The 112425-nt window shown below is 48.8% G+C and overlaps 5 protein-coding genes across 15 annotated transcripts; 1 reads left to right on the top strand and 4 right to left on the bottom strand.

Annotated features, from left to right (window-relative positions):
* The first annotated feature begins 13269 nt into the window (after nucleotides 1-13269).
* PCSK1N (proprotein convertase subtilisin/kexin type 1 inhibitor) lies at nucleotides 13270-18094 on the top strand. The gene is made up of 3 exons (XM_030934417.1): nucleotides 13270-13483; nucleotides 16845-17317; nucleotides 17733-18094. Exons 1-3 carry the CDS (start codon nucleotides 13370-13372, stop codon nucleotides 17926-17928), a joined length of 783 nt encoding a protein of 260 aa, XP_030790277.1. The 5' UTR covers nucleotides 13270-13369; the 3' UTR covers nucleotides 17929-18094.
* A 1062-nt stretch (nucleotides 18095-19156) lies between these two features.
* ERAS (ES cell expressed Ras) lies at nucleotides 19157-22609 on the bottom strand. Its single transcript, XM_010361085.2, has 2 exons — nucleotides 22579-22609; nucleotides 19157-20095 (listed from the first exon to the last, which is right to left on the bottom strand). Exon 2 carries the CDS (start codon nucleotides 20050-20052, stop codon nucleotides 19351-19353), a length of 702 nt encoding a protein of 233 aa, XP_010359387.1. The 5' UTR covers nucleotides 20053-20095; nucleotides 22579-22609; the 3' UTR covers nucleotides 19157-19350.
* A 1656-nt stretch (nucleotides 22610-24265) lies between these two features.
* On the bottom strand, nucleotides 24266-48057 carry HDAC6 (histone deacetylase 6). 8 transcript variants are annotated; one of them, XM_030934054.1, is made up of 29 exons: nucleotides 47962-48057; nucleotides 47096-47218; nucleotides 46882-47010; nucleotides 46668-46756; nucleotides 44348-44432; nucleotides 44198-44238; nucleotides 43407-43503; nucleotides 43165-43262; nucleotides 41426-41530; nucleotides 41237-41305; nucleotides 34410-34536; nucleotides 34235-34300; nucleotides 34081-34140; nucleotides 33923-34012; nucleotides 33480-33586; nucleotides 33323-33390; nucleotides 32915-33083; nucleotides 32698-32826; nucleotides 32336-32504; nucleotides 31494-31627; nucleotides 30847-30915; nucleotides 30543-30735; nucleotides 29008-29157; nucleotides 26446-26620; nucleotides 25652-26328; nucleotides 25455-25568; nucleotides 25176-25322; nucleotides 24950-25078; nucleotides 24266-24698 (listed from the first exon to the last, which is right to left on the bottom strand). In XM_030934054.1, exons 1-29 carry the CDS (start codon nucleotides 48055-48057, stop codon nucleotides 24630-24632), a joined length of 3774 nt encoding a protein of 1257 aa, XP_030789914.1. In that variant the 3' UTR covers nucleotides 24266-24629. The 8 variants fall into 8 exon arrangements, with proteins under 8 accessions (XP_030789914.1, XP_010359389.1, XP_010359388.1 ...); XM_010361087.2 differs by lacking the exon at nucleotides 47962-48057 and adding an exon at nucleotides 47872-47954; XM_010361086.1 differs by lacking the exon at nucleotides 47962-48057 and adding an exon at nucleotides 47752-47899.
* A 7518-nt stretch (nucleotides 48058-55575) lies between these two features.
* Nucleotides 55576-63364, bottom strand: GATA1 (GATA binding protein 1). Its single transcript, XM_010361088.2, has 6 exons — nucleotides 63266-63364; nucleotides 58531-58769; nucleotides 57638-58015; nucleotides 57391-57536; nucleotides 56568-56693; nucleotides 55576-56094 (listed from the first exon to the last, which is right to left on the bottom strand). Exons 2-6 carry the CDS (start codon nucleotides 58748-58750, stop codon nucleotides 55723-55725), a joined length of 1242 nt encoding a protein of 413 aa, XP_010359390.1. The 5' UTR covers nucleotides 58751-58769; nucleotides 63266-63364; the 3' UTR covers nucleotides 55576-55722.
* Nucleotides 63365-75633: 12269 nt separating this feature from the next.
* GLOD5 (glyoxalase domain containing 5) lies at nucleotides 75634-87790 on the bottom strand. 4 transcript variants are annotated; one of them, XM_010361090.1, is made up of 5 exons: nucleotides 87703-87790; nucleotides 87512-87580; nucleotides 83572-83701; nucleotides 78198-78353; nucleotides 75634-75966 (listed from the first exon to the last, which is right to left on the bottom strand). In XM_010361090.1, exons 2-5 carry the CDS (start codon nucleotides 87529-87531, stop codon nucleotides 75841-75843), a joined length of 432 nt encoding a protein of 143 aa, XP_010359392.1. In that variant the 5' UTR covers nucleotides 87532-87580; nucleotides 87703-87790; the 3' UTR covers nucleotides 75634-75840. The 4 variants fall into 4 exon arrangements, with proteins under 4 accessions (XP_010359392.1, XP_010359393.1, XP_010359394.1 ...); XM_010361091.1 differs by having other exon boundaries at nucleotides 83572-83695; XM_010361092.1 differs by lacking the exon at nucleotides 87512-87580 and having other exon boundaries at nucleotides 83572-83710; nucleotides 87704-87765.
* Between the last annotated feature and the right edge of the window lie 24635 nt (nucleotides 87791-112425).

Genomic DNA, 112425 nt, shown 5'->3' with positions numbered 1-112425 from the left:
CAAAGTGCTGGGATTACAGGCTTGAGCCACCGCGCCCGGCCGATAGATTATTTTTGATGACAAAAGAAACCTCTACTAAACTAGGAAAACAATAATTTAGTTATTTCATAGGAAAAGGACACAAATTCTAATTTTACACCTTTTGTACGTTATTCACGTAATAATTTCCAGTAGAGAATTTATTAATATAAGTATATGTATGTAGTTAGCTATACATGGAAAGACAAATCTACAGATACAGGCCTGACATGGTGACTCACACCTCTAATCCTAGAACTTTGGGAGGCGGAGGCAGGCAGATCACTTGAGGTCAGGAGTTTCAGACCAGCCTGGGCAACATGGCAAAAACCTCATCTCTACAAAAAATACAAAAATTAGCCAGATGTGGTGGCATGCACCTATAGTCCCAGCTACTCGGGAGCCTGAGGCATGAAAATCACTTGAACACAAGAGGAGTAGGTTGTAGTGAGCTGAGATCACACCACTGTACTCCAGCCTTGGTGACAAAGCGAGACTCTGTCTCAAAATCAACCAATCTACACATAGTCAATAAATTTAAAATTTTTCCATAGTTTCAAAATACAATTAACTTAGTATGATAAAATTATGTATGTATTAATTATAGTATTACCATTAATAAGCTGTAATAACTTTTTATTTTTATTTCTCAATTTTTGTAGTCTGTCTTGTCCTCACCCCTATAACTTTTCAATAAACAAATAAAACTCGTGTCTATTTTCATGTATACATATTTGTATTTATCTGTAATTCTTTTTGACTAGGATAATCAGCCATTCATATCAAATGTTTTTAATCTTTATTTTTATTATTATTATTTTTTTGAGACAGAGTCTTGCTCTGTCTCCAGGCTGGAGTGCAGTGGTGCGATCTCGGCTCACTGCAACCTCCTCCTTCCGGGTTCAAGCGGTTCTCCTGCCTCAGCCTCCCAAGTAGCTGGGATTACAGGCGCCTGCCGCCATGCCCGGCTTTTTGTATTTTCAGTAGAGACGGGGTTTCACCATATTGGCCAGGATAGTCTAGATCTCTTGACCTCGTGATCCACCTGCCTTGGCCTCCCAAAGTGGTGGGATTACAGGCATGAGCCACCGTGCCCGGCCCCTTAATCTTTAATTTTTATTTTATTTTACTTTTTTTTCTTTTCAAGACGGAGTCTCGCTCTGTCGCCCAGGCTGGAGTGCAGTGGCACAATCTCGGCTCACTGCAAGCTCCACCTCCCGGGTTCACGCCATTCTCCTGCCTCAGCCTCACGAGTAGCTGGGACTATAGGTCCACGCCGCCACGCCCGGCTAATTTTTTGTATTTTTAGTAGAGACGGGGTTTCACTGTGTTAGCCAGGATGGTCTCGAACTCCTGACCTCGTGATCCGCCCACCTCAGTCTCCCAAAGTGCTGGGATTACAGACGTGAGCCACTGTCCTCGGCCTTAATCTTTAGTTTTTATAAGTACATAGCGTATATATTTAATGGGGTACATGAGATTTTTTTTTTTTTTTTTTTTTTTTTTTTTTTTTTTTTTTTTTTTTGACAGAGTCTCGCTCTGTCACCCGGGCTGGAGTGCAGTGGCCGGATCTCAGCTCACTGCAAGCTCCGCCTCCCTAGGTTCACGCCATTCTCCTGCCTCAGCCTCCCGAGTAGCTGGGACTACAGGCGCCCGCCACCTCGCCCGGCTAGTTTTTTTGTATTTTTTTAGTAGAGACGGGGTTTCACCGTGTTAGCCAGGATGGTCTCTATCTCCTGACCTCGTGATCCGCCCGTCTCGGCCTCCCAAAGTGCTGGGATTACAGGCTTGAGCCACCGCGCCCGGCCGAGATTTTTTTTTCTTTTTTGTGAGATGGAGTCTCGCTCTGTCACCCAGCCTGGAGTGCAGTGGCGTGATCTCGGCTCACTGCAACCTCCGCCTCCTGGGTGCAAGCGATTCTCCTGCCTCAGCCTCCTGAGTAGCTGGGGTTACAGGCACCTGCCACTATGCCCAGCTAATTTTTGTATTTTTAGTAGACAGGGTTTCACCATGTTGGTCAGGCTGGTCTCGAACACCTGACCTCGTGATCCACCCAGCTTGGTCTCCCAAAGTGCTGGGATTACAGGCACGAGCCACCTCACCCGGCCACATGAGATGTTTTGATACAGGCATGCGATGTGAAGTAAGTACACCAGGGTGATTGGGGTATCCATCACCTCAGCATTTATCATTTCTCTGTGTCAGAAACACTCCAATTCCACTATTTTAGTTATTTTTAAATATACAACAGGCCAGACACCATGGCTCACGCCTGTAATCCCAACACTTTGGGAGGCCGAGGCGGGTGGATCACTTGAGGTCAAGAATTTGAGACCAGGCTGGCCAAGATGGTGAAACCCTGACTCTACTAAAAGTACAAAAATTACAAAAATTAGCCAGGTGTGGTGGTGGGTGCCTGTAATCCCAGCTACCTGGGAGGCTGAGGTAGGAGAATTGCTGGAACCCAGGAGGCAGAGGTTGCAGTGAGCTGAGATTTCACTACTGCACTCCAGCCTGGGCGACAGAGCAAGACTCTGTTTAAAAAAAGTTAAATTAAATTAAAATATACAACAAATTATTATATCTTTTTTTAAAAAAAAATTTAAATAGAGACAGGATCTTGCCATATTGCCCATGCTGGTCTCCAACTCCTGAGGCTCAAGTGATCTGCCCCACCTCAGCCTCCTAAAGTGCTGGGATTACAAGCGTGAGCCACCTCGCCCAGCTGATTATTGTATATTAAACCAAAGTAAGCAATTTTTCTTTTCTCCAGGCAGAAAGAAAAGCTAAAGCATGGGAAACCGAGAATTATTTAGCTGTTTTTTTTCTTCACAAGTACTCATTCCATATGTTTTCACAATTTTGAATGGCAAAAGTTAACATATATATATCATGCAAATACATCTGCATATTTTGTTAATTTACAACATTCTAAGAAATTAAAATTATGTTTAGTGGCTGGTGTTTTGTATTTGTTTCTTAGAAATTGCCTAGGCACACAAGGATTATTATCTTTTTTTTTTTTTCCCGAGACGGAGTCTCGCTCTGTCGCCCAGACTGGAGTGCAGTGGTGCAATCTCGGCTCACTGCAGACTCCGCCTCCCAGGTTCACGCCATTCTGCCTCAGCCTCCTGAGTAGCTGGGACTACAGGTGCCTGCCACCACGTCCAGCTAATTATTTTGCATTTTGAGTAGAGATGGGGTTTCACCATGTTAGCCAGGATGGTCTCGATCTCCTGACCTCGTGATCCACCTGCCTTGGCCTCCCAAGGTGCTGGGATTACAGTCGTAAGCCACTGTGCCTGGCCTTTTTTTTTTTTGAGACGGAGTCTCACTCTTGTTGCCCAGGCTGGAGTGCAGTGGCATGATCTCGGCTCACTGCAACCTCCACTTCCCAGGTTCAAGTGATTCTCCTGCCTCAGCCTCCCAAGTTGCTGGGATTACAGGCGCCCGCCACCACGCCCGGCTAATTTTTGTATTTTTTTTGGTAGAGATGGGGGGTTTCACCATGTTGGCCAGGCTGGTCTCGAACTCCTGACTTCAGGTGATCCCTCTGCCTCGGCCTCCCACAGTGCTGGGATTACAGGTATGAGCCATCGCACCTGGCTGGATTATTTCTTAATCAGTTATCTAAGGTCTTTAATTAGTTAAGGATCTGCATCTGAACAGTTCCAATTTTTTTTTATTTTTTATTTTTTATTTTTAGGTAATTCAGAATTTTTAATGACAGAACAGTTACAATTTTAACTAGCACATTATACTCTTACAAGTTGTAGCATTTTAAGAATTTAATACTGTTAAACTATTGATTGATTGATTGATTGATTGATTGAGATGGAGTCTCACTATGCCACCCAGGCTGGAGTGCAGTAGTGCAATCATGGCTCACTGCAACCTCCACCTCTCAGGTTCAAGCGATTCTCCTGCTTCAGTGTCCAGAGTAGCTGGGATTACAGGCACATGCCACCACGCCCAGGTAATTTTAGTTTTTTGGTTTTTTTATTTTTTTATTTTTTTTAACAGAGTTTCACTCTTACGCTCAGGCTAGAGTGCAATGGTGCAATCTCGGCTCACTGCAACCTCCGCCTCCCGGGTTCAAGCAATTCTCCTGCCTCAGCCTCAGTAGCTGGGATTATAGGCACCCGCTACCACACCTGGCTAATTTTTGTATTTTTAGTAGAGACGGGGTTTCGCCATGTTGGCCAGGCTGGTCTTGAACTCCCGACCTCAGGTGATCCACCCGCCTCCACCTCCCAAAGTGCTTGGATTACAGCTGTGAGCCACTGCATCTGGCCTAATTTTCATATTTTCAGTAGAGATGGGGTTTTGCCATTTTGGTCAGGCTGGTCTCGAACTCTTGACCTCCAATGATCTGCCTGCTTTAGACTCCCAAAGTGCTGGGATTACAGGCATGAGCCACTTCGCCTGGCCAACTCGTTTTAAATATACATTTTTCTGACCGGACACGGCCAGAAATCCCAGCACTTTGGGAGGCTGAGGCGAGTGGATCACTTGAGCTCAGGAGTTCAAAACCAGCCTGGCCAATGTGGCGGAAACTCTATCTCTATGAAAAATACAAAAAGCCAGGTGTGGTGGTGCGCACCTGTAATCCCAGCTACTCAGGAGTCTGAGGTGGGAGGATCACTAGAGCCCAGGAGGTGGAGGTTGCAGTGAGCCGAGATCATGCCACTGCACTCCAACTGGTAGTGGCAGAGTGAGACCCTGTCCTCTCCCCAAGATTAAATTTTTTTATTTAAAAAAATTAATTCAGGCCGGGCGCGGTGGCTCAAGCCTGTAATCCCAGCACTTTGGGAGGCCGAGACGGGCGGATCACGAGGTCAGGAGATCGAGACCATCCTGGCTAACACGGTGAAACCCTGTCTCTTCTTAAAAATACAAAAAACTAGCCGGGCGACGAGGCGGGCGCCTGTAGTCCCAGCTACTCGGGAGGCTGAGGCAGGAGAATGGCGTAAACCCGGGAGGCGGAGCTTGCAGTGAGCTGAGATCTGGCCACTGCACTCCAGCCTGGGTGGCAGAGCAAGACTCCGTCTCAAAAAAAAAAAAAAAAAAAAAAAAAAATACAAAAAACTAGCTGGGCGAGGTGGCGGGCGCCTGTAGTCCCAGCTACACGGGAGGCTGAGGCAGGAGAATGGCGTAAACCTGGGAGGCGGAGCTTGCAGTGAGCTGAGATCCGGCCACTGCACTCCAGCCTGGGCGACAGAGCAAGACTACGACTCAAAAAAAAAAAAAAATTAATTCAGGTCGAAGGTCTTCTTTTGTCTTCGTATTAAGGACTTTCCTTTTTTATCTCATAATGCTTGTAATGAGGAATTTCATGTAAATACAATTACGAGTGTTCACAATTTTTTTTTTTTTGAGACGGTGTCATTCTGTCACCCAGACTGGAGTGCAGTGGCACCATCTCGGCTCACTGCAACCTCTGCCTCCCAGGGTTCCAGTGATCCTTCCACCTCAGCATCCTGAGTAGCTGGGACCACAGGCACACACCAGCACACCCAGCTAATTTTTAAATTTTTTTGTACAGACAGGGTTTTGCCATGTTGCCTAGGCTAGTCTCGAACTCCTGGGCTCAAGCAATCCTCAACCTCCCAAAGTGCTGGGATTACAAGCATGAGTCAGTGCACCAGGCCTCTTTCTTTCTCTTAGATGTCAGTGTTTCTCTGGACTAGATATGACTGAAATGTTTTTCGTTTGTTTGTTTTTGAGACAAAGTCTTGCTCTGTCACCCAGACTGAAGTGTAGTAGTGCAGTCATAGCTCACTGCAGCCTTGATCTCCCAGGCTCAAGTCATCCTCTTGCCTCTACTTCCTAAAGTGCTAGGATTATCACAGGCATGAGACAGTGCACCCAGCCCGAAGTGTTTTTTTTTTTTTTTTTAATTTAAACCAGATAATATTTAAAGTTTCCCAAGAGAGTGCAAAAGAGATGGAGACAATTAGAAATACAAGAGGGAGAAGGAGCTGGCTTCAGATGGACACAAAATTATCATTATTAGGCCTGGCACAGTGACTCATGCCTGTAATTCCAGCACTTTGGGAGACCGAGGTGGGTGGATCACTTGAGGTCAGGAGTTCAAGACCAGCCTGGCCAACATGGTGAAACCCCATCTCTAGTAAAAATACAAAAATTAGCTGGGCATGGTAGGGGGCGCCTGTAATCCCAGCTACTCGGGAGGCTGAAGCTGGAGAATCTCTTGAACCTGGGAGGCGGAGGTTGCAATGAGTTGAGATCGTGCCACTGCACTTCAGCCTGGGCAACAGAGGGAGACTCTGTCTCAACAACAAAAAAAAAAAAAAAAAAAAAAAAAGAAGAAGAAGAAATAAATAAATAAATTATCAATTATCATTATTAAAGACTTGTTAGATTCCCTCTGAAAGGACAGAGGAGAAATTTTGGTTGCAGGAAAACCCACTTTGACATAAACATACACAAAGGAGTTATTATATCTGTTTTATTTTATTTTATTTATTACTATGATATTTTTGAGACAAGGTCTCACTCTGTCAAACAGGCTGGACTGCAGTGGGGCTATTACAGCTCAGTGCAGCCTCAACCTCCAGAGCTCAAGTGATCTGCCAACCTCGGCCTCCCAATGTGCTGGGATGACAGCGTGTGCCACCTCGCTGGCCAACACAGCTGGTTTAAACAATAATTCAAGCCTTTGACAACGTTATCAAAACATACTATTAAAAAGTCAGCACTTCTGCATCCCCAAACACATAAATGACAAGGAGGGTCTCTCCTATGTTAAACAAAAGGATTTCTCTCTTCGAAAAAGATAAGACAAACACTCTCTCCATGTGAATTTCTTCCCATTTTGTATAAGGCACGTTTCAAATGAACAATCTCGTTTGTCAAAAGTTTCCCAAAGTGGTTGTTTCAATTTGCAAATTCTCCTGGTGAAATTGTGTCATTTAGAGAGACGAATATATGTGTTGCCATTATAGTGACAGAACATGAAGGATGCAAGTGTTGTTCTGGAAGAGGCACCGCCTCAGACTGAGAAGATTACATGTGAATTGGAAGGTTCCAGAAGGGGGGTGCTTGTGTAACTTCATGTCTTCATATTTTGGCCAAAGGCCAATCACCACTGATTATGGGCTAGGAGAAAAAAAACACACAAAAAACAAAACAAGACCAAAAAACCTTCCTGATTCTGGTCAGAAGAAACTTAAAAGCAATTCTTAGGGACACAAAGACAAGACTGAGGAAAAAGTTCACTTAGGTGGTTTTTTATTTTTTATTTTTTTGAGACAGGGTCTCCCCCTGTCACTCAGGCTGAAGTGCAGTGGCGTGATCTCGGTACACTGCAGTCTCGACCGATCCTCCCACCTCAACCTCCCAAGTAGCTGGGACTACAAGTTGTGCCACCACGCCCGGCATTTATGTACGTATGTATGTATGTATGTATGTATGTATGTAGAGAAGGGTATTACTATGTTCCCAACCTGGTCTTGAACTCCTGGGCTCCTCTTGCCTTGGCCTCCCAAAGTGCTGGGATTACAGGCATGAGCCACCATGGCTGGCCGTTTTGTTGTTTGTTTGTTTTTTGGTTGTTTTTCAGAGTCAGGGTCTCACTCTGTCACCCAGGCTGGAGTGCAATGGTGAAATCATAACTCACTTCAGCCTTGAAGTTCTGGCCTCCAGTGATTCCTCCACCTCAACCTCCCAAGAAGTTGGGAATACTGGTGCACTCCACCACGCTGGGCTTCTGTGTGATTTTTGACAGGAGAAGCTAAGTGAGTGACGGACCGCTGACTAAGATGGGCAGACAGAGGGAGGGGTTTTTGGTGGGGGGAGGGATCGAGAACGGAGGTGCTTGGAGGCGGTAAATCAATAACTCAGTTTTGGAGAGGTTAACATTACTTTGCTTATTAAACATCCAAGTGGAATGTTGAAGAGGCAGTTGGATTTTGAATCCATAGAGGCCCAGGCTATTTTTTTTTTTTTTTTATTTGAGACAGAGTCTAGCTTTGTCGCTCAGGCCGGAGTGCAATGGCATGATCTCAACTCACTGCAACCTCTGCCTCCCGGGTTCAAGTGATTCTCCTGCCTTGGCCTCCCGAGTAGTTGGGATTACAAGTGAGCACCACCACGCCCGGCTAATTTCTGTATTTTTAGTAGACATTGGGTTTCACCATGTTGGCCAGGCTGGTCTTGAACTCCTGACCTCAAGAGATCTGCCTGCCTCGGCCTCCCAAAGTGCTGGGATTACAGGCGTGAGCCACCATGTCCCACCTGTTTTATCTTTCATCCATTTGTCCTTGGGGCGCCTGTCTTTTTCTTTTTGATTTCTCAAAGTCTTTTCTATTCTGTTTGTTTAACCTCTTGTCATTTCAGACAGAGAAAACATCATTTCCCAACCTGGCATATCTGTTACTTTTCATATGGGGTCTTCATTAAGCAGAATCTGTAAACTGTGATGTGCACATTCTCATCAATATTCTTCCTTGTGCATGATTAATCCATGTTGTAATGTGTATCGGCACTTCATTCTGGTTTTTTGTTTTTTGCTTTTTGTTTTTTGTTTTTGAGACAGAGTTTCTCTCTGTTGCCCAGGCTGGAGTGCAGTGGTGTGATCTCTGCTTACTGCAACCCATGCCTCCCAGGTTCAAGCGATTCTCCTGCCTCAGCCTCCTAAGTAGCTGAGATTACAAGTGTGCACCACCACGCCCAGCTAATTTTTATATTTTTAGTAGAGATGAGGTTTCACCATGTTGGCTAGGCTGGTCTCGAACTTCTGGCCTCAAGTAATCTGCCTGCCTTGGCCTCCCAAAGTGCTGGGATTACGGCACCACACCTGGCCTCACTTCATTCCTTTTTTTTTTTTTTTTTTTGAGATGGAGTCTCGCTCTGTCGCCCAGGCTAGAGTGCAGTGGCCGGATCTCAGCTCACTGTAAGCTCCGCCTCCCGGGTTCACGCCATTCTCCTGCCTCAGCCTCCCGAGTAGCTGGGACTACAGGCGCCCGCCACCTCGCCCGGCTAGTTTTTTGTATTTTTTAGTAGAGACGGGGTTTCACCATGTTAGCCAGGATGGTCTCGATCTCCTGACCTCGTGATCCGCCCGTCTCGGCCTCCCAAAGTGCTGGGATTACAGGCTTGAGCCACCGCGCCCGGCCCCTTCATTCCTTTTTATGGCTGAATAATATTCAACTATACGGAGAAACCTCATTTTACTTATCTGTTCATCTACTGATGAACATTTGGGTTGTTTCCACTTTTTGCTATTATAAATAATGCTGCTTTGAACATTTGTGTACAAATTTTTGCATGGATTCTTATATACATTTAAAAATATGGCCAGGTGTGGTGGCTCATACCTGTAATCCCAGCACTTTGGTAGGCCAAGATGGGAGGATCACTTGAGCCCAGGAGTTCAAGACCAGCCTGGGCGACATGGTGAAACCCGTCTCTACAAAAAAATGCAAAAATTGGCTGGGCATGGTGGCAAACACCTGCAGTCCCAGCAAGTCGGAAGGCTGAGGTGGGAGGATTGCTTAAGCTTGGGAAGTGGAGGTTGCAGTGAGCCGTGATTTTGCCACTGCATTCCAGCCTGGGTGACAGAGTGAGACCCTGTCTCAAAAAAACAAACAAACAAATAAACAAACAAAAAAGCCAAAACAAAACCAGAAACCAAAAACCAAACAAAAACAACAACAACAACAAAAAAACCCACACAAACAAAACAATACATTTTATTACAGAAAGAGAGGATTAAAAATAAAACAAAATAAAAAGTACATTTAATTGATTCTCTTTAAAATATTCAGCTGTGATTTAAATTGAAATTACATAGAAATTATATATTAGTTTGGATAGACTTGACATCTCTATAAAACGAAATTGCCTCATCCAAGAACATGAATTGCGTCTTCATTTATTCAGATGATCTTTTTTCATTTTTGAGACAGAGTGTTGCTCTGTCACTCAGGCTGGAATGCAGTGGCACGATCTCGGCTCACTGCAACCTCTGCCTGCCAGGTTCAAGCAATTTTCCTGCCTCAGCCTCCTGAGTGGCTGGAATTACAGGCACGTGTCACCATGTCCGGCTAATTTTTGTATTTTCAGTAGAGATGGGGTTTCACCATGTTGGCCAGGCTGGTCTTGAACTCCTGATCTCAGGTGATTCGCCCGCCTCGGCCTCCTAAAGTGCTGGTATTACAGGCATGAGCCACTGCGGCCAGCCTCTTTTATACCTTTTAATGGAGTTTTAACTTTTTCTCCATAGAGGTCTTATCCTAGTCAGACTAATTTTTTATTGCTGTGTAAAGAATATTACCACAGGCCGGGCGCGGTGGCTCAAGCCTGTAATCCCAGCACTTTGGGAAGCCGAGACGGGCGGATCACGAGGTCAGGAGATCGAGACCATCCTGGCGAACACGGTGAAACCCCGTCTCTACTAAAAAAATACAAAAAAACTAGAAACTAGCTGGGCGAGGTGGCGGGCACCTGTAGTCCCAGCTACTCGGGAGGCTGAGACAGGAGAATGGCGTGAACCCGGGAGGCGGAGCTTGCAGTGAGCTGAGATCTGGCCACTGCACTCCAGCCTGGGCGACAGAGCGAGACTCCGTCTCAAAAAAAAAAAAAAAAAAAAAAAAAAGAATATTACCACAAAGTTCACAGCTTTTAAACTATATACATGCTATATTATCTCATGGTTTCTGTGGATCAGGAGTCAGGGTGTGGCTTAGCTGGATTTTCTGCTTATAGTCTCAGAAGCTGAAAATCAAGGTGTCCACTAGGGCTGCTGTCTCATTTGAGGCTTCCCTGGGAAAGGATCCAATTTCAAGCTCACTGGAGTTCTTGGCAGTATTCTGTTTCTTACAGTCATAAGACTGAGGGCTTCAGTTTCTTGTTGGATGTCAACTGGAAGCCACCCTCATTTCCTAGAGTTTAAGGCTCCCCAAAGTGGCCACTTGCTTAAACCAACAAGGCAGTGAGAGTCTTCCACAACGTGGTCGTTTCAACCTTATTTATTTATTTAGTTTTTGAGACAGGGTCTCACTCTGAGGCTCAGGCTGGAGTGCAGTGGCGAAATCTTGGCTTACTACAACCTCTGCCTCCTGGGTTCAAGCAATTCTCATGCTTCAACCTCCTGAGTAGCTGGGATTAGAGATGCCCCCCACCACGCCCGGCTAATTTTTGTATTTTTAGTAGAGATGGGGTTTCACTATGTTAGCCAGGCTGGTCTCAAACTTTTGGCCTCATGTGATCCTCCCGCCTCGGCCTCCCAAAGTGATGGGATTACAGGCGTAAGCCACCATGCCCAGCCTCAACCTTATTTTTAATATGATCACATACATGTAATGGCATACAGTCAGTCACCCTTGGTCATGCACAAACTCAAGGACAGGGGATTATGCAAGCACGTGAACGCCAGATGGCAGGAATCATGGGGGCCATCTTAAGTGTGTTTTGATGACACCATTCCTGTGGATATGATCTTCAGGTTCACAAAAAGATTTATACAAAGATTTTCATTGTAAAGTTGTTTGTAACACTATCAAGATGAAGGCAGTTAGAGTCAATGGGTTCGATAGATACATCCACAGCACCATGAATGGATCTTTCTTTTCATCCCTTTAAGTTTATGCCATGTTTTCATATTTTGTTTTAATTCCAAAATGAAAATATCTGTACTCTTTTTTATTTGATTGTAACAGTGATACATAATTATTATAATTTTTTTTTTTTTTTTTGAGAAGGCGTTTCACTCTTGTCACCCAGGCTGTAATGTAATAGTGTAATCTCAGTTCACTGCAACCTCCGCCTCCCAGGTTCAAGTGATTCTCCTGCCTCAGCCTGCTGAGTAGCTTGGATTACAGGCATGCGCTACCACGCCCGGCTAATTTTTGTATTTTTAGTAGAGACGGGGTTTCACCATGTTGGCCAGGCTGGTCTCAAACTCCTGACCTCAGGTGATCCACCCGCTTCGGCCTCCCAAAGTGCTGGGATTACAAGCGTGAGCCACCGCGCCTGGCCTATTGTAACTTTTTCTTTTTTCAGACAATAGAAAAGTATAAAGGAGAAAGTAACAAACCATTAGTTACCTCCCCAGAGATAACCATTGTTAACATTCCCTCCCCAACATTTTTCGCCCTATGGATACACATTTTTTCAAGATCTTGTTTCCTTTGATATGTCATTTTAGTGACTTGAACTTATTTCTGGAACAATATATGGGTAAAGTTTATGTATATATGTATCTATGTATATATCTACGGAAAACAAGTAGATATAGACAGTAAAATAAAGACAGAGACAAGACAGGGGTTGCAGAGATGAAAGGAGAGAAAGTCATAGACAAGGAGAGACATGGGGAGAGAGGAAGACACAGAGAGAGCTGTGGGCACATAAGTACAGAAAGAGAAACACAGATAGCCATAGAGAAATAAAAGTATTGGGCCGGGGCCAGGCATGCTGGCTCAACACCTGTAATCCCAGCACTTTGGGAGGCCGAGGAGGACCGATTGCTTGAGCTCAGAAGTTGGAGACCAACCTGGGCAACATGGCGAAACCCCATCTCTACCAAAATACAAAAAGTAGCCAGGCATGGTGGTGGGCACCTGTAGTCCCAGCTACTTGGCAGACTGAGGCATGAGAATTGCTTGAACCCTGGAGGTGGAAATTGCAGTGAGCTGAGATCCGGCCACTGCCCTCCAGCCTGGAGGACAGGGTGAGACCCTGTCAGAAAAAAAAAAAGACGAAGAGACAAGGAGAGAATGGAAAGGAGCATTTATTGAGCTCCTACTGAATGTCATTCTAAACCTCCAAGGTCACTCTGAGGGAGGCTGTCAGTAGTAACCCCTTTACGCCTCTGAGAGCCTGAGCCTTAGAATGGCGAACTGAGCTGTCCATGGTCACATCACCTAGATTGAAACCATCTATCTCCCTTGGCGCGGGCCGGGCCCACTGCGGGTGATCCATTAACTATTTATCTAATGAACAAACTAAAGTCCATCTCCTCCCCAAGGAAGAGAGATGAGGACCAGACCCCCATTCCACTCCACTGAGTCCATTTTTCTTGCCTGTTTTCCTGTCTGCCAAGGTAACTGTAAGGTCGGTTGCCCCAGCAACTGCCCTCCGACTGCCATGGCAACCGCCAGCTCTCCACCTTGCCCTTTGGGCATCTCCATGGCGACGGGAGATCTGGAGGGGCTGCCAGTTCCCCGAGGCTGCGCCTGCGTCTGGTGGGGGGTGGGGGGGTTGGGGGGTGGGCCCTGGTTCCGGGCGTGCGCAGCCGCAGAGCGCCGCAGCCTCGCCAGCTCGCCCCGGCACTGCGCACTTGCCAGCCAGTCCGCCCGTCCGGAGCCCGGCTCGCTGGGGCAGCATGGCGGGGTCGCCGCTGCTCTGGGGGCCGCGGGCCGGGGGCGTCGGCCTTTTGGTGCTGCTGCTGCTGGGCCTCTTTCAGCCGCCCCCCGCGCTCTGCGCGCGGCCGGTAAAGGTGCGACTCCAGTCCGGGGCGGGGTGGGGTTGGGGGAGGATGCCACCGGCGAGGGTTGGAGTTGGGGCTGCGCCACCTCACCCTCGCCCGAGCCGGCTCCCGGTACGTGCGGAGAGATCGACGAGGGTGGCCTGGGCTCCGGGCGCCGGTCCGCGCCCAAGCCACGCCGGCACACCTGAGACCTGATTCTGTCTCTGCCTGTGCAGGTGGCGTTGTCCCGGGCGCCGCCGGTAACCTCGCCCTGCCCACCTTTCCGCGCCCGGTGCCTGTGACACTCTCCATGGCACTAAGGCGCTTTAAGAAAGGGCGCGCGCGCATCGGTGTGTGTGCGTGTGATGTGAGGACAGCGGTGTGGAGGTGTCGTGTCCTTGAAAGTGTGTATTCTTTGGTTTGAGCGCTTTCAAGTGTCCTACAAAGGTGCCGTGGTGCGTCTGGGTGTGTAGTGTGCGTGATACCGGGATACTTCTGTGCGCGATTCTTTTGTGGGCCCGATTGTTTTCTCAGTGACACCGTGTGTATATTTGTGAATCCTTATATGTGTGTTGGCATGGCCTATGGGCGTCTCTCTCTCTCTCACTCTCTCTCTCTGTGATTTCGTTTTTGTTTGAGAGGGAGTGGTCTTCGCATCTCCGTGTGCACATTCCGTAGTGGTTCTGTTGGACCAAGTGCCTGGGATTTCATTTGCGTGTTCCTGAGACTGTTTCTCTCTGTTTCTTTGTGGAGCTGTGTCATCCTGAGGAGAGGAGCCATGATGTCTCTCTGCTGCATTGTGTCTTTAAGGATGGTGCATGTCCTTGCACCTGGGTGGCTTGGCGAGTGTAACTGCAGGGGCAGCTGCAGATGTGAACGTGTGCAGGTCCTTACATGTGGCTGTGGCAGTGTTGGGCTGTATATGTGACATCTCCAGGCCTGTCAGTCCTCATAATGTGTGTGAGGCTGTGATTGCTGGTGAGTGTGACACCCCGGGGTGACTGAGGAGTGGTAGGCGCCAAGCAAGGGCACTTGCAGAGGCATCCTCCTCTAGCTCTTCAATACTGTCTGCATCAAAGATGGGAATTAAAAAAAAAAACTGTTACCTTATATCCGTGTAACAATGTGCTTAATATATATGTACAATGTAAAGAATGATGACAAAATAACTCCCCCGTGTAGCAGTCACTCCAGCTGAATAAATAGAGCCTGACCAAGAGTTAGAAGCCCCTGTGTGCCCCTCCCCATGGCAGCCCCTGTTCCCGCACAGTCCATATTCTATATTTTCTGTCCATTGACCCTTTTACTTCCTTACTTTTGTTTCTAGCTTATCACATATGTGTAGCTCTCAAAACAATCCGTTGTTTAGTTTTTCTTGCTTTTTGAACATCATTGAAATGGAATCATACTGGGTGACTGGTTCCTCGTAGTCACTAGGGGTCACTAGGAAGTCCTCAGGGTGTCTAGTAGTCTCAGGCAGTCTGCAGTGAAATTCTGGAACTTGGCTTTTTTTTTTTTTTTTTTTCCTTGGCTCTGCTTTGGTTGTGAGATTCATCCAAGTTTATGCTTGGTGGCTGTAATTCATTTATTTGTATTACTGCATAACATTATATCCTATGAGGACATCATGATTTATATATGTGTTCTCAATTTGTCGGTGGACATTGGATTGTTTCCAGGCTTTTCTTTCTCCCCTGCCCTTTTATGCTATTACAAACAGTGCTGCCGTCATCTGTCATGAACTTGTGATAAGTAGTGTATGTGCCAAAGCTACTCTGGGGCATAACATCCCAGGAGTGGGTCACAGGATATGTGCATCTTTTTAGATATTGTCAAACTGCTCTTCAAAATTACTTTGCCAGTTTAATTTTCACCAGCATAGTGTGAAAATTCCCATTTTTCTGCATTCATATCAACACTTTATATTATCAGACTTTTTGATTTGGGTCAATCTTTTGGTTATATTATGCATAGTGTCTCACTGGCATTTTCATGTGCTTTCCCCTGATTACTAATGAGGTTTTTAATTTTATTTTATGTTTGTTAGAGACAGCGCCTTCCTCTGTCATGCGCGCTGGAGTGCAGTGGTGCAATCTGGGCTCACTGCAACCTTGAGCTTCTGGACTCAGGTGATCCTCCCACTTCATCTTCCCAAGTAGCTGGGACTATGGGCGTGTGCCTCGCTCATTTTTTTTGGTTTTATTTTTTGTAGAGACAGGGTCTCGCTATGTTGACCAGGCTGGTCTCAAACTCCTGGCCTCAAGCGATCTTCCTGCATTGGCCTCCCAAAGTGCTGAGATTACAGGCATGAACCACTACACCTGGCCCAATTTTTCATGTTTAGTAATCATTTTTGTGAAATAGGTGATCATGTATTTTTTCTATTTCTGTATGAGTTTTTCTCTTACTACTGTTTAGGAATTCTCTGTATCTTCTGTGTACTACTCTTTTTTTTTTTTTTTTTTTTTTGAGATGGAGTCTCGCTCTGTTGCCCAGGCTGGAGTGCAGTGGCGCGATCTTGGCTCACTGCAAGCTCCACTTCCCGGGTTCACGCCATTCTCCTGCCTCAGCCTCCCGAGTAGCTGGGACTACAGGCGCCCGCCACTACGCCCAGCTATTTTTTTTGTATTTTTAGTAGAGACGGGCTGTCACCGTGTTAGCCAGGATGGTCTCGATCGCCTGACCTTGTGATCCGCCCGTCTCGGCCTCCCAAAGTGCTGGGATTACAGGCGTGAACCACAGCCCCCGGCCCCTGTGTACCACTCTTTTATTGGCTATTTGTGTTGCAGGCATCACTCCTTTTAAACATATTTATTTGTGGCCTGTATGTTTCTTTTTCAAACCTTCACAGTCATTTTTATGATCTTTTATTCCTTGCTCAGATTATTGGTACCCTCTTTTATTTCTTTAAACTTGTGGAAATTGTTTCAAAACTGCTTGAACTGAAAATTTGTTATTGGGTAATTTATTCTACAGATGAACTTGTACACATGCCAAATGGTATATGAACAAGTTTATTCATATAGTTCCTATTGTTCACAATATTAAATATGGAAAAATTTGTAACTGTCATATCTACCATCACTACTCTTATAAAGAAACTCGGTCCCCAGGAGTGGGGGTGGGGAGGGAGGAATTATGAGAGTCACCAAGGGATCACTGGCGCGCTGTGGGGCGGGGTAGGGGGTGTCTGGGGATCTTTGGTGGCCTTAAGTGTGTTTGGAGATATTTGGTGGTTTCCAGTGGCCTTAGGGGAGTCCGGGTATATTTGGATGGTCACGGTGCTTTTGGTGGCATCTGGGATGCTTGAGGCCCACGGAGCTTCCCAGGCTTGGGTCCCTGGCTCGACAGACGCTGACAAACTCTTTTTTCACACCTCATTTTCTCTCAGGAGCCCCGCGGCCTAAGCGCAGCGTCGCCACCCTTGGCTGAGACTGGCGCTCCCCGCCGCTTCCGGCGGTCAGTGCCCCGAGGTGAGGCGGCGGGGGCGGTGCAGGAGCTGGCGCGGGCTCTGGCGCATCTGCTGGAGGCCGAACGTCAGGAGCGGGCGCGGGCCGAGGCTCAGGAGGCTGAGGATCAGCAGGCGCGCGTCCTGGCGCAGCTGCTGCGTGTTTGGGGCGCCCCCCGCAACTCTGGCCCGGCTCTGGGCCTGGACGACGACCCCGACGCGCCTGCAGCGCAGCTAGCTCGCGCTCTGCTCCGCGCCCGCCTTGACCCTGCCGCCCTTGCAGCCCAGCTTGTCCCCGCGCCTGTCCCCGCCGCAGCGCTCCGACCCCGGCCCCCAGTCTACGACGACGAACCCGCGGGCCCGGATGCCGAGGAGGCAGGCGACGAGACACCCGACGTGGACCCCGAGCTGCTGAGGTGCCCGGCAGGGGGTGGGGAGGGGTCGGGTGCCTCCGTCCGGGGAGGTCGAGGGAGAGGAACTGGGCCGCCTGCTTCTCCCGTGGAGTGCGAACCTCTAAGTCCTGGGGCCCTAAGAGGGAGTGAGGTCCTGGATCCAGGGAGTCGGGGCAAGGATGCCTGGCTGAGTACTCAGTGGGGGAAGTGGACCCCAGGTCCTGGAAAGGGGAGAGGGAGGCAGGGAAGCCACCGTTTCTGGGATGAAAGGCGGGGACGGCTGTCTCCTGAAAGCAGTGGGCTGAGGACGCCTCCTTGGGGAGGGAACCTGTCCCCAGGCAGTATGTGGTTGTGGATCCTGCGTTCTGGGCCTCGGGGGTGGGGCCAGGGAATGCCCCACCGCGGACGCAGCCTCACTGCATTGCCTTCGGCCCTGCAGGTACTTGCTGGGACGGATTCTTGCCGGAAGCGCGGACTCCGAGGGGGTGGCAGCCCCGCGCCGCCTCCGCCGTGCCGCCGACCAGGATGTGGGCTCCGACGTGCCCCCTGAGGGCGTGCTGGGGGCACTGCTGCGCGTGAAACGCCTAGAGACCCCGGCGCCCCAGCTGCCTGCACGCCGCCTCTTGCCAACCTGAGCACAGCTCGGATCCCTTGCACCCTGGGACCCAGGAGTGCCCCTGCCATCCCGCCACCAGGACTGCTCCCCGCCAGCACATCCAGAGCAACTTACCCCGGCCAACCAGCCCTCCCACCCGAGGATCCCTACCCTCTGGCCCCACAATAAACATGATCTGAAGCAGCTCTGTGCTTGTCTGTGTGAGTGGCAGTTTCTAGGGGCTGGTGGTGCCCACGGTGGTGGTTGCCCTTAGACTAGGGGAGAGGATCCCCTACCCTGGGTTCTGCACTTTAGAGCAATCACCTGTTCAGTCTATGTCTCTCCTAGAGGTGGAGGGGAAGGCATCAACATGGACAATGGCAGTGCCCACGCGGATCTTGTGTCCCCCTTTTAGGCCTCACTTGGGTATGGGGATCCCAGGCTTTCAGGCCACTTTCAGGGCCTGCACCATCATCTTCCAAGGGACCATCCTCCTCAGGGCCAAGGGGTGGCTTTGTGGGGCACGTGAGTAGAGCTTGAGGTGCTGGCTGGGATGTCACAGGCACACATGAACACCTGATGCGGGGGAGAGAACGGGAGAGGGCTTCGCGCTGGGGAATGGGAGGTCCCAATACAGGCACACTCTTTGGCAGACAGGCACATTCTGGCAGGGAACTCTGAGAAGGCTGAGAAATTGGAGCCTGGATAGCCAGGTCACTAAGAAAGTGTATTTGCCAAAGTAGGATAGGTGTATTTCGTTTGCTTTGTAAAGCTTGATTTGCAATGTCTGTTTACCTATTTAGTTATGTAGTGTAGAGGCCTACCTGTACTCTTGCTCCAGGCCCTGGAGATACTGAGGGTTGCTGTGGCGGCAGCTGATTTGTGGCCATGGCCTTTGCACTGGCTATCCCCTCTGCCTTTGGATATCTTCAAGTTTTTGTCCAGATGTCACCTACTCTCTAGAAGGCTTTCCTGGACCTGTCACTCTATTCCTTCACCTGCCTTTAACATGTAGCCTTTATCACTATCTAGCCTGATGCCATATCTATAAGGGCAGGGATTTTTAAGTGTCTTGTTTGCCTCTACCTCCCTTGTATCTAAAGCGGAGCCTGGCACACAGTGGGCTCCCCCTGAATTTCTTGAATGAAAGAATTCTTACAACTCAAGTAACATTCTACCCAGTCTCACTCTCACCCACACAACACTCAGCCTGGAGGCAGCTTTGAAACCAAAAACACCATTTATTTAATTTTGCACAAAATCTCTCAACTTGACATAACAAAAGCAACATTAGGCACTCCCATGTTACCAAAAAGCCCCTCACCAAGTGAAAACAAGAGAGGTGTCCATCTTTCCCTAGTATACTGAATGTGTCCCTCAAAGCTAATTGCTTCAGGGGTCTCATGTCAAATAAACAATCACCCTGGCCTGGGGGGAGGTCTACATTTCTTGGCCAAGACCATCAGGCCACAGAGCAGCCACAGTGGCAGGTGGCCTTCTGGTGCCGGGCCTTCTCCCTACAGGACCTTGCCATGGGCTCCTTGGCCATGGCCTCCTGGACCCTCTGGATCTCATGGACCAGCAGGGAAAAGGCCTCCTCCACGCCTTGCCGTGTTTTGGCTGAGGTCTCCACGAAGTGGGCCCCCCAGCTGTGTGCAAGGGCTGCAGCAGCGGCATGAGCATCTCCAGCGGTGGTCACAAGGTCACACTTGTTGCCTACGAGGACAAGGGGCTGGGCGGGGTGAGGGCCCCAGGTGGCCCATATCTGCTGCAGCTGGATCAGAGACGAAGGGTCATCGAGAGCGAAGACGCCCAGCACACCATCACAGACAGCCAGGCACTGGTCACGCAGGGCCCTATGGATGGCCTGCCCTGCTGTGTCCAGCACATTCAGAATGCAGTCCCCACTGTCCAGAGTCAACTCCTTCCAGTAGGAATCCTGGATGGTGGGGTCGTGGTCCTCCACGAAGCACTGGTGGTTCAGCTGGATGGTCAGCGCACTCTTGCCCACGCCACTCGCACCCACCACCACAGCCTTGTACTCAGGAAGCTGCCTGCCAACATCCCTGCAGCGTGCCTGTGCCCGGTGGGTTTCCCCCTGGAAGGAAGGGCTCCATGTGGCCAGGCCCAGGTCGAAGGTGCCAGGCTTTGTTGGCAGCTCCATGACCCCAGCAGGCAGCTCAGGGAAGAGACTTGGGCAGCGGGCTCTGCAAGTGGGAAGAGAAGAAGCAAGACAACAGGCAATACATTAGGGGAGACCGTGTGAGGGCAAGGAGACAGTGGGGTGTCATTATTTTAACATTTACTGAGTGCTTATTGTGTGCTGATCACCTTCCAATTTGCGTGCTATATATATATGATTTGTGTTGTTTTCTCCCTGCCCCACGTCCCCCCCATCTCTCCTTCCCTCCTCACACGAACCAACAACTATGAAGTCTGGATTTCCCAAACAGCTTTATTGAGATGTAATTTACATCCCATCAAGTTCAGCCAGCTAGTGTCCAATTTAACGGGTTTTAGCATATTCATGAAGTTGTGCGACTATCACCATAACTAAATTTTAGAACATTTTCCTCACCAGAGAATGCCTATGCCCATGAGAGTGCAGGATTTTGCCGGTTTGGGTCACCATTGAACCCCAGCCCAGCACAGTGCCTGCCAGACAGTAGGGACTCAACATTCCCACCCCCAGAAGGTTTATGTTCTAAAAGGCAGAGGCAGATAAGACAATAAACCAAATAAATATGTCAGTTACGTGGTCTGTTAGCCATTATCATTAGAATGTTGTCTTTATTAATTATTCAACATACATTTATTGGGAACCTACTGTGTGGCAAGGACATAGAGGTGGGCAATAAATAGACAACAAACTGTAGCCCTCATGAAGGTTATATTCTGGTTGGGGTGAGAGACAACAAACTAGGTAAAAAAGTGGGCCGGGTGCAATGGCTCACGCCTGTAATCCCAGCACTTTGTGAGGCCGAGGCAGGTGGATCACCTGAGGTCAGGAGTTTGAGACCAGCCTGCCCAACATGATGAAACCCCGTCTCTACTAAAAATACAAAAAATTAGCCGGGCGTGGTGGCGGATGCCTGTAATCCCAGCTACTCGGGAGGCTGAGGCAGGAGAATGGCGTGAACCTGGGAGGCGGAGCTTGCAGTGAGGTGAGATCCGGCCACTGCACTCCAGCCTGGGCGACAAGAGCAAAACTCCATCTCAAAAAAAAAAAGTGAACTATATGTCAGTAGCAGGTGATAAGCATGCAGAAGGTGCTTAGTTCATGCCAGGCTTTTAAATTACAATTTAATCTCCATTCATTAATTCAAGAATCTTTCTTTGTGCCAGGCATTGTGGTATGGCAGTTAACAAAACAGACCCCAGTCCCTGCCCTTGTGAGGATTAGATTCTGGCAGAGAGAAAGAGACAATAACAGATAAGGAACAAGGAAGTTGCGTGTTCGAAGAGGATGGGCACACGGCAGGTGGTCAATTAGTGTTAGTTATTAGCAGCACATTCCCATTCACTCAGTGAATGCCCCTCGGTGTCCTTGGGCTCAGGAAGTGCCCCGCTTAGTGCATCCTAATGGCTGTTGCCACGACTCCCCTCCGAAAGCCTGGAGCAGCGGCGGTTTGGGGGCAGATGGTGGCTTCGAGGTTTGGTGGAGTTGGAGATCCGGAGGTCGGGGTCGGGGCAAGGTCCCAAATGGGGATGCAGCCTCGGCGTCCTCAGCTCTGAGGGATCCCTGGGAATAGTCACTGGAGACGCTGGCCCAGAAGGAGCGGGGGCGGGATGAAGAGAGCAGGAAGTGGAGGATGGAGCTTGGGGGTCCCCGACGGTTGGGGACAGGAAGAAGACCTGGAGGACTGCGGGGAGGGGCGAGGCAGCGGCGCACGTGGAGGGAGAGGTCTGCTTCTGGGGGTCCTGTAGGGGTGCCCGGCCATCTTTAGGGATGGGTCAGAAGGCAGAGGCGGGGTCGAGGCTGCCTCTTAAGTCGGGGTCCAAGCGGCTGGAGTCTGGGGGCGCCGACGGTGATGAAGGGGAGCCCGGGGACTGGCCGAGTGGCCGAGCGCAGCTCCCACCCCAGCTGCCTGGCGGGACCCCCAAACTCGCCCAGTTCCCTCGACGCGCAGGGAGGCCGCGGCCCTGGTCCTCACAGCCCCTCTCCCGGGAGGAGCCGCGAGGCGCAGAGGCACGTGCCAAGGGCACTGGCCCAGGGTCTCAGCCCGCGGGAAGCGCCGGGGATGGGGGGCTCGGTCCTCTCAAGTGGCACGGAGCCCCCGGTGGGTCCCCTGGGCTCCTGGCGGTGGCCGCGCGCTCAGAGCCGCCGGGACCAGGTTGGGGGGCTTCGTCCAGCTCACCGAGGCCGGCGCGCTAAGGAGCCGGGATCTGGGGTCAGGGCGGCCTCGCCAGGTCGCGCTTTCCTGGACGAGGCCGGGTGAGGTACAAAGCTCGGAGTGCGGAGGGGTCCCCGAAACCAGGGCTGCACTTCGGGCTCGGTGTGAGCAGTGTCGCCCAGGCATCCTGTCAAGACCCATTCCGACTCCAGCCCAGCGCCAACACCCGTCCCGGCAGGCCGAGTGAGGGGCCGCTCGCCCGGGAGAAGGCTTGGCGCTTGGGGGAGGGTCCCCTAAAGCCGGCGCGGGGATACCCCCAGGCCTGGCGGGGCCGGGGGCACCGGTGCCTCGCTCACCTGTGTCCGTGGGGAGGCGGGCGCGCTGGGACGCTCTGACAGGCCTGGCAGGGGTCTACGCTTGATCCCCGGGGCCCCCCCCCGGCGGCGAGTGGGGGAGTGGACATGCGCAGCTGCCCTCCCTCGGCTCCTCAGGCCGCCCACCCCCCTGCGCCGCGCCCCTGCCCCTGCCACTGCCCCGCCCCTGCCCCTACCATTGCCCCGGGGGAGCAGGGGGTCGTGCCCCCAGGTGGCTTGTGCACAGGTATGTGGGTGCCACAGCGGCCTCTAGGGGTGCGCGGACGGCGGCCAAACCTCCCTGTGTGTCCCCTACAGCACCTCTCCCTTGCTTTCCTGTTGGTGGTGTGTGTGTGGGAGAGTTGGGGGTCAGATTTTGACCAGGATGGCCTGACTTTGGGAACCGTTTTGTGGGAAGCTCTTTGAGGCCACAGAGCCTGTGCTGCCTCAGCTCCGTTTTTTGGTAGCTCTGGAGAAAAGTGGAGAGTGACAGAGGAGAGGTCATTCTGTCAGAGAAGAAAGCCCCTGATCAGAGGCGGCTGCCTGTCAAAGCTACACATTTCCCAGGTTCCCTTGCAGCTATGGCAACCACATGCACAGTCCTGATCAATGAGAGGGCAGCAGAGGTGGGGCATCCAGAGGGCTCTTAAAACAGGGCAGCCCCTGGCCCGGGAGTGGTGGCTCACACTCAGTGAGAGGGCAGTAGAGGTGGGGCATCCAGAGGGCTCTTAAAACAGGGCAGCCCCTGACCCGGGAGCGGTGGCTCACACCTGTAATCCCAGCACTTTGGGAGGCCGAGGCGGGTGGATCATGAGGTCAGGAGTTCGAGACCAGCCTGCCCAACATGGCGAAACCCCATCTCTACTAAAAATACAAAAATTAGCCAGGTGTGGTGGCGGGCGCCTGTAATCCCAGCTACTCAGGAGGCTGAGGAAGGAGAATTACTTGAACCCGGGAGGCAGAGGCTGCAGTGAGCCGAGATCGTGCCACTGCACTCCAGCCTGGGCGACAAGAGCAAGACTCCATCTCAAAAAACAAAACAAAACAAAACAAAAACGGGGCAGCCCTGGCCCTTCCCCATCCTTCCTCTTCTTGACTTAGTAAGGCTGTGGTGGTCAGCTTGGGATCATAAGATGGCCATGAAGACAAGTCCTGGAAACCTCAGCTCCTACTCCCTTGAGCTGCCAAAGCAATTCTCACCACGTGGGAGAAATTCAACTCTCAGACTGTCCTCCAATTTCCCACCTCCGGTCAACGGCAGGCACCCCTTCTGCCAAGAAGCTACCATGACCACCACATTCAAGTTAAACCTGGACCTCCCGCCATCCTGTCAGGCCAATGAGACAAATGGGGAAACAGGCCTGGTGAGGATACTTCCTGCTAGTTTTCTTGCCTTCTCAGCCTAGGGTGTGGGTGTGGCTGGGACTGGCTGTGAGGCCCCTATTTCTAAGGCAAGCACCCTCATTTCCTCATGGATTCTACCATTTCATATCATGGATTCTACCATTTCATCTCCCGTGGAGCCAGTCAAAATGGCTGCTCTATTTTCAGTTAGTTTTTTGGGGGCAATGGATGGGCAGGGGATTGACCTGACAGAGACCCACTCCCTCTTTCCTTCATTACTCATTGGCTCTGCTGGCCAGGGATGTGGGGTTCTCCACCTGCTCAAAGTCAAAAGGCTTTCTCCAGGTTTTTTAACAGCTTGTACTTTATTATATATGCAACCTTGCCATACCTGCCAGTTAACTCCCCTCCCGCCAATGTTATCCTCGTGATATCAGCTCCCTCTTGGGGCCTCTGAGCTGCCCCCCTTTCCTTCTGGGTTGGAGTAGTGGTACCCCTCAAGCAGGCAATGGACAGGGGGAGATCCACAATTAATCGTCGCAGTTCTCTTAAAAGTGTTAACACTTAAATAAGCACTCTTGGGGAGTTGCAAAGGATATTCAGGATGGGATGCAGTGGGAGGCTACCCCTCATCCAAGGTACAGGCTGGAATGAGCTACAGCTGGTCTATCGTGGGCCTCAGAAGGTGAAGAGGGACCGTATTCTGGGGCTTAGTGTGGGTGGGGCATATCCTCCCCAAACTTGTTCTGGTGGGCGATGTTCTTCACATCTAGGAGAGCCTGAGGAGGAGGCAAGAATAGGGCAGGTGAGAGAGAGTGAGGACCCCTCTACCTCGGCTGCAGGGCTGCCCCCACTCCAGCCCTCAACCACTCTGTCTTCTGGACTATCCCACAGCCCCCGCCCCATGCAAAATAATCACATGAGGCAGCCATGCAGAGGGGCCTGTGGTCTCCCTTTACCCAATCACAGAAGGGCTGTGTGTGTGTGCGGGGTGAGTGTGCACGTGTTGAAGGGTCTACCCAGGGCCCACCTGGTGGTGGACATAGGCCTGACAGTAGTAACACCAGGCTGACAGGTCGATGTAGCTGAGGACCAACGGGTGTCCAGAATTTCCATGGTGTTGGAGCATGTGGCCATTGATGTAACGACCACAGTAGACCTGAGGTTGGGGGTGTGAGTGTCAGGTGGGGGTCAGCACCCCCCTGTAGTTTGCTCCCGGGCCAACCTCCGCCCCATCCCCTTCCTCTGCTCCATACCTGATAGCAAGAGAGACACACCCAATTCTCTTGCATTGTTCCACAGTCCCCACAAGGTTGGGTCACGTCTAGGCCTGCTGCAGGTATGGGGCATACTGCCACCAAATGGGGACACCAGGGCAGTGGTGTCACAGCATAAAATATGGCCTGGAGTGGGTGGGTGAAACTGAGTAAGCTGAAGACCCCATCTCCCCATTATATGTTTATCACATGCTCCTACCTGGAGACACAAATTGGCAAGAGAAGGAAGCCACAGTCCCAGCCTCTCCCTGAGCTCACCTGATCAGTGAGGCCCCTAGATCCCTGCATCAGCATCGAATCAGCCATGTCCTGACCTCCAGCTGCCTCTCCTAGTAGGTTCTCCTCTCCTGGGGCCTGAGATTCTGAGGCCCCCTGGACACGCAGAAGTAAGAGATGTATCAGAGAAGCCCGGTTCTTGCCCCTTCTTGCCCCTACCTGGGTGTGGAGGGCCTTACCTGAGATTCGCTGCCTAGCTCCAAGGTCCTGAGACTCCCAATCAGTGTACTGGGAGATATCTGGGGTGTAGTTCCCTGCACAGGTGAGGTTGGGGGGGTCTGGTGGTCTGTGCTCGAGGCTAGAGGAGTTTGGATCAGCTCGGTGCCCCCTGGAGCCTCCTCTGACGTAGTCTGGTCCAGTGTGGCTCCCTCCATGGCTGCCTCCGAGGTGGTCTGGGCCAGTGTAGCTCCTCCTACAGCCTCCTCTGAGGTAGTCTGGCCCAGCGTGGCTCCCCCAACAGCATCCTCTGAGGTGGTCTGGTCCAGAGTGGCTCCTCCCACAGTCTTCTCTGAGGTGGTCTGGTCCGGAGTGGCTCCCCCGACAGCCTCCTCTGAGGTGGTCTGGCCCAGCATGGCTCCCCCAACGGCTGCCTCAGAGATGGTCTGGGCCAGTGTGGCTCCCCCTGTGGCTGCCTCTGAGGACTGGTCCTGAGTGAGGGCCACCACAGCTGTCTCTGACTTAGTCTGGCCTGGAGTGGACTCTTCCCCAAATGATGCCGAGGTGATCGTTCCCATGCCTGCTTCCAGAACCTTCTTTTCTCGTGTGGTCATCCGCTCAGCTAACCTAGGTTTGGCTGGTTGGGGTGCCTTCTTGGTGACCAACTTAGAACTGGAGGGTCCCTCTCTGTCTTCTACCTCTGGAACCAGGGAGAGAGATCCTTGAGTGTGGGTACTGTCCTCCTTCCTGCCTCTAATCCCTGCCTCCCAGCCCCCTCCTTCCCTGAGTTCCCTCCATCGCCACCAAATCCACTCACTCATGACCCGTAAGCTGCGCCAGTATCTGCGATGGACTTGGATAGTCTCAGTGATTGAGGCCAGGGCCCCTGATAGAGGGGGCCGTGGCAGGGTCAGCAGGGGTGGCGGGTCTCCAAGGAGGGAGCGAGTGCAGGCAGCCATGGACTCTGAGATGGATGTCAGGTTATAGCCACCCTTTGTTAAGGAAAAGGGGAGGGAAAGGTATGGTGGGGGTTCATTGGGGAATTTGGAGGGCAACATGTCCTGCCTCCCCAATCCTCCCTACTGAGCCCTGCAAGTCTGGAGAGGGAGGGAGAGTACTGGGAACAAGTGAACAGAACCCACACCTGTAAGATGGGCAGCACCCATTGTGTAAGGTAGTTGTTGTGGGGAGTAAATTGTAATGTAAAGTGCAAGATAACGATACTGATAAAAGCATTAGTAACAGCTGACATTTATTGTTTGCTGTGTGCCAGACCTGATTTTAAGTACTTCATGCATATTAACTCAATCCTCACAACCACAGGTGCTCAATCTATACAGGAACTTGCCTTCACGCCATACAGAAATCCATCTTCACACTGTCCAGGAACCCCTGGCCTCACATCATACAGTAACCACTGACCTGACCTGCACAAGACGACTGCTGTGAATCCATACAAAAGACCCTGCCCTGACCTAGTACAGGAACAACTGGACTCTCTCTCCACATGGACTGCTGTATTGACTTTTTTTTACATTCCACAGGAATCCCAGTCGCTATTCTTTTTACAGATAAAGAAACTGAGGCTCAGAGTGGTTAGATGACTTGTCCGAGGTCATAACAGCTGAAGAGGCAGCACTGGGGTTTGAACTTGGGCTCTCTGATGGAGTCATCTGTGTTCTTAACTCCCACCGTGTCCTGTCACAAGCAGTACTGGGCACACAGTAAGTGGGACTTTTTGCAAGCCAATTAATTTCTCTGTGACTTATTTTCCTCATCTGTAAAGTGGTGAAAATAACAGCACAGGCCAGGCATGGTGGCTCACCCCTATAATCCCAGCACTTTGGGAGGCCGAGGCGGGCAGATTACCTGAGGTTAGGAGTTTGAGACCAGCCTGGCCAACATGGTGAAACCCCATCTCTACTGAAAATACAAAAATTAGCCAGGCGTGGTAGCATGTGCCTGTAGTCCCAGCTAGTCAGGAGGCTGAGGCATGAGAATTGCTTGAGCCCAGGAGATGGAGGCTGCAGTGAGCCGAGACTCACTGGCGCACATTGCACTCCAGCCTGGGTGACAGAGCAAGACTTTGTCTCAAAAGGAAAAAAAAAGAGGCAGGTACGGTCATTCATGCCTGTAATCCCAACACTTTGGGAGGCTGACGCGGGTGGATCACAAGGTCAGGAGTTCAAGACCAGCCTGACCAACATGGTGAAACCCCATCTCTACTAAGAATACAAAAAAATTAGCTGGGTGTGGTTGCAGGCGCCTGTAATCCCAGCTACTCGGGAGGCTGAGGCAGAGAACTGCTTGAACCCAGTGAGCCGAGATTGTGCTACTGCACTGTAGCCTGGGCAACAGAGCAAGACAACGTCTCAAAAAAAAAAAAAAACAAAAACAAAAAAACAAAAGAAAAGAAAAGAGAATAAGAGCACAGAAGGTTGCTGAGTCGATTAATATCTGAACAATGCGTAACAGTAACCAGGGCCCAGGCGCGGTGGCTCACGCCTGTAATTCCAGCACTCTGGGAGGCTGAGGTGGCTGGATTTCTTGAGGCCAGGAGCTCAAGACCAGCCTGGCCGACATGGTGAAACCCCATCTCTACTAAAACTACAAAAATTAGCCGAGCGTGGTGGTTGGTGCCTGTAACCCTAGTGACTCAGGAGGCTGAGGTGGGAGGATCACTTGAACCCAGGAGGTGGAAGCTGCAGTGAGCTGAGATCGTGCCATTGCAGTCCAGCCTGGGTGACAGAGTGAGACTCTGCCTCAAAAAAAAAAAAAAAAGAAAAAGAAAAACACACAAAAAAACAAAAAACCAGATCCAACAGATTCAGCATTTACCATATGCCAGACATTCCTCCATGATTAGCCTGCCTCATAAAAATGAGGAAACTGAGGCACAGGGCATGGGAATACTGAGTCATTTACAAAGGTCAGTGAATTTTCTTTGTCCCAGGAACTTGTTAGAGGCAGTTTAGGTAGAGTAAAAAGCACAAACCCTGGAGCCAGGCTGCATGGGTTCAAGTCCTGGTTCTGCCATCAGTAAATGTGCCATCTCAGGCTAGTCATCACACCTCTTTGTGCCTCAGTTTCCCTGATCTTGAGAGAGGAAAATAATGAGGTAAGCTGACCCTACCTCATAAGGCTGCTTTGCCAAGTAACTGAATGAATAAGACACATGAAGTGCTCAGAAGAGTGCTCTGCACAGTGAGCACTCAATTAAGGCTGTTAATGTTGCTGTTATTCTTATTACTACCCAGTATGTGCCAACAATCCCAGGCAGGGACACTCAAAGGAGATTTCAGGAAACTGTCCTGAGTGATGGTGCCAACATTTCCAAACTACCCTCCCACTGTGGGAAGAGGGACCAAGAGAGAATTACCTCTAGGATAAGGATAATGCGGCCACTGGCAAGGCCCATCAGCAGGTGGGTGAGGTGGGCATAACCCTCAGGTGACACCTGGCAGCCCCCCAGCGGGTCCCCCCGTGCAGCATCAAAGCCAGCTGAGACCAGCACCAGTTCTGGGTTAAACTGAGGCAGGGAGAGAAGAGATGTATAAGCATGAGGGTGGGGGCTTTTGGTAAGTGATGGCAACCCAGAGACATGGAGAAAAGGACAAATGAAGACATGGAGATGCAAGTCAGAGAGATGGAGACACAGGATCTGCAGACTGGGAGATGCAAAAGCAGAGACTGAAAATGAAGAGGGGAAGAAAAGAAATACAGACTCAGAAGAAACAGATGCAGACTTAGAGACATGGAGACAGTAGAAAGGGACAGATGGGGACATGAGACATAGTCATGAGACATGAGACAGACTCAGACATCAAGAGAGTGACATGAAAAACAGAGAGACAGAGACATGTCCTTACACACACACACCCCAGGGTCAAATGCGGGACACATATACACAACATATAGGGTTTTATATACATAGTGCCAAAGAGAGGTGCTTGCACACTTCCATAACAGAAGATGGCAATGCAAGTGCCACACACAGAGAAGATAGTCACACAGAGCCACAAGTACTGCCACACAGACAGTCCCATATAGACCAGTACTACATATCTGCACTAGTCATGTACACACACACACACACACACACACACACACAGTTTCTCAAAGAGGACAATAACCCGCAGCCACCCTGCAGAGTCACATACACATGCCATTACCACACAGCCACAATGGCGACATGCACTCTGGTGTGTCCACAAGAGCTGGTTACTTGCACATACAGTTGTACACATACAGAAGGCTGTCCTGGCCACCCGCGCACGTGCAGATTCAAAGATGCACACCAGCGCCCAGGGTGACAAAGCGGTGCTCACACCCCCTCCCTCCCTCCCAGTCAGCCATACGCAAGCCACTAGCCCCCCAGCTCACACAGAGGGAAGGCAGCTACCTCCCAGTCAGAGACACACACGCAGACAGCCAGACAGTGACTGCTGTAACACACAGGCTTTCACATCCAGAGGGTCCCACACAGGCTGTCACAGAGATGGTTGCATTTAGTGACATACAGTATCACACCCATCACACAGAGAAAAGGTGAGAAATACCCGCCTGCACAGAGTCGCACACACACATACTCAAGCACTTGTGATGGCACACACATAACACAGATTCAGCCAGGACACGGGCCACTGCTGCATAGTCAGAAGGCCCTCACACACACAGCCAAGACAGTCACTCACATAGTGTCACACAGAGAAGGCAGTCATGTACAGTCACCTGTACACAATACACAAAGTGATCACAGTCACCAACTGCCCCGGTAGCCTCATTAATCACCCATGGGCTGTCTCATATCATCAGCCACCTGGCAGTCAGACGCACACATGCTGAGGAGGCAGGTCCAGGCTGCCACCTGCACAGGCGTGTCACATACATCCTGCGATCTATCCTGAGCTGTACCTCGTAGGCAATGGGAAGCACCAGGCGATGCCAGGCAGCTAGGTAGTCAGCGTCACCCATGCGGGGCCCGTTCCATGCCACGTTGACGGTGAAGCCTGTGCCGGCAGCCCGGCCGATCTGACTGCTGGCACCCTCATCCCCCATGGGGAAGAAGGTGCCATGATCATAGCGGTGCAGGGACACATATAGCACACTGCCGGGGATGGGGTAGGAAGGGGGCCATGGCTGGTTAGGGGCTCCAGTACCCCTGAGGTGCTCACCCACCTCCCTGATCACACTGTGGCCCCTGACTGCAGCCCCTTACCTGGGGTCATCCTCAAACATGTGCTGAGTTCCATTACCATGGTGGACATCCCAATCCACAATCAGGATCCTGGGGAGGAGACAGCACCTCAGTAACCTAGGATACTCACCCCCGGAAGAGGGCTGGGCCAGACCCCTGGGGTCTGTAGGGGCATTTAGTGCTGAGTGGCAGGACCCTAGTCCTATCAGTTAAGGAGAAAAGTCTGATCCTGGTTCCCGAGGGCTGCCCTGTAGGCCTGAGCAAGTGCTCGGGGCTGGGCCCTGGGCTCTTCTGGGTCATTGCTAGGGAACTGGACCCTGGGCCTTGGGCAGCTAATGCTGGGGACTGGTTCCTGGGTCTTCTGGAGTATGCATCAGGAGCCTGGACCTGGGTTCTGTCGAGGCAGCTGCTATAGGCCAGAAATGCTGGGGTGGGACCCTGAATCCTGTTTTATAAGCGCCAAGGTAACATGATCTGGGGGTCCTATCTAAATAGGCACTGAGAGGCTCCATCCTCAGTCCTTCTCTGGGTAAGGGCTGTACCCTTATTTCTTTCTGGGGAAGTCCTGGGAGCTGGACCATGGGGCATGATGAGTAAGCAATGGGCTGGGGAGAGCATCCAGGTCCCCACAAGAATCAGGACTTGGGGGGTCCCCAGGGAGTCCTTACCGCAGGGCACGCCCACTGATAGCCTGGGCATGGCGAGCAGCCACAGCCACGGAGTTGAAAAAGCAAAAACCGCAAGCTGCATCCTGCTCCGCGTGGTGTCCTGGGGGACGCACCACAGCAGCACCATTCAGAACCTAGGAAGCAGCAGGGTGCTAAGATCGGACAGCCTGCCCTCCAGCTTACCCTCACCTTCCTTTCTTCCTTCTTCTTTTTTTTTTTTTGAGATGGAGTCTCACTCTGTTGCCCAGGCTGGAGTGCAGTGGTGCTATCTAGGCTCACTGCAAGCTCTGCCTCCCATGTTTACGTCATTCTCCTGCCTCAGCCTCCTGAGTAGCTGGGACTACAGGTGCCCGCCGCCACGCCTAGCTAGTTTTTTGTGTGTTTTTTAGTAGAGACAGGGTTTCACCGTGTTACCCAGGATGGTCTCGATCTCCTGACTGCGTGATCCGCCCACCTCGGCCTCCCAAAGTGCTGGGATTACAGGCATGAGCCACCGTGCCCAACTCTTTTTTTTTTTTTTTTTGGACACAGAGTCTCACTCTGTTGCCCAGGCTAGAGTGCAATGGCACAATCATGGCTCACTGCAGCCTTGACCTCCTGAGCTCACCTCAGCTTCTCAAAGCACTAGGATTACAGATGTGAGCCACTGCACTTGGCCACCCTTCCCTTTCTCCAGTTCCTTCCATTATTACCCCAGCCTCTAGGCCCGCCCCCTCCTGTGCCCCTCTCCATGGCTCCTTTCCTCAGGCCCTGCTTGACTCTCTCAGAGCATCCAGAAACAGCAGGTGGCCCTCTTTTTCAATTCTCCCCAGGTCCTCCTCTCCCCACCCCAGAGGACACACCTCTCCCGAGAGCACAGCCTCCACCAGGCAGCAGGCAGCGCCAGTGGCAAGCTGTGCACAGGCGAAGGTACTGGGGCAGATGTAGATGGAGTCAAAGTTGGAACTCTCACGGTGCAGCTCCCGGGTTTTCATTTTCTCTGTGGCCCGGAGATGACCCACGTACTCAGCACTGGAGGCACAGAGAGGTGCACCGGCAGGACAGTGAGGAGGGACCATCCCCTCCCTGGGCCCCACCCGCAAGACAGGAACTTCAGCCCCTCCCAAGTCCTGCAGCAGCTCCCTGGGAGGGGAAACCCAAGCTCCAGCCCCTGAGACCTCATCCAGTCCTGGGAAGCCACCCACCCCAGGCACCGGGGTCTGACCTGTGGCAGGTGAGCAGCTCAGCCTCTGTGGCGGGGCGCGGTGTCAGGGTGTGGCAGCGCCCAGCAAGGCCCAGCTCCTCCAGACGGCACATGATCCGCAAGATGCGCTGTGGTACCTCAGGGTGGTGGCTAGCAGTGGGGAAACGAGAGGTAGGGACTTAGTGCCTGATGGGGAGGGACCCCCAACACCTACTCATCCAGCCCTCCAAATGCCTACCTGTCCCACAAGTTGCAGTGATTCATCATACTTTGGTCATAGACCAGCCCTGTGCGAGACTGTAGCACTGGCCACGTCAGGATTGGGAGCACAGGGGGCTCCCAGGGTCCTTCCTCCTCATTCTCCTCTACATTGTCCTCCTCCATGTTGTCCCCCTCCACGGTCTCAGCTACAAGGGGGACGCCACGTTTGTCCTACCCTCTCACTCTGAATCCCCGTCATACTCTGGAACTCAGGTGACCCAAATAGAAAATGGGGTGGGAGGCCTGAAACCAGGGCCCAGGGAGAGAGAGGGCCTGACCCTCTACCTCCAAGGCAGCCCAGTAAAGTCAGAGAAAGTCTGAAGACAGTCTGCCCCAGGGCTCATCCCACGTCCACCCCACACCAGGCCCACACCCCACTTCCTACTTGATCTCACAAGAACCTCCCAGAAGGGCTCAAGGGCTTCCAGAGCACAGGAGACTGAAGCCTGGGCACTGCAGGGCAGGGCAGGGAGGAAATATGAGGTCAAGGAATGTGGGCAGGCAGTGAGGCTCCCGCTTTCCCCTCCTCCACCGGGGCTCACCTCCGGCAGGGGGCACCAGGTGACTCCAGCATGGGGCAAGGGTCTCCCAGAAGGGTGTGGAGCGAAGCACTGACACCTTCAGCCAGGGCGCGGAGGTTGTAGCCACCCTGGGGCAAGGAGTTGTGAAGGGGGATCAGGAAAGGACCAGACATGACCAGGGAATAACAATAATGATGATAATAAGAAAGTGCATACCAAATGTCAAGCAACAAGGAACTTAGAAGGGGGCCTCATTGAATTCACTGGACAATGATATGAGGTGATTACCATTATTATGCTCGTTTTACAGAAGGAAAGCGGAGGCACAAAGAAGTGAAGTGACTTATGCAAGGTTATCCAGCTAGTAAGTGAAATGCTGGGCCAGGAACTCCTGTTGGACTTGAAAGCTTCGTTCTTAAGCCCTCCAGGATCCACAGGCTGAGGGACGAAGGTGAGTCACTCACCTCCAGAGACAGGATCAGCTTGCCTCCTGCCAGACCCATGAGCAGGTGGGTTAGCTGGGCGAACCCTGCCGGAGTGGCGGCCATCTCACCCTGGGGGGACATGGAGGATCAGTCTGGCTCCGTGCAGCCCATCTGCCGCCCCAGGGAGCCTGCCTTACCTTGGGGTCCCCTTGCAGGGCATCAAATCCAGCAGCCACCAGGACCAGCTGAGGCTGGAACTGAAGGGGGAACAGACTCTATGAGGCTACCTGCCATCACGGCCTAACCTTCAAGGCCACTCCTCTCCCCCAACACACCCCAGACCCCCAGGACCTCGAGGGCGACTGGCAGCAGGACGTGCAAGAAAGCAGCAATGTAGTCAGCATCCCGCATCCCCACCTGCAGACACAGGAGTGTAGTGGGGGATGTTCAGCCACCTGTCCCGAGCTGCTGACAGAAGGGCAGGGCTGGGCCTCACTTTGGGGACAGAGGGTGGGTGAATGCTGACCTGGTTCCAAGGCACATTGATGGTATATCCTTGGCCTTGGCCGAAACCTGTGGTGGACCAGTTAGAGGCCTTCAGGTGGGGCCAGAACCTACCCTGCTCATAGCGGTGGATGGAGAAATAGAGGACACTGGGGGCAGAAGAAAAAGAGGTAAGAGAGTTGGAGAAGAGTCAATCCCCATAGACACTCCCAACCCAACAGTTGCCAGTTTCCTCTACCACTCATTTCCCCATTCAACTACTCGTTCATTCTCTCATTCATTAATCTCCCCATTAATTATTTAATCCATGAATCCATTCTTCCATTAATTTATCCTTACATTCAGTCACCAATTTAATTATCTTACCATTTATCCATTCTTATCTTTATTTATCCATTACCTCACTCACTCATTCATTTAGTCTCTCACTAGAACCTCTTCCTCAGCAAACATCACTGCCCCCTCAGTGCCCACCCAATTTCAGGCTCAGCTCTAGGGTCTATCCCAGATCATGGGGGCTCCTGACTCTGTGGGGTATTCTAGATCATGTCTGCCCACTACCTGCCCCTATGACAAAGGTAGTAGTAACAGCAGGTCAAACCCTGTGACACTGGTGGCCCAAATGGAGCATGGGGCTCTTAGCTGCGGGGAGCTAGCTAAGGCTGAAAAAAGCCTCAAGCTAGGCTGGGGAGTTGGGTGATTCTCTAGCAGGAAGTAGAGAGACCTGGGGGGAAGGGGTGAGACTTGCTTCTGTGGGTGGAATTGGAGACGGGGTGCTGGCTGGGGCTGCCACAAGGCCAGTGAGAGGGCAATTCCTTCTCCCTAATGCCTTACAGGTCACCTCTACTACTTCTTCTATTTTATAGGCAAGAGAGTGAGCACTCAGAGAGATGAGATGGACCGACATGCAAAACAGATACTGAAAAGATGCGATGCATGTGTTTTAACAGAAAGCCCAGCAAGGGGCCATGGGAGGGCTTAATTCTGACTGGGGAAAGCAAAATGAATAATCTATCATCCATCCATCCTTCTATCTGGTCATTTACCCCCTGTCTTGTTGAAGAGAGGATCTAAGGCAGATTTTTTAGGGAAATGCAAGAAATAGTGGTATGCATTGAATCTAGACAAACTTAAGAGTCACATTTTAATGTGTTGATAATGTAGTTGTGAAATTTAATGCAAGTGATATAAAAAGATTCTTTTTTTTTTTTTTTTTTTTTTTGAGACGGATTCTCGCTCTGTCGCCCGGGCTGGAGTGCAGTGGCCGGATCTCGGCTCACTGCAAGCTGCGCCTCCCGGGTTCCCGCCATTCTCCTGCCTCAGCCTCCCGAGTAGCTGGGACTACAGGCGCCCGCCACCTCGCCCAGCTAGTTTTTTGTATTTTTAGTAGAGACGGGGTTTCACCGTGTTAACCAGGATGGTCTCGATCTCCTGACCTCGTGATCCGCCCGTCTCGGCCTCCCAAAGTGCTGGGATTACAGGCTTGAGCCACCGCGCCCGGCCAAAAGATTCTTAAAATTGAGGGAAAAGAGCTTGGAATTTGGGAATAAAAACATGCAAAAGCTCTGGTCTTGAGTGGGTGGAGGATGATTGTTTTATTTTTGACATTGATAGATAAATCTTGGTTCTAAACTTTTGGTAAGTTAATCATTAGAGGAAGAGAAACACAGTAGGACATAAAAATTATCATCAGGGGCCGGGTGCGGTAGCTCACACCTGTAATCCCAGCACTTTGGGAGGCCAAGGTAGGCGGATCACTACAGGCCAGGAGTTGGAGACCAGCATGGCCAACATGGTGAAACCCTATCTCTATTAAAACACAAAAAATTTGCTGGGCGTGGTGGCATGTGCCTGTAATCCTAGCTACTTGTGAGATGGAGGCAGGAGAATTGCTTGAACCCAGGAGGTGGAGGTTGCAGTGAGCTGAGATTGGGCCACTGCACTTCAGCCTGGGAGACGGGCGACAGAGTGTGACTGTCTCAAAAAAAAGAAAAAGAAAAAAAAATCATCGGGGAAGACAGCAATAAAGAAAAGATCTGAAGAAAGCTGACTCTAAAAGAGAGCCATCAAAGTCAACAAACAGCAGAACTAGCACTCAAGGAAGCTAAGTTTAAAAAGAAAACAGAAGGGAAATTCAAAATAAGTTCAACCACCTTCAAGTTAAATGGTGGATTGATAGCACGGGTTTACCTCACCCTCCTACCACCCCGGTCAAAATACAGTAAAGAAATTGTAAACAAACAGCAACCCAGAAAGAGAGAGTGGAAGAAAGGATGTCAGAGAATAAGAGACTTCAATGAATTTCTAGAAAGTAGACTTTGAGATTCCAGGAGCTCCAGCGTGCTCTGTCTCATGCTGAGCAGGATAAGGGGGCACCCAAGATAACCTGAGGTTTCTTTTCTGGAGAAATCCAGTACAGATCCAGGTCAATGCACACAAAATCCCTTCTGAAGAGCCCCACTGAATCACCAATGCACCAAAGTTACTTGTTTCTTTCTTTCTTTTTTTTTTTTTTAGACGGAGTCTTGCTCTGTCGCCCAGGCTGGAGTGCAGTGGCCGGATCTCAGTTCACTGCAAGCTCCGCCTCCCGGGTTCACGCCATTCTCCTGCCTCAGCCTCCCGAGTAGCTGGGACTACAGGCGCCCGCCACCTCGCCCGGCTAGTTTTTTGTATTTTTTTTAGTAGAGACGGGGTTTCACCGGGCTAGCCAGGATGGTCTCGATCTCCTGACCTCGTGTCCGCCCGTCTCGGCCTCCCAAAGACTAGTTTCTTTTAACTACTTAGTTTTAGATCATCTGCTTTCCTTGTCTTCACAACAGCATTTTAAGGACCGTCCAGTTTGTCTCCCTGCTGCTGGAGTTCAGAGACTGAGAGATGGGGAGCTGGGAGATTCAAGGGTATGGACATGTTCTTTTTGTTTGTTTGTTTACACATGTTTGTTTATAAGGAAGAATGCACTGAATATATTCACAGTGTTTCACATCTGTGTGTGTAGTCAATAGAAAGAACACACAGCTATAGCCTCCTATGCATTTATTCAAACAAAAAGAATGATTAATGATATTAAAGAATTCTTTGAATGACAGACCCTTGGCAGATTGAGAAAATAATTCTTGTTAATTTTCAGGTATTGATACTAAGGTAATGCTTTTCTAAAAAAGTGTACTTATGTTTTAGAGATGCATTCTGAAATATTTACAGGAGAAATTATATGGTATCTGGGATTAGCTTTGAAGGAAAACAGGAAGAGGGCAGTGGGTACAGGTATAGATGAAATGAGATCGGCCAATGAGTTGATAAATGTCGAAGCATTCAATTCCAGAAGCCAGAAATGAACAAAATAAAGAACGTAGTAGGAAAAAAATAATAAAGATAAAACCAGAAAAATTAATGAAGTATTAAAAACCCACCATAATAAAACAGTAGAGATGACCAACAAAGCCCAAAGCTAGACTGGGAAAGGTATGTAGAACAGACACACCTTTGGCAAGGCTGAGGGAAAAGAGATGTTACCCCAAAGAAGAGGCCTCCTTTGTTGTGACATCTGGCAGGATCCCATCTAATGCCCGGGTACTTGCCCACACTCGCTAACGTTGCAACCTGTCAGTGGACATTCCCTGTCCCCATTCTGGGGAAATGCCTTTCAGGAAAACAGATCTACAAACACCGCAGCAGAGTAGTCCTCTACTCCCTACAATGGGCCTTCATTCTTGGGTATAAATAGCCAAATAAGGATTGCTAGACATTTGGGGGAAACCATCAGCATAAAAGAGAAGGACCAAGAAAAAATAATTCAACTAGCCTCAGAATAAAGAGACATAATTCAGACAACAGAAGAAACTTAAGGCACTTCTTTTTTTTTTTTTTTTTTTTTTTTAAAGACAGGGTCTCCCTCTATCGTCCAGGCTTGAATGCAGTGGCACGATCTTGGCTCACTGCAACCTCCGCCTCCTCGGTTCAAGTGATTCTCCTGCCTCAGCCTCCCGAGTAGCTGGGATTACATGTGCGCACCATCAGGTCTGGATAATTTTTGTATTTTTAGTAGAGATGGGGTTTCACCATGTTGGCCAGGCGGGTCTTGAACTCCTGGCCTCAAGTGATCCACCCACCTTGGCCTCCCAAAGTGCTGAGATTACAGGCATGAGCCACCACGCCCGGCTGGCAATTCTAATTCATACTCTATAAAAACAAGATCAGGAATGAGAGGTCATAGAAACAGAGAGGAAGAGCGAGCTTTTGGAGTTTAACAGAATATCTAAATACATAATTCAACAGAAGGGCTTGAGGATAAAGTTGACAAAATCTCCCAGGTCACAGCAAAAGAAAAAAGAGACAGAAAACATGAGATAAAAAATAAGAAGCCTGGGCAACATGGTGAGACCCCGTCTCTACAGAAGATTAAAAAATTAGCTGGGTATGCTAGTGTGCACCTGTAGTCCCAGCTACTCAGGAGGCTGAGGCATGAGGATTGCTTGAGCCCGGGAGGTCGAGACTGCAGTCAGTCACATTTGTGCCACTGTACTCCAGCCTGGGCAACAGAGCAAGACCTTGTCTCAAATAAATAAAAAAAAACTCAAAAAGAGAGAGACATAGAGGATCAACCCAGGAAGTCTAACATCTGACTAACAGAAGTCCTAAAATGAGAACAGAGAAAACAAGGAAGAAATTATCAAAGATCTAATAGAGAATAATTTCCAAGAATTTAAGAAAAGCATGAATCTTCAGATGTAAAATGTCTACCTACTACTAAGCAGAGTGAAAAGGCCAGGGTAAAAGTTTAGAACATCAAGGCTAGGTACAGTGGCTCATGCCTGTAATTCCAGTGCTTTGGGAGGTTGCAGTGGGAGGACACTTGAGGTCAGGAGTTTGAGACCAGTCTGGGCAACATAGTGAGACCCTGTCTCTACAAATAATTTAAAAAATTAGCTGGGTGTGGTGGCACATGCCTGCAGTCCTAGCTACTTGGGAGGCTGAGGCAGGAGGATTGCTTGAGCCCAGGAGTTTGAGGTTATAGTGGGCTATGATCTCGCTATTATACTCCAGCCTGGGTAACAGAGTGATACCCTAATAAAAAAAAAAAAAAAAGAAAGAAAGAAAAAAGAACACCAAGATAACCTTGCAGAGCAGAAAGTAGATTACTTGTAAAGGAATGAAAAGCAGACACCTGTCAGGAACACTGAATGCTGGAAAATAGTAAAGCAATGTCTAGAGAACAACCAGCCTAAATTGGATTCTTCAGATGTAAAATGTCTTGGATAAGTGGATTCCCTGTAGTCAGCTGGGTAGAAGGCTAGATAAAACAACTACTACAGGTTGAGCATCCCTAATCTAGAAATCTGAAATGCTGTAAAATCCTAAACATTTTTTTTTTTTTTTAGATAGGGTCTCGGTCTATCACCCAGGCTGGAGTGCAGTGGTGCGATCTCAGCTCACTGCAACCTCTGCCTCCTGGGTTCAAGTGATTCTCCTGCCTCAGCCTCTTGAGTAGCTGGAAATACAGGTGTGTACCACTACACCTGGTTAATTTTTCTGTGTTTTTGTAGAGACAGGGTTTCACCATGTTGGCCAAGCTGATCTTGAATTCCTGACCTCTGGTGATCCACCTGCCTCAGCCTCCCAAAGTACTGGGATTACAGGCATGAGCTACCGCGCCTGGCCCTAAAATCCTAAAGTTTTTGAAGGCCAACATGATGCTCAAAGAAAATGCTCACTGGGGTATTTCGGATTTTGGGTTTTCAGATTAGGGATGCTCAACCACTAAGTATAATATAAATATTTCAAAATCTGAAAAAATCTGAAATTTGAAATACTTCTGGTTCCAAGCACTTCATATAAGGGATACTCAACCTGTACTTAGTAATGTCCCCTACTCACAAGGACTTGCTCAATCACTTTCTGCAGGAAGGGTAAACTGGTCCCCTCCTGGAGGGAAGTCAGACAGTATATACCAGACTTTAAAGTATGCTGACTCTTTGGCCCAAGCAATCCACTGTTAGAAATTCATCCTACAGATAGACTCAGAGAAGTGCAGAATTACGTATTTACTAGGCTATTCACAGTAGAAGTGCCTGTAATAGCAAAAACTGGGAAGCATCTTAAAAGCCCTGGTGTTAAATAACCAGAGGTACAGTCATAAAATTGAATACTACAAAGAACAAGATACTTTAAGGGGTACTAACATGGAGAAATGTCCCAGATATGCTGTTAAATGAATAAAGCAAGGTGTCGAAGAACATGGGGAGAATTATTCCATTAGGCAGTGTGTTATTAATAATTATAACAATAATAATAAAAATTCAGACATCTGTAGAAAAAAATCTGTAAGGATATAACCTAAACTGTCAACACTTATTTTTGAGGTAATGGAAATTAGAGGAGACTCACTACTTCAGACACTTCTGTATTATTTAATCTCTTTAAACAAATAGTTTGTTATTTATTTATATTTATTTTTTACTATCTACTGAAAGGATAAACAAATTTGAAGCATTATCCTAATCAGAAAGAATAAAGCAGTAATTTGAGGTTCACTCCAACTCAAGGGTTAATCAGTGAATAAGATCTTCAAATATTTGTGGGTCAAATCCCATCTCTCCCAGTTCTTCTCTGTGTGACCTCTTAATCTATAAGCCTCAGTCCCCCTATCTGTAAAATGGGGAACCCAACAGTCCCTGCCTCAGAGTGAAATTAGGAGAGACAGCAGACACACAGAAAGTAGCACAGATCCTGATCCCAGGATAGGCCCCATGAATGTGAATGCTTTTTCCTTCCTCTGGACCCCTTCTGGCTGGGCCTGTAAGGGTGGGAGGTGGCTGGGAGTCTAGCACCTAGGTGGGAGTTGGGGTATACCTGGGGTCCTGGTCGAAGGTGAACTGTGTTCCTTGACCGTGGTGCACATCCCAATCTACGATAAGGACCCTAGGAGCAGGAGAGAGAGGGGACTCTGTGCAAGGGGATCAAGGTGAATCTGGGGGAAGAGCCCAGACCAGGACACCCCACCCCATGCCACCCCCATCACATCTGCCCTCTGCTGCTGACCTCCGGATGCGGTGTTTCTGTTGAGCATAGCGGGCTGCCACAGCCACGTGGTTGAACATGCAATAGCCATCCATAAGACTGTGCTGGGCGTGATGTCCAGGAGGCCTGGGCAAGACAAGAAAGTAACAGCCTGGAGTGTGTGAGGGGTCCTCCTCTTCAGAGACAGACTATCCCCTGATCTCTAATCCTGAACCACCAATTCCTTTAATGCTGATGCCTAAAAATCTGCCGGGAACTGAGTAATGGAGCCCCTCAAACTCTCACCCACTGCCAATCTACCCCTCTGTTTCCAAAGGAGATTTGAAAATGTTCATTAAAATGATAAAGGCCGGGCATGGTGGCTCACGCCTGTAATCCCAGCACTTTGGGAGGCCGAGGCGGGTGGATCACGAGGTCAAGAGATCGAGACCATCCTGGCCAACATAGTGAAACCCTGTCTCTACTAAAAATACAAACAACTAGCCAGATGTGGTGGCGGGCGCCTGTAGTCCCAGCTACTCGGGAGGCTGAGGCAGGAGAATCACTTGAACCCAGGAGGCAGAGGTTGCAGTGAGCCAAGATTGCGCCACTGCACTCCAGCCTGGTGACAGAGCAAGACTCCGTCTCAAAAAAATAAATAATACATAAAAATAAAAATAAAATGATCAATGCATACATTCTCAAACCCAGTCACTCTGTTGCAGGAACTTAGGCCACAACCTATATTTTAAAAAGGGTGAAGTAACATTTTTATTTTATGTTAGTATAAAATAGCATTTTATTTTTATAAAGGTACTAGTATATTTGCTGTAGCATTTTTTTTTTTTTTTGAGACGGAGTCTTGCTCTGTTGCCCAGGCTGGAGTGCAGTGGCCGGATCTCAGCTCACTGCAAGCTCCGCCTCCCAGGTTTACGCCATTCTCTTGCCTCAGCCTCCCCAGTAGCTGAGACTACAGGCGCCCGCCACCTCGCCTGGCTAGTTTTTTGTGTTTTTTTAGTAGAGACGGGGTTTCACCGTGTTAGCCAGGATGGTCTCGATCTCCTGACCTCGTGATCCACCCATCTCGGCCTCCCAAAGTGCTGGGATTACAGGCTTGAGCCACCGCGCCCGGCCTGCTGTAGCATTTTTTTTAAAACAGCAAATGACTGAGGAGAACCAAAATGCCCACTAGTCGGGGGCTGATTAACAAAGAGTACATTTACATAATGGTGTTCTACCGGGCTCCAAGATACATGCTGTCAGAGAAAGGTTTCTAAGATGTGTAAGTGAGAAGATAGTACGAAGGGAGTATGTCGTGTTACTACCATTTGTGGTTAAAAACAGGGGAGGGAGGAGAAAGCTTTTGCATTTCATCAATTCTGGGATGCCAACGATAAGACGTACCATGATTTTACATGCCAAAAACAAAGCAGAAAATACTACCAATGGAATTCTGAGATGTCACTGTTTTTAAGATGCATCCGGATTTCAAGATGTTACAGATATGAAAAAATGTACACCTTAGAATCAATGAAATATGGTATTTATTTCTTGAATAAGACTTTGTGGGAGGACACATGAGTCAGTGGTTCCAATGACTACCTCCCATGAGAGGAGGCAGGTGTCTGGGTGACAAGGATGGGAGACAGATTTTTAATTATATTCTCTTTTGTACCTTTGGATTCTTGAATCACATGAATATATTGCCCATATCAATACATTTTACACTTGAAAGAAGGACTTTAAAACAATGTAAAATGTCAAATGCTGGAGAGTCCTACCTAATGATGGCCATGCCATTCCGGATCTCAGCCCCCAGGACCGCATCCACCAGCCTGAGGACAGAGCCTGAGGCCAGGCAGGCACAGGAGTATGAGTTCTGGAGAGACAGTGGGGAGCCAGAGAGGGAGTGAGGGAGAGAACAGCCCTATCCACTCAGCTGCTTGCCCCAGGGTGGGGTGGGCATAGGGATGGGGACCCCAAGATTGCCACCATTCCCTGCCCCCACAGTTCTCATCCATACCGGATGCAGATAAACTGAGTCGTAAGTGTCTGCTAGGACGTGGAGTTCTCCCTCATTCATGTACTGAGTTGTTTCCATCAGATCAATATATTCTAGGCTAGACACAGATGGGAGATGAGATTCAGGGCCCTGTCTCTTCCCCATCTGAGCCGTCCACACACCAAACCCCTGGTCAAATTAGGGCTCGGCTCCCCCAACTGTCAACCTGAAGGAATAGCCGGGATTTAAGACACATTCTGTTCCTTCCCTAGCCCGCCTCAGTTCCAGTAATATTCTCTGCTCCCCTGCTCTAGCCATACCAAATCCTACTTTCAGGCCTTTGGCCACACTGGTCTAGCTGTCTGTTCTTCCCTTCCCTCAGTCACCCTCTTCATCTGACTCACTCTTTTTCTCCTCTTAAAGCTCAGCTGAGATACCCACTCTGCCAAGCTAGCTTTCCTCGAGCCACACAGCACCAAGCCTCTAAATCTGGGTTCCTGCAGCCCCTGGGGAAACCCCGATCACTCTGTCCACACATCCACCATCTGTTCAATCAGATCATGATAACAGTAATAGCTCATGATGGACTGATGATACATCAGGCCCTGTTCTAAGCACCTGACACACATCGAACTCTCCTGAGGAACTTAAGTTTACTGGTTCCCTTGTTACAGGCGATGACATAGATTCAGAGAGGCTCAGCGACTTGCCCAAGGCTGGCCACAGAGACCATGACATTCCTTCCCAAAGCATTGCCCTGGTTTGTCCAGGGCAGGCTCCTCCCCATCCCTACAAGGCTCCCAAGCCTTCACCTGTGAACCAACATCAGCTCTTCCTTTTCAGCAAACCGGGCCTGGGGAGAAATGAGGAATAAAGGCGGGATAAAGGGTTAAGGCATGGGCTGAGCCCAGGTCAGGTCACCTCCCTGCACTTTACCCAGAGTGTTGGCTTGGGGGCCTTACCTGAAAGGACACACAGCGATCTAGGAGGCCCTCCTGGATCAGTTGCTCTTTGATGGCATGGAGCCGCTCAGGGCCTTCTGGGAAGCTGGGGAGATGGAGACACAGTCACAGATGCATGGGGACACTGGGGAGCTCCACATCTGCTCTCTCCACATCTCCCCATCCACCCTTCCACAGCAGCTTACCCCAAAACTGTGGTGTCAGTCCTGCCTTCCATCAGCTCTGGAGTGTGACCCTCTCCTCACCACTACCACTGCTACTACCATACCCTCCCGCCTGGGCTGTGGTGGCATCTCCTCGGCCTCCCTGCTTCAACCCTCACCACCTCAACAGTCCTTTCTGTGCATGACAGCCAGACACTGGTTAAAACCCTAATCAGTTCATGTCCCTTTGAGGCTCCCATCCCATTCTGAGTAAAAGCCAAAGTATTTCCCATGCCCAGAAGGCCGAAAACAATCTGTTCTCTATCACCTCTCTGACCCCATCTCCTACCCCTCTTTCTTTCCTTTGCTTTGCTTCACCTACACTGGTCTCTTCCCTGGTTCTCAGTTGAACCAAATACTCTTCAGCCAGCCCTAGAACTCTACTCTAGCTGCCCCCCCCCAAGCCCTGCCTAGAATACTCTTCCTCCAACTGTCTCCATGACTTACTCCCTCACCTCTTCAGATCCCTGCTCGAATGTCAGTGAGGCCTTCCCTGACCAGCGTATTGAACACTGAAGTCTCCTCCACTGTACTTTCTCCTACTATCCTCCCTTTACTGCTTTTCCATAACACTGCCCTTTCTACCACAGTGTATCATTTACTTTTCGTTTATTTATTGTCTGTCTTCCCCCTTTTCCCTGAAGGCACGGGCTTTTGTTTGTTTTGTTTACTGCTGTATTCCTAGCTCCTCAATAGATAGTAAATAGGTATTCCATAAAAGAAGTCTTTTCCCATAGTAAGGTACTCTTAGGTTGGGATAAGGGATATAGATATTAATTGGTAAACACACAAGTATGACAATTAGCAAACAATGTCATGGGCTAGGAAAATAAGATCAGGTACTGGGGTAGGGTTTGGTCAGGCAAAACCTTCTCTGAGAAAGTCTCATTGGGATGTGAAAGGTAGCTGGAAGAGAAGGCCGAAAAGAATCTCTGGGAAAGGGGTTGGTCAGGGTACAGACCAGAGGTAAGAGGGTGCCTGGCATGTTGGAAGAACAAGGGGACTAGTGTGGGTGAGGAGGATTGGCTGATGAGGTCACAAAGTGATGTGGAGCCAGATCATGTGGAACCTTCGAGGCCAGGATGAAGAATTTGGACTTTACCTTGAGGACAACAGTCTGCCCTTAAAGCATTTTTTTTTTTTTTTTTTTTTTTTTTTTTTTTTTTTTTTTTGAGACAGAGTTTTGCTCTTGTTGCCCAGGCTGGGGTGCAATGGCACAATCTCAGCTCACTGCAACCTCCGCCTCCCAGGTTCAAGTGATTCTCCTGCCTCAGCCTCCCAAGTAGCTAGGATTACAGGTGCGTGCTACCACGCCCGGCTAATTTTTGTATTTTTAGTAGAGACAGTGCTTCACTGCATTGGTCAGACCGGTCTCGAACTCATGACCTCAAGTGATCCACCTGCCTTGGTCCCCCAAAGTGCTGGGATTATAGGCGTGAGCCACTGTGCCCGGCCTCCTTAAAGTATTTTAACAAAGACATCATCTCATACGTATTTTTTTAGGTTGCTGCATGAACAGACAATAGAGGTGAAGCTATTGCAAGTCTAGGTGAGTGATGGAGGGGGGACCACGGAGGAGGCTTCTGCAAGTCTAGGTGAGTGATGATGATGGTGGCAGTGGAGGTGGTGCGGAGAGGTCAGAATATATAGTCAAAAGGATTTGCTGATTCTTTTTGAAAAGTAAAGCAAATGGGAGGTTTCATCCTTCTGTTTCAGTACAAACGTCTCTTCCTCTATAAAGCCTTCTGGGAAGCCTGGATACTAGTTTAGGATCCTCTTTTACACACCCTTGAATCCCCTGGTCTTTAGCCTGTCTTCATTAAACACATCATACTGCTGTTGGCTGTTTAATGATCTGCCCTCCTACTCACCAATCCGCTCCTAGAGAAGGGACCCTGTCTATTGTTTGGTACATTTGTATCACCAACTCTTGGCACACAATAGGCAATAAATGTTTGTTAGCTACACAGAAGAACCCTTTCAAGTGTGAGCCCTACCTCTCCAAATCATCTGCTTCCAGTATCCAGGCTGGGGTAAGAAAGGATTTATTCTTGCTAATGGGCTCTAAATGTGTGTATTTTTGTGTTTTGGAGACAGCCTGGAGGACCCAGCCTCACCTGTCATCCCAGAGGCAATGGAATTCATTTAGCTGCTCATCCAACACCAAGCCAGTCCCAGCCAGTGCTTCAGCCTCAAGGTTCAGATCCTGCAGAGGAAAAAAAGGACATACAGATCCATTTCAGGCCCTGAGTCAGAGGGAACTGTCCAGGGTTGGGAACCTTTGGGTTTTGATTGTCATACGAGTCTAAACTGCAGCCAGGTCCTGCTCACCATCCCTTGCAGTCCCGCGATTAGGTCTTCTTCCATTGCTTGGCCGAGCTTCTTCATTTTGCCTTTCTTCTTTACCTCCGCTAGATTGGGGATGGAGCGGGGAACGGCTCCCTTTTTAATGTTTCGCTTCTGTGAATCAGAGAGAAGGGTCAGAGTCCAGGGCATGACCAACTTGCTCCCTCTCCCCCTCATAAGGGCGGGTCTAGGGCCTCACCGAAGTGACACTGGAGTCCTGAGTGGGAGATTGGGGGTTCTGCCTACTTCTTCGCTGCCTGGTTGTGGTAGAATCCTGGCCGGTTGAGGTCATAGTTGAGGAGGCTTGACCCCTGCCGCGGTTCTGGAGAGGTGGGAGCGTGGGTATGTGACGGGGCTAGTGTGCCCTGAGGACCCCACCTCTCTGCCCTTTTCCAGGCTCCGCCCCCTCTACTAGATTCCATTCCTTACACGATCTGATTCTCCACAGCCTTCCAAACTCCGCCTCTCTCAGGCCTTCTCCCTCCACTCAGGTGGCCATTCTACCTGGCCCCGCCCGGTCCGCTAGACTCCACCCCTTTTACACGATTCTCTTTCCCTAGTCTTGCCCTTTCACTGAGCAATGAGCCCCCTGGCTCACTCAGTCCGTTTTGGGGCCTGCCCTTTCCAACCAATCACCGCCCCTTCCACTCTCCCAAACCCCATTCCCAGACCCTCTAAACCCGGGCCAGACCCCACTCCTTCACGAATCTGCCCTTTCGGCCTACCTCCCGGGATAATCACCCACCCTCTCACTCAGCCGGCCCCGGCCCCGGCCCCGGCCCCGGCCCCGGCCCCGGCCCCGGCTCCACCCTTAACGATTCACTTAACTCCACCCCCATCGGGCCGGACCGGTACCTTCCACTCCGCCAGATCCCGCCCCTAGCGTTTCAACCAGCCCCGCTCCTCAGGGGACTGCCCCGTTCCTTCAACCAGCTCCACCCCCTGCCCAGATCCGACCGCTAACGTTTCGCTAACCCCCTTCAGCCAGTCCCTAGCCGCCTTCGGTCGGCCTCCGCCCCCTTCCCGCCTCCGCCGTCGACGCGCTGTACTCGCCGCTCCACTCACTGGACGCAGCCCCTTTCTCAAACTCCGCCCTTGGCTCGCTCTGCCAAGTTTCTGGCGACCCGTGGGGACGCGAGCGCCCTGGCCTTTCTTTTCCATTGGGCCTGGTCTCTCGACTGCCCGCCCAGATCCCGCCTCCAGAGGGGTGAGTGCCTCAAGGCCGCGCCCCTCGCGCGAGCCACACCTCTCGCGAGCTCACAGGCGGCGGGGGAGCGCGCCGGCGTGCTACGCCAACTGTGCTGAGCCACACCTCTCGTGAGCTCACAGGCGTCGGGGCGGTGCGTCGGCGTGCTATGCCAGCTGTGCTGCGTCTGCGTAAAAGGCAGGCGCCGGCAGTTCCCAAGAGGGCTGAGGCGCAAGCTTTCCCCTGCCTCGGCTACCGTCGCTGTCGTCCTGGATGCCATAGCCGCCGCCGCTCCGTCCCTGTCCAGTCACTTAAGAGCCCTTCGGGCCGGCGGTGTCGCGAAAGGAAGCAAGGAAGCGAGGGAATTAGGAAGGGGCGTCTTCCCTTTTTCCCGCGACTTCCCGCGCGACGCGCCGTGATGACGTATAGCGGGCGGGCTGGTTGTGGCTGGGCCGAGAGCGAGGTTGCCACTGGATTTTGGCTGGCGGCGGCCAAAACAGGCGTGGTGACGATGCTAAATGTTGTGAGGATTTTCCGAGTTAATATTCACTACGGTGGTACACAGGAAGCACTCGCCGAATGTTAGCTATTAATATTCTGCCGCAATATTCTGGGTGGAAGGAGTTTTAGTGGGGGCAGGGAATGGCAATGATAGCAAGTATTATGTGACAGGCATCGTTGTAAACCACAATTCTATGAGGTAGTTCCCATTATTAAGACTGCTTTGCAGATAAGGAAACTGAGGTTACGGGACTTAACCATGTGACCTTGGGCAAGTTACTGAACAGCTCTGTGCTCCGTTTCCTCATCTGGAAAGTTGTGATAATAATAGTGCCCAGGGCTAGAATGGACTTGAGGAGGGGAGTTCTCATGGGCAGCAGCTCTCCCTATCTGTCCCCTCCAACGGGTAACCACTGCTCCCAAGCAGTAATAGAAAGTGTGTGTGAGTCTGGGGAGCTGTCCCTTGGCACCCTGTCTCCCCCGCAACTCCCACTCCGTGTCTGAATGTCAGCTCTGCAGGAGGCCGGTTTGTCCTCTAATCTCCCTCTCTCATTCTCCACCATTTCCTACCGGGCTATAAGCTGGGACCGGAGAGATAAGCAGTGGGGGGTTCAGCATCAGACTGACAGATTGACGGTCTCACCGCCCAGTAGCTGTGCCCTCTAATCCTCTTGATGCCAGTTCCTGACGCCGATTCCCTTTCACCCCTCCTTCCTGAACCTATCTTTTGTCTCAGCGCAAAAGAGTTGCAGACCTAAGACCTTTAAACCCCTACACTCACCAAAGAAAACACATACAATGATAACACAGTACAAAAAATTTTACAGTTGTGATACCTGCAGCCTAAAAGTGTAGGGAGTCTTGCAAAGGGTCAAGGCCCATTTTTCTGTTGGATCAGAAGAGAGGTTTCTGTAGAGTAGGGGTCAGCAAACTTTATAAAGGGTCAGAGAGTAAACATCTTAGGCTTTGCAGGCCACATACGGTCTCAGTGGCATTTTTCTTTTTCTTCTCTCTCTTTTTAAAACACAACTTAAAAATGTAAAACAGCCCAAGTCTGGCTTTGGCTTGAATGCCGTAGTTTGCCGGTCTGTGCTGTAGTGTCAGGCCTTGGTCGTCTCTATCTGGCTGGGATTCTTTTACAGGATTGAGGGTAGGGGCCTTTTTTCCTTTTGTGTGAGGTGCGTGAGGACAGGGATTCATGGGCAGGGTCACGTCACTTCTAGTGTACCTCTGGTGGGTTATTTCAAATGTGCCCTCTGATCCTCTTGATCAGACAGTGAGGACAGGGATTCCAGGGATTCCTATGGTTTCTATATTATTGTTCCTTTACTGAATCAGGCAGGGGTTTCTAGAGAGCTCCAGACTATGGGTTCCTGTTCCTGTACAAGTTCAGGATTAAGCTTTTTTTTTTTTTTTCTGAGACGGGACAGGGTCTCACGCTATTGTCTAGGCTGGAGTGCAGTGGTGTGAACACGGCTCACTGCAGCTTCAGCCTCTTGGGCTCAAGCTATCTTCCCACCTCAGCGTCCCAAGTAGCTGGGACTACAAGTGCATGCCACCATGCCTGCCTAATTTTTTTTTTTTCTTTATAGAGATGGGGTCTTGCCATGTTGCCCAAGCTGGTCTCAAACTCCTGGGCTCAAGCAGTCTGCTCGCTTCAGCTTCCCAAAGTGCTGGGATTACAGGTGTGAGCCACTGTTCGGGGCCAGGATGGGGCTTCTTAGACCTATGTTATGACAGCTTCCTACAAAGAGATCCAGGTGGGCCAGTACTGAGTCACAGGTGTTTCTGTATAGGTTCAGAGCTTGTGTTCATATAGATAGTAAGATCAAGTGTGTAGATTTCAGTCAAGAGGTTATTACTGGCCAGGCAGAATGGCTCATACCTGTAATTCCAGCACTTCAGGAGGCCGAGGAGGGCAGATTGCTTGAGCTCAGGAGTTCGAGACCAGCTGGGCAACATTACGAAACCCTGTCTCAATAAAAAACACAAAAATTAGCTGGGTGTGGTGGTGTGCATCTGTAGTCCCAGCTACTTGGGAGGTTGAGGTGGGAGGATCGCTTGAGCCTGGGAGGGGAGGCAGAAGTTGTAGTGAGCAGAGATTGTGCCACTGCACTCCATCCTGGGTAATAGAGTGAGATCCTGTCTCAAAAAAAAAAAAAAAAAAAAAAAGATTACTGGCCAGGCATGGTGGCTCATGCCTGTAATCTCAGCACTTTGAGAGGCCTAGGTGGGCAGATAATTTGAGGTCAGGAATTTGAGACCAGCTTGGCCAACATGGTGAAACCCCGTCTTTACCAAAAATACAAAGATTAGCCGGGCGTGGTGGCATACACCTGTAATCCCAGCTACTCAGGAGGCTGAGGCAGGAGGATCTGGGAGGCGGAGGTTGCAGTGAACCAAGATTGTGCCACTGCACTCCAGCCTGGGCGACTCTGTCTCAAAAAAAAAAAAAAAAAAAAAAGAGAGATTATTATTAATTAGGCTAAATTATCCTAGCTGCTGTAACCCAGAATTTCAGGGGCTTAACAAATAAATGTTTATTTATTGCTCATTCAAAAGCCAATCTGAATATTTACTACTGTTCATTCATGGACCCAGGCAAACTCTATTTTGTGACTCTGTCCTCCTTTAGGTCCTTGGAGTTAGTCGGTTTTCAGTTGGTAGTCAGAGAAAGAGAGAAAATGGAGGATTGCATGAGAGATTTTTATGGGCCGGGCCTGGAATTGGTATATGTCACTTCTGCTCATACTCCATTGGTCAGAACTCGTCTTGTGCCCATATCTATCAGCAGGGGAGGTTGGAAAAGGTAGAGTGAGCTCAGGAAGAACAGGAACAGGTTTCAATGAGCTTATAGCAGTGTCTGCTATAGGGTTCCATAGACCCCACAGACCTATGCTGTCCTATATGGTAGCTACTAGCCACATGCGGCTACTGCTCTTGAAATGTGGCCAGTCCAACTTGAGATGATATGCTATAAATGTGAAATGTACACCAGATCACAAAACTCAGTATAAAAAGTTTATAATAGCTCAGTAATTTTTATGTTGATTACATGTTGAAATAATAATATTTGAATAGATTGGGTAAAGTTAAATATATTGATATTATTAACAATAATTTTATCCGTTTTTTTTCTCTTTTTAGTGTGGCTACATTGAAAATATAAAATTACCCATGTGATTCACATATTTCTATTGCACAGCACTGCTATAGAAAGTTCTCTTTAAAGCATTGAGACAGGGACTCTTACTGTGTAGGGGTAGGAGCATCTCTGGGTCAGGTTAGTGTTTCCTGTCTGGGGTCAGGAGAATGATTCTGTTACCTGGTAAGGCAAGTTTGCAGGGAAATACAAAGGTTGGAGACATTGTAAAGTGAGAGGGAAAGCTGTGAAGGCATTTTCTTCCCATACAGATTAAGGTTAGGTGTTCCTTTTGAGGCCAAGAGAGTGGTTTTCTGTAGACGGCCAGGCCAGAGGATCACAGCATACTCAGGCCAGGTATTTCTGTCCAGGATCAGAGCTGTGTTACTAGAGAGAGACAGATCAGGTGATTCCATTGGGGGTTAGGCCAGGGGTTCCTGTGCAGTCTCCAGGCAGGTATTCATGGTGATTCTGATTATGGGTTTTTCAAGTTCAGAACAGAGGTTCCTCTACAGTGTAGAGGTTTTTTTATACTGGTTCATTCTTTGGATTACTCTAAAGAGGCAAATCAAAGGTTCCTGTTGAGTGTAAGGGCAGGATTTTCTGTGCCAGCTTAGGACACAGGTTCCTGCTGGGGGTCATAGAGGTTCCTGTGCGGGGTCAGGACAAAGATCCTGTGTGTAGTTAGGACACTGCCCCTTCAGAGATTCAGGTTGGTGTTTCTTCTGTTGGGTCAGGGCAGTGGTTCCTGTACAGGGTGCAGGTGGGGCTTCTAGGACAAGGCCAGGGAAAAGGCTATTATAGAGAATCACATTAGACTTCCTGTTCAGGATCAGCAGTGTATTTCCAGGGAGTGAAGCTAGGAGTTCCTATAAAGATCAGAGATTCCTGTAAATTCCTATGAAGATCAGAGATTCCTGTAAATTACAGAGATTCCTGTAAATAAATTACTGTAAAAGTAAAGGATTTCTGTTGAGGTTCAGGACAAAGGCTTTCTGCAGAGACCGGTCAGAGGTTCCGGTACAGTTTTAGGGTCAGGCTTCCTGTAGAGCAGTGGTCTCCAACCTTTTTGGCACCAGGGACCAGTTTTGTGGAAGACAGTCTTTCCACGGATGGTGGGGGATGATTTGGGATGAAACTGTTCCACCTCAGATCATCAGGCATTAGTTAGAGTATCATAAGGAGTGTGCAACCTAGATTCCTCGCATGCACAGTTCACAATAAGGTTCGTGCTCCTATGAGAATGTAATGCCACTGCTGATCTGACAGGAGGCGGAGCCTAGGTGGTAATGCTTGCTTGCCTGCTGCCCATCTCCTGCTGTGTGGACCAGTTCCTAATGGGCCATGGACCGGTACCAGTCCATGGCCTGGGGATTGGGAACCCCTGCTGTAGAGGATTAGGGTAGTGGAGCTAATGCAAGGTAAGGACCAGGAGCCTCATGCAGCATCAGTAAATGCCACCCATATAGTGAGAAGGGGGGGTCCTGTATCAGGTGAGGCCATAGGTGCCTGTATAGGCTGAGGTCAGGGCTTAAAGTAAATGGTCAAGACAGGCATTCCTGCCGTAAGGTCAGGAAGTGGTTTTCTATACAAGTTTAAGACTGAGGTTCATGTAGAGAGTTGGATCATGGGTTCTTGTGGACTCTACGGGATAGGGTGTGAAATCACGGATTGTTGTGCAGGGCAATGTCAGGGATCATTGTCACCAATGAAGGCAAGAGGTTCCACACACAGTTGGGGTTCTTGAAGAGGTTGAGGACAGGGATTTCTGTAAAGACAGAGCTGGGTTCATGGTTTACTACTCAGTTTATTGTGAGTGAGGTGTTTTTAAAATGCTACCTGGAGGACAGGACTGCAGCAGTGTGAGGACAAAGGTAGTCCTGTCTGAGGTCAATACAGGATTTGTATAGGGAGACTGGGGCTTGTGTGGATGGTCAGGACAAGCGTTCCTGTCCAAGATGTGCAGGGCCTTCCTTACAGCTTAGTTCAGACGTCTCCAGCTGGGGTTAGGCAGAGGTTCTTACTATCCAAGGGCTGGCATTCCTGTACAGGATCAGGATGGGTTTCCTGTCGATAATTAGATGAAGGGTTCCCCTAGAGCTTCAGAGCTAGTCTTCTGTACCAGGCTTGGAGAGCTATACTTATGGGGGTGAGGCCCAGGGTTCCTGAACAAGGTGGGGCCAGGCATGTGTCCAGCACAGGTTCTGAGAGGGGTTTTTAGAGGATGGGGCCTCCTGCAGGGTGTGAGGGCTGGGCTTCTGAGAGGAGGCCAGACACATGTCTTTTATGGGATCAGGGCTGTTGTGGACAATGCCCACAATGAGCATAGACTCCTGTGATTCTGCAGCAGGCTACTTAGTGGAGCTGGCATGTCCACTAGCTGATGGATGGGCTGGTGTTCTGTGGAGGACAACTGTTTACCTATAATATGGTCAGGACCTGCAACCCCCATATCCAGGGCTCTAGGGGAGAAGCCATAAAGAACAGTTAAGTGTGGGCAGTACTTATTTGCTGGGCTGGGGGTGTCACCCCATCCAAAATCCGCTCTTTAAACTTGGTGGTCAGGGTAAGTTACTCATCAGTTCTGGGCCTCACTCTTCCATTAGTGAAATGAGTATGGGTATATTATCCTCAGAATATTTGTTTCAGGCACTAATGAACTCAAGCAACTGGAGCCTCCCAGCCTGCTGCCCGACCCACAGTGAGCCCTCAGGAAAGGGTGCTGCTGCTGGCTGTGGGGAGTGACTGAACACATGGACCCCAGGCCAGACTGCCCCGCTGGGCCCCTTGCCACCGGCTGTGTGGCCTCCATTGAACCACTTAAGCAGTCTGCCTTAGGATGTCCCCTGACCCAGAGTATGCTCTTGTGTGTTTGTGAAATTGAGGAACAGACTCACTGTGGGGAGAGCAGCTCACCCAGCTGAGTGGGAGTGTTGGGGAGGGGGTTGGCACTGTGTGGAGCGCCCCACCTACTGAGGTTGAAACCACCTCCAGGGGCTGCTTTGTCCCCCTAATCTCCCCCTCTCATTCTCTACCATTTCCCACAGGGCTGCAGGCCGAGCTGGGCTGAGCAAGGTAAGACCCATCCAACAGGAAGACCCACAGACAACCCCGCGCCCCAGCACTGGCCTCTGACCTTGCCAGCTACCATTCCAGCTCTACCCTTCTCCTCATTCCTTTCCTAAACGTGTCTTTTGTCCCTTGGAAGAGAGTCCCTAACTTACACCCTCTGAAACTCTGCCTGTTGAGACCTCCACAAACAAATGTACGCAGAGTTGCTCACATTGTTGGTCACTCAGAGACACTGTGACATGGCACATGCCACACGTAATGCACGCACATGCACACTCACGCCCATGCACAGGGACTTGCAGCGATATATTGCCATTGCCAGACCCACAAACACATCCTGACACACACTTCTTGTTCAACATTCCAAGACTCTTTATCAGATTCTGTGCCCACCATGTATGCTGTCATGCTGTCTCAAAGGTCCCCAAGCGTTGTGCCCAGCCGCACGACCACAGCCCTGCACACCTCCTTATCGCCTGCTCCATCACACACACTTCCAGTGTGCTCATACAGTCACACGGCACCACCCCCACCGTCAGCAGGCCCTGCATGGCCTCTTACCATGACATATGGAACCACCTGGACATTTCACAAAAAGTTTCACATAGACTGTTCCAATCACACAACATAAACCTTGGTCACAAAGTGTCACATGTGCCACCTCAGCCAGCCTCACATGGTCACACGTTGTAGGCAGGCACTGTCATCAGAAAGCCACAGGCATTGTTACACACTCCACCTGGCTCTGCTGTCCAGCCACACACAGACACACCCCCAATTTCAGGACTTTGATGGTTTTATTTTACAAAAGCTTTGAAGGTTCAGGCCATGGGGTGCCTAGGGCCCAGAGACTTGGGTTGTCCAGACTGCTGACTACAAGAGGAAGAGGACACCACCCCTCCTTTGGAGGCCGTGCTCTGTGCCCTCACGAGCTGAGCGGAGCCACCACAGTAGCGCTGGTGGTGGGGGGCATGGGGCCTGTGGGGAAGGAGCCTGTGGGTGAGCCCAGCAGGGATCCAGGGAAAGGCATGAGGTGGCTAACAGGCCCTGACAGCACCACAGGGCCCAGGCCTTGGTAGAGATGGGCAGTACCTGGGGGGCCCAGTGTCAGGCCTGAAGCCACCTCCCCACAATTCCCGCTACCACTGCCCCCAGCCACTACCATAAAGCCACCAGCTGGTCCTTCGGCTGCTCCTGTGCCTCCCAGACTGGAGCCCCGTTTCTTTTTCCCTTTTCCAGATGCCTTGCGGTTTCGAGTCTGAATACCATCCTTCCGCATGGTCAGTGGCCGGTTCACCTGCCAAAAGGGAGGCTGTGGGTGTCCCCAACTCCAGACCTTTGCATCTCTGTGTCTCAACCAGGGATACCCTCTCTACCCCACTTCCTTCAGGGTAAGATAATTTTGGGGTGCAGAGATTGTCTTAAGGAATCCTGAGGTTGTGAGACCCTGAGCTTGGGAAAGCCTCCAAGGCTGATAGGAGCTGCCCAAGGTCTAGGACAGGGGTGTGGACATTAACTGATGCCTGGAAGTAGGGGAGAGGAGAGGAGGGTGGAGGAGGAGGGAATGGAGAAGGAAGGAGGGAGGGTAATAACAGAGAAGGGGGAAAGTAGAAGAGATGAGGGAAGGGGGAGGAAGGAGGGAAAGGAGGAAGGGGAAAGAGGAAAGAGGGTTGTGGGGAAAGAGAGAAGGTGGAACAGGAACAGAGTCTGGGGCAGTGTGGCATGAAGACAAGGAAAGCAGAGGGGTGGCTCCAAGGGGCAGGGTGTCACCTGGTGTAGCTTGTAGTAGAGGCCGCAGGCATTGCACACGGGGTCCCCGCTGGCATTTCTCCGCCACAGTGTCGTGGTGGTCGTCTGGCAGTTGGTGCACTGAGTACCTGCCCGTTTGCTGACAATCTAGGGGACGACAGGATGTGAGATCAGTGCCCTGGGGATGTGGAAGTGGGGGTAAGAGGCTCATAGGGGATGTCAGGAGGACCCAAGAAGTGAGGGTCAGGTTGAAGGCAGGGCTTTGTGTACAAGGTGATGCCTGAGGATTCTGTATGGGGCCAATACAGGGATTCCTGTCTGGTATAAGGTTCTTTTGTTCTGTATTCTATGGGGGACTACATTGGTGGTTCTCAGCTTTGGCTGTGTATCAGAATCACTTGGGGAGCTAAAATATCCTGATGCCCAGGCAGCACCCCAGTCCAATTCCATCAGCACATCTGGGAGAAGGGACCTGGGGTGATTGCAGTGTGAAGCCAAGGACGAAAACACTGGTGTACAGGTTGAGGACAAAGGTTTCTGTTTGAAGCCTATAAGGGTAGGTTGAGGATAGGAGCTTCTATAGATCTGGGTTCCTATACAGGGAAAGGGCGGGAGTTCTTATGCAGGGTGAGGGCAAGGATTTCCATATGGAATGAGATTTTCCTGTGTAGGATGAAGGCAAGGGTTTCCATGTGATATTGGGACAGGGGTTCCCGTACAGGGTGGCCTGCAGTAGCTTCCTGTAAACATGAGAACAGCGTTCCTATACAATGAGAATAGGTGGCTTGTACAGGATGAGGACAGGGGTTCCTGTGTATATGGTGAAGCAGGTCTGTGGTCTTACCAGGCGCTTCTTGGGCCGGATGAGGGGCCTATTCTGCCCATTCATCTTGTGATAGAGGCCGCAGGCATTGCATAGATAGTGGCCTGTCCTGTCCCTCCGCCACAGTGGAGTGGCTGTTGCTCCGCAGTTGACACACTCCCTGGCCTCTGGTGGGGTGAAGAGGAGAAGAGGGGGCCAGGCTTAGCTCAGCTTTACTTTGGGCCACCCTTCCCACCTCAACTTCCCTGTCCTTTTTTGAGTTTCTCACCACAGGGAGGCAGGGGCAGAGTTCCACGAAGCTTGGGAGAGGAATAAGCTGCTGAACTGAGGGGGCTTCCGGTGGGAGAAAAGAAGGTACTGGAAAAGTCAGGGCCCCCATAAGCACTACTGGGGACAGGGAGTGATGAAGGCAGTGCAGGCCCCAGGGTCAAGAGGTCTGGGCTCAGCCGCTCTGTCTTCAAAGTCTCCAGGAAGCTGGTGCTGCCTTTTCCATCTGGATCTTCCGCGGCCTGGGGAGGGGAGTCCTCGCGGGTGGGACACACAGTTGAGGCAGGGTAGAGCCCCGTCTTGCCGTAGGCCCAGCTGGCATATGGTGAGCCCCCTGGGATCCCCTCCATACAGTTGAGCAATGGGTACACCTGAAAGACTGTTGGGGGACAGGTAGGGACAGAGGAAAGAAGAGGCAAAATCAGTCTAGGGTCAGCCCACGTCAGGGTGCAGTGGTTCCCGGCACCCCCAACATGGTGGCCAAGTTCCCAGCTTTTCCACAGGCTGCCAGAACAGCTGCTGGCCATCGGATGCTTCCTGGATCCTGACCCCCACTGGTCAGTGTGGCCTCTGCAATAACCTATGACCATTTCCAAGTGGACTTTTGAGGATGACTGTTGGGATTTGGAGCTCCACAGATCACTCAACAACTAGGGCAACCACCACATACTTCCAATATTGCCTTTCAGTGTGGTCGCCCCAATGTGGCAGGTTGAGGAGCATTGGAATTCCCAGGTCTGCCCTTAACTAGGAAAAGTGGTCGGCACATCCATTTGAGAAGCTTCCAGCCACTTCTGAGATATCCTCACAGTGGTACTCTGACCTAGCCAAGGATCTCCATGGCAACCCCAACAGCACTCAGCCAATGCCAAGACAGCCACCCAATGGAGTTACCTGGGGAGTGTCTGTAGGCCTCAGCGTCCCTGTAGTAGGCCAGCGCTGCAGCTGCAGCGGTGGCTGTGCTTGGGGCAGTGGAGGAAGATGCTGCATCCAAGCCCTCAGGCCCAGAGGGGAAGAAAACCCCTGATTCTGGCGTGGAGGATACCAGAGCAGGATCCACAAACTGGGGGAGGGGCTCTGAGGTCCCCAGGGCCCCCAGGCCAGGGAACTCCATGGAGCCTCTGGGGGTTAACCTGCAAAGACAGAAGGGGTCCTCAGACACAGAAATCCTCTGTCCTTCACCTCCTTTCACCTGCTCCTCTTCCCTCCTTCCCCCTTCTCCCACTCCATCACCTCAGTTTCCATATTCCTCCTTCCCACCTCCCATTCCCCTCCTCCTCCTCACCTTAGTCTCCCCTCTCCTTCCCCTCCTTCTCTTCCTCCCTCTCCTCTCTTTTCCCTCCTGCATCTCCCACTTCCACTCCTGTGTGCCCCTCCTTTCATCTTCCTCCTCATTCTCCCCATCTTGCCCTGTTTGTCTTTCCTCTCCTCCCTCCTCTCGCTCTTCCTCCACTTTCATCTGCTCCTACCTCTCCCTTCTTCCTTCCATTCTCTTCCTCCCCCTCTTCCCTTTTCCTCCTCTTTCTCCCGTCTCTCTTCTTCCCATCTCTTCTTTCTCCCCCTTTTCCCCACTTCCTTCTCTTTCCACTCTTTTCTCATTCTCCTCTCCTACTTCCTTTTTCTTCTCCACCTTCTTCTTTTCCTCATTGACCTCCTCCTTTTCCTTTCCTGTTTCCCCTCTTCCTTGTCCTCCTCTTTTTGTCTTCATTCTCCTTTTATATCTTCCTCACACACCTTATCTCCCTCTCCCCCATCTGCACACACCACTTTTGTTTTTTGAGGCAGGGTCTCCTCTGTTGCCAGGCTGGAGTGCAGTGGCATGATCTCGGCTCACTACACCCACTGCCTCCCAGACGCAAGTGATCCTCTTGCCTCAGCCTCCTAAGTAACTGGAACTACAGGTGTGTGTCACCACGCCTGGCTAGTTTTTGTTTTTTTTGTAGAGATGCGGTATAACTATGTTGCCCAGGCTGGTCTTGAACTCCTGGCCTCAAGTGATCTTCCCACCTCAACCTCCCAAAGTACTGGGATTACAGGTGTGAGCCACCATGTTCGGCCTCTCTTCCCCTGTCTACATCTACTCTCCACTCCTTTCTCCTACTACTCATTTTCTCCTCCCCTCCATTTTCTTCATCCTTCTCCTCTCTCCCTTTTCTGTTCATCTTTTTCTCCCTTTCCCCATCTCCTCTCCTCCCCTCCTCCACTTCCTCTTATTCTCCCCATCCCCCCATCCTTTCTTCCCTCCCCCTCTAGAAGAGTCTGGGTGAGGGTGGGATGGGGTGCAGGACCAGAGTCCCTTGAGCCTCTTGGTCACTTCCCCCAGGACTTTGGGGTTCACCATCCTCTGCTCCCCAACTTCATCCCTATCTGTTGTATCTTTCCCTCTAACTTTCTCAGAAACCCCATGGTTTCCGGGCTTGACTCCCTCCTCCCTCCACCTCCGTTGCATCTACAGACAGAAGGCCCCCTTAGTTCCTCCGTACTTCTCGGTGTGGGGGGGTCAGTACCCCCCACTGCTTATCTCTGCCTTCCCCGCCCAACTTTTGAAATCACCCCAAGGCCACTGACTTCCTCTGAAGAGGGTGACAGGTGGGAGGTACCTCTACTGGTACCCTCTCCCCTTGGGAGGCCCACCATAGTTCTGCTTTCAGGCTCTTTCAGTTCCCAGGCCTCAGTTTCCCCATCTGCTGTATTGGGGATGGTTATGGGCTGCGGCTGAGCTGAGACTTGTGGGATGGCCCTTTGCCTCTGTTTTGCCTTGTGTGTGTCTCTGTCGTCTAGCTCTCCACCTCTCTGTCCCCCAGGGCTCTTTCCCCTGACTCTTTCCTTTCAAGTCTGACTCTGTAGCTCCCCCAGCTTTCTGTGTTTCTATGATATAACTTGTCTTGTCTTCTCCTTTTGTGCTTTTTTATTTTTTATTTTTTTGAGACAGAGTCTCATTCTGTCACCCAGGCTGGCGTGCAGTGGTGCGATCTCGGCTCACTGCAACCTCAGCCTCCTAGGTTCAAGTGATTCTCATGCCTCAGCCTCCCTAGTAGCTGGGATTACAGGCATGTGCCACCACACCCAGCTAATTTTTGTATTTTTAGTAGAGACGGGGTTTTGCCATGTTGGCCAGGCTGGTCTTGAACTCCTGACCTCAAGTGATCTGCCCACCTTGGCCTCCCAAAGTGCTGAGATTATAGGCGTGAGCTACCGCGCCCGGCCTCTTTCTGTGCTTTTGTAAATGTTTGATGATTTTCTGTCTTGTTTTCTGTCTTTCCATGTTTCTCTCTCTGGCTCTCTCTTTCTGTTACTCTTGCTTTCTCCCTTTCCTCTATCTCTCTGAACATCTCTGCATGTCTCCCATTCTTCCCGCTTGTTTGTCTCTTCCCTCTGTTTCCCTCTCTTTGGGCCCTCTGACCTTATGTCCATGTGCCTCGTAGTAGTCTCATACCCCTGACCGTACCCAGCCACATGCAGCTCGGGATAAGGAGCTTGGAATGCTGGCTCTGGCCCTACTGTGCTGGCCTGCTCTGTTTCTGTGTCTGTAGGGTGGAGTGACAGGGCTAGACTAGAAGGCTGTCTTCAAACTGCCCCTTACTCCTGCTTACATGACCCATGGTATAGACAGGCTAAGGGGCAGGCCCAGGCTTGGGGATTGTGCTAGGAAAGAGATGGGCCACAAGTGTGCCCACCACCAACACCTTCTCAGCCCCAGGGTGCCTGCTGTTGTTCTCTGAAGAGAGTGTCTTGCTTCCCCATCTTGGTCTCTATCTCTTTCCTCTCTGTCTCTAACTCTTTCCTCTCTGTCTCTAATTCTGTGTTAGTCTCTGTCTCTTCACAGTGCTACCTGCGGGTATCTCTGCATTTCTATCTCCTTTTCTGCTTCTGGGTCTTTTTTTCTTTTTCTCCGGCCGTTTGTCTGTCTTTGTCTCTTACTCATTAAGTTTCTCTCTGTTTTTCCTTTCTCTTTATGTCTCTTTTGTCTCTTGCTCTTTGTCTCTGTGTCTCTGTCTCTGTCTCTCTCTCTTCCCATCTCTCCCTCTGTTTCTCCCTCCCGTCCCTGTCTCATTGTGTGTCTCCTGCTCTCTTTCTTTCACCTACTATTCCCTCATCCCCTCAACCCCACTTTACACACCATGATGTCCCTCTAACCCCACTGCCCCCAACCCCTGCACTTCACACCTTGGTGAGTCCTGGGCTGCCCACCCCTCCTATGGCAGGGGCCCAGCCCCCTCACCCCCAGTTATCACTCTCCGGACAGAGATAAAGTTTATCTCGAGGCTGGGGGATATGAAAGCTCCTTATCAGCTGCCCCACTAGAGTAAGTGTTGCCCCAACGGCAGCAGCAGGCAGCAGCCGGCACCCTCCACTCTCCCTCGGCCCCAGCCCCTCACCCCAGGTAACATTCCAATCTTAGCCCTCAAGGGAGGGTCTCACGGGGCTGAAGGGAGCAGATATAAGGTCTAGGGAGCAGATACGGGGCTTGGGGGGAGATAGAGGTGGAGTTTAAGGGTCAGATATGGGGTTAAGTCAGAGAGAGGTTTGGGGTGTAGCCATGGAGTTTGGGGGAAGGCAGCTATGGGGGTTTATGGAGCAGAGACAAGCTTGGAAGTTCAGGGACACATTTTGGGCTCAGGAATAGGTTGTGAAAACAGACGAGGTTGGGGGATCAGAGGCGAAGTTTGAGAGTCAGAAATAAAGTTGAGAAGTAGTGTGGGAGTCAGATTCTGAGGGTTATAGAAAAGTCTGGGGAGTTCGAGGGTTTTTCTGGAGGAGAGATGGAGTTTAGGAGTGAAAGATCTGTTTGGAGACAGAAATGTGGCTAGTGGTTAAAGGGGAGTTTGAGAAGCCAAGATAGAATTAGAGTAGAGAAAGGCTTGGAGCTGGAGAGATTCAGGGAGACAAAGAGATGTGCTTTAGGGCTGAGATAGGGTTTTGGGAAGGCAGACATGAGGGTTCATGCGGCAGAACAGATTTTGGGGAGTCGACTTGGTATTTGGAGTGACAAAGATATTTTACTGAGTAGGCAGGGAGTTGGGAGAGAGAAATGGTTTGGGGAGATCAGAGAGAAGTCATTGGGAACAAAGAGTGGGTTTGAGAGGGAGAGATGGAGTAAGAGGATGGAGCTAGGGTTTGGCAGATCAGAGACAGGTTTGGGGGCTCAGAGTGGGGCAAAGACAAGGTGTTATAGAGCGGATAAGGGGTTTGGGAGCAGAAAAGTGAGGTTTGGAGGAGAAGTCAGGGAGACAGAGACAAGTTTGGGTGAGTGGAAATCAGATATGGGACAAGGAAAGGATTTCGGGGGATAAAGTCATGTTTTGAGAGGCAGAGTTAGTGTTTAGGGGAGACAGACCTAGGGGTATAGGGAGCAAAGTGAAAGGATCCAGAGGATATAGATATCTTGGATGGAATGGATGGGAGGGCAGAAAGAGGTGGGGTTTAGGGGGTAGATTTGGGGTAGAAATGGGAGTTGGAAAGACAGGTGGGTCTGAGGAGCTGTAAAGGGATTCAGGGCTGGCTGACACTTTGGGGACCAGCCATGGGTTGGGGAGCCTGGAGCAAGCTGAGGGGTGGGTAGCCATAAAGGTAGGGGTAGCAGGCCCAGGGTTGCCTTGGTGGGAGCTCAGTGGGGGCTGAGACTGACCTGGGCTGGTTGTTGCAGAGGGTTCAGCCGCCTTGGGGATGTGGCAAGCTCAGTGTGATCCCAGGGGGTGTCCTGGCTGGCCTTGGCCTTTGAGGCTCCCTTCCTCCCTCCCTCCCTCCCTCCCTTCTCCCTCCTCCCTCCTCCCCAGGGAGTGGCTGGTGCCCCAGTGGGTGGGGCGGTCCAGGGGAGGGGCCGGGTCCGTGCTTGTGGGGCACCTCTTGGGCACTGAAGCCCCTCTTCCACCCTCCCTGCCCACGCTGGGGATTCTTGAACCCCGCTCAACTTAGGCTTCCAGGGACTGTAGTGTCCAGACAAGCAAAATAGACTGAAACCAAGATAAATGAAAATAGCAGATATGGTTTCACGACTTCACTGGGCTTTTCAGAGAGTAAAGCCCTTAAGGTGTGCGGGGCTGGTGTGGGCTAGACTCCTATGTATGTGCGTCTTCCTGGCTGCAGATGTGGCTGTACCCATTTTGCAGGTGAGAAGAGTGAGGCTCAGAGAGGTTCTGCTGGATTTGAACTAGAGCCCGTGGGATACCTTGATGACCCAGGCTAAGCCTACGGGCCAGGCCATTGCTGGCGGGAGTCAGGGGCATACTCACTGAGCGCCCCACTGGGGCTTACGCCAGCTCCAGCCTGCCCTGGGGCAACAGATAAGTCTTATCAGATGTAGGCGACTGTGGCTGTTGGCGCCGCAGTAACAGGCTGTCTTGGGGTGAGGGTGTGGGGGTAGGAACACCCAGGGACAGCGGCCTCAACTTCTTCCCCACCATGCTGCCTTGGAGGCGGGAAACTGAGGTGGGAGCCAGGGATGATTCCTTGAGGAGTGAGATAGGGTAGGGAAGGATAGGGATAGAGTGGGAGAGACAGGCAGAGAGACAGACAAAAACAGAGATAGGCGGAGAGAGATGGAAATGGGGAGAAAGAGAGTGACAGAGATAAATAGAGAAGGAGACAGACGTGGAAGGAGGCAGAGAGAGGGCACAAAAGGAAAGGAGAAACAAAGAGGGCGAGACATCTGGGGAGAACCAGAGACCATTAAAGACAGAGAGAGGCAAAGAGAGAATGAGAGACAGAGATGGACAGAAGCGACAGACAAAACCTGAAAGGGAAAGAAGCCAAAGACACAAGTGGAGAACTGAGAAGGGAGACAGAGACAGGGGGATATTCAGAGACAGACTCAGAGGAAGGTCATTAGACCTCCGGTGGCAGACTGGATCACACCCTGGGCATGTGGTGCCCACACAAGTGGGATGGGGGGATGTGGATTGATGTCGCCTGTGGCTCTGCCCTCAGCCCTCAGCAAGGGACAACCAGAATGTGTCTAGACCTCTGCACCCCAGTCCCCACACTCCTGCCCTGCTCCACCTCCTCCAAACATTAATGACAACAACCACAGTGTCTCATAGACCTGTACCTAACCTGAGCACTTTTTCTACATGAAACATCTGACACACATGCACACATGGGACAAGGAGCTGTCCTGCCCACCTAGTCTACAGATGGGGAGACTGAGACCTACAAAAGGCAGAGGGCAAGGATGGAGCCCCAGGTCAGTGGGGTCGACTTGCCCACTGGCCCACCCTGGAGGGATCTTGCCATTCTTATCTCACTCCTCTGAACCTCAGTGTCCTCATATGCAAAATGAGAGATTTGAGGAGGAAATAGAGCAAGCCCATGAATTCCTATTTATTGAGCTCCTGCTGGTGTGCCACGCCCCGTGCTGAGCCCTCATCAGTAATAAGGAGAACGACTACAAAGACACCTCTGACGTAAGTGGCAGTGGTTTCAGGAGATGGACTCTAGAGCCAGTTCATCCTCGTTCAGAGACTGCCCTAAACACTAACGGATTGGGTGACCTTGGGAGAGTTACCATCCCCTCTGGAATTTAGTTCCTCATCTGTAAAAATGGGGTAATAATGTACCCCAATAAGCCACTCCATGCAGTGACTGGGGAGACTAAATGAGTTTTAACCCATGTTACATGATTTTAGCTTACTTGAATCTGAAATCTCAATAAATATTAAGTATCCTTATTTATTGAGTGCCTACTGTATACAAGAGAGAGTACACAGCCCTTTCTAACCCTGCAACTACTTTTAGTACTAATGCTAATAATATGCTGACACCAAGAGTAATACCAATATTAATTGTAATATAGATACACTAAAACTAATTTTATTTCTTTAAATTTATGATTGACACATAATAGTTGTACATATATATGGGGTAAAACATGATGTTCTGATACATGTATACATTGTGTAGTGATCAAATCAAGGTAATTAGCATATTAATCGCCTTAAACATTCATCTTTTCTTTGTGATGAGAACATTCAAAAACGCCTCTTTTAGCTATTTTGAAATGCACATTTATCGTTGACTCTAGTCATTGTACTATACATTAGAACACCAGAACTTACGCCTTCTATCTAACTGTAGCTTTGTACCCATTGACAGCCTCTCCCCATCCCTCCCTGCCTCCTACCCTCCCATCTGCTGGTAACCACTATTCTACTCTCTACTTCTATGAGGACATACTAATTTTCATAGTAATACTCATCTAATGCTAATACTAATTTTAATCTAACAGTAATACTATTATTATTATTATTATTTTTATTTATTTATTTATTTATTTTTGAGATGGAGTCTCACTCTGTCACCCAGGCTGGAGTGCAGTGGCCGGATCTCAGCTCACTGCAAGCTCCACCTCCCAGGTTTACGCCATTCTCCTGCCTCAGCCTCCCGAGTAGCTGGGACTACAGGTGCCCGCCACCTCACCCGGCTAGTTTTTTGTATTTTTTAGTAGAGACGGGGTTTCACCATGTTAGCCAGGATGGTCTCGATCTCCTGACCTCGTGATCCGCCCGTCTTGGCCTCCCAAAGTGCTGGGATTACAGGCTTGAGCCACCGCGCCCGGCCAGTAATACTATTATTAATACTAATTCTAAAACTATTCTAATTCTAACAACAATAGTGATAATGATACATACTAAATTTTTTGGGGGACAGTATCTGACTATGTCACGCAGGCTGGAATGCAGTGATGATCTCGGCTCACCGTAGCCTCCACCTCCTGGGCTCAAACGATCCTCCCACCTCAACCTCCTGAGTAGCTGGGACTTCAGGTGCATGCCACCATACCCAGCAAAAATTTTTTTTTTTCAGTAGAGATGAGGTCTCGCTATGTTGCCCAGGCTTCTTTAATTCTGATATTAATACTAGCATTAATAGACTAATAATAACAGCAGCAGCATTATTTGCTGAGTGACCCCAGGCACTGTGCTAAGCTCCCTCCACCCATAATTCTATCACATTCTTACCAGCTCCTTGTGGTGCAAGTGTATATAATTGCCCTCACCTCCAGACTGGGTCTACGTAGGTGTATGGAAATGAAGATGTTCCTCCAGGGCCCTGGGTTCTTGTCTCAACTCTGACACTGATATGCTGTGTGATTCCTGGGCTGGACACCCTCTGAGCCTCAGTTTCTTCATCTGGAAAACGGGTACAGTCATAGTCCCCCATATGTATAGGAACCACTCAGCACAGGGCCTGCTGGCACACCATAAATGGTGTGCTCTGTAAATGGGAATTCTCATTCTCATTATTATTATTAGAAGCAGTGGTCGCAACATAGGGAAATCTGTCCTCACAGGGCTAGAGGCATGTCTAAGAGCTAAGACAAGGGTTTGGCTGCTGGACTCACCCCATTTCTTCATTTCTGGAGAGCACAAAGGGCTCAGGAAGAGAAGCCAAGGGTGAGGAGTGGGGCGCCCCAGAGCCTGCCTCAAGCAAGAGCTGGAAACCCCAAGGCTGTGAGGCCAGGCCTCACCCCATTCCCTCCCCCATCCTCGTGGAGGGGGCGCGGGCTCAGAAGTCTGCGGCGACAGTTCAGCCGGCAAGGAGGCAGCTGGGAGTGGGCAGATAAGGGAATCGACAGGGCCAGATCAGGCTTTGGGGGAGACGAGGGCGGGGGTGGGGGTGGGGTGTCCTGGCTGCGCATCTTCTCCACAGGCCCAAGTTTGAGACTCATCTTCAATGTCCTCTCTTCTCGGAAGCCTTCCCTGACTGGCTCACTCCCTCCTGGCATCTTTTGGGGTTCTAGAGCCCCTGCTTGGTCCAGGCCCCATGGCATTTGTTCTGTTTGTGCCTCTTTGTACTGTGGAGCTCACCAGGGTGGGGACAGAGCCTGACAGACTGTGGTGTCAAAAGCACCAAGGCAAATGTCAACCAAAGCCTGGCTAAGGAGTCAAGCATTTGCCCTCAGAACCAAACTGTTGGTTGATTTTTTTAAAAAACCGAAAGTATAAAGGGTGCTGTAACAAGCATCTGCTTTTGTCAAACATTAATATTTTACCTTATTGACTTCAGATTGTTTTTAAAAGATATGTGATATTATAGATGCTCTCGTACTGATTCCATTTCCTTCCCTCCTTCTACTGCCTTGAGCTTGGTGTTTATCTTGCTCGTGAGTATTTTTACTCCATCGCTCCATATGTTGGTACCCATAAACACCATATGATGCCCAGGGTTTTTTTTGGCCTGTTTTTGCACTTCATGGAAATGGAAGCACATCATACAGTATGTACTGCTTTTGCTCAGCATAATGTCTGTGACGTTCTTCCACGTTGTCGTGTGTATCAATAGTTCATTCTTTTTTTTCTGTTTATTGAGACATAATTCACATACCATAAAAATTCACTCTTAACCATAAAATTCACTCTTAAAATGTATAGTAAAGCGATTAGTATATTCACGAGGTTGTGTAACTATCCACTACCTAATTCCAGAACATTTTCGTCACCCCCAAAAGGAACTCTGTATCTATTAACATTCACCCTCCCATTCCATTTCCCTTTCCTCCCATCCCCGGGCCATCGCAAATCTCTTTGTCTCTATGGATTTGTCTGTTTTGGACATTTCATATAAATGTATTCATATAATATGTGGCCTTTTGTAACTGCCTTCTTTTACTTCACATAAATTTTTTAAGGTTCATTCATGTTGTAGCATGCATCAGTACTTCATTTTCATGACTGAATAATATTCCACTGTATGAAAATACCTACTACATTAGATCTAGGATATGGTGGCTCACGCCTGTAGTCTCAGCACTTTGCGAGGTTGAGGTGGGTGGACTGCTTGAGCCCAGGAGTTCGAGATCAGCCTGGGCAGCATAGCAAGAACACGTGTCTACAAAAAAGATTAGCCGGGTGTGGTGATGCACGCCTATGGTCCCAGCTACTTGGGAGGCTCAGGTGGGAGGATCAGCAAGTTGAGGCTGCAGTGAGCCATGATTGCACCACTGCACTCCAGCCTGGGCAACAGAGTGAGACCCTGTCTCAAAAGGTAAAAGGGAAAAAAGAAATACCACATTATGCTTATCCATTCACCCATTGATGGACTCTTGGCTATCATGAATAATGCTGCTATAAACATTCATGTGAAAGTTTTTATGTGGACATATGTTTTTCGTTTTCTTGGGTATATAACTAGGAATGGAATTGCGGGGTGATATGGTAATTCTATGTTTAACTTTCTGAGGAACTGCAAGTGTTCTCCACAGCTACTGTACGGGGGTTCAAATTTAAATTTAACCACACTCTCTCTAGCACTTGTTTTTCTTTTCTCTTCTCTTCTCTTCTCTTCTCTTCTCTTCTCTTCTCTTCTCTTCTCTTCTCTTCTCTTCTCTTCTCTTCTCTTCTCTTCTCTTCTCTTCTCTTCTCTTTCTCTTTCTCTTTCTCTTTCTCTCCCTTTCTTTCTTTTTGGCAGGGTCTCACTCTGTTGCCCAGGCTGGAGTGCAGTGGCATGATCTCAGCTCACTGCAGCCTCAACCTCCTGGGTTCAAGTGATCCTCCCACCTCAGCCTCCTGAGTAGCCAGGACTACAGGTGCATGCCATCACACCCAGCTAAATTTTTGTAATTTTTTTGTAGAGGTGGAGTTTTCACCATGTTGCTTATGCTAGTCTCAAACTACTGGGCTCAAGCAATCTTCCCGCCTTGGCCTTGCAAAGTGCTGGAATTACAGGCTACCACACCCGGCCTCCAACACTTTTTATTGTCTCTCTTTTGATTCTAGCCATCCTACTGGGTGTGAATTGGTATCTCGTTATGGTTTTGATTTGCATTTCCCTGTGATCATTAATATTGAGCATCTTTTCATAAACTTGTTGGTCATTTATCTTCTTCTTCTTTTTTTTTCTTTTTTGAGATGTGGTCTTGCTCTGTCACCCAGGCTGGAGTGCAGTGGCACGATGTTGGCTCACTGCAGCCTCTACCTCCCGGGTTCAAGCAATTATCCTGCCTCAGTCTCCTGAGTAGCTGGGATTACAGGCGCCCGCCACCATGCTTGGCTAATTTTTGTATTATTAGGAGAGATGGGGTTTCACTATGTTGGCTAGGCCGGTCTTGAACTCCTGACCACAAGTGATCCATCTGCTTCAGCCTCCTAAAATGCTGGGATTACAGGCATGAGCCACTGTCCCCGGCTCATTTATCTTCTTTGGAGAAGTGTTTATTTAAATCTTTTGCCCATTTTGAATTGGGTTATTTGTCCTTTCATTGTTGAGTAGTAAGAGTTCTTTATGTTCTCTGAATACTAGACTCTTTTTAGATACGTGATTTTCAAATATTGTCTTCTGTAGGTTGTCTTTTCACTTTTTTTTTTTTTTTTTTGAGACAGGGTCTCACTTTGTTGCCCAGGCTGGAGTACAGTGGGGTTGAACGTGGCTCACTGAGGCCTTGACCTCCCAGGCTCCAGTGATCCTCCTGCCTCAGTCCCCCAAGTAGCTGGGACTACAGGTGCATGCCACCATTCCTGGCTAATTTTTGTAGTTTTTGCAGAGATGGGGTTTCACCTTGTTGCCCAGGCTGGTCTTGAACTCCTGGGTTCAAGCAATCCACTCACTTCAGCCTCACAAAGTGGCGAGATTACAGGCGTGAGCCACTGCGTCCGGCCAGAAAGCTTATAGTTTTGATGAACTCCAATGTATCTATTTTCTCGTTGGCTGCTTATGCTTTACATGTCATGTCTAAAAACCATTGCCTAATCCAAGGTCACAAAGACTTATGCCTGTTTTCTTCTAAAGTAGCAGTCCCTAACCTTTTTTGGCACCAGGGACTGGTTTCGTGGAAGACAGTTTTTTTCCACAGAAGTGGGGATGTTTTCAGGATGATTCAAGCGCATTATATTAGAGTCTCATAAGGAGCACACAACCTAGATCCCTCGCATGCACAGTCCACAATAGGGTTTCAGCTCCTAAGAGAATCCAACGCTGCAGCTGATTTGACAGGAGGCAGAGCTCAGCTTCATGAATGGCAGGCAGCAAGCTACAGCTCACCTCCTGCTGTATGGCCCAGTTTCTAAGACACCACAGATGAGTCTGTGGCCTGGGAGTTGGGGACCCCCATTCTAAAAGTTTTATGGTTTTAGCTCTTATATTTAGGTATTTGATCTGTTTTGAGTTGTTTTTTGTATATGGTATGAGGAAGGGGTCCCACTTTATTCTTTTGCATGTGGATACTTAGCTGTCTCAGCACCATTTGTTGAAAGGAGCATTCTTTCCCCATTGAATGGTCTTGGTACACTTGTCAAAAATCAATTGCTGGCTGGACACAGTGGCTAACACCTATAATCCTAGCATTTTGGGAGGCTAAGGTGGGAGGATCACTTGAACCCAGGAGTTCAGTCTGTCCAACACAGTGACCCTGTCTCTACAAAAAGTTTTTAAAAAATTAGCTGAGCATGATAGTGCATGCCTGTAGTCCCAGCTACTTGGGAGGCTGAGGTGGGAGGATCACTTAGCCCAGGAGTTTGAGGCTGCAGTGAGCTGTGTTTGTGACTGGGCAACAGAGCAAATCCCTGTCTCAAAAAAATCAGTTGCCTATAATGTCTGAATTTATTTCTGGACTTTCAATTCTATTTCGTTAATTTATATGTATGTTTTAATGCCAGTAGCACATGGTCTTGATTACTGTAGCTATATAGTAAGTTTTTAAACTGGGAGGTGTGAGTCCTCCAACTTTGTTTTTCTTTTTCAAGATTGTTGTATTTTGGGCCCCTAGCACTCCCATGTGAATCAGCTTGTCAGTTCTGCAAAGAAGCAAGCTGGGATTCTGATAGGGATTGCATCAAGCCTATAGATCAATTGGGGGAGTATTGCCATCTTAACACTATAAAGTCTTCCAGTCCACGAACATGTGATGTCTTTCCATTTATTTAGTTCTTCTTTAAGTTCTTTCAATAATATTTTACAGTTTTCAGTGTGTAAGTCTTGCCCTTTCATTCATTTTATTACTAAGTATTTTATTCATTTTGAATCTATTGTAAATGGAATAGTTTCTTAATTTCACTTTTGGATTGTTAATTGCTAGCATATATGGTTAAGCTTTGTATGATCTTGAATCATACAAAATCTCATATCCTGCAACCTTGCTCTAATGGTTATGCACTAATGGTGCTCTAATGGTTTTGTTGTAGATTCCTTAATATTTTCTATGTATAAAATCATGTCATCTGCATAGAAGGATAGTTTTACTTCTTCCTTTCCAATATGGATACCTTTTATTTCTTTTTGTTGCCTAATTGCCTCAGCTAGAGCATCCAGTACAATGTTGAAAAGATGTGGTGAGAAGGGGAATCCTTGTGTTGTTCCTTTCCAACTTTCAGCATTAAGTATGATGTTAGCTGTGGGTTTTTTGTGGGTGTCCTTTATCAGGTTGAGGAAGTTCTCTTCTATTCCTAGTTTGTTGAGTGTTTTTATCATGAAGGAGTGTTGAATTTTGTCAAACGTTTTTTCTGCATCTCCTGAAAAGATCATGTGGTGTTTGTTCTTTATTATATTAATATAATGCATTATATTGATTGATTTTCATTAGTTGACCAAACCTTGCATTCTTGGGATAAATCCTACTTGGCCGTGGTGTATAATCCTTTTATATGTTGCTGGATTCTACTTACTTGTATTTTATTGAGGATTTTTGCATCTATACTTACAAGAGATATTGGTCTGTAGTTTTCTTGTGATGTCTTTGTCTAGTTTTCTCATCAGAGTAATGCTGGCCTCATAAGTTCATTCCCTTTTATTGAAAGTAATATTCCATGGAACGGATATACCACATTTTGTTTAACCACTCATCTGTTGATGAACATTTGCATTGTTTCTAGTTTCTTTCCCTATTATAACAAATCTGCAATTTATAAACTCATATTCCTCTTTCTGTGCACACCTGTGAAGGAGTTTCTCAGGGGAGGAGGGAGGAAATATCAGAGCATCTACCCATTTATTCATCTACCTACCCACTCACCCATCCACCCATCTGTTCCTTCCTTCCTTCCTCTATTCCTTCATTTTCTCTTTCCTTTCATCCATAAATAATCCATCTCTGGGCATATAATGTCTGGGTCCATGGCAAATTGTCTTTTAGAATGAGGCAGAAAACCTGGCTGGGCATGGTGGCTCATGCCTGTAATCCCAGCACTTTGGGAGGCTGAGGTGGGAGGATCCCTTGACCCCAGGAGTTTGAAGCCAGCCCGGGCAACATAGCGAGACCCTGTTTCTACAAAAAATTTAAAAATTTGCCGGGGCCGGGCACAGTGGCTCATGCCTGTAATCCCAGCACTTTGGGAGGCCGAGGTAGGCGGATCACAAGCTCAGGAGATCAAGACCATCCTGGCTAACACGGTGAAACCCCGTCTCTACTGAAAATACAAAAAATTAGCCGGGCGTGGTGGCATGCACCTGTAGTTCCACCTACTCGGGAGGCTGAGGCAGGAGAATGGCGTGAACCCGGAAGGCGGAGCTTGCAGTGAGCTGAGATTGTTCCACTGCACTCCAGCCTGGGTGACAGAGAGAGACACCATCTCAAAAAAAAAAAAAAAATCCTCTTGCCTCAACCTCCCAAACTGCTGGGACTACAGGCGTGAGCCACTGTACCCAGCCAGGAGATGATTTTTTTTAATGGTTAGATTCTGGAGATATTTTGAAGATAGGGACTGGATGGGTTCCCGAAAAAGAGGATGTCAGCTAGAGAAGAGGCCTGAGGACATTTCGGGTTCTAAAACAAGAGAAAGGACAGGCAGATGAGTCAGGCAAGTGGGAAGGGAAGTGTGCGGATTCCTGAGTGAAGGAGTGATGGATGAAGGAGCATGCGTGAGAGTCTCTTGAAGTAAAGGACCCCCGGTCTTCTGGACTCTGGTCACTAAATAGTCTTCAGAGGGTAGTTCAGCCAGACCCTGTGAATGAACCGCCAAGGAGCCCCAAAAGTGCTGCGAAGAGAGGGAGTGTGAGGATATGAGTTTTAGTATGTAAAAGGTTTTCCTAAAACCTGTAGCATTTTCTGGCAGTGGAAAAAAGAAGGAAATGAAAGGAAAGGAAAGGGAAGGGAAGGAAGGAAAAGGAAGGGGGGGAGGGAAGGGAAAGGAAAGGAGGAAAGGAAGGAAAGAAAGGGAGGGACGGGGGAGGGAAGGAAGGAAAGAAGGAAATAAGAAAGGAAGGAAGGAAGGAAGGAAAGAAGGAAGGAAAGAGAGAAGAAACAAAAACTAGCAGGTTTTCTGTTTTTTTTTTTTTTTTTTTTTTTTTGACAGGTCTGGCTCTGTCACCCAGGCTGTTAGCCAAGATGGTCTTGATCTCCTGACCTCATAATCTGCCCACCTCAGCCTCCCAAAGTGCTGGGATTATAGGTGTGAGCCACCGAGCCCGGCAGGAGGATCTCTTGAGGCCAGGAGTTTGACACCAGCCTGAGCAACGTAGCGAGACCCCGACTCTACCAAAAAAAAAAAAAAAAACCCCAAACAAATAAAAATCACTTCCCCTGTCCCACCATCACACTTGCGTGGACCACTGCAGTGGCCTCCCCTTCACTGGTCGCCTGTTTCCACCCTCGCTCTGACAGTGTATTTTCCATGCAGTGGCCAGAGGGAGCCTGTTAAATCCTAAATCAGATCACGTCCCTCCTCTGCCCACAACCTTCCTTCAGCTGCCTATCACTCAGAGTAAAAGACAAAGCCCTTGCCCTGGCCTGCCAGACCCCACCCATGTATACCCCTTGCTTCCCCCACTGACTTCCTTGCTGTTCCTCACACACACCAGGCACATTCATGCATTAGGGCCTTTGCACTGGCCGATGCCTCTGCCTGGTGTGCCCTTCCTCCACTGGCTAGCTGTGTGGCTCACTCATCTCTTCAGATCTGTGCTCAAGACCCTTCTCAGTCATACTTTCCGGGACCACCTCATTAGACATCAGAGGCTGCCCCAGCAATTTCTTTTTTTTCAAGTCAGACTTTCACTCTGTCACCCAGGAAGGAGTGCAGTGGCGCGATCTCGGCTCATGCAACCTCTGCCTTTGGGTTTAAGCAATTCTGGTGCCTCAGCCTCCCGAGTAGCTGGGACTACAGACATAGGCCACCACGCCCGGCTAATTTTTGTATTTTTAGTAGACACGGGGTTTTGCCATGTTGGCCAGGCTGGTCTCGAACGCCTGACCTCAGTGATCCGCCTGCCTCGGCCCCCCAAAGTGCTGGGATTACAGGGGTGAGCCACTGTGTCCAACCTGCCCCAACAGTTTTTATCTGCATTCCCTCTTTTCCGTGTTTTCTTTTTCTCCAAACCATTTATCAGCCTGTAACATACTTAATATTTTACCTACTTAGTTTTATTTATTTTCTATCTCTCCCACTAGAATGGCAATTCCACAAACAGGTATGCTTATCTCTTTTGCTCAGTGCTATCTCTCCAGTGCCTGGAACAGTGCCTGGCACACAGTAGGTGCTTAACATACATTTTTAGTTGACTGAATGATAGAGGGGCACAGAAACAGAGGAAATTTGACCTTGTCCCGCCTACCCTGCCACGAGCTATGCTTCAATTGAGATGATTTGCCTTATTTATTTATTTATTTATTTATTTATTTATTTATTTATTTTGTGGAGGGGAGGGTTTCACTATGTTGCCCAGGCTGGTCTTGAACTCTTCGATCTACTAGATCCAAAGGTAGAAAGTGCTAAATACCCTGAGAGTGAGACTAGAGAAGGCTCTCCGGGAAGAGGTAGTATCGCCTGGTGCTGGTCCTGGAAGGTCTGATGGGAATGAGAGATTCTGGGATTCTGCGAGGCCCAGGAATGGAGGAAACAGCAGGCAGCAACTGGAGGAGTGAGGCGAGTTAGGAAAGGATGAAGATGATGGCATCACTGACAAGGAGAAATCTGTCAGGAGCCTTGAATCCCAAGGGGATGATCCTAGATTCCGTGCTCAGAGGTGTCATACCCTGGTCATAGGCCTCCGACCGAACAGCTCAGAGATCTCACACCTTACATAAACACCCATGCATGACTCCAATACAATAATGAAGATCCCGTATTCGTAGAGAGGTTATGCGTTTATTAGGCCAGCTTGGATGACATACAGACATGTAGGTTTGGTCCCAAACCTGTCTTGGGTCCCCCCTGAGCAGGATGTGTGAAGTGACTAAGTCTTCAGTCCTCAGAGGTCTCTGGGCCTGGGTGGGGGTTTGCAGGAAGGAAAGGAGAGGGCAACATCGAGGGGGACAGAATGGAGAAGGTCTAGCCTCCGTCATGAGGAGATGTAGTTTGACACCTCAATCAGGTTTCTGTCGGGGTCTCGGAAGTAGATGGACATAATAGGCCCTTTTGCCCCTGTTCTGGGGACTGGCCCCTCCTCAATAGGGACATCACAAGCCTGAGGTGGGAAGAAAAAACAAAAGTCATTCATCAAAGTCTGTGTGAGACCAAAATTTAATTCTTTTTTTTTTTTTTTTTTTTTTTTTTGAGACAGAGTCTCACTCTGTTGCCCAGGCTGGAGTGCAGTGGTGAGATCTCAGCTCACTGCAACCTCCTCTGCCTCCCAGGCTTAAGCAATTCTCCCACCTCAGCCTCCTGAGTAGCTGGGATTACAGGCACATGCTTCCATGCCCAGCTATTTTTCATAGAGATGAGGTCTTACTATGCTGCCCAGGCTGGTCTCGAACTCCTGACCTCAAGTGATTCGCCCGCCTAAAGTGCTGGAATTATAGGCATGAGCCATTGCACCCGGTCTGTAAAATTTAATTCCTTATAGTGGCCCAGAAGACCTTAGAGCACCACTGTATCTTTCTGACCTCATCTCCTATCATCCTCCCCTCCATCACTCTGTTCCAGCCACTTATCAGCTAGATGGCCTTGGGCACAGTACCTAACTACCCTGTACTTTGGTCTCCTCATCTGTAAAATGGGAAGGATAATAGTGCCTAGTATTATCTAGTAAGTGGCAGAACCAGAATTCGAACCCAGGCAGTCTGGGTCAACGACCATACTCTTAACCCCTATGCTTCACCCATTTTCCTTCCAAACCAGTCTTTTTCACTGACACTTCCCAAAGAAGGAGTGTAGGTTATTTGCACAGAATATATATAAGACCTCAATCCGTGTTCTGCAAAAGGGAAACTAATATCCCTTTATTTATTGTAGAGACAGGGCCTTGCTCTGTCACCCTGAATAGTATGCAGTGCCGTGATCACAGCTCACTACAGCCTCAACCTGGGCTCAAACGATCCTCCTACCTTTTAGCCTCCCAAGTAGCTGAGACTATAGGCACACACTGCCATGTCCGGCTAAATTTTTTTGTATTTTATGTAGACACAGGGTCTCACCATGTTACCCAGGCTGGTCTCAAATTCCTGGGTTCAAGTGATCCTCCCTCCTTGGCCTCCTAAAGCACTGGGATTACAGGCACGAGCCACTGTGCTCCTGGCCTTATTTTAATTTTTTAGAGACAGGGTCTTGCTATATCACCCAGGCTGGAGTGCAGTGGCGTGATCATAGCTCACTGCAGCCTCAACTTCCTGGGCTCAAGTGATCCTCCCACTTCACCCTCTTGAGTAGCTAGGATTAAGGGCATGCATTACCACGCCTGACTAATTTTTTAATTTTTTGTAGAGATGGGATCTCACTATGTTGCCCAGGTTGGTCTGGAACTCCTGGCCCAAATGATCCTCCCACCTCAGCCTCCCAAAGTGCTGGGATTACAGGCGTGAGTGACCATGCCCAGCCAATGCCTCTTCTAGATGACATCATTTTAAGTATTACAGAGACAGTGGATTAAATAACAGCAAATCAGGAATTATTCCCTCTTCAATCTTCTTTCAGTCCTCCTTGTTATACAAAGAAGGTGGATGCTGACAAGTTCTTAGTATCTCTTTAACCACCTGCCATATCTCCCTTTGTACTGTCAGGGCCAGGGAGTACAGGGAACAGAAGTGGCTAGAATCTAATGACATTGTTATGCTTTTATAGCTGTTGGTTTTTACAGTTACTTTTCCTTTATGCCAAGACATAATGGGTTTTTCATGTACTTGGATGAATATTTTCTTTTTGTATAAATGTATTTAGGGCTGGGCACGTGGCTGATGCCTGTAATGCCAGCACTTTGGGAGGCCAAGGTGGGTGGAGCACTTGAGGTCAGGAGTTTGAGACCATCCTGGCCAACATGGTGAAACCCCGTCTCTACTAAAAGTACAAAAATTAGCCAGGTGTGGTGGCACGCGCCTGTAGTACCAGCGACTTGGGAGGCTAAGACAGGAGAATCGCTTGAACCTGGGAGGTGGAGGTTGCAATGACCCTGAGATCACGCCACTACACTCCAGCCTGGGCGACAGAGCAAGACTCTATCTCAAAAAAAAAAAAAAAAAGTATTTAAGTGTATAAATGTAGGTTTTTTTTGTTTCTTGTTGGTTTGTTTTACAATGGGGATGCTTAATTTCCTTTTAAAATACATTTATTTTCATGAAAAAATTATGTCAGTTAAAATAGTGAGTACATAACTGTGTGCAGGCATTATCTGGTTGTGGTAAAACTTGTTACCTCTCTGGGTCATGCTTCTGTTTTCACTGTGTTTGCAGCAGCTTTTGCAAAAAGAAGAGAAGTCCCACTCACCTTGAGGTGCTGGATCATTTCCTCCAAAGGCACCTCTGTTATCAGACATATGTCCAGGGAGCCAGGAACTGGGTGAGCGGCTTTGGGTTCAAATTCCTTTCCCACCTCGTGGAGGTTAAATTTCTGGTCTCCAAAACACAGTGCTTTCCGGTCTTCCTACTTGGCGGGGAAGGGCAGAGACAACAGCCTAGAATTAAACCTCCAAGGTGAGTGTGAGATGAAGCCTTTGCACCCATGCCAACAAGGTTTTAAAAAAATAAAAACTAGAATGGGGCTACTACACAACAACCTTTTGCCCCACCCAAGTCTCATTCCTTAGAGGCAAGTGTACGAGTTCATATCTCCCTGAAATTATTTCCGTATCTCCAAATAGTGTTTATACCACCCAAGGCAGAGTTAGCAATTTGCCTACCGAGTATACATTTCCCCTTTATTTCTTTTTTTTTTTTTTTTTTATACTTTAAGTTCTAGGGTACATGTGCATAACGTGCAGGTTTGTTACATATGTATATTTGTGCCATGTTGGTGTGCTGCACCCATCAACTCGTCAGCACCCATCAATTCATCATTTATATCGTATAACTCCCCAATGCAATCCCTCCCCCCTCCCCCCTCCCCATGATAGGCCCCAGTGTGTGATGTTCCCCTTCCCGAGTCCAAGTGATCTCATTGTTCAGTTCCCACCTATGAGTGAGAACATGCGGTGTTTGGTTTTCTCTTCTTGTGATAGTTTGCTAAGAATGATGGTTTCCAGCTGCATCCATGTCCCTACAAAGGACGCAAACTCATCCCCTTTATTTCTTATAAACAACAGAAATTTCAGTGGGGTCAACTGTGTGCCCAACTTAAAAAACCTACATTTCCCAGCACGTCTGGAGGCCACATTAGCTGGACTGGGCAATGAGATGTGGGCAGAGGTGTGGGTGGGGCTTCCAGGAACCTCCCTACCCCACTGTGCTGGCCCTTATTGCCCATTCACTTCCTCTTGCTTCCCAGCCACTGCCCATGACCTGACTACCTCTGGACTGGTTGTTCAGTGAGAGGAAAAGAAAACTCTGTCTTGTTTAACCCACAGTTAGTTGAGTTTTCTCCTATGTGCCTCCAAAGTCCCTAACTGATGCACCGTTTATTTATTTATTCATTATTTTTTGAGACAGAGTCTTGTTCTGTTGCCCAGGCTGGAGTGCAGTGGCACAATTTTGGCTCACCGCAACCTCTACATTCCTGGTTCAGGTGATTCTTGTGCCTCAGCCTCCGGAGTAGCTGGGACTACAGACGCACGCCACCATGTCCAGCTAATTTTTATATTTTTAGTAGAGATGGGGTTTTCTGTGTTGGCCAGGCTGGTCTCGAACTCCTGACCTAAGGTGATCTGCCCACCTCGGCCTCGCAAAGTACTGAGATTACAGGCGTGAGCCACTGTGCCTGGTCTCTTTTTTTTTTTTTTTTTTTTTTTGAGACAGAATCTTGCTCTGTTGCCCAGGCTTCAGGGCAGCGATCACGGCTCACTGCAGCCTCATCCTCCCAGGCTCAAGTAATCCTGCAACCTGAGCCTCTGAGTAGCAGGGACCACAGGCACACCCCACCATGCCTGGCTAATTTTTAAATTTTTTGTAGAGACCGGATCTCCCCATGTTGCCCAGGCTGGTCTCGAACTCCTGGCTCAAGTGATCCCCGCCTCAACCTCCCAAAGTGCTGGGATTACAGGTGTGAGCCAGTGTGCCCAGCTGCATCACTATTTCTTGATTTAGCAACTTGAGATATTTCCTATCATCTCCCTGCTATGATAAATGAGAATTTAGCTCATTCACATTACTACCTCTTCCAACACAATTTGATTATCATTTTTAGTTTCTCTTTTAGCTCCTTTACAATCTTTAAATAACCCACTTGCATGTTTATTTTATTTATTTAATTTTTTTAAGAGACAGAGTCCCGTTCTATCACCCAGGCTGGAATGCAATGGTGCAATCATGGCTCACTGCAGCCTTGACTTCCTGGCCTCAAGCAATCCTCCTGCCTCAGCCTCCTGAGTAGCTGGGATTACAGGTGCGCACCACCATGCCTGGCTAATTATACAACTTTTTTTTTTTTTTTTTTTGTAGAGACAATAGTCTCAGTATGTTGCCCAGGCTGGACTCCAACTCCTGAGCTCAAGCGATCCTCCTGCCTCATCCTCTCAAAGTGTTGGGATTGCAGGCATGAGCCACCACGCCTGGCTGCAAGTTTATTTTTGTAGATCAACTACAGACTAACTCACAGCCCTGCCATGTTCTTCATGGCTCCTCCCTCTCCTGGACCTCTCAACATGTGCCATTTTTTTTTTTATCTCTTTTATATCACTATGAATGATACCACATCCATTCAATCAGAAAATGACTTTATTTCACTTTTCTTTTTTTTTTTTTTTTTTGAGACGGAGTCTCGCTCTGTTACCCAGGCTGGAGTGCAATGGTGAGATCTTGGCTCACTGCAACCTCTGCCTCCTGAGTTCAAGCGATTCTCCTGCCTCAGCCTCCCGAGTAGCTGGGACTACAGGCGCAAGCCACCATGCTTGGCTAATTTTTGTAGTTTTAGTAGAGATAGGGTTTCAGCATGTTTTCTAGGCTGGTCTTGAACTCCTGACCTCAAGTGATCCACCCATCTCAGCCTCTCAAAGTGTTGGGATTACAGGTGTGAGCCACCACGTCTGGCCGATTTTATTTCACTTTTGGACTTGAAGATAGTTTGGCTCAGTGTACAATTGTAGGTTGCAGCTTATTTTCCCATAGCCTTTTAAATATGTTGCTTCATTGTCTTCCCCAAATGTGGTGTTGCTGTTAAGAAGTCTGATGTTCATCTGCGTTTTCTATTATTTGGTTGGTGATGCATCCATCTTCCACTACTGCAGCTTTAGGATTTTTCTTAATCCTAATGTTCTGAAATTTCACTCCATTGTGTCCAAGTCCAGAGGTTGAGGCATCATACACCTCGTCACCATTGGCCCACGCAAGGACTATCTCTTGTTTTATTTATCTTTTTCTCTTCATTCTCCATTCCCATCTCTACCTTAAGCAACCATTACAATGTGTTTGATGTGTATCCTTAGGTTTTCATAAATTGCTGTAAAAAGTGTGTTACTCTTTTATGTGTGTGTATTGTAAAGGGTAGCATGCTGTAGACCTGATGGTTTCTTCATTTTTCACTCAGCACGTTCTTTTCAAGACCCATTCATGTTGCTGTGTACACATCCAGTCTGATGTTGCATAATACTACATTTCTGCATAAGGTTCCATGTTAGATTTAACATTTTTACCCAAATAGAAAAAATTGGCCGGATGTGGTGGCACGTGCCTACAGTCTCAGCTACTCAGGAGGGTGAGGCAAGAGAAGCACCTGAGTCCGGGAGGTTCAGGCTGTGGTGAGCCATGATCGCAACATTGCAGTCCAGCCTGGGCAACAGAGCGAGACCCTGTCTAAAAAAATATTTCTTCTCCTGTTTGTGATTCCTCGAGCCCTTTCTATTTAAGTTATATGTGTGTGTGTGTCGGGGTGGGGGGAGGTGTTCATGTGTACTTAATTGTTTTAGAGCGGTTTTAGGTCCACAGCAAAAGTGAACAGAAGGTATAGGGATATATACACCTTGCCCCCACATATGCACAGCCTCCCCCACTTCTTTTACTTAGTAATAGGCATTTAAGTTTCCTCCATGTCTTTTCATGGATTGATAGTCCATTTATTTTATTTAATTAATTTATCTATTTGAGACAGAGTTTTGCTCTGTCGCCCAGGCTGGAGTGCAATGGGGCAATCTTGGCTCACTACAACCTCCGCCTCCTGGGTTCAAGTGATTCTCCTGCCTCAGCCTCCTGAGTAGCTGGGATTACAGGCACCCGCCACCATGCCTGGCTAATTTTTGTATTTTTAGTGGAGATGGGGTTTCACCATGTTGGCCAGGCTGGTCTCAAACTCCTGACTCAGGTGGTCCACCCGCCTCAGCCTCCCAAAGTGTTGGGATTACAGGCGTGAGCCACCGCACCTGGCAGATAATCCATTTATTTTTATCACTGAATAATATTTCATTGTCTGGATGTGCCACAGTTGATACAGCCATTCACTTACTGAAGCATATCTTAGGCATTTTTTGCTTTCTTTGCATTTGCCTTTTTTGAAGTTGTTCCAAATTCTCAAGGGTAGTTCAATTGATGGAAACCTCTTTTTTCCCTTGGATCTGTCTTTCCTGGAGTCTTTCTTACACCTGTACCAAACTGGACTGATTGTTCTCTAAGTACCTTTCTGGGATCCTCCTCTTGGGATCTGTTGTGGCCTGACTTCCATATTCTGAGATTGGTCATCTTTTTTTTTTTTTTGAAATGGAGTCTTGCTTTGTCACCCAGGCTGGAGTGCAGTGGTGCAATCTCGGCTCACTGCAACCTCTGCCTCCCAGAGTGCTGGGATTACAGGCGTGAGCCACCGTGCCCGGCCAGTCCCCCATTTTGATATAGCATACCCTTAAGTAATTTTCAAAGCAAGTGGCAAATTTTCTAAGACTTCGCATGACTAAGAATGCTTTTATTCTACATTTACCTTTTTGTTTGTTTAGTTTTTTTTTTTGATACAGTCTTGCTCTGTCACTCAGACTAGATAGTGCTGTGGTGCAATCTCGGCTCACTGCAACCTCTGCCTCCCAGGCTCAAGCAATTCTCATGCCTCAGCCTCCCAAGTAGCTGGGATTACAGGCGTGCACCAGCATGCACGGCAAATTTTTGTATTTTTAGTAGAGACGAGGTTTTGCCATGTTGGTCAGGCTGGTCTCAAACTCCTGACCTGAAGTGATCCACCCACGTCGGCCTCCCAATGTGCTGGGATTATAGGCATGAGCCACCGCACCTGGCCCCTACATTTACCTTTGGTTAATAGTTTGGTTGGACATAGAATTCTAGGTGGAAAATTTTCCCCTCAGAGTCTTGAAGGTGTCCTTTTATCTTTTGGTCTCTGGTCTCTTGGAAAATCTGGTATTTGTTTGTTTGTTTTTCCTTTGTAGATAATCTACTTTTTAATCTCTATGAAAGCTCTTAGCATCTACTTTTTCAGTTTGATGTTCTGTAATTTCATAAGCATCCATTTAAGTGTCAACATGCTGGATACTTGGTTAACCTTTTTCATGTGGCGACTGCAGAGTTCTCTTGCATTGTTTCTATGATAATTTCCTCCTCTCCTTTTTCTCCATTGTCTCTCTGGAAGTCCATATATTCAATCTGGAATCTCCTCTATTGATCTCTTTATATTTTCTCTCAGATTTCCTGTGGTTTTCCTTTTAGAGTTAAGTTATATGTTAAAGTGTTATCAACAAATTTTAGCCCACCTGAATTTTGACATTTGGGAAAGTGCTTACCTTAAAAGTCATGACCTCCATGCCCAGGATCTTGGAATAAAACTTGGTGGTGTCTTTGATGCTCTTCACCGTCATCACGATGTGGTCAAGTCTACGGATAAGACGTGGGGGAGGGGTCTGACTGCTGTTCCTCCATGACGAAAAAAAGAAAAAAAAGTCAGAGGAGACCACATTGCCACTTGTCACACCCGTGTTTTCTTCTCCTTACCTCCCCCTACCTCCCCAATTACTCTACTTCCTCCTCACCCTCTTTCAAGGGGAAAGGCCTGAGAGAATACTTATTGGTAGAGTCTTACTGCCCATGTGTGGATTCACGAGAGCCCCTGTGTCTGCCATGACCACTCTCCACTGTTTTCTTGTTCCCTTTCTTTTCCTTTTTTTTGAGACAGAGTCTCACTCTGTTGCCCAGGCTGGAGTGCAGTGGCACAATCTCAGCTCACTGCAACCTCCGCCTCCTGGCTTCAAGCGATTCTCCTGCCTCAGCCTCCTGAGTAGCTGGGACTACAGGTGTGCACCACCACGCCCAGCTAATTTTTGTATTTTTAGTAGAGACAGGGTTTCACCATTTTGATCAGGCTGGTCTCAAACTCCTGACCTCAAGTGATCTGCCTGCCTCGGCCTCCCAGAGTGCTGGGATTACAGGGGTGAGCCACTGCACCTGGCCTTCTTGTTCCCTTTCTCCTCTTCCAGAAGTGAAGATTAGTGGAGTGGAGACCAAGACAATGCCCTCCCCTGTTTTCCCCTAAATAGAATTCATCTGTTTTCCAAGAAGTGACAAGACACAGAGGAGGCCCAGTTCTGTGAATTGGCCAATTTTACCCAGCCCCCTCCTTTCTCATTCTGCAGCTTCAGTCACAGAGAACAGGACAAGAAGGGGGCATCTCAGAAGAAATGAAGGTTTCTGGGCATGCGTGTTTACAGATCCACCTTGACACCCAGAGGGAGGACTACTACCACCTCTTCCACTTTCCCGCCATCAGCACACTTCCCATCAGATCTTTCTCTTGACTTGAATTATTTAGTAATTTATTTATTTACAGTATCTCTGCTACAGGATTATAAAGCACCTGTGGTCTGGCACTATAAGCAATGGAGTATAATGCTTAAAAGAATAGATTCTGTCAGTGGCTCCTGGAATCTCAGCACTTTGGGAGGCTGAGGCAGGCAGATCCCTAGAACCCAGGAGTTTGAGATCAGCCTGGGCAACACAGTGAGACCCTGTATCTACAAAAAAAATACAAAAATTAGCTAGGTTGGGGGACGCTCACGTGTAGTTCCGGTTACTTGGGGACCTGAGGTGGGAGGATCACTTGAGCCTGGGACTGGAGATTGCAATGATCTATGATCACGTAACCAGACTCCTGGGTGACAGAGCAAGACCATGACTCAAAAAATAAATAAATAAATAAATAAATAAATAAATAAATAAATAAATAAATAAATAAAAATAAAAGATTCTGGAGCCAGACTGACATTTAAATAATTTCTCTAATTTCTCTGTGCCTTGGTTTCCCCTTCTATAAAATGAGCATGATTTTATACATATAGGAGTATTGTGAGAGTTTTTAAAAAGTACTGTTTTTAAGGGCATAGAACAATGCCCGATACATATCAAGTGCTATAAAAGGATTGATGATGATGATGTGTGGTTATCTTCTTAAAATCTAGACTCAGTTACAATGACCCCCTATCTCTACAGCCTCATCCATTGCTCTTGAACTCCAATCTACACTGTCCTTTTGCCTGTTCCTCATAAGGACCACCCTTGTACCTTTCATTTCACGGCCTTTGCAGATGGTAATGCCTGTCTCCCTGACTAGAATGTAAGCTTCATAAGAGAAGGGGCTTCTGTTTGTTTTGTTCCCCATTCTTTCCCAAACAACTGGTTCAATCATATTTGTTCAATAAATAAATATCTACTGGAACAACTAGGGACAGTGCTTGGCACAAAGTCTGACTAATTTCTATTCTGTTCTATCCAATTCAATTGGATTCCATTCTACCCTTAGCTATTTTATTATTTTCTATTCCACTGCGTTTAGTTCCATTGAAACCAGCCCATTTTAAACAATTGATTTCACTGAGCTCCAGCTAAAAAAAAAAATCCTGTACCATTCTATTTTCCTGAGTGGAGGAGGCATTAGCGAAGTTGCTGAGTTCTGCTCTCCCAGTGGATACAAAAGATCCACATGGACACAGGAACTGCAGAAAGAGAAAATGACCAACATTTTGGCTCCATTGAAAATAAAGTCATATTTTGAAAAAAATTTTATTAACTTTCTTTTTTAATTCCCTTTTTGAGACAGGGTCTTGCTTTGTTGCCCAGCCTGGAGTACAGTGGCATGATCACAGCTCACTGCAGCCTCAACCTCCTGGACTCAAGCAATCCTCCTACTTCAGCCTCCCTAGTAGCTGGGATTACAGGTGTGTGCCACCATGGCCAACTATTTTTTGTTTTCTTTTTTCATTTTTTTGTAGAGGTGAGGGCTCACTGTGTTTCCCAGGCTGGTCTTGAACTCTTGGGCTCAAGCGATCCTCCCTCCTCAGCCTCCCAGAGTGTTGGGATTACAGGCATGAGCCACTGCACCCAGCCCTTATTAACCTTCTAACATCTATAGAATCTGTCCCAATACCCTATTTACTTTCCTGATAATTGGCAATCTCTATATTTTCTCTTAATTTCTCAAGATGAAATAGACATTGCGAATATTTTATTATTCTATTCAAAGAATCAACTTTTGACGTTGTTGGCTTTATTGTATGTTTGCTTTCTATTTCACCAGTTCCTGCTGTTATAATTTCCTTCCTTCTACTTTCTTAGGTTCCATTTGCCATTCTTTTCCCAGTTTCTTGATAGGGAAGCTCAGGTCATTGATTTTCAAGTTTTCTACTTTTCTGATCTATGCATTTAGAACTATAGATTTCCCCTAAGCACTGCTTTGGCCACATCCGTATCATTTTGATAGTCTATTGGAAATAAACTCCACCTATTCCTCCCATTATTCAGTTCCCTGCCAGCTCAGATTCACTCCCCAGATCCTGCTTTGCGGACTCGGAGCTCCATCTTTGCAAATTCAAGGATGAGCAGGGATGGCTCTCTTCAAGAACAGGAAGGCCAGCGTGGCTCAGAACCCAAGAGTGAGTAAGAGATGAGTGGGAGGGCAAGGTAGGGTCTGGATCCTGCAGGGTCTTGGAGGTGAAGTTACAAAGCCTGCTTTATAAAATGATGATCAAGACATAGTCATCACACAAAGGACTGGGTGCGGTGGCTCACACCTGTAATCCTAGCACTTTGGGAGGCCGAGATGGGTGGAATACATGAGGTCAGGAGTTTGAGCCTGGCCTACATGGTGAAATCCTGTCTCTATTAAAAATACAAAAATTAGGTGGGCATGGTGGTGTGCGCCTGTAATCCCCTACTAGGGAGGCTGAGGCAGAAGAATCGCTTGAACCTGAGAGGCAGAGGTTGCAGTGACCTGAGATCGCACTGCTGCACTCCACCCCGGGCAGCAAGAGCAAACTTCGGTCTCAAAAGAAAAAGAAAAAAAAGACATAGTAATCACACAAGGCTTACTGTGTGCCAAGCCCTGTTTTACACACTCTACAAAAATGTAATCCATTTCATTTCTCACCACAGCCTATAAAATCCCTATAGTCAGAGTACCCGGAACACCATGTCCTTCCTCCTTTGGCCTCCTCCACAGGGAATGGTTCTGTCTTCCTACAGGGTCCTCTTCGAGGTCCCCTTCAGGTTGCCAGGGGCCTCTGAATTCCTCTCCTAAAGCTCAAGGTCAGCGCTGTGTTTCTTAGCCTCTCTCCACACGGCCTTAATCATGACAGCTTCAGGGACACCCTGCGTGAGTCACCTTTGTATCTCTCCACCTGTCCCTGGTGAACTGGGGGAGGAGCCAGCCCTCAGCCCTGGCCCAGCCCTGCACACCTGAGCACAGGGCCCTCCATGGCTTAGAGCCGGGCCTTTCCATGGGCCTCTGCTGCCCTCTGCTTGTCTCTGAAAGAGAAAGGGAGAGAGGAGGACAGGAAATGGGAGCCGGCAGAGAAGGGAAACAGGTTACTAGACTAGCTTCAGTGTCAACACCCTTGTCCCAGAACCCCAGCGGCCACTTTGTTCACCTGTTTCTCCAAAATCCTGCCCCACATCTTGACTGGCAGCCTGGAGGGCAGATGGCGCAGCATGGCAGGGTAGACATCTTTGTCCAGGGGCCTCCCGACAACCCTCTGGCTCAGCACCTGGAGATCAAGGGGCAGGAATGGGAGGGCACAGGCTGAGGACTGTGGGAGGTGACACAGGTAGGTGGTGCAAATGGAAGGACTTTGACATTAAACTCAGGGCCTCGAAATTAAAAGCTTAAAGTGGGTGTGTAAGGGATTACTTCTTGTTAACATTGAAGACTGGGTGCGGTGGCTCACACCTGTAATCCCAGCACTTTGGGAGGCCAAAGCAGGTGGATCACCTGAGGTCAGGAGTTCAAGACCAGCCTGGGCAACATGGTGAAACCCTATCTTTACTAAAAATGCAAAACATTAGCCAGGTGTGGTGGCGGGCGCCTGTAATCCCAGCTACTTGGGAGGTTGAGGCAGGAGAATCTCTTGAATCCGGGAGGCGGAGGTTGTAGTGAGCCGAGATGGCGCCATTGTACTCTAGCCTGGGTGACAGAGTGAGACTCCATCTCAATAATAATAATAATACTGAAAAACCACCAAGTATTAAGGGGATCTTTATTCTAGGGTGTGATGCCTCTGTTCTACTTAGGGGTATGTCTCCAAAGTGTGAGATCTGTGAGCTGTTTGAGAGTGTGTGTCAGGGGTGTGAAGTTGTGAGCTATCTGAGTTAGAGTATGACTGCTCTGACCTATTATGGGTCTGTTTCCAAGCCAAGATCCCTAAACTCTTAAGAGTTCTGAGCCCCTTGGCCAAGCACGGTGTCTCACGCCTGTAATCCCAGCACTTTGGGAGGCCAAGGTTGACGGATCACTTGAGGCCAGGAGTTCGAGACCAGCCTGGCCAACATGGTAAAACTCCGTCTCTACTGAAAATACAAAAATTAGCCGGGCATGATGGTGTGCACCTGTAGTCCCAGCTATTCAGAAGCCTGAGGCAGGAGAATAGTTTGAACCCGGGAGGCGGAGGTTGCAGTGAGCTGAGATTGCGCCCTTGCACTCCAGCCTGGGCGATAGAGTGAGACTCTGTTTAAAAAAAAAAAAAAGTTCTGAGCCACAGGGTGTGATGTTCCTGAATTATTTTGGGGGATGAGATTTGCAGTCTTCCTCCTCCTCCCCACTCACCCTTCACTCACCCTCACCTTCCACTGCTGAGAGTCAGAGAACATTCATCAGCCCGGTTGTTGTTCACTTTACCCTGAGCTGAGCTCCCACATCTCTCTTACAAGTTACCTGTCTGGCCCCTGGAGCATGTGAGTTTGAGATTTTTGTTTCTAGTTACCCCCAACACAAACACTTTGTGTTGTGGATATTGTTTTGTTTTTGTTTTTTTGAGACAGGATCTCACTTTGTCACCCATGCTGGAGCCCACTGGTGCCATCATGCAGCCTCAGTGCAGCCTCAAACTCCTGGGCTCAAGGGATCCTCCTGCCTCAGCCTCTTGGGTAGCTGGGACTACAGGTGTGCGTTACCACACCTGGCTAATTTTTATATTTTTAGTAAGGATGAGGTCTTGCTATGTTGCCTACAATTGGCCTCCTTTGGCCTCCTGAAGTGTTGGGGTTACAGGCGTGAGCCACCGCGCCCGGCCAGATATTGTTTTTAAGCATATGATTTTCCTTTAAAAAGAGTTACACAAATAATATGTGAATACAGGTTTGTATAAAAGATTTGAAAAACAGGCCGAGGGCGGTGGCTCACACCTGTAATCCCAGCACTTTGGGAGGCTAAGGCGGGTGGATCAATTGAGGTCAGGAGTTCGAGACCAGCCTGGCCAATATGGTGAAACCCCATCTCTACTAAAAATACAAAAATTAACTGAGCATGGCGGCACACACCTGTAATCCCAGCTACTTGGGAGGCTGAAGCACGAGAATCACTAGAACCCGGGAGGCAGAGGTTGCAGTGGGCTGAGATTGTGCCACTGTACTCCAGCCTGGACGACAGAAGGAGACTCTTTCTCTTAAAAGAAAAAAAGAATTTTTTTTGAACAACACATCAGTACATGGACTCTAGCAATCATCTCCACCCTCATTTCCCCAAAATGACCACTGGGGTCAAATTCTGGTGTTTCCTTCCAGATTCAGTTCTCTGTGTTTACATAGTGTGTGTGTGCACACACTACACAGATGCACTAGGTCACTGTAACTGACTCCCCCTTACTTTTCCCTGCCTATAGCACATCCTGTAGAAGGTAACCCCCACCCCCGCAGATACACACAAATCCCATCCATTCTGTGTCATGTCCAGTGAGCACTCTGTGCTGTAACATGAACCCCCTATTATTCGTTTCACTCTGTAATAGTCCTTGGCTATCAGTGAACATTTACAAGATTTTCCTGGTTGTTTACTCCTACCAGCTTTGTTCTGACAGCTCTGTGCACATGTCCGAGTACTAGAATTAGAAGTGGAATTGCTGGGTGTATTAGTCAGAGTTCTCTGGAGAAACAGAACCAGTAGGAGAAACAGAACCAATATGTAATATATTATAAGGAATTGGCTCATGTGATTTTGGAAGCTGAGAAGTTCCATAATCTGCTATCAGCAAGCTGGAGACCCAGGAGAGCCAGTGGTGTAGTTCCAAGAACCAAAGGGCTGATGGTGTTGGCTGGGCATGGTGGCTCACGCCTGCAATCCCAGCACTTTGGGAGGCCAAGGTGGGCAGATCACTTGAGGTCAGGGGTTCAAGACCAGCCTGACTAACATGGCAAAACCTCATCTCTACTAAAAATACAAAAATTATCCAGGCCTGGTGGTGCATGCCTCTAGTCCTAGCTACTTGGGAGGCTGAGGCAGGAGAATCGCTTGAACCCGGGAGGTGGAGGTTGCAGTGAGCCAAGATTGTGCCACTGCACTTCAGCCTGGGTGACAGAGCGAGACTCCATCTCTAAAAAACAAAACAAAACAAAAAAACAAAGGGCTGATGGTGTAAGTACCAGCCAAGGACAAAGGACTGGTGTTCCACCTCAAGCAGTCAGAGAGCAAATTCCACCTTCCTCCATCTTTTTGTTCTATTCCAACCTTCAGTGGACTGGGTGATGCCCATTTGCACTGGGCAGAGCCATCTGCTTTACTCAGTCCAACAATTCATATGCTAACCTCATCTGGAAACACCCTCACAGATACCCCCAGAAATAATATTCAACAGGGCACCCTGTGTCCCAATCAAGTTGACACATAAAATTTACCATCACAAGTCCACCCTTTGTCAACTGTCCTTTTCCACTGTCCTTCAGAGATGTCTCAGAAAGAGGTCATAGTGTTTCAGTTGTCTGCTTTCAGAGCGTGCCTGCATAACATGCAGAACCATCTGTAAACCATGCCCAAGTCTTCTCTTTCTCTGTCAACTAATTGTAGGGAACTCCCCATGAGGCCACAGGTTCAGGCTGGGAGAAACGAGGCAGGGTGGAAGGAGTGGGGACCATGGGCATTTAGGCCTCTTCCTCATGTAACTTACTTGCGTCTTCAGGGCCTGCTTAGGCCCTATCACATATTTCCCATTTCCATTCAACGATGGAGCGCTGCTGTGCACACCAACTCTTGGTTAGTTGGGTAACACCCAGTTCATGATGGGCAGGAATGTAACTTGGTGGCCAATGGTCAAGTATTTAGTTTCTACTAAGACCCAGTAGCAGACCAACAGCTGTTTCTCTCTCTCTCTCTTTTTTTTTTTTTGAAACAGGGTCTCACTTTGTCACCCAGGCTGGACTGCAGTGGCAGAATTACAGCTCACTACAGCCTCGACCTCCTGGGCTCAAGCAATCTTCCCACCTCAGCCTCCTGAGTAGGTGGGACTACAGGCATGCACCACCCCACCCAGCTATTAATACTTTTTGTATTTTTTTGTAGAGATGGATTTTTTTTTTTTTTTTTTAGACGGAATCTCGCTCTGTTGCCCAAGCTGGAGTGCAGTAGCACTATCTCTTCTCACTGCAAGCTCCGCCTCCTGGGTTCACACCATTCTCCCACCTCAGCCTCCCAAGTACTGGGACTACAGGCGCCTGTCACCAAGCCCAGCTAATTTTTTGTATTTTTAGTAGAGACAGGGTTTCACCGTGTTATCCAGGATGGTCTCAATCTCCTGACCTCGTGATCCGCCCGCCTCGGCCTCCCAAAGTGCTGGGATTACAGGCGTGAGCCACTGCGCCTGGCCTAGAGATGGATTTTTGCCATGTTGCCCAGGGTGGTCTCGAACTCCTGTGCTCAAGAGAGAGATCTGCTGGTCTCAACCTCCCAAGGGGCTGGGATTAAAGGAGTGATCCACCAGCCCAGCCAAGAGCTGTTTCTTAAAAGGAGGGTAGTTATCTGCAGAGAATAGTAGGGCTTTGCTCCAAAATCCTAAAGGAGGCTCACCAAGTTTCATTTGGGAGGCTGAGACGGGTGGATTGCCTGAGCCCAAGAGTTCGAGACCAGCCTGGGGAACATGGGGAAACCCTATCTTTACAAAAATTACAAAAGTTAGCCAGATGTGGTGGTGCACACCTACAGTCAGTCCCAGCTACTAGAGAGGCTGAAGTGGGAGGATCACTTGAGCCTGAAAGGTCAAGTCTGCAGTGAGCTGTGATTGTGCCACTGTACTCCAGTCTGGGTGACAGAGCAAGACCCTGTCTCAAAAAATAAAACAAAATCCTAAAGGGCTAGGCTGTGATTAACCTATAGGGGCCTGCCAAGAGCTTCAAACAGTATTCCTATCTGCCACTGTCACTGCAAGCACCACTGGATCTGCTAGGTCCTATGGCCCAAGTGGCAAAGCAGCTTGCACAGCAGCCTGGACGTGTTGTAGAGCCTTCTTCTGTTCTGGGCCCCACATAAAACTTGCAGCTTTTCATGTCATTTGGTAAATGGGCCTGTGTAACACACCCAAATGAGGAATGTGCTGCCTCCAAAATCCAAATAGGCCTGTTAGGCGTTGTGCCTCTTTTTTGATTGTAGGAGGGGCCAGATGCAACTACTTATCCTTCACCTTAGAAGGAATATATTGACTGGGCACGGTGGCTCACGCCTGTAATCCCAGCACTTTGGGAGGCCGAGGCGGGCGGATCACGAGGTCAGGAGTTCGAGACCAGCCTGACCAATGTGGTGAAACCCTGTCTCTACTAAAAATACAAAAATAGCCGGGTGCGGTGGCACGTGCCTGTAATCCCAGCTACTCAGGAGGCTGAGGCAGGAAAATCGCTTGAACGGGGAGGCGGAGGTTGCAGTGAGCCAAGATTGCATCATTGCACACCAGCCTGGGAGACAGAGTGAGACTCCATCTCAAAAAAAAAAAGGAATATGTTGACAGACCCCACACCACTGGACTCCTAGAAATTTCACTGAGGTAGAAGGTTCCTGAATTTTTGTTGAATGTATTTCCTACTTTCTGACACAGAAATTTCTCACCAATAAGTCTAGAGTAGTTGCTACTTCTTGCTCACTATGTCCACTTAGCATAATGTCATCAATGTCATAGACCAGTGTGATACCTGTGGAGGGGAAAGGCAATCAAAGTCTTTGTGGACTAAATTGTGACATAGTACTGGAGAGTTGATTGATATACCACTGAGGCAGGATAGTGACAGAGTACAGCTGGCCTTGCCAGTTGAAAGCAAAGTGCTTCTGGTAGCCTTATGGACAGGGATGAAGAAAAAAGGCATTTGCCAGATCAAATAACTGCACACCAGGTACCAAGGGATGTGTTAATTTGCGCAAGCAATGCAACCACCTCTGGTACGGCAGCTGCAGTTGGAATTACCACCTAGTTAAGCTTACGTTAAGTTTAAGTCATCACTTGGCTAATCCACTGTCGTTCTGCAAGATCCATCTGTCTTCTGCACAGGCCAAATAGGAGAGTTGAATGGGCATGTGGTAGGAATCACCACTCCTGCTTCCTTGAAGTCCTCTGCAATCCCTCCAGAAGTGCAGCAGGTCCCCCTCATTCTGTATCACATCCTGCAGGTGCTCTGTGGAGCGACATGAACCTCCATCATTCATTTCACTCTGCAACAGTCATTCACTATAAATGGACATTTACAAGGTTTTTCTGATCTGCTCCCACCAGTCTTGTGCACACAGCTTTGTGCACATGTGTGAGTGTTAGAGTTAGAAGTGGAATTGCTCAGGCCAGGCGCAGTGGCTCACCCCTGTGATTCTAGCACTTTGGGAGGCCAAGGCAGGTGGATCACCTGAGGTCAAGAGTTTGAGACCAGCCTGGCCAACATGGTGAAACCTCGTCTCTACTGAAAATACAAAAATAAGCCAGGCGTGGTGGCGGGCACCTCTAATCCCAGCTACTCAGGAGGCTGAGACAAGAGAATTGCTTGAACCCAGGAGGTGGAGGTTGCAGTGAGCCAAGATCGCACCATTGTACACCAGCCAAAAGTGGAATTGCTTGATCAAGTTTCATTCATTCAACAAACACCTAATGCGTGTGTACTGTGTGCCCAGCACTGTTCTATATGCTGACCAGACAACAGAAAATAAGGCAGACAAATGTCCCTTCCAACATGGAGCTGGGGGGAGTGGGGAGAGTGTCCAATATTGATTTCTGTAGATGCTTCACAAGGTCCTAGAAGGTTTTACTCTCATCAGGAATGCATTTTCTGACTTCCTCCCCACTACTCTCTATGGGGTGGGGCCTGCAGCAGGGGACTGGCTTCCTTGATCTTTGCTCTCTACAAGCTGTGCAGGGTCTGATGCTGGGACGGTCCATTTGGGGATGTGCATGTGCATATATGTGTATGCAGGTGGGCACCTGTGTGTGTACATGTGGTTGGGAAGCGGGGGATGGAAATTGAATGGTCCACTGGAGAGACTGAGGGGCAATAGGAATAGAAGAGACCACTTAATGGTGTTGGAGGGAGCTTGGGACAAAATGATCCATTGAATTGAGGCATGAACAGCCCCTCACAGGTCGCACCACAGAGGTGTGCGGGAGTGGCGGTGATGAGGAACTTAGTACTGTCTTGGAACCTGCTGTGGTGCAATTGTTGTGTGGATGCTCCTGGGATCACACGACTGTTGTGTAGACAACCTTGCAGTCATAAAGACAGGGGTATGGGTAACCCTGGAGTCACGGGGTGGGGTGTGAGCACTCCTGGGGTCGCACAGATAGAAGTGTGAATGCCACCTGAGGCAGCACACACTGGCATGTGGACAACATGTGGACAGATGGGGTTCTGGACATTCCAGGAGTCCACACACACTGCAGAGCGGACACTCCAGAAATCACACACACTGGATAATGCACACTTTTGGGGTCACACAGAGGGGGATGCAGGCACTTCTGGGGTCAGATTGACTAGGGTTTCAACACTCTTGTTGTCAAACTGAGGGGTGGGCAGCCTTGGGGTCCCAATGATTGGAGTGTGGACATTCCCAGGGTCACATAGATTTGTATGTGGACACTTCCCACATAGACTGGGGAGCGGATACTCCTGAGTCATCCGGACTGGCTAGTGGACATCCTTAGGGTCACATATACCAGGATGTGGACATCCTAAAGGTCAGATAGTCTGGGGTGTGCACGTCCCTGGGTTCACACAGATTGGAATGTAGAGCGTCTTGGGGCCTCTCAGACTGGAATGTGGCCACTCCTGGGCTCATACAGCCTGAGATGTGGACAACAGTGAGGTCACCTAGAGTACTGGCCGGTCACAAAGATGGGGATTTTGACACCCCTAGAGTCACTCAGACTGGACTGTGGACAGACTTGGGGTCATATAGACAGAGGTGTGAACACTCCAAGGGCCACCCATACTGGAGAGTGGACATTTCCAGGGTCACACGGGGGTTTGGGACACTCCTAATGTTAAACACTGGGCGGCGGGCACCCCTGAAATCACACATTGTAGACCAGACACTCCTAGTGTTACACAGACTGGGGTGTGGCTACTCCTGGGGCCACAGTGGCTAAGGCAGGGACAGGCTTGTGGTCACATAGGCTATGTTATGAACATTCCTGCAATCTCAGTTTTAGGGAAGTGGATATTCCTGTGGTCCAAAAAAATGATGAATTGGCACCCCTGGGGTCACAGACTGAGGTGTGGATGCTGCCATTGTCACCCAGGATAGTCATGGACACTCCTCGGTATGCAGATTTGGGAGTAGATACTGCTGAGGTCACAGCAGCTGCAGCATGGGTGGCCCTCGGGTTACACAGACTGGAATGTGAATTACCCTGGGGTCACACAGATCAGGTGTGAACATCGCTGGGTCTCGTAAATGGAGTAACACCCCCTGGACAGTGTGCCTCCTGGGATCACATAGGAAGGGCAGCAGGCTGTCATGGGGTACTACACATGGGGGGTCAGCACTCCCGTGGGTCACTCACATGGGGGCTTGAACACTCACACACAGTGAGTTGTAGACATTCCTGGGGTCACACAAACTGGCTGGATGCTGCTGGTGTCACACAACTTTGGAGTTAGGCACTTCTGGGGTCACACATACTGGCATGTGGACACAACTGTAGTCACACAGATAGGGGTTTGGACACTCCTAGAGTCACACACCCTGTGGTAGGGACATCTCTGTCATCACAAGAGTGAACACTCGTGTCATACAGACTGGTAAGTGGACATTCCTGGGGTCAGACAGACTGTGGGGTGGACAGCTGTGCTGTCACACAGAATGAGGAGAGGGTGCCCCTGAGGTCACACACATTGGGGAGGGAATGATGCTGGAGGTCCACATTCAGGAGTCACTGACAAAAGGGGGGAAAGTTTGAATATCACCTAAGCAGTGCACATGACAGACGGGTTCTAGAATGTGGGCTTCACTTTTCATCACCGTGGAAGACCCACAGCCTGCCTCTTTTCATGGACATTGAGGATACCGGAGGAAGAGAAACACCTGGAATCTATTGCTGGGAAGGTCTACAGTGCCTGGGACCTTGGGCTTTTCACTGCTCTTCAGAACTGATTATACTCAGTTGCTTTTTTTTTTTTTTTTTTTTTTTTTAATCTGTGAAATGGGGATCACTGGCTTCCTGCTTCCCTCACCAGGACATTTTGAGGATGAGGTAAAGTTCTCAGGTTAAAACTGCTTTATAAAGTAAAGCACCCTCTGGATGAGGAGGCCTGAGACTCTTCCTAAAATTCAAAGCAGTGAGCTGGCTGATCAAGGTGGCATCAGGCCAGGAGCTGGAAGAGTGGACACCTAGTTTGTGATCATGATAATGAATCTAGCTAAGTGACCTGGAGTGAGTCTGTTGCCTGCACTGAGCGTCAGGTTCCTGATCAGTAATATGGGGATGATACCCATCTGACAGGGTGTCACAGTGATGTTTGGCTGTTCCCAAAAGTCACACATGTTGAGCTGTTGCAAAATAGCTGTCCAACCAGAAATTCTACTTCCCACTGTCTCTTCTTGCCCCTGGGTGGGGCCATGCAACCAATTCTCCCAAATGGAACTTGAGCTAAAGTGGTGCGTGTCCTTAAGAAGCAGTAGTGCTTTCCCCATTGCTCTTTGTCTATGTTTTGGTGGTCCTGAGCCCGAGTGGAGGGTGGTGAGGCCACAGTGTCCAAGGAGGCTGGGGTCCTTAACCCCCACATGGAAGTCCGCTCATTAACCAGGAACACCCACGGCAGTCTGTGATGAGAGCAAGAAATAAACTTTTATTAGCCTGTGAAGCCATGGCATTGTCAGGTTGGTTTGTTACTGCAGGAGAAGGAGTTCCTCAATACAGTGGATCAAATTCTGTGTGGAGAAGCTCTCTGCACACTGGAAAGCTCAGGGACAGGGGAGCATTCTTCCAGAAGGACCTCCTCTCTTCCAGGAGATGGCTCCTTCCTCTACTGCAGGAAGAGCTCTGTCCAGGGTGAAGGGAACCAGGCCAGAGCAGAGGTGGTAATCAGGAGAGCATCTGCACCTCCAACCTGGACACTGGCTGCACTGTGGAGGCTCCTGGACATGGGACCCTGTTCTTCAGAGATCCAGAGGTGAATGAGGTGCTGCTTGATGCTCTGATGCTTGGCTTGGCTTTCGTAACAGGCTTCAGGGTATGTCTGGGAGAACTCAGCCACTCCTTTCCATAAACGGATCGAAGATACCTTTGGTTTCACTAAATGTTTCCAGCAGACGATTTCTTGTCTCCTTAGAATGGAAGCACTTTCCGTTGAGTAACAGAGACCTACCATGCTTCTTCCCCATCCACTGCTGGCCCCAGCACATCTCCCAGGACAAAGCCCAGAGAACCAGCGAGGCAGCAGTCAGTGCTTCCCAAACCATGGCCACCTTCAGGGCCAGTTGGTGTTCCTGCAAACACAGGCCTACCAATGTGCTGGGACTCCGCTTGTTTAGCAGATGCATTTCTTTCTCCTCCTCCCCATTTAAAACATTGTGGTGAAATACATATGACAAAATGTATCACTATAATCATCGTAAGTGTACCATTCAGTGGTATTAAATACACTCATAATATTGTGCAAACATCACCACCATCCATCTCCAGAACTCTTCTTCTCTTGTAAAATTGAAACTCTGTACCAAACAACTCCCCATTCTTTCCTCCCGAAAGCCCCTGGCAACCACCCTTCTACTTTCTGTTTCTATGATTTTTTTTTTCTTTTTGAGACACGATCTCACTCTATCACCCAGCACAGAGTGCAGTGGCACAATCACAGCTCACTGCAGCCTCGAACTCCTGGGCCCAAGCAATCCTCCTACCTCAGCCTCCTGAGCAGCCAGGCCCACACGTGTATGGCTGGCTATTTTTTTTTTTTTCGAAATGGAGTCTCCCTCTGTTGCCTAGGCTGGAGTGCAGTGGCATGATCTCGGCTCACCGCAACCTCTGCCTCCCAGGTTCAAGCAATTCTCTTGCCTCAGCCTCCCGAGTAGCTGGGACTATAGGCACGTGCCACCATGCCCAGCTAATTTTTGTATTTTTGGTAGAGACGAAATTTCACAATGTTGGCCAGGCTGGTCTTGAACTCCTGACCTCGTGATCCACCCACCTCGGCCTCCCAAAGTGCTGGGATTGCAGGCATGAGCCACCACACCCGGCCTAATTTTTTTTTTGGGGGGGGTGGGGGACGGAGTCTCGCTCTGTCGCCCAGGCTGGAGTGCAGTGGCGCGATCTCGCCTCACTGCAAGCTCCGCCTCCCGGATTCACGCCATTCTCCTGCCTCAGCCTCCCGAGTAGCTGGGACTAGAGGCACCCGCCACCACACCCAGCTAATTTTTTGTATTTTCGGTAGACACGGAGTTTCACCGTGTTAACCAGGATGGTTTCAATCTCCTGACCTCGTGATCTGCCCACCTCGGCCTGCCAAAGTGCTGGGATTACAGGCATGAGTCACCGCATCTGGCCTACCCGGCCTAATTTTTAACTTTTTTGGTAGAGACAGGGTCTCGCTATGTTGTTTAGGCTGGTCTTGAAGTCCTAGGCTCAAGTGATCCTCCTGCGTCAGCCTCCCAAAGTGCTGGGATTACAGGTGTGAGACACTATGCCTGGCCCATCTCTGTGACTTTGACTACACTATGTTGCTCATATAAGTGGAATCATACAGTATTTGTCTTTTTGTGACTGGTTTATTTCGCCTAGCATAGTATCCTCAAGGTTCATCCATGTTGTAGGATGTGTGAGAAGCCGAAATTTCCTTCCTTTTTGAGGCTGAATAGTATTCCATTGTATGGATAAGCCACATTTGCTTAGCCATTCACCTGTCTGTGGACACTTGGGTTGCTTCCATGGTTTAGCTATTGTGAATAATGCTGCTATGGGCATGGTTGTACAAATATCTCTTCAAGACCCTGTTTTCAGTTCTTTTGGATATATACCCAGAAGTGGAATTGCTGAATCATATGGTCATTCTATTTTTTTTTTTTTTTTGAGACAGGGTCTCACTCTGTCACCCAGGCTGAAGGGCAGTGGTATAATCTCACCTTACTGCAACCTCCACCTCCCAGGTTCAAGTGATCCTCCTGCCTCAGCTTCCCAAGTAGCTGGGACTACAGGTGCATGCCACCATACCTGGCTAATTTGTACATTTGTTGTAGAGATGAGGTTTTGCTATGTTGGCCAGGCTAGTTTCGAACTCCTGAGCTCAAGCAGCCCTCCCACCTTGGCCTCCCAAAGTGCTGGGATTATAGGTGTGAGCCACTGCGCTCAGCCTATTTTTAACTTTTTAAGAAACTGTCATTTTGTTTACCACTGTGGCAGTTCCATTTTATGTTCCCAGTAAGAGTACACAAGGGTTTCAGTTTCTCCACATCCTCGCCAACACTTGTTATTTCCTTTTTTTTTTTTTATAGTAGCCATCCTAATGGATGTGAGGTGGTATCTCATTCTAGTTTTGATTCGCATTTCCCTAATAATTAGTGATGCTGAACATCTTTTCATGTTCTTATTAGATATTTGTATGTCTTCTTTGGAGATATGTCTATTCAAGTCCTTTATCCATTTTTGAATTGGGTTGTTTGTCTTTTCATTGTTGAGTTTTGGGGGTTCTCTATACATTCTGAATCTTAATCAAGCTTGTCAGGTATATGCTTTACAAATATTTTCTCCTGTTCTGTGAGTTGCCTTTTTATTAGAAAGCGTATTTCTACTTCAGAGAAAATGTCTGCCTTTCTCTCAAATCTGGAGTTTGTGAGGACTTGAGGACAAACACTGAAATCACATAGGCTCGGTAGCTCAGTTTTCCTGTCCATAAAATGGGCATGCTAGAACCTAGCCTGGCCATCCTAAAGGGTAGTTAAGAGATTATGTGTAAAGAGACTTTGGCAGTTAGGCATTCTTCCCCTTTAACTAATAGAAAGCCCTACTAAAGGCCAGGCGCGGTGGCTCACGCCTATAATCCCAGCACCTCGGGAGACTGAGGCAGGTGGATCACCTGAGGTCAAGAGTTCAGGACCAGCCTGGCCAACATGGTGAAACCCCATCTCTACTAATAATACAAAAAAAAAAAAAAAAAAAAAAATAGCCAGGAGTGGTGGTGTGCACCTGTAATCCCAGCTACTCAGGAGGCTGAAGCAGGAGAATCATTTGAACCCAGGAGGTGTAGACTGCAGTGAGCCAAGATTGCGACACTGCACTCCAGCCTGGGTGACAGAGAGTGATACTCCATCTCAAAAAAAAAGAAAAAAGAAAAAAGCTGGAGGAGGGATATATCTCTGCCTTCCAATCTGAAGAGAGTAGGGATGGGGTAGTGCAAAAGAAGGGGATAGAGATGAAGATTGTAGGGAAAGCAGTGGAAAGCATATTTCATAGAACCACAGACTTGGAGGCAAGGTGAGCTGAGTTCTAGGCCTAGTTCTGCATTAGCACTGCTGTGTGGCTTGGATTCTGTCCCTTGCCTTCTCTGCACCTTGTTTTCCTTTTCTGTATCAGGAAGAGGTGAGCTTAGTGATCTCAAAGGGCACTCCATGCATTGGTGACCCTGTGGCTTTGACTTGGCCCTGGGGACTGGGCTGTGGAGTCTACCTCAGGGAAGGCCCACTGAGTCTTTAAGATACAGGGTCTCGTGGGAGGCCGAGATGGGCGGATCACAAGGTCAGGAGATCAAGACCATCCTGGCTAACATGGTGAAACCCCGTCTCTACTAAAAAAATACAAAAAACTAGCCGGGCGTGGTGGCGGGTGCCTGTAGTCCCAGCTATTTGGGAGGCTGAGGCAGGAGAATGGCGTAAACCCGGGAGGCGGAGCTTGCAATGAGCTGAGATCCGGCCACTGCACTCCAGCCTGGGCGACAGAGCGAGACTCAGTCTCAAAAAAAAAAAAAAAAAAAGATACACGGTCTCACTCTGTCACCCAGGCTAGAGTGGAGTGCCATGGTCAGCTCACTGCAGTCTCTGTCTCCTTGGGCTCAAGCAATTCTCTCACCTGGGCCTCCCAAAGTTCTGGGATTACAGGCATCAGCCACCGTGCCTGGCTGCCCACTGAGTACTTTTTTTTTTTTTTTTGAGACGGAGTTTTGCTCTTGTCGTTCAGGCTGGAGTCCAATGGTGTGAGGTTGGCTTGCTGCAACCTCCACTTCTCAGGTTCAAGCGATTCTCCTGCCTCACCCTCCCGAGTAGCTGGGATTACAGGCATGCGCCACCACACCTGGCTTATTTTTGTATTTTTAGTAGAGACGGGGTTTCACCATGTTGGCCAGGCTGGTCTCAAACTCCTGACCTCAGGTTATCTGCCCGCTTCCACCTCCCAAAGTGCTGGGATTACAGGTATGAGCCACCGCACCCGGCCCCTACTGAGTCTTGAATAGAGAAGGTGTAGAGACTGCCACCTAGTAGGGGTAAGGATTTCTCTTCCCCTGGGATTAAGGTCATTTTTGGTTGTCCTTGAAGAGGTCACTCTGAGGGTATATAAGGGACTCCTGGGACAGACCCAGGGGCCCATTTCCCTGTTTATTCAGTGAGGGGGTTAGACAAGATGGTTTCTGTTGGACTTTATAACCCTAAACTGCTGAGGCTGATTGGGTTTAAGGGAGATGGAAGAGAAAGGTGAAGTCTGCATTCCTGGGAATGTGGGAGGCCCTTGGAGGCAGGAGGTGGGGCAGGGACAGGGGGAGTGGCATGGAGTCAGGGGCTGTCAGAGAAAGACGGAGGGCTCCCCCATCACAGGGGAGCTGGAGCTGCTTTCAGAGCTAACAACCTGCTTTCAGCTGAGGCCTTGACACTGCCTCCACTCAGAGCCCCTAACCCAGCATCGGAGTCCCTTGGGGAGAGTGGATATTCTGGTGGCCTTTTAGCTTCCTTCTGTTGGCTGTTTCACTGCCACCTGCAAACGCAGCTCAGAGTAAACCCTGCTCCCCCAGTCTTGGGGGCCGTGGTATTTCCACGCCTTTCCTCCAAGAAAAACCCAAACTTTTGTGGATGGCCACCTCCCTGTACACTCCCTCCCTTCCTCCTGTGTAGGTAGAACAATACCTGCACCCTGGAACCTGGGGATATTCTATGTTACATGGTAAAAAGGAACTAAGGCCAGGCGTGGTGGCTCACACCTGTAATCCTAGCACTTTGGGAGGCCAAGGCAGGTGGATCACTTGAGGTCAGGAGTTTGAGAACAGCCTGGCCAACATAGTGAAATCCCATCTCTATAAAAAATACAAAAATTAGCCAGGCGTGGTAGCACACGCCTGTGGTCCCAGCTACTTGGGAGGCTGAGGCAGGAGAATCATTTGAACTTGGGAGGTGGAGGTTGCAGTGAGCTGAGATCGCGCCATTGCACTCCAGCCTGGGCAACAGAGAGACCCTGTCTCAAAAAAAAAAAAAAAAAAAAAAAAAAAAAAAAAAAAAAGGAGATAAGGTTGCAAGTGGAATTAAGGTTTCTAACCAGTTGATTTTAAGATAGAGAAATTATCCTGGATTATTCGGTAGACCCAAGGTCGTCACAAAAGTCCTTAAAAGTAGAAGGAGGCAGAAGTGATGTGACTTGAGAAGACACAACCACAGTTGCTGGCTTTGAAGATGCAAGAAGAAGATCATGAGTAAAGGAATGTGGGTGACCTCTCGAAGCTGGAAAAAGCAGGAAAACAGTTTCTCCCCTAAAGCCTCTAAAAGGCAACACAGCCCTGCCGACACCTTGCTTTTAGCCCATTGAGACCCATGGTAGACTTCGGACCTCCAGAACTGTATGATAGGGCATGGTGGCTCACACCTGTAATCCCGGTACTTTGGGAGACCAAGGCGGGAGCATCGCTTGAGCCCAGGAGTTTGAGAAGAGCCCAGGCAACATGACGAAATCCCGTCTCTACAAAAAATTTAAAAATTAGCTGGGCATGGTGGTGGCACACCTGTGGCCCCCAGCTATTCATGTGGCTGAGGCGGGAGGATAGCTTCAGCCTGGGAGGCAGAGGTTCCAGTGAGCCGAGATCACACCACTGCACTCCAGTCTGGGCGACAGAGTGAGACCCTGTCTCTAGAAAGAAAAAAAAAAAAAAAAAAAGGAACTGTATGAGAGGAAATTCGTGTTAATTTGACCCACTAAGTGTGTGGTAACTTGTTACAGCAGCATTAAGAATTAAGAAACTAGCACAGCGTCCCTTTGGTTTTCTTCTGTTGATTCAATTGCAGAAAAGTATAACACCTTTTACTTAAACTAACACTCACAGTACACATCCATTTGTAAAAATTGCTTTTGTTTCTTTCTGTCTCTCCACCCAGTGTTCTTGCCTTCTTTTATTTTTGGCTCCAGTTTTTTTTCCCCCCAGTGTTCTTGCCTTCTATCTGTGTATGTGGAGAGAGCATGGTGTGAACCTTGATTATTTGTTGGTAGTGGGATTTGGAGTATTTTTTTGAGTTTACATCTTTGTGGCTGGGCACAGTGGCTCATGCCTGTAATCTCAGCTCTTTGGGAGGCCAAGGTGTAGTGGATAACCTGAGGTCAGGAGTTTGAGACCAGCCTGGCCAACATTGTGAAACCCCATCTCTACGAAAAATACAAAAATTAGGCTGGGCGTGGTGGCTCATGTCTGTAATCCAAGCACTCTGGGAGGCTGACGAGGGTGGATCACCTGGGGTCAGGAGTTCGAGACCAGCCTGACCAATACAGTAAAACCTGGTCTCTACTAAAAAAATACAAAAAAAAAACTAGCCAGGCATGGTGGCGTGTACCTCTAATCCCAGCTACTCAGGAGGCTGAGGCAGGAGAATTGCTTGAACCTGGGAGACAGAGGTTGCAATGAGCCAAGATTGCACCACTGCACTCCAGCCTGGGTGACAGAGCAAGACTCTGTCTGAAAAAAAAAAAAAAATTAGCCAAGTGTGGTGGCAGGCACCTGTAATCCCAGCTACTAGGGAGGCTGAGGCAGGAGAATTGCTTGTGGGAGGTGGAGGTTGCAGTGAGTAGAGATCACGCCACTTCACTCCAGCAGCCTAAGTGACAGAGTGAGACTCCATCTCAACAACAACAACAACAACAACAACAACAAAATTTTTTTTTTAACCAAAACAGTGAGGTCATGATTATGTATTTTCATTGACAAAGCCTGTGTTGCTATCCACGGCCACCACTGAGTGAGCAACCTGCCCATACCTGATGAGCTCTTCCCAAAGCAAACCACCACAGCCCAAATGCAGCCAGCTGCCTCCTACTCTTTCCCCATTTCACGCAAATAGATAACATTCATCTCTGGCTGTTGTGGACTGAATTTTGTCCCCCTCCAATTCATATGTTAAAGCCCCTAGTAGCTCAGAATGTGAGTGTATTTGGAGATAGGGCCTTTAAAGAGGTGATTACATTAAAATGAGGTTGGCAGGGTGGGCTGCAATTCAATCTGTCTTGCGGCCCTTATAAGGAGAGGAGATCAGAACACAAACATGGGTGCACAAGAAGGAAGGACCATGTGGAGACAAGGGGAAGAGGTGGCCGTCTACAAACCAAGGAGACAGGCTTCAGAAGAAACCAACCCTGCTGACACCTTGATCTTTGATTTCTAGCCTCCAGACTGTGAGAAAATAAACTTCTGTCGTTTAAACCACCCAGTCTGGTATTCTGTTATGGAAATCTTAACAAGCGAATACGCTGGCATTATCACCTCTTTTGCTCCAAAGAAACAACTTTTGGCCAGGCGCAGTGGCTCACGCTAGTAATCCCAGCACTTTGGGAGGCAGATATGGGAAGATCTCTTGAGGCCAGGAGTTTGAGACCAGCCTGACCAACATGGTGAAACCCCGTCTTTACCAAAAATACAAAAAAATTAGCGGGGCATGGTGGCACACACTTGTAAAAAATAATAATAAATAAAAACATTAAAATGTATACTATTCTGAGAGCTAATTTAATTAGTCAAAGATACTTCATTTTCACTGTCTTGTAATCTCCCTACAAACCTGTAACCCTGTGACAAGTCAGAATGGCGCTTATGATTCCCCACTGGGCAGAAGGAAAACTGAGTCCCACGGGGGACACATGACTTGGTCAAAGCTACATAGCCAGAATTCAGATTTTCAGACTCCAACCCTGAAGCCTTGAGATCAGGAAGATGTGGAAAGGGAGCCAGGAATTCGGTCTTCTCATCTCTGACAGTCCATCAAATCACAGTCTTCTGGAAGAATCACATGGGTGTTTGGTCCAGATCTCTAAGATGGCCCCATCCTATCCTTCAGAGAGCCTTTTATAAGTAATGAAAAGCATACAAAACATTTGTTTAAAAGTTGCTAATGGCCAGGTGTGGTGGCTCACGCCTGTAATCCCAGCACTTTGGGAGGCCAAGGCAGGCGGATCTTGAGGTTAGGAGTTCGTGACCAGTGTGGCCAACATGTTCTCTATTAAAAAATACGAAAAAAATTAGCCGGACATGGTGGTACACTCTTGTAATCCCAGCTACTCAGGAGGCTGAGGCAGGGGAATTGCTTGAACCAGGGAGGTGGAGGTTGCAGTGAGCTGATATCGTGCCACTGCCCTCCAGCCTAGGCGACAGAGCGAGACTGTCTAAAAAAAAGAAAAAAAGTTGCTAATATTAATTTTATATATTTTTGCCCTCCTCCCCTTTTTGTAGAGACAGGGTCTTGCTCTGTCACCCAGGCTGGAGTGCAGCAGTGAAATCATAGCTCACTATAGACTTGAACCCCTGGGTTCAAGTAACAAAAACCATAGAAGACATTTGTTTAACAGTTCCTAATTTTAATTTTACAGATACAAAACCAAACCAGACCCTTCCTGGCTCTTTCCATTAACTCAAGGTTAACAGATGTGTTATTTAAACATCCCTATTAATGGGAATATGGATCAATTTTAATTTTTTAAATTTCTAATTTTTAAACATTTTTGTGGAGACAGGGTCTTGCTATGTTGCCCAGGCTGGTCTCGAACTCCTGGGTTCAAGTGATCCTCCTGCTTCAGGCTCCCAAAGTGCTGGGATTACAGGTGTCAGCCACCGTGCCTGGCCTCAGTTTTTATTTTTATTTTTTATTTTTATTTTTTTGAGACAGAGTTTCACTGTGTCGCCCAGGCTGGAGTGCAGTGGTGCGATCACGGCTCACTGTAACCTCTGCCTCCCAGATTCAAACGATTCTCCTGCCTCAGCCTCCTGAATAGCTGGGACTACAGGCACCCACTACACCCAGCTAATTTGTGTGCTTTTAGTAGAGATGGGGTTTCACCATGTTGACCAGGCTGGTCTTGAACTCCTGGCCTCAGGAGATCCACCCCTCGGCCTACCAAAGTGCTGGGATTACAGGTGTGAGACCAGCCTGGCCAACATGGTGAAACCCCACCTCTACAAAAAATACAAAAATTAGCCTGGTGGCACAAGCCTGTAGTACCAGTTACTTAGGAGGTTGAGGCAGGAGAATCGCTTGAACCTAGGAGGCAGAGGTTGCAGTTAGCTGAGATCATACCACTGCACTCCAGCCTGGGCAAGTGAGACTGTCAAAAAAAAAAAAAAGAAGAAAGAGAAAATATTCACCAATCACATCTGGGCTGTACAGGCAGGCGAGAGGTCAGGGGCTACGCAGGGCCCTGGGGCGTCAGGGGAGGTATAAGTGGTTGGAATGGGGGCAGGCCATACGGAGAAAGGATCAGGACTTGACTGTGAGCCACTGCTCATGTAGGGCATGAAGAATGTCGGAGCTTACTTGGGAGTCTAAGGTGGGAGGATTGCTTGAGCCCGGGAAGTCAAGGATGCAGTGAGCTGATACCGCACCACTGCACTCTAGCCTGAGCGACTAGCCTGAGCGACAGCAAGACTGTCTCTAAAAAAAAAAAAAGTGGGAACTAGAGTCAACTCCCGAGCTGGCATGTGAGTAACACTCACCCCCATCTCTCCCTGACCTTTCTAGGTTTGCAGAGAGCACAGTTGGCAGGGGAAGGTAAAGAAAGAGGTGGAGATGGAATTGGGGGGGTGTGCTGCTACAGCATATGGTGTTGCGATCTCTGCTCACTGCGAACTCCGCCTCCCAGGTTCAAGTGATTCTTCTGCCTCTCAGCCTGCCAAGTAGCTGGGATTACAGGCGTGCGCTACCACGCCCGGCTAATTTTTGTATTTTAGTAGAGACGGGGTTTCGCCGTGTTGGCTAGGCTGGTCTGGGACACCTGACCTCAAGCGATCCTTCCACCTCAGCCTACCAAACTGCTGGGATTACAGGCATGAGCCACCGCACCCGGCCCCATTTGAAATTATTTAGGAAAATTTAAAGATATGCATCCCTGATGACCCAGAAATTCCATCCCTCCAAGCACACTAAGAGAAGGGAGCAAGCAAATCAGGAAATATACTCAATCATCACTAGGTGATATACGCTCAGTCCTGAAACTCAGCCAATTAGCAATGGCCCCGTGAAAGTCAGCCAAAAGCAGCCAATCAGTGACAGCCCCACCCTTCTAGACAACAGCCAGTCAGCGAGCAATCCTTCCTGTCGCCGCCATTTTAAAGTCGCGCCTTGGTAGCAGCCTTACTGCAGTGAGTAGAGGAACATGCTAGAAAGCCCCGTGGCCTGCCTCTCAATGCTCCCGCTTCTCGAAGTGTGCCCATCACTGAAGACCTGGCTTCCCAAAACTTTTCCAAAGGTCTGGCTTTGTTCTGGAATATATCGTCTGACAAGTACAGCTTTCCCTCACAAGTAAGCACAAAATTGGCTTTATTTGCATTGAATATCCAGTACAATTTGTGGTAAATTCACGAGTTCTTAGGATTTGTTTATGCATAACGACGTGTAACAGAGCACTGTGAGATGCTCAAATTCAGTCTTTTAAGTTCTTGGGGTTGCTAAGAATCTCTTTTTTGTGTTTATTTAACTCTCAAGCTGCTAAAATGTAGGTATAAATTTCGTGATAAATTTTCTGAACAGTAGACATTTATTAACGAGAAAAAAGTCCTTTTGAAGCTCTTTGAGTATTATCCAATGGTTCATTCAATATCAAAAATAGTAGAAAGTCAGATACAAACCAGTATAGTCTAGCTAAGTATAAAGGACATAAGATTTCCTCAACTCACGCCAAATAAACTGATAAATAAATTTTTGGCCAGGCGCGGTGTCTCACACCTGTAGTCCCAGCACTCTGGGAGGCCGAGGTGGGATCACGAGCTCAGGAGTTCCAGACCAGCCTGGTTACCATAGTGAAACCCTGTCTCTCCAAAAATACAAAAAATTAGCCAGGTGTGGTGGTGTGCACCTGTATTCCCAGCTACTTGGGAGGCTGAGGTGGGAGAATTACTTGAGTCCAGGAGGTCGATGCTGCAGTGAGCCATGATCACCCGGTTGCACTCCAGCCTGGGCGACAGAGCAAGATCCTGTCTCTAAATAAATAAATAAATAAATAAGAATTTTTTTTTTTTTGAAAAGAAAAAGACCTGTTAATTAGGCTGTTTCAAGTAAAATCCCTTTCAGTTGAGATTTCAGAAAGAATAGAAATTTTTTGCAGAGACTTTTATTGAATTTGGATCTTATGAGAAAAATGTGCTGCTTTTGGTGCTAGAGACTTTGAATTTTATTGTTTTTTTCCAAGAACTGGCATTTGGTTCCATTAATTTTCCCTTCCCCTTTCCCCTTTCGAGTCTCACTCTGTTGCCCAGGCTGGAGTGCAGTGGCACTGTGTCGGCTCACTGCAACCTGCGTCTCCTACGTTCAAGCAGTTCTCCTGCCTCAGCCTCCTGAGTAGCTGGGACTATGGGCGCCCACCACCACACCCAGCTAATTTTTATATTTTTAGTAGAGACGGGGTTTCACCATGTTGGCCAGGCTGGTCTCGAACTCCTGACCTCAGGTGATCTGCCCACCTCGGTGTCCCAAAGTGCTGGGATTACAGGCGTGAGCCACCGTGCCCTGCCTCCATTGATTTTCTCTATTGTTTTTGCTTTCAATTTCATTGATTTCTGCTCTTACATTTTTATTTTTTTATTGATTTTGAGAGAGGGTCTGACTGCCACCCAGGCTGGTGTGCAGTGACATGATCTTGGTTCACTGCAACCTCTGCCTCCCAGGCTCAAGTGATTCCCCCTTACTCAGCCTCGCAGGTAGCTAGGCTACAGGCACATGCCACCACACCTGGTTGATTTTTTTTTCTTTTTTTTTCTTTTTTTTTTTTTTTGAGACGAAGTCTCTCTCTGCCTCCCAGGCTGGAGTGCAGTGGCCCAATCTTAGCTCACTGCAACCTCTGCCTCCCAGGCTCAAGCAATTCTCGCACCTCAGCCTCTCGAGTAGCTGGGACTACAGGCATGTGCCACCATACTCGGCTTTTTTTTTATTTTTTCTTTTTTTTTTTTGAGGCGGAGTCTCATTGTTGTCGCCCGGGCTGGAGTGCAACGGCGTGATCTCAGCTCACTGCAACCTTTGCCTCCCAGGTTCCAGCAATTCTCCTGCCTCAGCCTCCTACGTAGTTGAGATTATAGGCGTCAATTTTTTGTGTTTTTAGTAGAGGCGGGGTTTCACCATGTTGGCCAGGCTGGTCTCCAACGTCTGATTCGCCCACACTGGCCTCCCAAAGTGCTGAGATTACAGGTGTGCGCCACGGCGCCCGGCCTGGCCGCCCTTATCTTTATTATTTCATTCCTTCAGGTGTAATTTTTAGACTTTCCTAAATTGGAAATTCAGAGAATTGATTTGAGACCTTTCTTTTCTCATGTAAGCATTTTAATGCCATCAATTTTCTTCTGATCACTACTCTAGCTGTCTCCCATAAATTTTGATTTGTTGTATTTTCATTTTTTTCAAGTCACAATAGTTCTTTAATTTCCCTTGTGATTTTCTCTTTGGCTCATGGGTTAAAGTGTTTTGTGGCTGGGCGGGGTGGCTCATGCCTGTAATCCTAGCACTTCGGGAGGCCGAGGTGGGTGGATCACCTGAGGTCAAGAATTCGAGACCAGCCTGGCCAACATGGTGAAACCTCACCTCTACTAAAAATACAAAAACTAGGCGGACGTGGTGGCGGGCGCCTATAATTCCAGCTACTGGGGAGGCTGAGGCAGGAGAATTGCTTGAACCCAGGAGGTGGAGGTTGCAGTGAGCCGAGATCATGCCACTGCACTCCAGCCTGGGCAACACAGCAAAAACTCTGTCTCAAAAAAAGAAAAAAAAAAGTGTTTTGTTTAATTTACAAGTATTTCGGGATTTTTCAGATATGTTTCTGTTATTGATTTCTAGTTTAATTCCATTATGGTAAAAGAATATATTTTCTGTGATTTCTGAGCTGTTTGGGTGTAAGATCTCAGAACACTTTTCAGGGCTGGTTCTCAGGTTATGAGGCCGTTCTTTGAGCATTTTTTTCCCCACTTGCTTTGCCTCCATTAACAGCATGTTCTTTAGGTGGTCTCTCCAGGCAGTACAAGTGTGTCACCTTCATTTTGTTTGTGTTCAGGCCTCTGAATTGTTTTGTGGTCTACGTGGAGTTATGTGGTCTCATGGTGGGCACGGTAATCCCAGCACATTGGAGGGCCCAGGCCAATGGATCACCTGAGCCTAGGATTCGAGACCAGCCTGGGCAACATGGTGAAACCCCATCTCTAGAAAAAAATAGAAAAATTAGTTGGGTGTAGTGGCCTGCTCCAGTAGTCCCAGCTACTGGGGAGGCTGAGGTGGGAGGATTGCTTGAGCTGGGAAGGCAGAGGTTGCAGCGAGCTGTGATCACACCACTGCACCCCAGCCTGGGTGACAGAGTGAGACCCTGCAAAAAGAGGATGTGGTCTCTGTCCAGATTTAATCTGTATCCCAAATGGTGAAGTCTCCGAGCTGTTTTGGAGTCTGTGTCCAGGGTATGAGGTATGTAAGGTGTTTGGGATTTGTTTTCCCAGCGTGCAACGTCCCTGAGATGTTTCGGTCTTTGTGTCCCAGGGTATGAGGTCTCTGAAATGTTTGTAGGATTTTGTGACGAGGATGAGATCTATGAAGTGACTGGGAATCTGTTAAGATATGTTCCATTATTGAGTTCTCTAAATTTTGTTTTGTGGTCTGTGTTCAGTGTGAGTTCCCTGAACTGTTTTGGACTCTGTGTCCCATGGTGTGAGATCTCTGAGCTCTTTTGTGCTCTGTGTGCAATGATGTGAAGTCCCTGAGCTATCTGGGCGTTTCCAGTAATGAGGTCTCATTCTGTTTCACAGCCAGCTGGTACTCTATGGTATAATCGCCTTTATGCGTTTGCCGTTTTCTCCCTTAGTTGTTTGCTCCTCTCATTCTTTTTTTTTTTTTTTTTTTTTTTTGAGGCGGAGTCTCGCTCTGTCGCCCGGACTGGAGTGCAGTGGCCGGATCTCAGTTCACTGCAAGCTCCGCCTCCCGGGTTTACGCCATTCTCCTGCCTCAGCCTCCCGAGTAGCTGGGACTACAGGCACCCGCCACCTCGCCCGGCTAGTTTTTTTGTATTTTTAGTAGAGACGGGGTTTCACCGTGTTAGCCAGGATGGTCTCGATCTCCTGACCTCGTGATCCGCCCGTCTCGGCCTCCCAAAGTGCTGGGATTACAGGCTTGAGCCACCGCGCCCGGCCTGCTCCTCTCATTCTTGTGCACACAGGACTGTGCACGTATGTATGATTATTTCCTTAGAACACATGATTAAAAGTGAAACTGCCAGGCCAAAGGAGTCGTTTATTCAACAGATCCCCTTTTGAGTACCTACTATGTGCAGGGCAGTTTCATGCGGAGACTCTGGGGGTCTAGAAATACACATATCCCTCCCTACCTTCATGGTGGTGACATTCCAGTAAGGAGGGGTGTCTGCTTTTTATTTTGATAAACGCTGCCACACAAAGGCACACTTCCATCAGTGGCCTCGGGAATGATGCCCATTAATGGGCAGTGGCTCTGCAGCAAGGGTTTGGACGCC

This window comes from Rhinopithecus roxellana, chromosome 7, assembly GCF_007565055.1.
Source record: "Rhinopithecus roxellana isolate Shanxi Qingling chromosome 7, ASM756505v1, whole genome shotgun sequence".
Taxonomy (NCBI): domain Eukaryota; kingdom Metazoa; phylum Chordata; class Mammalia; order Primates; family Cercopithecidae; genus Rhinopithecus; species Rhinopithecus roxellana.
Note: the sequence above shows the minus strand (reverse complement) of the source record. Positions and strands in the feature narration are given on the sequence as shown.

Excerpts from the sequence above, each read along its gene's own strand:
- GLOD5 (XM_010361092.1), bottom strand. The coding sequence starts at position 87,765 with ATGCTGCGCCATCTGCCCTCCAGGCTGCCAGTCAAGATGTGGGGCAGG. Across the intron at positions 78,354-83,571 it reads TGGAGGTCATGACTTTTAAG|GAAGACCGGAAAGCACTGTG; the intron begins GTAAGCACTTTC and ends CCCGCCAAGTAG. Across the intron at positions 75,967-78,197 it reads AAATGATCCAGCACCTCAAG|GCTTGTGATGTCCCTATTGA; the intron begins GTGAGTGGGACT and ends TTCCCACCTCAG.
- ERAS (XM_010361085.2), bottom strand. The coding sequence starts at position 20,052 with ATGGAGCTGCCAACAAAGCCTGGCACCTTCGACCTGGGCCTGGCCACA.
- PCSK1N (XM_030934417.1), top strand. The coding sequence starts at position 13,370 with ATGGCGGGGTCGCCGCTGCTCTGGGGGCCGCGGGCCGGGGGCGTCGGC. Across the intron at positions 13,484-16,844 it reads TCTGCGCGCGGCCGGTAAAG|GAGCCCCGCGGCCTAAGCGC; the intron begins GTGCGACTCCAG and ends ATTTTCTCTCAG. Across the intron at positions 17,318-17,732 it reads GTGGACCCCGAGCTGCTGAG|GTACTTGCTGGGACGGATTC; the intron begins GTGCCCGGCAGG and ends TCGGCCCTGCAG.
- GATA1 (XM_010361088.2), bottom strand. The coding sequence starts at position 58,750 with ATGGAGTTCCCTGGCCTGGGGGCCCTGGGGACCTCAGAGCCCCTCCCC. Across the intron at positions 58,016-58,530 it reads GGCCTACAGACACTCCCCAG|TCTTTCAGGTGTACCCATTG; the intron begins GTAACTCCATTG and ends GTCCCCCAACAG. Across the intron at positions 56,694-57,390 it reads TCCGGCCCAAGAAGCGCCTG|ATTGTCAGCAAACGGGCAGG; the intron begins GTAAGACCACAG and ends GTCGTCCCCTAG.
- HDAC6 (XM_030934054.1), bottom strand. The coding sequence starts at position 48,057 with ATGGAAAAGAAAGGCCAGGGCGCTCGCGTCCCCACGGGTCGCCAGAAA. Across the intron at positions 44,433-46,667 it reads CATTGCCTCTGGGATGACAG|CTTCCCAGAAGGCCCTGAGC; the intron begins GTGAGGCTGGGT and ends CCATCTCCCCAG. Across the intron at positions 33,084-33,322 it reads GGAGGTTCTTGTGAGATCAA|CTGAGACCGTGGAGGGGGAC; the intron begins GTAGGAAGTGGG and ends TCCCCCTTGTAG.